Source organism: Grampus griseus (genome assembly GCF_964374135.1).
Source record: "Grampus griseus genome assembly, chromosome: 19".
In the NCBI taxonomy this organism is placed as follows: domain Eukaryota; kingdom Metazoa; phylum Chordata; class Mammalia; order Artiodactyla; family Delphinidae; genus Grampus; species Grampus griseus.
In genome coordinates this window covers 10540699-10648765 of record NC_139013.1, presented here as the reverse complement: position 1 = coordinate 10648765, position 108067 = coordinate 10540699, and the positions used below count along the sequence as shown (strand labels likewise).

General features: G+C 41.5%; 1 protein-coding gene and 1 pseudogene across 6 annotated transcripts; both read left to right on the top strand.

Moving 5' to 3' along the window:
* The first annotated feature begins 4786 nt into the window (after window positions 1–4786).
* On the top strand, window positions 4787–46443 carry LOC309836198 (uncharacterized protein). Of its 5 annotated transcripts, none has more exons than XM_082676059.1 (9): window positions 4787–4924; window positions 5275–5368; window positions 5454–5504; window positions 7825–7870; window positions 9518–9644; window positions 37385–37446; window positions 38811–38937; window positions 39859–39981; window positions 43828–46443. In XM_082676059.1, exons 4-9 carry the CDS (start codon window positions 7856–7858, stop codon window positions 45888–45890), a joined length of 2517 nt encoding a protein of 838 aa, XP_082532185.1. In that variant the 5' UTR covers window positions 4787–4924; window positions 5275–5368; window positions 5454–5504; window positions 7825–7855; the 3' UTR covers window positions 45891–46443. The 5 variants fall into 5 exon arrangements, with proteins under 5 accessions (XP_082532185.1, XP_082532184.1, XP_082532186.1 ...); XM_082676058.1 differs by having other exon boundaries at window positions 4787–4980; XM_082676060.1 differs by lacking the exon at window positions 5275–5368.
* A 26320-nt stretch (window positions 46444–72763) lies between these two features.
* LOC309836806 (recombining binding protein suppressor of hairless-like) lies at window positions 72764–74464 on the top strand (annotated as a pseudogene). The gene is made up of 2 exons: window positions 72764–72872; window positions 73091–74464. The product of its transcript is annotated as a recombining binding protein suppressor of hairless-like (transcript).
* Window positions 74465–108067: the final 33603 nt, after the last annotated feature.

The window sequence follows — 108067 nt, the reverse complement described above, 5'->3', positions numbered from 1 at the left end:
ACAGAATATGAATAAAAAAGAGGAAGGGAGGGAAGGAAGGGCTCTCATAATAGAATGCCAAGCCATAAATATATAGAAGGAATGATGTAATGTAAAAATCATTATTTACAACCATTGTAGTAATTATAGGTTCTGGCAAGAATAATCAATGAATTATAAAACTACTGGTTGAAAGTTTATGAGGAACAGGATGCTACAAAACCCAAAATATCTCTCCACAAAGTAGTATTAATCACAACAGGAAATACAGTAGGTATAAATTTGGTGAACACTACCTTAGCCAAGAGATGAACATTATCAATAACAGAACAAACCAACATTTTAGATCTCTGGGATACGATGTACTGAGAAGGACGCAACGTTGCTTCAGTATTATTACTGACAGAAATAAACAACCAAATCTTATCACAAGGAAGCATCCAAGTTGAGAGTCTCCTATTTCACAGTTATGACCACAGGGAGCATAACTGACCAAAGGTCCCAGCTGCTGCTCTTAAATCCGTCACCACTTTCGCATGGAGGCCAGTCTTGCCCCGATTGCTCCTAGTCAACACAGCAGGGATCCTAAGGCAGGCCATTTCTTGGAGACCAGGATTCCTCTGTCCAGTGACCTTTTTTCAAGGACTCCCTGACAGCCTTGAAGGATTTTACTTAGATTACAAGGCAGTCTAGGATGATTTACCAAATCTTTCTTCCAAATCTTCACTCAGGGTCAGACTTGCACTATGAGCTCGGTTCTGTCAGCCTTCCAGAGCTCCCTGCCCTTTTCTCTCCGATGTTTTCCCTAATAAAATATTTGTTCATTAAAGTCTTTCTCAGCACTTTGCCATCTAGTTCTTGGAGGACCAGGACAAACCCCAAGCCCTAGAAACATCCCTTTTTGGCTCTTTCTAGTAACCTTCCTTTCCATATGGTAGCCACTAATTTGTAATGGTGTAGATTCACTTAGCCTATTTTGTACTTTATGTAAATGGAGTCATGTAATAGGTACTATTTTGTGTTGGCTTCATTTGCTCAACAGTATATCCATGACATTTATCCATATTGTTGGGAGTGGATAACTTTGATTCATTTTCATTGGTGGATATTATTGCAGTGTGTAAACATATCAAAATCTATTTATTAATCCTATTATTGGTGGGTATTGGGTACTTCCCCATTCTTCGCTATCACAGTGGTGATGTGAGCAATCTAGAACATGCTTTGTGCACTTGTTTGAGGGATATTTCTGTGGGTGGAACCAAAGGGTTATATATGTTCAACTTTGGTAGATACAGTTGACCCTTGAAGAATGCATGGGCATGAGGGATGCATCTGAGTCTTTTATTCCATAGATGTTTTTAAAATATCTCTCACTTTTGGCCCATTAGTGGTGCGTTTGGATTTACAGTGTTTCTTAACCTTAAAATAGTCCAATTTTTCAATTTTTTCTTTCACAGTTTGTGATTTTTTTGGTCTTAAGAAATTCTTCCTACTCCAAGGCAAAAAGGCTGTTATCTTACGTTTCTTTCCTAAAGCATCATTGTATACATTTCAAATTTAAGTCTGCAGATCTTCTGGAATTTATATTTTTGTATCCTATGCTGTAATGATTAATATTTTCCCATATGGATATCCAGCTGACTGAGAACCAATAGTTGACCCTTGGACAACATGGGTTTAAACTACACAAGTGCACAAGTGACTATTTTCAATAGTCAATACTGCACTACTACACGATCCAAGGTTGGTTGAATCCTCAGATGCAGAATTGCCGATTATGGAGAAACCATGTACGTACAGAGGACTGACTATAAGTTATACTTGGATTTTCAACTTAGCAGAGGGTTGGCACCCCTAACCCCCTTGAACCCTACTTCAAGGATCAACTGTATTAACAAGACTTTTCCCTCTCTGCTGCAGTATTTTCTTTTCTTTCTTTTTTCTTTTGGCCGTGCTGCGTGGCTTGCAGGATCTCAGTTCCCCGACCAGGGATTGAACCAGGGTCACCACAGTGAAAGCGCTGAATCCTAACCACTAGACCACCAGGGAACTCCTTGCAGTGTTTTCTTTTTACACGTTGTTATAATGTCTGTTTCAACATGGATTTTGATGTCTATTATCTTGTCTGTCCTTGAGCAAACACCAGACTATCTTATATTGTAGATTTATAGTAAGATTTAATGTGACTAATATCTTTCTTTTCATTCTTCTTTCAGATTGTCCCAGCTCTTCTTTTAGCTCTTTGCTTTTCCACATAATATTTATAGACATCTCATCAGTCTCCAAGGGAAAAAATGCTGATATTTTTATTGGGGTTTGATTGAGCCTATAGATCATTTTGGGGATTACTGATATCTTTGTAATATTGAATCTTCAAGCCATGAATATCATTATTTTTAAGAATTTCTCTTGGAGAAAAATTAAAGTGGATCCCATGTAATAAAATGTACATAGACTCCAAAATATTTAAAGGACCTACATGTGAAAGGTAAGTCTAGAAAGTTAATTTTTAAAAGGTAGAAATATATTTTTTCATCTGAGGAGTTTCAGAAGCACAGATATTAAGAAATTATTTTTTTATTATCTTATATCTTATAATTAAAGATTTCTATTCCATGAAGAACACAATAGAAAAATTTTAGAAACACGTGCCCAATTAGGAAAGGATACTTGTAATTGGTAAAACTGAAAAGGTATTAATAATCAGAATATGTAATAGAAATGAGGAAGAAAATGATAGCATCCACATTAGAAAATGGGGCAAAAGGTTTAAGTAGACATAGATGAAGCTACCAAGCATTTGAAAAAAAGATCAAACTTATTAGAAATCAGAGAAATTTAACTAAAGATACTACTATACATTTAATACACTAGCAAAACAGGGTGATGAGTCGTCCAAATGAAGGTAAGTCGTTGCACAAAAACCTGACGTGCAACTCTTGGTAATCTGGACTTGGTGTAGCCATTCAGGAGGTCAATCTGGCTATATTATTAAAGTATACACATTTGCTATGAAATAATTTCACTCGGGTATGTATTCCAAAGAAATTCTCAGATACGTCTATAAACAGAAATGTAAGAAGATGTTTATTTTATTGTTATTGGCATGGCATTTGGAAGAGTACAGGTAAAATGTGGGTGCAGAAAATGGAATTCTACAAAACAAATTAGATGGATGGGTGAATCTTAAAAATACACTCCTGAATGAAGGAAATAAACACCAGAATGAATTTTATGACACAATATTATTTATATAAATTGAAAATATACACAAGTGCACATTTTGCACAAGAACACACCCAAAAGAAAACACATCAAACAAATTAGAATGGTAGCTTACGGGGTAGAGAAGGGAGTGGAGGGTGCCATAGGGAACAGGAGGTGAATAAATAAAACTTTTAATCATGTTACCATATTTCATCATTCTATATCCAAGATTTCAATTTACTTGTAGTGGAAAGAAATCCTGTGTGCTATGTTGGCTTAAGTCAGGAATAGTTCTTGGAGGATATTTTCCTGAAAGAATTTGGAACAAATTTTTGGAAAAATCTTTGTTTATACTATGGATGATCTTTTTTGTTTTGTTTTTTTGTTTGTTTTGTTTTTTGTTTAATTTTTGTTTTGTGGGTGTGTGTGAGATCTACTTTATTTTGTTTTGTATTTCATTAATCTGATCTTATTTTTTTCCGTCTGCCTTCTTCAGTTTTATTATTCATTTATTAACTTCCTGAGATGGATGTTTTCCGAATCAATTTTCAACTTCCTTTCTACTTTAATATATGCTTTTAAGGCTCAACATTTCCCTCTATATATGTGCTAAAATCTCCAGTTCCAATTATGAATTTGAATGTTTCTCTTCATGGTTCTGTCAATTTTTGTTTTATAAAGTATGAGCTGAAGTTATTAGTTTCTGATAACTTGAAACTTTTATGACTGTGAAGTGTCCCTCCGTATGTCAAGTAATGCTTTTTTTCCCCCTTAAAGTTCACTTGGTCAAATATCAATGTCACAGACTTTATAATTACAGAAATAACTTGAGACCTAGGATGTTGATGTCTGTCTCTAGAAAGGATTTTCACTTGCTTCTGCACGGGTTGTAAGATGCTAACAAAACACGTTCACCTTTACACAATTTCAGGGAATGAGGTGTTTTGGCGTTTGGCTTCAGTCCCTGCCAAAGAAAGCCCAGTTTCCTTCTCCCCTTATTCCAATGGTGAAACTCTTTGGGGTTTACCAGGAAGCCTCTGTGGCTGGTAATGCCTTTATGTCGCTTAGCCTCTTGAAGACGTCCAAAATTCTACTGAGCTTGTACGCCTTTCAATGAACAGAATCTACACTCTTCTGAGGCCGACACAGTAGAACGGCAAGACTGCCTGAGACCTTCTCAGGGATTCCGGAAAGTGAAAACCAGGGAAGTTGGGCACTTCCGCATCAGAGGGGTAAGGCTCTGTCCGTTTTCCCCTCGAAACTTCGGGGGAAGTGTAGTGCAGAAAGGCGGTACTGTAGCCGGTACACATACGTACGTACACACGCACACGCACACGCACACGCACGCACACACACACACACACACACACACACACACACAGCCTTGTGGGACATGTAGTCCAGAGCTCGTGCCGGTAGACACACCCACACCCACCCTTGCATTCTGGGACATGTAGTCCAGAGCTCGTAAACTCGTGTAGTCCCATATACTGCAGCTACAGTAACGCCTCGCTGTAAACGTTTCCCCGCGGAATTCTGGGAAATGTGGTCCAGGAGCTCCGGGTTAGTCGCAGGCACTTCCGCCCCAGGAGGACAACGTAGCAGCCATCTTTTGCCTGATTATGGTGCTTCAGGTCGGCTCTTCACGACCCATTTAAGCTTCCTCGACATGCGCCTGGGGCCAACCTTTCCAGACCTTTCATTTGTGGAGAAAGAGGAGAGGCTAAAAGCGGAGGTTTGAGAGCCTAGAGTGGTGATATACGTCCCCCGGGCGGAGCTTCTTTGCGTTTGGTAACGTACTCGGGATGGGGTGGGCTCAGGTCGTGCCTCCTGGGGTTTTAGGGTCTCCCCGGTTTTCTTCACCCCTAACCTGACCCCGTCCCCCACGTATGAGCTAGCCCTACCACTTCATACGACGTCACATTGGGTGAGTTGCTTAACTCCTCTGTGCCTCCGTTGCTGTTCGGTAAAAGGGAGAAAAAAGGAATGCCTTCTTAATATAGTGTTGTGAGAAAAACGAGATAGCACAAGTAAAAGGTCTACAACTACCTGATACATTGTTTTTATTAATACTGCTCTAATAAGGGAGGCACCCATTTCGCAGCGGGATTCTGTGAGCCCAGGAAGCTGAATTGTCCTGGACTCCTGGCCTGTTTTGGAAGGAGAGGACTTCTAGCTGGTACGGGGGCGGAAGGGGCTGCGGTATGAATTATTGGGGATGGAAACACAGCCCTGGTATTTCACAGTCTCCTTCCCTTCTCCAGCCCTGACTTCTCAAAAAGCACTGCGCGGAGGAAGAGGCAACAGAGCCCTACGTGAGTAGGACTTGGCATTCTTCTACTTAAGATATTCAGATAAATTGTAGAACGTATGGGACATGGGTAACGATTATAACTGAGCCTTGGTCACTAATTTCCATTCTAAAAGCTTTATGCAAATGAACACATTTCCATCAGGCAGTGGCTTTGTGAATTGGTACTGCTGTTTTCTCTACTTTAACTATGAGGAGATGCGGGCAGGGAACACAACCCTGTTGGCCCATCCTCACCCAGATGGTAGGAGGCAGAGCTGGGGTTGGGACCCAGGCAGTTTGAGTCCAGCACCTGAGTTTGCTAATCCCTTTGGTACATTCTCTTTGAGCATAGGGTACTGGCTAGAATCATATCATGAAAGTAGGTTGGTACCTTGAGAGCAAGATTTAGGCTATTTTATGAGGGTTTTTTTTGCGGTACGCGAGCCTCTCACTGTTGTGGCCTCTCCTGTTGCGGAGCACAGGCTCCGGACGCCCAGGCTCCAGACGCCCAGGCTCCAGATGCGCAGGCTCAGCGGCCATGGCTCACTGGGCCTAGCCGCTCTGCAGCATGTGGGATCTTCCCGCACCGGGGCACGAACCCGTGTCCCCTGCATCGGCAGGCGGACTCTCAACCACTGCGCCACCAGGGAAGCCCTATTTTATGAGTTTTTAAGATAGTTTTCTCAACTGGGTCATTTATTTTATTTCAAATAATATGTATATCATAGAAATAGCATAATCATTATGGAAAAATGCGGATATATACATAAAGAAAAATTTTAATTATCTATTACTTTAGGATGTAAAGATAACAGTTGTTAATGTTTTAGTGCCTTTTTGTCTGGTTACTCTTTGTGTATGTTTCTGTGTAGTGGAGGCTGTTTTGTGTGGGACTGATGTTACACTGCAGTGCTACTCAAATTGTGGTCCACAAACCAGCGGCACTGGCATCACTTGGATAGAAATGCCCAGCCTTGAGCCCCATTCAAGACCTTCTGATTTATAATTTCTGCATAGGGGGCCCAGGAGGCTGCGTTCCAACAAGATCCCGCAGTAATTCACATGCACGTGAAAATTCGAGAAGCTCAAGAGAGGGTCTTTTCTGGAAACTGAGGCCGAGCAAATTGACCCTGCTGGATGTCACAGATAAAACTGAGCTGGATTCACCAAAGCCCTACTTAGTCCAATGATTTTATTCCCCCACTAGTTATTGTCAACTGTCAGGGCCCCTTTCAAAATCCTGAATTGAGCAGAAGACAGCTAGCAAGCGTAGAGTCAAAATGCAGGTCGTTAGAAGTTGTGAAGATATATCTCTCCCAGGCTTTGGGGAGTGGAATCATTACCATCTTTTGTACTAGATCGAACCCGGGCCCCCTGCATTGGGAATGTGGAGTCTTATCCACTTATTTCTTAAACTCCCATTTATTTCTTAAACTTTCCTATATTTATTATGATATAATTACAATTCAGATTCCTGTCTCTTTTAATTTGAATTAGGTATGGACTATCAAACTATTTTTTATTGTTGTTGTAGAATCCTGGCTTTTATTAGTTCTCTTTACCTCTGTGCATAATTGTCAAAACGGTACTTCCTGTTTAAAAAGAAACAACGTATTTTTATATCTTTTGTAAAAAGTTGTCCATGTCAATTTAAATATTATTGTTGCAGTAACAAAATCTTTAGGAAGACAAGCAGAGCTTTTCAGAAGTCTAAAGACTCTCACATAACAGGGCAACAACTATGACCTCCACATGTCTGACAGTGTTCTGCTGGTAGAAATCACATCTCTAAGGATAATTTCTAACTAAAATATCATCTGCTTCACCACAGTTGCTAAGAAATAAGAAACCCTGACGATGGTGTTCTCAGAGCTTTCTACCTTACAACGATCTCACGAGGTGGATGCCATTGTTCTCCCCCACCTGCAGATGACAGAACTGAGGCAAAGAGATGTTAATAACTTGCCCAGGATGACACTGCTAGTGAATGGCGTAGCCTGATCACAGCCCATGCATATTGACTCCAAAACCTACTCTTACTTACATGGTCTCTGTTTACACCATACCCAGAATAAGAATAACCACTATGGAAGCTGCAGGCACACTGTGAGGGAGCCACTGTGTGTGGATGGGCAGGTCATTCCTCACACAGCCACTGAGAGGGGTCACGGGGGCATCTGGTATCCGTGTGGGGCTCTGCTCATCAAGCATAATCAGCTGTAGCCACTCCGAGGACTGGGAGCCTTGGTAATTCACAATAAGCACCATGTGGGTTAGTGACTTTTTTTTTTTTTAACCAGTTTCCATTGACTTCTTTCTTCTTTCCCTGTCTGTCTTGCTAGGACTCTGCACTTCCCCAGAAGGAGAGAGAAAATGAGCACATTCCAGGTGAGTAGAGCTTGCCTTTCTTGCTGTTAAAAACGCCATTTTTGTACTCAGATTGGACACAGGTTTTCCTCTTTTGATTGTAGTATAGTTGATTTACAATGTTGTGTTAATTTGAGGTGTACAGCAAAGTGATTCAGTTATACATACATATACATATATTTTCAGATTCTTTTCTCTTATAGGTTATTACAAAATATTGGGTATAGTTCCATATGGGTTTTTCTCTTTCAAGGAGAGTCTAAGCATATGAGGACCTGAGTATGCCATGTGTGCTTTTTAAAAAATTCCTGTTACATTTAATTGGTTTCAGTTTTAATTTTTGTTTTATTTCATCATTTTTTTATTTCACAAGTAAAAGAAAAATTAAGGGAAATGAAGGACATCTTCCACTTTACTGCTTACCTGCTTACAAATTAGCTGCTTTTATATTTCTGTAATCTCCTCATCATATGTATTCATAGCTGTGTATTTGTATTTATAACATAGATACAGTTTTAAATTGTTTTTTTCATTTAATACTAGCTAACATTCACTTTTAATTGCTTTATCCTGTTCCCACAAACTTAAGCACCTATTTTTTAAACTATTCTTTATTCACAGACATTTAGTTTAAAGACTTTTACTGTTTTAGGAACACTACAGTGACAGTGTTCCTGATTTAACCTTTTTACCAAAATATCTGTTCTGAAGAATATTGCCTCTTTTTGCCCTTAACATACTAGGTTTAGGTATTCAGAATTGAAGAGGTATGTTTTATATGTGGTGCCTTGGATGTTTTTTGGTAGAATATCCAAATACGGCACAGCACAGCAGGATCAAACTGCTGCTTCACGCAGAAAAAATAACGTATTGTTAGAAGTTTTCTCATGACCAGAGTTAGATTCAGTCTTCCCCATGTTTGAGTCAGACCCTTTGTGTATTTTATTTACTGGTTTCTTTCTTTTTCCATCTTATTTTTTTTTCTAATCAGAGTAATACATGACCTTAGTTTAAAAAATCCAGTGGTACTTAAAGCACTTGTCACTGCATAGACACCTCAGAACAATTGTATAAAGAGGTGCTTGGTTTCATCTTTGTTTTAAATATAAAGAATAGAGGTTGTGAAAAAAGGAGGAACCAACTCAGACTCACCCAGAAAACCAAGGGTCTGGAGTCAGAGGATTGCATTCAAGCAAAAGACAGAAACGGGGAAAGAGAGAGTTTTCATTCAGAGACCTGGCATGGCCTTTTGGTTAATTTCCACGTATAACACTCCTTCTCATCTGGTTCCTACCTCAATGAGAAAGCAGATGCCATGAAATACTGCCGGGACTAAATTGGTAACTGTTTCTGGGGCGCTTGGCAATAATAATTAAAAAGTGAAAGCTTTTTAGTTCAGGATCCAGTGGTTAGAATTCTAGGGAGTTTACTCATGAGTTGTCTGAGAGCCCCAGGTAAATACACAACGCTTTCTGTTTCATAGCCGCACGTCCGGTGAGGCTGAGGAAAGTCAGTGTGTGGCATTGGCAGGATGGAAGGGAGGGGGTGCTGGGGAGTCTGCACACCGCACAGGAGCCAGAGCAACTTCCCACCTTCCTCCTCTCCTCGGGGCTGCCCCTCTTCCACTGGCCACTGGGTATAAGATTGAGGTGGTGTTGTTTGTCGTAGGAGGCGGTGACTTTCAAGGACGTGGCCGTGGCCTTCACAGAGGAGGAGCTGGGGCTGCTGGACTCGGCCCAGAGGAAGCTGTACCAGGATGTGATGGTGGAAAACTTCCGGAACCTGGTCTCAGTGGGTGAGGACAGCCTTTCTCTGCGAGTGTCTTTGTGACCGTGGTGTTTCAAGGCTTTGGGCCTCTTGAGATGGTTCCCTGAGTTTGGGGACCAGACTTTTACAATTCCTGTGGGACACGAGAGGATGCCTCTGGTCTTTCTAAACAGTGTGTTTCCGGTCCTTTTCATTTATTTTGTAAAAGAACTGTAAATCGACAGTATCTTGTTGTACCTTGTGTATTCTTTTTCAGATTTCCCTCCCTGCCATTAGTGGATTATAAAGCCAATTTATTGAGCCCTACGTGTGACTTTTTAATGAAATAAAGTAGTATAGAAAATATCAGAGTTTCTTAGGAAGAGTACAACACATTGCAGCAAAAACTGGGCGATGGCATGAGTGGTGTGAGAGCCAGTGGGAACAGATTTCATGAAAATAGACATTGGTTAGAAATAGGTCATTCAAGCTTCGTTTTAGTAATGTATACTTCTACATGTGTATCTAGGTTGTGAAATAAATGCTATTTCTTCAATGGGTCATGATACAAAGTTTGAAAAACACGGCTTTCAATATCTTGAATATGCAGTTGGAACTCAAATTTCTAGTAAACTTTAGCTCTAGCCCGTTCATGTTAACTTGTGACTTTGCATGTTCTCATTCTTCAGATGAGATACAAAAAATATAGAAAGAGAAGAGAGGCTTTGGTTGATGAATTCAGCAACCCAGATAGAAATCTAGGTAAGAACCAAGCAGTCGTGAGTTCTTGTGGTTAGCTCGCTATCTGTTTTGCTTCTCACCAGCCCTGTGCTGTCCATCACCTGGTCCCAGTTGGAAATCTCTTTCCAGGATTATTGCATAATCTTTGTACTGGTCACCTGTTCCCACCCTTCTCCTCCCCCAGTTTGTTCTTTAAGTGGCAAAGTGATCTTTTGTAACTTTAAGTCAGGTTATGTTCTTGTTTCAAAATTCTCTTGTGGCTTCTTTTACTTAGAATAAAAACAACTTAAAGTGGCTTCTAGAATCTTCTGTGGGCTGCTGTTCATTCCCAACCACCTCCCTGAATACATCACCTCTCCTCCCTCTTACCCTGTCTTTTCCAGACCTGCAAAGGATGCTTCTGCCACAGAGTGTTTTCCTTGTCCTTCTCTCTGCCTGGAATACTCTTTCACCTGTAATCTTTTAGGCCTCTTTACTTCTTTCAGTCAGTCACCTTAAAGATGATGAGAGGGCTGTCCTCTGACCACCCTATGGAAAATACAGTCCTCTCTTTCTTACTCTCTCTGCCCTGCTTTGTTTTGTCTCTAAGCGTTTCACTCATGTACATTTTTGTTCACCTGTTTCTCACCTCTCTTTCTTCCACTGGAGGGTAATCCAGGAGTGGAGGAGGAATTTGGTCTGTTATGTTTATTGCTCACTAGCCTCAGTGCTTAGCATAGTCTTGGTACATGACAGGGACTCTTAAATATTTCTTGAATAAACGAATGAGTTAATGGATAGAGAAATTAGCCTTCCATGAAAATAGCTAGTAGGCAGTGAACAAATCCGAGTGAATAAGGGATATTGCCAAATGTTGTTTTGTCTTCAAATGAATTCCTAGCCTAATTCTAACTTCTCAGGTGCCCATGATGTGTGTATGTGTGTGTTTGCCTTTCTGTACAAGTTGGCCCTCATCAACTTGCACAAAAAACATGTATAGAACCTGTAATTATAACCAAACTGAGTAAAATGCTTTCCCTGTGACTTTCCTTGTGCTCGTAGTAGCAGAGCATATTCATTTGGGGAGGAAATACTGTTTTGAATGAGGATTCTTATGTCTACTTCTTAGGTAGCTCTCCCATAGAAGGAAAGAAAATTCTATTTCCTTACCCTTTATACCAGGGGAGAACAGGTCTCAGAAAACAGCCAGCTGGTGAGTTAGCCTTTCCCTTAAAAGATTTGCCTGGATGCGTCCCATTTGCTTCCTTCAAAGCCCACCTCACTAATAAGAAATCGATCTTTGTTAGCTCTACAAACATTGTGTGTGTGTGTGTGTGTGTGTGCATTTGTATGTATCTTGTAGAAGGCATTTTAGATAATGTCACCTTGAGTGCTTTGATCATTCTTTAATAGTTTCTAGTCTGTTTCTTCTCAATACTTATCACAAGCTATGGAATTTATTCCCAGCTCACTCATAAACCCCATTCTTCACTTTGGAACTCATTCTTGTTAAAGACCAATGTATCTGTGTCCAAAAATTTTCCATGCTGTTTTTAAAGAGACAGCATTCTTCCCTAGCCTCTAAATTTTGACTCCTACTTGGCAGGGGGAGTGTGGGAACGTATTAGGCAGCACAAATGCCCCAGAAGGATCCAGTGCATAGGTCTTCATGCTTTTTTTTACCCCCACTGATTCTTATAACCTTTTTTTAAAATTAATTTATTTTTGGTTGCATTGGGTCTTCGTTGCTGCACACGGGTTTTTCTCTAGTTGTGGCGAGTGGGAGCAGCTCTTTGTTGTGGTGCGCAGGCTTCTCATTGCAGTGGCTTCCTTATTGCAGAGCGCAGGCTCTAGGCATGTGGGCTTCAGTAGTTGTGTCACACGGTCTCAGTAGTTGTGGCTCATGGGCTCTAGAGTGCAGGCTCAGTAGTTGTGGCTCACGGGCTTAGTTGCTCCGCGGCATGTGGGATCTTTCCGGACCAGGGCTCGAACCTGTGTCTCTGCACTGGCAGGAAGATTATTAACCACTGTGCCACTGGGGAAGTCCCGATTTTTAGCACCTTTCATATTCTCCTCAGCACTAACCCCCTTGGTGTACTGCCACCTCTGGTGCAGCCTTTCAACTTAAGCAAAACTGTACTTTCCAGTCCTTTTCCTGTATCTGATACCTGACTTGTAAAAGCTCTTTCGCTTCTCTGACTTGGTTCAAACTTAACCTGGGATTCAGAATTGTAGAGAATCCTAGAAATCAAACTGAGTTCACCTGTGCATGCATTTCTTAAGCCCTGACTAACTGCCAGGCACTGTTAAAGCTGTGAGCACAGGAAAATGCTTGTCTTTATTGATACTGTATTGTGGTAGGAATGACATGTAATTTTTGAAAGATGATTTAAATAGTATGTCAGATGGTAGTCATTTGGTTTTAAATGGGTTTCATTAATGCTAAGTATTTAGGAGTTTAATGGACCGTCTCTTGGTTTCTGTTAGTATATAAACCAGAGAACTTCATTTGTCATGTGAAAGATAAGCTGAACCATCCTCAGGTTCATTAAAGTCTCATACTGTGTCTTAAGTGTAAAATCTTGAATCTTTGAACAAAGCTTTCACGTGTCCACATCTCTGAATTCTCTGTCCTTATAGAAGAAAACAATCAAAGTGAGTTGAGGGCCGTTCAAGACAGAGGATCACGTGAAGAGCTTTCCTGCCGGCAAATCTGGCAACAAATTGCAAATGACTTAACCAGATGCCAAGACTCCATGATAAATAGTTGTCAGTTCCACAAACAAGTTGATTTCCCCTGCCAGATTGGGGCAGGACTCTCTATTCGAATTTCTGAAGATGAGAACCATATATTAAATGATAAAGCAGGTGATCCCAGTAATACTGGAAATCCAAGGTTTGCAACTTTGAGAGCCCAGGATTCTTGGAGGAAAACTTCATTGACCGAGTCACAGAATTATCAGAATAGACACCAGCAAATTTCCATGAAAAATAAACTGTGTCAGTGTAAAGAGGATGTTGACACCATCAGTTGGATTTCACATCACCTTGATGCTCACGGAGTACACAAGTGTCCAAAATCTTACGGCTACAGTGATTATAGAAAAGATAGCATGAGGGTTTCAACACTGGATCAGAATACTATGATTCACACAGGACAAAAACCTTACCAGTGTAATGAATGTAAAGAAACGTTCACTGATCTCTCCACCTTTGATCTTCACCAGCAGTTACACTCAAAAGAGAAGTCTCATATGTGCAGTGAGTGTGGAAAAGGCTTCCGTTACAGCTCGGTTCTTCATATTCATCAGAGAGTTCACATGGGAGGAAAACACAGTGAGTGTGATGAGTGTGGCAAGGAGTTCAGTCAGAGCTCACAGCTGCAGACTCCTCAGAAAGTCCACACTGTAGAGAAACCGTTCAAATGTGGGGAATGTGGGAAAGTCTTCAGTCGTAGGTCAGCACTTACTATTCATTGTAAAGTCCACACAGGAGAGAAACCTTACAATTGTGAGGAATGTGGGAGGGCCTTCAGTCAGTCCTCTCACCTTCAGGACCATCAGAGAGTCCACACTGGGGAGAAACCATTCAAATGTGACACGTGTGATAAGAGCTTCAGTCGGAATTCACACCTTCAGTCCCATCAGAGAGTCCATACGGGAGAGAAACCATACAAATGTGAGGAGTGTGGGAAGGGCTTCATTTGTAGCTCAAATCTATACATTCATCAGAGAGTCCACACAGGAGAAAAACCCTACAAATGTGAGGAATGTGGGAAAGGCTTTAGTCGGCCTTCAAGTCTTCAGGCCCATCAGGGAGTCCACACTGGAGAGAAATCATACATATGTAATGTGTGTGGTAAAGGCTTTACTCTGAGTTCAAACCTTCAGGCACATCAAAGAGTCCATACAGGAGAGAAACCATACAAATGTAATGAGTGTGGGAAGAGCTTCAGGAGGAACTCCCATTACCAAGTTCATCTGGTTGTCCACACAGGGGAGAAGCCCTATAAATGTGAGGTATGTGGGAAGGGCTTCAGTCAGAGTTCATATCTTCAAATCCATCAGAAGGCCCACAGTGTAGAGAAACCTTACAAGTGTGAGGAGTGTGGGCAGGGCTTCAATCAGAGTTCACGACTTCAGATCCACCAGCTGATCCATACCGGTGAGAAACCATACAAATGTGAAGAGTGTGGGAAGGGATTCAGTCGTAGAGCAGATCTTAAAATTCACTGCAGAATCCACACCGGAGAGAAACCGTATAATTGTGAGGAGTGTGGGAAAGTCTTCAGGCAGGCCTCAAATCTTCTGGCCCATCAGAGAGTCCACAGTGGAGAAAAACCATTCAAATGTGAAGAGTGTGGGAAGAGCTTCGGTCGGAGTTCACACCTTCAAGCCCATCAAAAAGTCCATACTGGAGAAAAGCCATACAAATGTGAGGAGTGTGGGAAGGGTTTCAAGTGGAGCCTGAACCTCGACATGCATCAGAGAGTCCACACAGGAGAGAAACCATATAAGTGTGGGGAGTGTGGGAAGCACTTCAGTCAGGCCTCAAGTCTTCAGCTTCATCAGAGTGTTCATACTGGAGAGAAGCCATACAGATGTGACAGATGCAGTAAGGTCTTCAGTCGGTCTTCACAGCTACAGTCTCATCAGAGAGTGCACACAGGGGAGAAGCCTTACAAATGTGAGACCTGTGGTAAGAGCTTCAGTTGGCGCTCCAATCTAACAATTCATCACAGAATCCATGCTGCTGATAAATCCTATAAAAGTGATAGGAGTGGTAAGACCATCAGAGAGCCCACACACGAAAAAATTTCCATAAAATGATTAAAAAAAAACAAAAAAAAAAACAACTCAGGTGTCATGTGAATTCTTCCAGTCATCAAGTTCAAAAGAAAAACAAATCATTTGTTTCATTAAAGTCAGTGTTTCAACCATAGCTCAACATGTCCCAGTAGTCAGGAGGCCACACAGCAGAGAACCCTGGTAAATGGTGTAGTAAGTTTGAACTTTGACCTCTATCAAATATTACTCAGGGGAGAAGCCTTAGTATGAGTTTTAGCAGGGCTTGTACAAAAAAAGTATGATGGACGTGCCAAAATTTATGCCCATTACAACATAAACTCCACGAATGCAGAGACGTTTGTTCTGAATCTACAGTCTGAACATTGTCAGCTACTTCGTAGGTGCTCGATATTTGTCCAATTAATGAGGAAAAACTTTTTGAAAATTATGTTGCAATCCCCTCCAAAATTTCATAAAAATTTGTATTCAGAGCAGTTAACCTAAATGTGGCCTTAAAAGTAATCCAGGGAGACGAAAAGTTGAAGTGTTAGAAAACCACTCAGTATTGCAATTTGTAATATGAATGTGGCATCATCCTGTTATGATTAGCTCCATTTGTCTCCCCCCAGCCTCACTTCAAGTTGGATCTTATCTTGGACTTTGTCTAATATTCTGTTAATTTTTTACAGTACAAATTCAGTTATCTTTTGTGACAGTATAGACTTACTGAAAATGGATTGTTCATCTTGCAATACAGAAAACATACTGTTGACCCTTTTATCAAGAATGTCAAGGCAGAGGTTTAAGTGTCAGAAAGAGTTACTAATGACAGTGACAGAGGACAAACATTTCTTAGTAAATGAAATGATCGTTGGTTTCTTATTCACCACATTTCCATCTAGGTTTTGATGTGATTGTCTCCCAAGGGTTTTAGCATTACTTTCATCAAGACTTCTTAAGTAGAGAAAAGAGGCTGTTTGAAGTAGATTACTTTTGTCAAGTTCTGTATCTCTTTACTCCTTCTCTCTGGCCTGAGATAAAAAGAAAAAAATTATTTGTTGAAATTTGGTAATTTCATCAAACATATTTATTCAGTGACTGACGTGCACACTTTTTCCTAGCGGTGGATTGAAAAATTGATTTTCAAAGTGAAGTTGGTGAGTACATATCAAAATATAGAATGTGCGTCCCTTTAATATAGAAATCATAAAATAGGACCTTATAATTAGGAAATTCAAATAGAAAAGGTGAGTAGCACGTCAGTGTTACTAAATTTTGTAAAAGTGAAATATTCAATAGGAATTTCTTTATATTTTAAGATACTTATGTAATAACAGATCTGTTAAAATGATGGCATAAACTTAATGACAGAAGCATGTAACAGTTTAATGTATTTTAGGTACATCACATACCTTAATCAAACACGTATGTGTGTGTGTTAATGCATCCTATCATCTGTAAAGGGATATTCACCCTATGTAAACAGTGGCAAGATTTTCAGGGATTTTTTCCACATTTAACTTCCATATTTTAAATTTTTCATTGAGCATCAATTTTCCAATAAAATACTGTTATTTTTATAGTAACATAGGTAGTAAAATAATGTAAAATATATTAAAAATTACTAAGAACATATTAATCCCTCAGTAAGAAATCCTATCATCATGAGGTATATATATATGGACAAAATTAAGGAATAGACCTCTAGAAATCAGTTATAAAAAGAAAAAATTTATATGGTTATTCAGAGATACAGAATATTAGTCAGTGTAACTGTATATTTATAATTAATGCATTTGAAGTTTAGCATAAATCCATGCAGCCCAGAATATTCTGTTTTAATTCCAACAGTAGAAATTTACACATCCTAGTTCTCCCCGTCAGACTTCCTTACTGGGTGAATGGAGAGCCTGGGGTACCAGCTTGTCCTTTCAAGTGCTTGGTCTGACTGGGGAAGTAGTTGGGTAATTCCAGACACTATGACACAGAAAACCATTAGCTGTGGGAAAAAAGGAATTTACCCCCCCCCAAATTTTTTTTAATTGTTTACAAAGTAACAGTGATTGGGCAAATCCTGAAGATAGAGAGTGGAAATAGGTAAGTTTTAGAGGTAAAATTTATCAACGATTCCCTAAGGAAAAATGTGCATAGGGAAGAAACCGAGAATGATGGGAACAAGTTGTTAAGGAGGAGGTTTGCATACCATTTCCTACTTCTTAGTCATTTCACTGATGTTTAACACTTACTTGGTTAAAGGGCTTTACTCAGCAAAAGGTATATCTAATGTGAGAGGCAGGTTTCCAAGATTGGTTTCCTAGACCACACCTTCACATGTGTATGTAAAGTCCATGCTACTGCAAATTGCATTGCATTAGATGTCAGAAATCCGAGGCCTTTCATGTTTTGTTTTGTTTTGTTTGGTAGATATCAGGGTAGCCCACCAACTCTCAAGGTAATTTGTAGTTTAGTGAGTTAAGTCAAGGGCTGGAAAACTACCTCCTGTGAGCCCAATCTGGCTCATTGCCTTTAAAGCTTTATTGGAACATAAAAGCTCTTTATTGGAACATAAAATCTCTTTATTGGCCCATCCATTTATTTACCATCTTTGAATGTTTCCCATTGTGCTGACAGTGTTTAGTGGTTGTGACGAGCACTGTGGCCCACAAAGCCTAAAGTATTTACTTTCTGGCCCTTCAGAGAAAAAGTCTGTCGATCCCTGTGGTAAGCCCAAAAGGTTTGTCTCTGTAAGTGAAAGACCACAAGTAGAGCAGAACTTAGACTTGGTTCAGTGAGGATTCCAGAGAGGTTTCCTTTTTGATTCTCATATCTGCCCTTCTGGTTGACCTTGTTCTTTAGTTTGGTTCAAAGACAGTGGTAGCAACTAGGGACTACCTGTTTCTTTCTTCACATTCAATGAAAGAGCTGCTCTTCCATTCTTAGTGTTGAGTACACTACTCACTCCCAGTGCATAGCTTCCTCTAACTAACCTTGACTCCCATCTATGCTAAAGACTAAATCTTTAGCTTTGTATCCAGTTCCATTGGCCTTTGTAGGGCCTTCAGTTTCAACTCCCACTTGATAGCTTGAGCTCGAAATCTATTTTTACCGCTGGGGATTTTCTGTCTTAGCCTTGAGCTTGGCTACATAGCAACACTCTGGGGGACTTGTTATAATCAGCATTTCTTTCTTTCCTTTCTTTTTTTTTTTAAAGGGGATCCAAAGTCAAATTCAGTCAGTGGCTGAATGACAACACATTGATTCACAACCTTGTAGATTCTCTTAATGTCATAAGGCATCAGTGGGAAGGAGTAGAATCCTGGAAATTTGAGGTGGAAATATATGGGCAGATTCCAACAAAGCTGAGGCCTATGACCTCTGACCTGTGACCTCTTAGTTGAGCTTCCTGTGCTATTAGAAGAAAGTCTGCCTCTACTCTGAGATAGTTTCCTTGCAGGGGACTGTAGATCCTCAAGACTTGCCTCCACTACCTTTCGTATTTCTAGACCTAGTAATCAGACTAGAGTCCTTGAAATGGGGAAGGGAGCAGGGAAGGGGTGGGTACCCACCGGGTATAAAGTATGACCATGAGGAGACACTGTATCTGCTAAAATAAGGAATTTTATAATTTATATCAATAGAAACCTCAGAAATAATGTGTGATTGTGAACTTTGTAGGTATTGAAGCAGGTGGAAGTAATGTAATATTGGATTAGGCTGGATTTGTTGATACGAGTGCATTCAACACCCATTCCAGACTCAGCATGTTAGCTTGGGTACCTGGGAATGCCTTCAACAGTTTGCTCAAATGACTGAAACCTGTACCCAAAGTTAGCGTATGCTAAAGTCAAAATGCCAGAACTTTCTAAGTATGTTGTAGCAAAATTTTTTGACGTTGGCATGACTGACATTTTGAACTGGATAGCTCTTTGTTGTTGGGAGCTGTCCTGTGCAATGTAAGACGGGCCAGTGACACATATTCTTCCCTGCCACCCTAGTTGTAACAATAAAAGGTGCCTTGAGGGCTTCCTTGATGGCGCAGTGGTTGAGAGTCTGCCTGCTGATGCAGGGGACACGGGTTCGTGCCCCGGTCCAGGAAGATCCCACGTGCCGCGGAGCGGCTGAGCCCATGAGACATGGCTTCTGAGCCTGCACGTCCGGAGCATGTGCTCCGCAGCGGGAGAGGCCACAACAGTAAGAGGCCTGCGTACCGCAAAAAAAAAAAAAAAAAAAAACGTGCCTTGATACCTCCGTGTGCACCAGCCACGTGGGGCTCATTCATAACACAGCTCCTTAAAAAAGTCTCAAGACACTGCCACATGTTTCCTGGGAGGGGGGACCAAAAGTGTCCCCAGCTGAGAACCACCGCTGTAGAAGGTTTACAAAGGCATAGGAATGCCAGACCGCTGGAGTGGATTTATCACATAAGATCTGCTCACCCAAACCCCCTATGTGCCCTGGGAGGGCTCAGAGGACACTTCCTTTGCCAGAGGTTTAAGAAACGTATTGGTGAGGGGAGCGTTAGCAGTCTTGGAATGCTCTGTAGCTACTCTTCTCTGCAGGCCAGGAATGAGAGAGGGAAATTATGTCGTCATAATGGGCTCCCTAAATTCAGTGAGGCTAATGGGATCGTGGGGCATCATTGGTCAAGTGGAAACACTTCATTGGCAGAGATAAAGTGAGCGTGTTTTTCACAATGAACAGCAAAATGAAAGGGATCATTAGAATGGTTTGGTACACAGAGATTTTTTACATTTGCTCATGTGCTATCTCTAGGGCTGAAATAAATGGGAAGTCTACTAATACCCTGCTTGATTTGAATCAGGAGAAAAGCTCTAGGTCTGATGAACATGTGTGACCTGAATCAACATGAGAGTTGTGGTCCCTCAGCCAATTCCATAACATGAGTCAGTTCCCATTTCCATAGCATCTTGAATGAAGGGCAGGCCAGGTCCCCTTGAGGGAGGATATACCCTGGTATACTACCGATACCATAAATCATCCCTAGATTTCTTCAACATGACTTCCAGCCACATTTTATGGAGGTTGTGCATTAGGTAAGTGGAAATCACCAGAAGATGAAGGAAGCACTAGACACTAGAGCTGACATTAACTCCTGGACCCCCAAATGGCATTGTGGTTTACTGGTTAGTACAGGGACTTATAAGTGACAAATAATTAAGGGATGTTTTTGCTTGGGTCCATCCACATGGGCTGGTCTAAATGGATCCCTGCACTCATCCTCTGGTTATTTACCAAGTTCCAGAATGCAGAGTTGCAATTGGAATAACCAGCTGGCAGAATCCTCACCTTGGTTCTCTAGCCCATGGTACAAGGGCAATTTTGATAAGAAAGGGCAAGTGAACATGATAACTGTCTTGTACGTACTAAAACAGACAACCAAAAACAGTATTATATTACTGGAAGGACTGAAGAGATTAGTGCCACTAGCAGTATCCTGAAAGCTGCAGGGGTCATGATTTCCATCATATTCCCATTCAGTTCACTCATTTGACCTGTGCAGAAGACAGGTGAATCTTGAAGAATGACATGGGATTATTGTAAACTTAACTAGGAGTTAATGCCATTTGCAGCTCCAGATGTGGCTTTATTGCTAGAGAACGCATCTGCTGGCACCTCATATGCAGCTACTGAACTGACATGTGCTTTTTTTTCTCTATACCTATTAGCAAATATCATCCATTGAAGTTCAGTTTCATCTGGTAGGGCTATCAATACATTTTTATTGACCCAGCTCCGGGCTACATCACTGTCCAATCTTGTTTCACAGTGTAGTTCAAGGATTGGCAAACTACAATCCATGGGTCAAATCTGGCTACCACTTGTTTCTGTAAATAAGATTTTATTGGAACAACCATGACCACTCTTATATATTGCCTACGGGTGCTTTCGTGCTAAAATGGCAGAGTTGAGTAGTTGTGACCAAGATTGGTCTGCAAAGCCTAAACCATTTGCTGCATGGGTCTTTACCAAAATAATTTTATGATCCCTGATAATGTCTGTGTTGCTTGTACCTGGTAATGTAGGCAGTGTCTGTGACAGGTAGGGATGCTGCATGGAGATCACAACACAAATATTTAGGATTTGGGGAGCAGAGCTATGTCATCCTCTGCATGTGACATTACTCCTTCTGTGAAAGCAGCTTCTGGCTTTATTGGTCCCTAGTGAAAACTAAATACATGGCCATGAGTCAGAAAGTTATGCAGTGAAGTCATAAATTTGGGCATACCAGCAGCACTTCATCATCTAGTGGAAGTGATACGTATGAGACTGGGCTCAGAGTCACAAGTGAGTTGCACAAGCAAGTGGCTCAAATTCCCAGAGCTCCAGTTCCTTCTACAGCGACTCCCATCTCACAGCCCATGCCTGTGACCTCATGAGGAGTTCTGTGTGATCAGTTGAATGAGGAGGAAGATTTGGGTGCTGTTCTCCAAAGGAGACTCCCCAACCCTGCTGGGAATTTGATTACATGAGACCGCTCCCATCATGGAAGGGACAGCACTTTCTTTTCAGTGGAAAAACCAGTTGCTGTAGATATGGAACTGCCTTTCCTCTTCCAGCGCTTCTGATAAAAGTACCATCTGTGGACCTTACAGAATGCTTTATTCTCTGTCATTGTATTCCATCCATCATTGCTTGTGACCCGGGAAGTCATTTTACAAAAAACGAATTGTGGCAATTGGGCTTGTGTTCACAGAATTCACCGATCTCGTACCATACTTCCGCTTAGATATGCCTGCATTCTCAGAATTCCGACAAGCTCTGATTTCTCCTTCCACATTTGTGTATGGTCTAATTCCTATTTTAAAATTCCCTTATCTCTAAAATCATAGTGACGTGGCTTTCCTAAGTGAACCCTGACTGGTATTGAACCCTGTAGAGTAAATGCCTGACATTAAGCTTTTGATTGCCAAGACATCCATTTAAAAAGACATCTATTTTTTTCTGTTTTTTAATTGAAGTATAGTTGATATACAATGTTGTGTTAGTTTCTGGTGTACAGCAAGGTTATTCAGTTATATATATCATTTTTCATATTCTTTTCCATTATAGTTTATTACAAGGTAAATATAGTTCCCTGTGCTATAAAGTAGGACCTTATTTATTTCTTTTATATATGGTAGTTTGTTAATCCCAAACTCTTAATTTATCCCTCCCCCCCTTTCCCCTTTGGTAACTGTAAGTTTGTTCTCTGTGTCTGTTTCTGTTTTTTAAATAGGTTCATTTGTATCATTTTTTTAGAGACCACATATAAGTGATATCTTGTGATATTTGTCTTTCTCTTTTTGACTTACTCCACTTAATATGATAATCTGTATGTCCATCCATGTTGCTGCAAATGGCATTATTTCGTTCTTTTTTATGGCTGAGTAGTATTCCATTGTGTATATATGTGTGTGTGTGTGTGTGTGTGTGTATATATATATATATATATCACATCTTTTTTTTTTTTTTTTTGGTGGTACGCGGGCCTCTTACTGTTGTGGCCTCTCCCGTTGCAGAGCACAGGCTCCAGACGCGCAGGCTCAGCAGCCATGGCTCATGGGCCCAGCCGCTCCGCGGCACGTGGGATCTTCCCGGACCGGGGCACGAACCCGTGTCCCCTGCATCGGCAGGCAGACTCTCAACCACTGCGCCACCAGGGAAGCCCTATCACATCTTTTTTATCCATTCATCTGTTGATGGACATTTAGATTGCTTCCATGTCTTGGCTACTGTAAATAGTGCTGTGAACGATGGGGTGCATGTATCTTTTTGAATTAGAGTTTTCTCTGATATATGCCCAGGAGTGGGATTGCTGGATTGTATGGTAACTCTATTTTTAGGTTTTTTAAGGGACCTCCATACTGTTTTACACAGTGGCTGCACCAATGTACATTCCCACCAACAGTGTAGGAGAGTTGCCCTTTCCTCCACACCCTCTCCAACATTTATTATTTGTAGACTTTTTGATGATGGCCATTCTGACCGGTGTGAGGTGATACCTCATTGTAGTTTTGATTTGCATTTCTCTAATAATTAGTGATGTTGAGCATCTTTTCATGGGCCTATTGGCCATCTGTATGTCTTCTTTGGAGAAGTGTCTATTTAGGTCTTCTGCCTATGCTTTGATTGGGTTGTTTTGGGTTTTTTTTTTTCTTTTTCTTTTTTTTTTGTTATTGAGTTGTATGAGCTGTTTGTATATTTTTGAAATTAAGCCCTTTTCGGTTGCATTATTTGCAGATATTTTCTCCCAGTCTGTAGGTTGTCTTTTCATTTTGTTTATGGTTTCCTCTTCTGTGCAAAAGCTTATAAGGTTGATTAAGGTCCCATTTGTTTATTTTTTTCTTTTATTTCTATTGCCTTGGGGGACTGACCTAAGAGAATATTACTACGATTTATGAAAAGACATCCATTTTGTATAAACATATTGCCGCTGTATGACACAGCTGCTAGCAAAGCAACCAGATAAGGATAACCACAAGTGGATAACCACTAGGCCACCCACACCCATGAAGTTCCCATTTCAGAAGCCCCTGGCAATCTAGATACCTGACCACTTGAGAGAACCTGCCTCCACTCTCCCACACCTTAATTCTCACTCTTATGTTTCACAATAATGACTGAACCTGCGTGAAACCCCACACACCCCACCCCTGAAGCCTAATAAAGGCAGGGCCCCAGGGCCGAGCTCTCTCTACCAAGTAGGAATTCTGAGAATCCAGGCATATCCAGCTACCGAAGTGGAACTTTTAACGGGAACATGGTATAAGATCAGTGACTTCTGCATGCCCAAAGGCCACACAGCAAGGTAGAAAGTAGAGAGTATCTGTGAGTAATAGATCTTGTTTTTCAAAGTTCTCTAATGTTTTTTTAAATTTATTTATTTTATTTATTTTATTTTTGGCTGCATTGGGTCTTTGTTGCTGTGCATGGGCTTTCTCTAGCTGCGGCGAGCGGGGCTACTCTTTGTTGCAATGCGCAGGCTTCTCATCGCGGTGGCTTCTCTTGTTGTGGAGCACAGGCTCTAGGCACATGGGCTTCAGTAGTTGTGGCTCGCAGGCTCAGTAGTTGTGGCGCACGGGTTTAGTTGCTCCGTGGCACGTGGGATATTCCTGGACCAGGGTTCAAACCCGTGTTTCCTGCATTGGCAGGAGGATTCTTCACCACTGCACCACCAGGGAAGCCCAATGATTTCCCTAATGGTTTTTTGCTGAAGTGTGTCTTGTGATAATAATAAGAACCATAAAGGCTGGCCCAGCCACAACACTGGCCCCAGTGGGGGAAATGTCTGTGGGGCTCTGTGTGAGTAATTCGGAGCCCAGATGAGTGCCTCAGGCATTTGTAGCTAAGAGCATTACCATCAGTAGGCTGTGGCTTACAGGATCTTAGTTCCCCAACCAGGGATCAAACCCGGGCCCGCTGCAGAGGAAGCACAGAGTCCTAACCACTGGACTGCCAGGGAATGCTCCTGATTTTCATTCTTGGAGGTAAAAGTTTCAACATTTTATCACTAGGTATTATGTGTAATTTTTGTGTAATTTTATTTTAGTTTTAAATGTGATCGTTCTAGGAATTTATAACCATTTCACATACATTTTCAAATTTATCATTATAATATTCCTCAAAATGTTCTGTTAAAATCTTTAGTGATGTTCCCTTTTTAACTTCTGAAATTGGTAATAATGCCATTTCTGTCTTCTTTTTCTTGATCACTGTTACTGGACTTTGTCAATTTTATTGTTTTAGTCACAGAATGTTCTTTTGGCCATTTTTTTAAAAAATCCACTTATTTTGTTTTCTATTTCATGAGTCTCATTTCCTTCCATATACTTACTGTATTTTTTTGTCATTTGTTTATTAAATTCCCGAGGGGGATGTTTTAATTTTCAGATTCAGCTTCTCTTCTGTTTTAGTATATGCTTTTAAAGTTCCACATTTCTTCCTAAATATGTATTGAAAACTCCCATTCTAACTGAGAATTTTGCTTTTCTCCTTGTGGTTCTGTCAATTTTGCTTTTTCAAGTTTGCTTTTACATTATGTGAAGCTGTTATTCATGATAATTTGAAACTTATTGTTTCTTTGTATATCTTATAATGCTTTTTTCTTCAAGGACTACTTTGTCCAATATTAATATGTTTTTAAATTATAGAAATAATTTGAAGCCTATGATGATGCTCTCTCCCCTAGAGAGTTTTCATTTGTTTCCTTTAGATGCTTGAAGATACTAACAAAAAAGCTTCACTCTAATCCAATTTCAAGTAATTGAGGTAATTTGGAGTTTGGTTTCAGTCTCCCCCAAAGGCGATCCATTACCCTTTTATCCTTATTCCTATAGGCAGCTCTTTAAGGTTTTACTACAGACTCCTCTTCTCCCTACCCTGACCTCCTCTCAAGCCCCTTGACCATGGCTAAAGTGATGCTTAGCTTTCAATAACAGAATGGGTAGGAGCCACCAAGAAAGACAGTAGCAGCGCCAAATTGGACAACTTTGCCACACTCCGCGCTGGCATTTCTTGTTGTAAGGCGTAAGGGGCAGCAATTGCGGTTTTTTTAATGGTGACACAGATGTATATTTTGATAACAGCAATTACAGGCTCAGTATTGTAAGGAGCATGGCAGGCCGCTGCCGGCTTGTAATACGGAGAGAACTGAATTAAAGCAATTTTATAACAACAACAACAAAAAAATAGCTCTTAAAATTCCTCTAGCCTGAGTGTTTCAGGAACCCTCTACAACAACTCAACTCAGTGCCTAGAAGCTCAGGGTACTAGGAAGTACTTCCTCTTTAGAGGGCGGGACCGTGGCCGCAGTTTCTCTCGGGCATTCTGGGAGGTGTAGTCTGAGGTCCGTGCAGCCCAGAGCACTTCCGCTTCTGGACGGCAGGGCTAGGGAATTCTGGGAAGTGGTCAACGGGCTCCCTCTAGTGGGAAGGCGGCGCTTTCGCTGTAGGAGGGGTGGGCTGCTGCCCACCTTCCCCTCAGGTAAATGGGTCTACAATCCCCGGGGCCCCTCCAAGCCTGGGCTCTCCAAGCCTGGGCGGGGAGCCAGCGAGGCCCTGGCCCTCGTCCTCGGGGAGAGTAAGAGAAGCTGCTGCCGGCTACAGAGTATGGGATTGGGGGAAGTTTGTGTTCCCCACCGTTGAGCCTCCCGTGTGTTGGGGGCAGCCCAAGTCGCTCGTCGCCTGGTTTGAAGGTCTCCCGTCACTCCAACTGGCTTCCCTCTCCTACCAGTCAGCTCTGCCACTTCCTAGCGGTATAACATTATGTGAGTTACTTAATCTGTCTTGGTCTCATCCTCATCACTAGTGTCATTAATCATTGGTAAGTCCCTTATCATTTTATACAAATTAACTTCATTAAATGACCGCAACAGCCCTATGAGGTAGGTAAAGCTATTAGGCTTTTTTTCTTTTTTTTTTAACAGATAAGGAAACGGAGGTATTTTTGGGGGGAAATAAAGCACCCGCCTAACACACAAAGTCCTCTCTACACAGTGTCGAAAAGAAAGCAATCTTATTACTGAATAAGCATTTCCAGAGTACAGTGTTGTAGATAATCTGTGGAAATAGATTACAGAGGAAGAAATTTAACGCTATTTATACAGTCAAGCAATTACGTGCTAGTCTATTTTTGACGACTTGGTACATACATTCTCAAGGTTAACGGTATCTTATTTTCCTATAAGAGGAAGTGACTGCCCCCATTTACTGCAAATTCTTTGATAAATTCATCTTAAATTTACTTGGGAATGTTTTGTTAATTGACTTTCTCTGAAGGAATAATAAAATATATCTGATCTCCCCTGCTAGCAGATTTACAACTCACTGAAAGGCACCCTTGTTACACTCCCACAGTGACTGGGACGCTGGGTTATTTTCTAAGATGTTTACATTCTAAAGGGAAAAACCCCAGGACTTTGAAAAACGATTCTGGGTTGTAAACTTGGTAAGAGGCTTCCTTAGCCTCTAACAAGATTTTCATGCATATGGAAAAGTTAAAGAAAGGATCCAAAAGCCCTGGGTTTTTTATGGAGTTGCTCTAAGAAAAAGGACAGGAAAAACAGACCCTTTGGACAAGGAAAAATTCTTTTTTTAAAAAAATTTACTCTTGTGAGTTTATCTTATTTGCCCAAGACTTAATAGCTAGTAAGAGGCAGAACTACCATTTGAACCTGAGGAGTTGAAGTCTCAAATCTGGGTTTTTAATATCTATGCTGTACTTTTGTACTTAAAAAAAAAAAATCATCAGAAATAGTCATGTGAATGGTTTAAAGAAGTCTTTTTTTCTATCAGGTTTGGAAGTGGTTTGGGGCTTTGTAATTTATATCCTCATTATAAAAGGAATGTATGCCCACTATAGAGAGATTAGGAAATACAGAACTGTAAAAAGGAGAGAAACGAAATTACCCATAATCTCAAGGTTTAGAGATAACACTGTTAAAATTTTTAATGCATTTTGCATTGGAGCTGTACTACTCATGGTATTTCTTCCTAAATTTTTATTAAGGAAAGGCCCAAACATACACAAAACAGAGAAAATAGTGTAATGAAACCTGCCCACCACCCCATCAGTCGTCTGCAACCCTTGTCAAAGTTTTCCCTATCTAATTGTGTCCATTCCCCTTCACACACAAAATACTTTTGGGGAGATTGGGAGGAAGAGAAGATGGAATAATTTAAACTAAAAACAAACCCCAATCATGGAGTCACTAGAATTGAAAATGCATGAACATAAATTGATTATATATGAAGAGCAAAGGAAAGCAACTGTTAACTTCACGGTTTTCATTCCTGGCAGCCAGGAGGATGGTAGTTATGTAGGTAAGAAAGTTTAGGGACATAGAAACATTGAAAGTTGGAGAGGAATAATTATGAATTTGGTTTCTCTATTTTGCAGTTTGACTTGAAACAGTCCAGTCTTCTAAATCTTGGTTTCTGATCTGCTTCTGCCTTTGGCTGTGTGCTACTTTGTTTCAGGGAGAATGTCATATTCTTTAAAGTGTACTTAGCACCAAAGACTGGCAGGGAGAAATTCTTCAGTATTTGTGGCTGGTGTAGCTGTCCAACATCCTGAAACAGAGGCCTGCAGCTCAGTTAGATTTTATTCAAAATTCCTGAAATGGACTTAGGAAACAGTAAAGGAGAAAAATATAAACTTTAGTGATCCTTTATCTCACTTTCAATGGGTTGCAGTATCTACTAATTTCTTCCACAGCATTCAAAAGTTGATATACATTAATTATTGATAATATTTTAATGATCTAAAGAAAACTTATTTAGAAACCAACTGTCTCTAATTTATGTGTCCTGTGTTTATCATCTGAGAATATTTGCTAACTTGTTGTAGGTGGTCGTGAGCCAGGCAGAGTTTCCAGTGCTTTTACATGTATTTATTACATGTATCTTCCTCACATCAATCCTATTATTATTTCCATTTTACAAATGAAGAAGAAGGGACAGAGTTCACAGAGTAAGCGGCAGAACGAGTATTTTAACCTAGGCAGCCTGAGTCCAAGTCTGTGATCATGGTTATCATATGTGACTCACAAGAAGTCTTACTGGAGCAGGGAATATTTAAGCTATGACCTAGAAGTGAAGAGAGCAGCAGTATATGACAAGAAGGAACAGCAGATACAAAAAAGCTTTTTGTAGGAGTACAAGCGATTCACCACAGCTGGACATGTAGTGTGGAAAGCAGATTTGAAGAGGGAAACAAGCATATGGAAGATTCCTGTTTGTGAGGCTGGCCAAAGTATTTGGACCTTCCCTTAAGGGCACTGGATAGACACGCATGTGAAAAGGATTGAATTTCCATGTTAGGCTACAGCTTTCTGGCATCAGGAAGGAGAAAAAATTGAAGTTAAACATTCTGTTCATGTTGATTATAAAAGATGTGGTTATGGGCTTCCCTGGTGGCGCAGTGGTTGGGAGTCCGCCTGCCGATGCTGGGGACACGGGTTCGTGCCCCGGTCCGGGAAGATCCCACATGCCGCGGAGCGGCTGCGCCCGTGAGCCATGGCCGCTGAGCCTGCGCATCCGGAGCCTGTGCTCTGCAACGGGAGAGGCCGCAACAGTGAGAGGCCCGCGTATCGCAAAAAAAAAAAAAAAAAAAAAAAGATGTGGTTAGTGTAATGGTTACCTCTCAGGCTGTGGTTGTCAAATGCCACATTTTGAAACCTGGCTCTAGTACTTACTAATTTAGTAACATGGGCAAATTACTTAACTCTCTCTGCCTCTGGCTCTGTTGTAAACTGTAAAATAGAGGAAATAATAGTATTTACCTAAAAAAAGTTGTGAAGATGAAGTGAGATCCCAGAGTCTAAAGAGTTGGGAGTAGTCCCTGGCACACACTAAGTGCTCCATAAGAGATAGCTGCTAAGAATAACAGAAAAAGGAATATATGTTCAGAAATGAGAAATGCAAAAATATATTGTCATGGATATATGGATAGTTTTAGGTATTCCTCTCTTCTCTCCAGTCTCATTTCTTTGAAACATCAATTCTGTCATACTGTTAATGGAAATAATCAACCTATAATAAGAATAGATGAGAGTTTTATTTGAGCCAAACTGAAGACTGTAGCTTGGGAGGCAGCCTCTCAGATGGCTCTGAGGAACTGTTCCAAAGAAGCATAGTTTTCAGCAGTTTTATATCTTGTCAGAACAAAGAACATCAAACATGACAGGAGTATATTCTTTCAAGGTTTCAAAAAAGACATTAGCACTCACATTACGAGTCAGCATGGCCTCAGCTCCAGGGAGCCTTATCATTGAAGGAAAGCTAGCATTGACATCCCAGAGAGGGAGGCATTTTTCTTTCTTCAAAACAGGCATTCTTTACTTCTGGACACTGCACACTTTTTATTTTTATTTTTTTAAAATAATATATTTTTATTATTTATTTATTTATTTATGGCTGCATTGGGTCTTTGTTGCTGTGCGTGGGCTTTCTCTAGTTGCGGCGAGCGGGGGTTACTCTACGTTGCGGTGTGCGGGCTTCTTACTGCGGTGGCTTCTCTTGTTGCGGAGCACGGGCTCTAGGCACTCAGGCTTCAGTAGTTGTGGCTCGCGGGCTCTAGAGCACAGGCTCAGTAGTTGTGGCACACGGGCTTAGTTGCTCCGCGGCATGTGGGATCTTCCCAGACCAGGGCTCGAACCTATGTCCCCTGCATTGGCAGGTGGATTCTTAACCACTGGACCACCAGGGAAGTCCTGCACCCTTTTCCTTAATGGCTAAAGCAGATGTATGTTTACTAGGCCACAAAACAGGCTGTTTTAGTTAGCGTAAAGTGTAAAGTTAAATTACATAAAAGCCAGAATGACTTCCCCATACCTCAGTATGTGCAAATTTCTTCCATCAATATATTTGAACAAACAACAGTCTTTGTAGTGACTATTGTATAAACACCTAATTAACAACAACGTGCTTGTCTTTCAAGTTAAGAAACTCCCTGAGGATTGATTACAATGGCCCTGATTTGAGAAATTGATCACACAGTGCATGCTGAAGCTTGTCTTTTCACTCCATGTGGTGTTGTCCTCAGCAGCCAAGTTCTGAATTATTTGACTGTTCTGTTAACAATAGTGGAAATCGACAATACAATCTGCCCCTGGTGCATTTTTTGGGTCTTTCACGCATCTAAAAATCGCCTAAAACTGCATTTTAAGCCTATCATTTCCCTTCTCCCCCCCTTTTTTTCCTCTGGTAGAGGGGGTACAGTTCTATTACACTGATCTGTTTCTTTCAGTCTTTTAAGATTCTGACTCTTCAAATATTTATCATGTTTTGTTTGTCAGTGAGATAAAGCTAAGCTCTACCGGCGTCAGAGAACTGCTTCACACGAAGGGGATCCTGGAAGTCGTTGGCCGAGAACTCCCAAGAGTTTGGGGTTGTTTTGTTTTGTTTTAAAGCTCCAACGGGGAGGACACGGCCCTTCCTCTTCTTGGCGCTCTGGGAAGTGTATTCCCCTGGACTCTATCCGGAAAGGAGGGGCTGCGGCGTGTCTCCGGGGCTTCTGGGAAGTGTAGTTCCGAGCGCTGTGTAGTCAGAGGCACTTCCGCTCCGGGAAAGCGAGGCAGGCACCCTTTTTTCGATCCGGGAGGTGAGTCGGCCCTGCACCCCCAAGATCCCTGCGAGCCTTTTCGGCCTGAGCGTGGGACTAGTCGCTACCTAGCCGGCTGTCTTAGGATGGAGAAGTCGCGGCCGCCGGCGGAGGCTGAGAGGTGGAGGGCGCAAGTGCGGCATCCTTCTGTTCTCCTCCCCCGCTTACCAAGCAGAGCTGCTACTTCTATCGGTACAATATATGGCGAGTTGTTGATTATCCGTGCGTCCTACTTTCCTCCTCTGGAAGACAGCGGGAGAGACGGTCACTACTGGGTAGGGTTGTGATTAGAATCGAGTGAGACCATACGTGTCAACAGCTTCGAACGCTGGTGTCACATAACGGGTTGACTCTCGCTGTTGACGCAGTTCATTTTCTCACGAGCGCCCTTTTGACTGGACGCCCAAGTGAAGGGAGAGAGCGAGGAGCGATGGCACGGTCCTTCTGTCAGACATCGGGAGACAGCCCTTCCCGAGCTTTTCCCGAGCTTTTACTGATCTCGTTGTTTAGGAAGCACCGAGTCACCCCGCGCTAGTGCCTGGGGACGTCCCGTGGCAGTGTATCCGGCAGACGGATACAGTCGTGCTCTTCCACCACATCCTTTTCTTCGCCAGTCCTGAATTCGGAAACGGGAGGAAGGACGGACCTCTTGGCCCCTCACAGCATAGCCCCAGGTACACACTACTGAAAGGTCTTTGTTGGTCCGTCATCTGTTTTCAGTTAATCAGGTTTCCTTCACTTAGTAAATTACCACTAGGAAAAAGATCAGTTGTCTGTTGACTACACCTGAGAATGTTTAATTGCTTGTTAATATGTACATGTGTTTTTCTACCATACGTACATGTGTTTTTAAAATATTTTTTAAAATGTTTTATTTACTTTAAAATATGTTTTAAAATATTTAAAAAAAATTTATTGACGTATAGTTGATGTACAGTGTTGTGTTAATTTCTGCTGTACAGCAGAGTGACTCAGTTATATTCTTTTTCATATTCGTTTTCATTATGTGTATCACAGGATATTGAATATAGTTTCCTGTGCTATACAGGAGGGCCTTGTTGTTTATCCATCCTATATATAATAGTTTGCCTCTGTTAATCCCAAACTCCCAATACTTCCCTCCCTCAGCCCCCTTCCCCTTGGCAACCACAAGTTATTCTCTATGTCTGTGAGTCTGTTTCTGTTTCGTAGATAAGTTCATGTGTGTCGTGTTTTAGATTTCACATATAAGTGATATGTATGGTATTTGTCTTTCTGTCTTCGCTTAGTATGATAATCTCTAGGTCCATCCATGTTGCTGCAAATGGCATTATTTCATTCTTTTTAATGGCTGAGTAATATTCCATTGTGTGTATATATATATATATATATATATATATATATATATATATATATATATACACACACAGACACACACACTACATCTTCTTTATCCATTCATTTGTCAGTGGACATTTAGGTTGTTTCCATAAGCTTGGCTATTGGAAATAGTGCTGTTACTAACACTGGGGTGCATGTATCTATTCGAATTATAGTTTTGTCTGGGTATATACCCAGAAGTGGAATTGCTGGATCATATGGCAACTCTACTTTTAGTTTTTCGAGGAACCTGCATACTGTTTTCCATAGTGGCTGCACTAAATTACATTCCCCCCAACAATGTAAGAGGGTTCCCTCTTCTCCACACCCTCTCCAGCATTTATTACTTGTAGACTTTTTAATGATGGCCATTCTGACCAATGTGAGGTGGTACCTCATTGTAGTTTTGATTTGCATTTCTCTAATTAGCGACGATGAGCATCTTTTCACATGCCTGTTGGCCATCTGTATGTCTCCTTTGGAGAAATGTCTATTTGGGTCTTCCGCCTCTTTTTCGATTGGGTTGTTTGAGTTGTACGAGCTGTTTGTATATTTTGGAAATTAAGCCCTTATCAAGTCCTATCATTTGCAAATATTTTCTCCCATTCCATAGGTTCTTTTCATTTTGTTTATGGTTTCCCTTGCTATGCAAAAGCTTATAAACTTGATTAGGTCCCATTTGTTTATTTTTTTCTTTTATTTCTATTGCCTTGGGAGAGTGACCTAGGAAAACATTGATATGATTTATGTCAGGGAACGTTTTGCCTATGTTCTCTTTTAAAAGAGTTTTATGGTGTCTTGTCTTATATTTAAGTTTTTAATCCATTTTGAGTTTATTTTTGTGTATGGTGTGAGGTGTGTTCTAACTTCATTGATTTATGTAAAATATTTTTAAAATATTTATTTTTAAATCACTATGCTCTACATTTCTTCCTTTTATTCTCTTTTATTATCTTCAGTTCAGTTTATTCCTTTTATTTACCCTCAACTCATTTGAAAATTGTGTGGTCTTATGTTTTAACTTTCAAAAATGATATCTGCCTCAACAATCACTAGATTTAATCAGCATGTATTCTCATTCTGAAAAATATAGAGACTAAATAAAAATACACTTGATATTTGATGATGGCTCCCTCATACCACCTTTTTTTTTTTTTTTTTCCACTGCAGGCTAGGTTATAGGTTTACTTTTTATTAAAACCACCCTCAAAATTTGTCATATCCTTCTAGGTTGTTTTTTCTTCTAACAAAGATATTACCAACATATTTACATGTTTCCTTACCATCAGTTCTTTTAGGATTCATTTCGTTATAAATTTTCTTTTTTTAAGCAGCTAAACATCTTTCTTCCTCTCTCCTATAAATAACCATTTAGTTGAGCATAGAAATCAAGATTCACGATTTTTTTCCTTCATTTTGGAAATATTCATATATTTTAGATCTCCATTCTGCTTCCCTGTTTCTGTCAACCTAATTGTCATTTTTATTGGGTAAATTATACTTTCTGGGAGCTTTAAGGATTTTTGTTGTTGTTTTTAGTTATTTATCCTTTGCCTTCCTGAGTTTCACTGCCATTTGTTTAGGAGTATATGTATTTTTATTTATACTGTTCAGAATTTCTATATGTGAACTCAGCAGTTATCTCTTGAAATAAAACCTCTCTGTAGTTGCTTCCATTCCCTTCTTACACTCCTATTAGACAAATGTTGGAGCCTCTCAATCTATCTTCCATGTTTCTTGATTTTTATTTTGCCTCTTTTTCTTTTCTATGTGTTTTTCTTTATCTCCATGCACATAGGATGAAAGGCTTTTACCAATAAGCCTTTTCTGACCTCAGTGAAATAAATTTTCCGGAAATGATACTTTTTTAGAAAACTAATACAAGTGTGAGTAAAATATTATTAACTGGGCAACAAATTATTAAGTAAGGAGAAATTTTATGTCAGAATCAGGGCTTTCAGAAAATACAGGTGACTTTCATAGGAGAGCAGCCATATACAAAATCCAGATGCCTTTTAGGTCTCTTTTGTTGTTATTGTTAGAAAAGACATTGGCAGATACAGTTTCTGATGCAAAGGATCATCTGCTTTTTTGCAGCTGCAAGAAAAAGGGACTCCTATATTTTTAGAACTTTCCATCTACTCCTTGAATCCTTGGAACAACTCTACGTGGTGGGTATGGTTTACGAGGAGTGGCCAGGTGCATATCCTATCCTCATTGTGTAGATGACTGAAGAGAGGCACAGAGAGGTTTTTTGTAATACCCCTACATTACATGGGTGCGTAGTATCTTTTCCAGGATTTAAACCTAGGACTTTGACTCCAGAACTCTTTGTTTTATTCTTTTCTTTTTCTTTTTTTTTTTTTTTTGCGGTGCGCGGGCCTCTCACTGTTGTGGCCTCTCCCGTTGCGGAGCACAGGCTCCGGACGCGCAGGCTCAGCGGCCATGGCTCACGGGCCCAGCTGCTCCGCGGCATGTGGGATCTTCCCGGACCGGGGCACGAACCCGTGTCCCCTGCATCGGCAGGCGGACTCTCAACCACTGCGCCACCAGGGAAGCCCTTTTCTTTTTTTTTTAAACCCACATTGTTGTTACGTTGCATTTCATTTCCTGCCACCCCCAGGATCAGAAATCTTTTTTTTCTTTAGGTTTTATTTTCATTATTATTCTTTTTTTTTATTGAAGTATAGGTAATTTACAATGTTGTGTTAGTTTTAAGTGTACAGTAAAGGGATTCAGTTTTTTATATATATTCTTTTTCAGATTCTTTTCCATCATAGGTTATTATAAAGTACTGGGTATAGTTGCCTGTGCTATACAGTAGGTCCTTGTTGTTTATCTGTTTTATATAGAGTAGTGTCTATATGTTAATCCCAAACTCCAAATTTATTCCCCCTTCCTCCTCCCTCCCTTTTCCCCACCCACTATCCCCTTTGATAACCATGTTTGTTTTCTGTGTCTGTGAGTCTATTTCTGTTTTGTAAATAAGTTCATTTGTATCATTGTTTTAGATTCCACATATAAGTGATATTATATGATATTTGTCTTTGTCTGGCTTACTTCGCTTAGTATGATAATCTCTAAGTCCATCCATGTTGCTGAACATGGCATTATTTCATTCATTTTAATAGCTGAGTAATATTCCATTCCATACCACAACTTCTTTATTCATTCATCCGTCAATGGACATTTAGGTTGCTTCCATGTCTTAGCTGTTGTAAATAGTTCTATGAACATTGGGGTGCATGTATCATTTTTTAAAAAAATTTTATTGGCGTATAGTTGCTTTACAATGTTAGTTTCTGCTGTACAGCAAAGTGAATCAGCCATACGTATACATATGTCCTCTCTTTTTAGATTTCCTTCCCATTTAGGTCACCACAGGTCACTGAGTAGAGTTTCCTGTGCTGTACAGTAGGTTCTCATTAGTTATCTCTTTTATACATGATAGTGTATATGTGTCAATCTGAATCTCCCAATTCATCCCACCCCCTTCTTCCCCCCTTGGTATCCATAAGTTTGTTCTCAACGTGTGTCTCTATTTCTGATTTGCAAATAAGTTCATCTGTACTGTTTTTCTAGATTCCACATAGAAGTGATACTATACGATATTTGTTTTTCTCTTTCTGACTTACTTCACTCTGTATGACAGTCTGTAGATTTATCCACATCTCTGCCAATGGCACTATTTTATTCCTTTTTATGGTAGAGTAATATTCCATTGTATACATGTACCACATCTTGTTTATCCATTCCTATGTTGATGGACATTTTTTTTAATATTTATTTATTTATTTGCTTGCATGGGGTCTTAGTTGCAGCAGGCGGGCTCCTTAGTTGCGGCTCTAGGGCTCCTTAGTTGCGGCTTGCCGGCTCCTTAGTTGCAGCACACAGGCTCCTTAGTTGTGGCCTGCGAACTCTTAGTTGCGGCATGTGTGTGGGATCTAGTTCCCTGACCAGGGATCGAACCTGGGCCCCCTGCATTGGGAGCAGTCTTATCCACTGTGCCACCAGTGAAGTCCCATGTTTTATGTAATTTTTATTGGGCTGTTATTTCTTATTACAAAAATAACTTATGAGCATTGTGCATATGTCTTTTTGAATTAGAGTTTTCTCTGGATATATGCCCAGAAGGGAGATTGCTGGATCCTATGGTAGCTCTGTTTTTAGTTTTTTAAGGAACTTCCATACTGTTGTCCATAGTGGCTGTACCAATTTACATTGGCACCAACAGTGTAGGAGGGTTCCCTTTTCTCCACATTCTCTCCAGCATGTATTATTTGTAGACTTTAATGATGGCCATTCTGACTGATGTGAGGTGATACCTCATTGTAGTTTTGATTTGCATTTCTCTAATAATTAGCAGTGTTGAGCATCTCTTCATGTGCCTTTTGGCCATTTTGTATGTCTTCTTTGGAGATGCCTATTTAGGTCTTCGGCCCATTTTTTGATTGGGTTGTTTGCTTTTTTGATATTAAGCTGTATGAGCTGTTTGTATATTTTGGAAATTAGTCCCTTCAGTAGCATAATTTGCAAATATTTTCTCCCAGTCCATAGATCGTCTTCTCATTTTTTTTAATGGTAGGATCAGAAGTCTTTATGGTAGGGATACTGTGTTTGGTTGTGCTGCTTGTTCACTGTCCAGTGGCTGCTGGCTGACAGTCCTGCTAGTAGCTGCAGTCTACTCCAAGCTCTGCTTACCAAGCTGTATGTGAGCACCTCTGCCTGGGAGTACGAGTGCTCATGTGTAATTTCTGCAGAGATCCACATGGGCTCCTGACAGCCCTGGCCTGCATCTCATGGCTTCTTTGTCCTTCCCCAGTTATGCCTTCTCAGGAATCTGACCTTCCCCGGAAGGAGTGGGAGAAAATGACTGAGTTTCAGGTAAGTAAGGCATTGCTTTCTGACTCCTAAGGGATTTTATTTCTCAAAGATTGGACACACCTTTTTTCTCTTCCTTGGAAAGGTTAATGAACACGACACACCTTGCGTGCACGTTGTGTGCCAGACTGTGCGTTTTGTTTGGTTTATTTTATCATCTTTATTTCACAAAGCAATCTTTGAAAAATTGTGGAAACTTGGAATACAGAAAGATAATTTACCCTACTACTCTGTTTACAAACTACCTCTTTTTGCTTTCTCATATTCCTTTTCCCTCAGGCATTCACAGCTATATATTTGTAATATTTGAATTGATGGGACATACTTATAAACATTAGATAAAGGTTTAATATCTCTAATTCTCATCAAAATTAGTAAAATAAAGTAAGACCCAACTGGAATATGAATAAAAGAAGGAAAAGGAGCGTCACAATAATGGAAAGTAAATTTATGAAGAAAATAATTTAATAACTAAATGTGTACAAACGTTAATGAAAGCTTTCTATTTATTTATTTCACTTAGATTGTTGAAGATTTTCTTTTTTTAAAAAAAACGGAATTATGTCTTATTTGGCCAGTGTAGAGATTCAGGAACATTTGTACTCCCTCATATGAAAGGTGAATTGGGAAAACCTTTTGAGATGGAAATCTGCCATTATGCTTTCAAAAATTTTAAAGTGCCGTTGCTACTTCTTGGTTGAGATCTCTGTGAAAGGATCTTTACAGCAGATGATGATAAGTAAAAATCTGTAACTAATTGTGCTTTATTTGGATAGATTAAAGCTACATCATCAGTTCTAAGGAATACTATACTATGCAGTCACAAAATGGAATGAAAGAGATTTTAATGATACTGCTTGCTTAAATTTATTGAGCACTTCTTATGTGCCAGGCGCCATTGTAAGTGCTTTACACATGTTCATTCGTCTAATCCTTTCAAACACCTTGTGATTGAGACACCATTACAGAGAAGAGGAAATTAAGATAGTGAGAGGTAAAGGAATTTGCCCAGGGTCCTGTCATTTAAACCTTGAAATTTGAACTCACCCTGTGCCTTCACCAGCTGTGCGTGTCGCAGCAGGTGGTTATGGCTTTTGCCTTGAAAGCATAGGTGAGGAGCTGTGTACCTGTCCTGGAGGGTTGTAGAAAGCCTGTGAACTTTGCGAATATTAAAAGCAGAGATAGAGTGGGACAGCGGGGAGGTGACATCACTGTCACTGAGAGGGGCAAGTGTTGGGACTGAAAACTGCCTGGAGTCCCTCCAAATCAGTAACCATTTTTTGGGTTAATCTTCTTTATCCTTCTCGATGCTGCCCTTCTTCCAATGGAGGTTGTGAGATTGAGGTGACATGTGTTTGATGCCGTAGGAGGCAGTGACCTTCAAGGACGTGGCCGTGACCTTCACCGAGGAGGAACTGGGGCTGCTGGACTCTGCCCAGAGGAAACTGTACCAGGATGTGATGGTGGAGAACTTCCGGAACCTGGTCTCAGTGGGTGAGGACGGGCACTCTCTGACCCTGAACTTCAAGTCTCTTGAGAGTGTCTGGTCCTAAGCTGTTCAAAGCTTTGGACCTTGTGAAGTGGTTCCTTGACCTTGAAGACACAAGTTTTTCCAATCCATAGGTTTTTCTGGTCCCTCTCTGCTCAGGCAAAATTCCATCCGGGGTGATTTTGCCTCCTTGGGGACATTTGGCAATGTCTGGAGACAGTTTTGATTGTCACAGCTGAGGGAGGGGTGCTGCTGGCATCTAGTGGCTAGTGGTGCTGTTAAACGTCCTACGATGCACAGGACCACCTCCCCCCACCACACAGAATTAGCCAGTGCAGAATATCAGTAGTGCCTCAGCTGAGAAACCCTGTTTTAGATGATCTATAAACGGGCAGCTTAGCGTCTATACTTTGTCTTTCAGATACTTTGGTGGATCTTGGAGTCAACTTAGTTCATTGTACTGGCATTATTTTTTTTTTCAGTGAAATAGAATAAAATGGAATAAGAATAGAAACTGTCAGAGTTCCTTATCAAGATCCCCTCACATTGTAGCAAAAACTGTGACCGTTTGCAGTAAGTGGTATGAGAGTGTGGGAAATATGATAAAAACAGACATTGGTTAAATCTAATTTTATCTATATGTAGACATGAACTAGGTTGTGACCTCAATTTGTTTTTCTTTTTTTGATTGAAGTATAGTTGATTTACAATGTTGTGTTAGTTTCAGGTGTACAGCAAAATGATTCAATTATATATATATTCTTTTTCAGATTCTTTTCTCTTATAGGTTGTTACAGAATATTGAGTATAGTTCCCTGAATTCATTTCTTATTACAGTTTGTGATCACTTGAGGGTTATAGAACTTGGACAAAGATCTATTTAAGCTTTGTGTTCATCTTAAATATATATATCTGCCTTTTCATAGGACATCTTCCCTTCAAGCCAGATATGGTGTCCCAGTTGGAGACAGAAGAAAAGATTTGGATGATGGAGAGAGAAACCCAAAGAAACGGGCATTCCAGTGAGAACCGCAAAGCTATTATTTCAGGTACCAGCTAATCTTCTCTCCACGTCCGTGATGACCGCTCTTGTCCACGTGCTGTCATCTCTTGCCTGGACTGTGACAGCTTCCTCCAAACTGGTCTCCATGCTTCTGCTCTTGCACTCCTGTAACCTCTTCTCCACATGGTAGCCAGACTGGTTCTTTAGAAAGCAAGTAAGATCATACCATTCCTCTGTCCAAAACCCTCCCAAGGCCTCCCCTTTCACTCTGAGTCCTTACAGTGGACTGCAGGGCCCTACCTGATCTGGCCTCCTCACTGAGTTCCTCTTTGATCACCCATCCTTTTACCCTTTCTTAGATCATTCATGTCATCCTGGCCCCTTTGGAGTGTTTTCTTGTTTCCCAACCTTCGACTAGCTCTCTGCCTCAGTGTAGAGGCCCGCAGCCACTCCCTTACTCACTCAGGTCTTTGCTCAAATTTCATCTCATCAGACAGACCTTGTGTGTCTGCCCCATTTACAGTGCCATTCTCTCTCCATTCTCCGTGCCCTCACCCTGCCTTATTTTGTATCGAAGCACTGATAGCCTCCTGACCTCGTAACTTGTCTTTATTTACTTGTTCCTCATCCGTCTCCCCTTGAAAGTAGGAATTTGGGCAATTGTATTTCCTGTCTCTACCCAAAGCCTCCGATGAGCCTTCTGCATAGTAGATGCTCAGTACGTAATTGTTGAATGAAGATATTACTTTAAAAATTACTATTTTTTGGCTTCCTTCATGGAGCAGTGGTTGAGAATCCGCCTGCCGATGCAGGGGACGCGGGTTCGTGCCCCGGTCCGGGAAGATCCCACATGCCGCGGAGCGGCTGGGCCCGTGAGCCATGGCCGCTGAGCCTGCGCGTCCGGAGCCTGTGCTCCGTGACGGGAGAGGCCACAACAGTGAGAGGCCCACGTGCCGAAAAAAAAAAAAAAAAATCCTATTCTTTTGAGTAAAAGTGAGGAAGCTCTCCTCACAGCTCTTCCTGACCTATGACCCCAGCCTTTTTCATCTGTGAAGACCACCTCATCCTCTGGATCCCCAGCCATTGTTTCACTTTTCTCCCCAGCCTTTCAAGGCCCTCTGTTCTCCTGCCTTTGCTCAGATCCTCACTGTTTACTTCACTGTTTGACCTCCTCTTCCTTTCTCTCCCCTTCCTTCCCGTCTCTTTAATTTGCATATTCCTCAGTTCTACCCATTTAAAAACATCCGATATTCCTAGGGAATGTAAATGTATATACTCTCCCTCTGCCTGAAAAACGAAGGAGAGAAGCTTATCTGCAAACATGATAGATTAGGCCCTGAATTCTGAGAGTGGTTAATGGATATAACCATCTGCATTTGTCCATCTCCCTTCTCATGTCTACATGTTGCTTCACGTTTGATGCATTCAGGAATATTACTGGAAAGGGTCTCATTCTCTTTTTCTTTTTTTTAATTGAAGTGTAGATGATTTACAATGATGTGTTAGTTTCACTGGGGTTCATTTTTATATGCAAACTGAACCTCAGGAATCATGATCCTACGTATTGTTACACTTCAGTTTTGTGTCATAGACCAAGTCTTTTTTTAACAAATCTGGTAGCATTTTCTGCCACCCTTTCTCAAAGGTTTTTTTGACCTCTTCAGCATCCGCATGTTTCAGGATTTTGCAACCATGCTTCAAGTACAAATACTACCTAAAATGTTCTTTATAGGTCACTGGAGTGCAAAATAAAGAGCTTGTTTTTGTAGGGATTCTTTTTTTTTTTAAATGTATTTATTTATTTTTGGCCGCATTGGGTCTTCGTTGCTGCGCATGGGCTTTCTCTAGTTGCGGCGAGCGGGGGCTACTCTTTGTTGCGGTGCACAGGCTTCTCATCGCCGTAGCTTCTCCTGTTGCGGAGCACAGGCTTTAGAGGCGTGGGCTTCAGTAGTTGTGGCACGTGGGCTCAGTAGTTGTGGCTCACAGGCTCTAGAGCGCAGGCTCAGTAGTTGTGGCACACAGGCTTAGTTGCTCCGAGGCATGTGGGATCTTCCCGGACCACGGCTCGAATCCATGTCCCCTGCATTGGCAGGTGGATTCTTAACCACTGCGCCACCAGGGAAGTCCCGCGTTTCCTTTTTTTACGGACCCTTGTGACTTGTTTGGGCTCATCTAAAGATCCTTAATTTAATCAGATCTGAAGTCCCTTTTGCTGTGTACATTAACATGTTCGCAGGTTCCAGGGATTAGGGCATGGACATCTTTAGGATGTTCAGTTAGCCTACCATACCCTGAAATGTGCACATACCTGTTGGGACTTGTTCAGTTTATATTATTTGAATGTAACTCTCTATTTAAGCAAATTAATCATTCAGGACTTGGCACCACTTTAAACATTTTAAGCCAGTGGCTTCCATACGTTTTTAACTATGACTCTCAATAAGAAATATTTTACATCCCGACCAAGTATAAATGTAACATACGTGCATATTTATGTGTATGTCTACAGCTGAAACAAGCATTTATATAGTGTTATCCTTACTGCTTGTGATATGCTTTTCATATTTTTATTATTTTTTTCCACATAATTTCTTTTATTTTTTTAAATTTAATTTTTATTTTATATTGGGTATAGTTGATTTACAATGTTGTGTTAGTTTCATGTGTACAGCAAAGTGGTTCAGTTATACATACACACATATTTATTCTTTTTCAGATTCTTTTCCCATATAGGTTATTACAGAATATTGAGGGTTTTTTTTTTCCCTCCTTGGCCACACCATGCAGCTTGTGGGATCTTAGTTCCCCAACTAGGGATCGAACCTGGCCCTGGCAGTGAAAGTGCTGAGTCCTAATCACTGGACCACCAGGGAATTCCCACTTCTTTTTCTTTGAAGTGTCACAATGTATGGAATGGATTTCACAGTTCACGAGTATATGCCAGCAATTTGAGAAATTCTGTTACAGTGGGGATGAAACAATGAAGAAATCAAAGTGCTTGTTTTCCTCATGATTGTTACATCCTAGTTCTTCTAAATGGGCAGGAAAAAATTAAGAAGTACATAGTAAATCAAATAATAAGTGCCATGGGGGAAAAGAAAGCAGAGTAAGGCAGATGGGAAGAGTGGAAGGTGTGTTGGGGTGGGAGGAATTATCTTATACTGGGTGATAGGAAGGCCTCACCCAGTTGAGTGACATTTGAGCAGAGAGACCCGAAGGGAATGAGAGAAAAAGCAAGGTTCGCAGCTTCCTGGGCAAAAGCTTTCCAAGCTGAACATAACTCTCCCTCTCCTCCATTCAGGGTTGCCTTTGAGAATCTGTTCTCTTTCTTCTCCTCCCAGGTTCTTTCTCAGCTGTCCAAGGTTAGTTTTCCCTTTCCCCCTTCTTTTTACAGAGACCAGAATCACTCCCAGGCTTAGAAAAATGAATGTTATTATCCCAACCGCTTCCCAAATTTACTCTTAGATCATATCTACCAGGACCTAAAGTACTGTTTAATGTTTACAGTCTGTGCTTTCCTAACCTAATTCAGTAGAAGCCCACTTGTCATAAGCCTGCTAAGGAACAAGTGATTAGGCTTTTAATTGACGTTGCTGTAGGTTGGAAGGTGGGTTGTCTTTGTTGCCCTGCAGCCATCCGATTTCAAACCTACAGCTCTTCTATTAAACCGTTAGACCTGTGGTTCTAAATAGGTCACATTTACAGAAAAGTCTCTTGACCCTGTTCTTCGCTTCCACTTACACGAAAAAGCATAACAAAAGGATAAGTGGTGTGGTACAGACATGACCCTTTCTCTGGTTTTTTTAAGGCCTTATCCCTGAGTGTGAAATCCCGATGTTTCTGAACAAAGCATTTACTTGTCCTCACCTCTGAATATCGCTTTTTCTTTTAGGCAGCAAGAATCCCGATGAGGTGGAGACTCTTGGAAAAGTCGCATTAAAATACCTTTCATGTGAAGAGCCGTCTTGCTGGCAAATCTGGAAACAGGTCGCAAGTGATTCAACGTGCTGTCTTCAGAGGAGGACTTCCCATTTCCTACAAGGTGATTCTCTTCAGGTTTCTGAAAATGAGAACCATATGATGAACCACAAAGGTGATAGTTCCAGTTACCTTGAAAATCAAGAGTTTTTGATTTTGAGAACCCAGGATTCCTGTGGGAATATGTATGTGAGTGAGTCAGGGAATCAGAGTAGAGGTAAGCAAATGAACGGGAAAAACAACCCATGTATATGTGAAGCCTTCATGAAGAAATCACCCCTGAGTGATCCTGTTACAACTGACACAGAACAGAAACCCTGCAAAGGAGACACACTGTATCCCTGTAGAGAGTGTGGGAGAAGCTTCAGTGATAGCGAAGTGCTCCCAGTTCATCCGAGGGTTCACCTGGGAGAGAAATGCTCCCATCTGCAAAGTCATCAAAGAATTCACCCGCGAGGAAAAGTCGATAAATGTCGTGAATCCGGCGATGGTTTCAATAGGAACTCCTTTCATCCCCGTCAATCTAATCACACGGGAGAGAAGTCCTATAGGTGTGACAGTTGTGGCAAGGGATTCAGTAGCAGCACAGGCCTTATCATCCACTATAGGACACACACGGGGGAGAAGCCTTACAAATGCGAGGAGTGCGGTAAATGCTTTAGCCAAAGTTCAAATTTTCAGTGCCATCAGAGAGTCCACACCGAAGAGAAACCGTACAAGTGCGACGAGTGCGGGAAGGGCTTCGGCTGGAGCGTTAACCTTCGTGTTCACCAGAGGGTCCACAGGGGTGAGAAACCCTATAAGTGTGAGGAGTGTGGGAAGGGCTTCACACAGGCCGCGCATTATCACATACATCAGAGGGTCCACACCGGGGAGAAACCCTACAAATGCGATGTCTGCGGCAAGGGGTTCAGTCACAATTCCCCTTTGATATGCCACCGGAGGGTCCACACTGGAGAGAAACCGTACAGATGTGAGGCGTGCGGGAAGGGCTTCACCCGTAACACAGATCTTCACATCCACTTCCGTGTCCACACGGGAGAGAAACCCTACAAATGCAAGGAGTGCGGGAAGGGCTTCAGTCAGGCTTCCAATCTTCAAGTCCACCAGAACGTCCACACCGGGGAGAAACGATTCAAATGCGAGACGTGTGGGAAGGGCTTCAGTCAGTCGTCAAAGCTGCAGACCCACCAGAGAGTCCACACAGGGGAAAAGCCCTACAGATGCGACATGTGCGGTAAGGACTTCAGTTACAGTTCAAATCTTAAACTGCACCAAGTCATTCACACTGGAGAAAAACCGTATAAATGTGAGGAGTGTGGGAAGGGCTTCAGTTGGAGATCAAACCTTCATGCTCATCAGAGAGTCCACTCAGGAGAGAAACCCTACAAATGTGAGGCGTGTGATAAGAGCTTCAGTCAGGCCATAGATTTCCGGGTCCATCAGAGAGTCCACACGGGCGAGAAACCCTACAAGTGTGGTGTCTGTGGGAAGGGCTTCAGCCAGTCCTCTGGTCTTCAGTCCCATCAGAGGGTCCACACTGGGGAGAAGCCCTACAGATGCAACATGTGTGGAAAGGGCTTTCGTTACAGTTCACAGTTTATATACCACCAGAGGGGCCACACTGGTGAAAAGCCTTACAAATGTGAGGAGTGTGGGAAAGCCTTTGGGCGGAGCTTGAATCTTCGCCATCACCAGAGGGTCCACACAGGAGAGAAACCCCACAAGTGTGAGGAGTGTGGGAAGGCCTTCAGTCTCCCCTCCAATCTTAGAGTCCATCTGAGTGTTCACGCTCGGGAGAAACTGTTTAAATGTGAGGAGTGTGGGAAGGGCTTCAGTCAGAGTTCTCGGCTTCACACCCACCAGAGGGTCCACACAGGAGAAAAACCATACAAGTGTGACATATGTGGTAAGGACTTCAGTCACCGTTCACGGCTTACATACCATCAGAAAGTCCACACTGGCAAGAGTCTTTAAAAGTGAGAAGTCTGTTAGACTTCAGTCAGGATGCACATCTTCAAGGTTTTGGAGAGTCCATGCTGCTGATAAACTCTATGAAGTATTGAGAGTGGAAAGGGATTCCTTCAGATGGAATCTTTCCAGCAAATCCATTAAAATGGTGACATAGAACCATACATAGTAACAGGGGAGAAATAGGTTGTAACCCTCTTGGTAAGATCCACGTGATATAAATGATCTCTCAAAGTGAATATATGCCTAAAGACAGTGTGTGAAAAGGATATTTGCCATATACTAACTAGTTTTTTTTTTTGAGGGGGGATGTCAAGGAGGCCTTTGGGGTTATTTTTCCATCAACTTCCATTTTATACTTGTTTACAGTGACCATTATTTTTACTAAAGCTGTAAAACTATGAAAAATGAATAAAATTACTAAAAATTTCCTGTAGCCAAGAATTTGTAATATGATTGCTTTATTTCATCTGATACATTGGATTAAAATTAAGGAATAGATCCCCAGAGATGAACCTTTGATCTTCAGAAGTAAATACATATCTGCCGCAGATGTATATAAAGGAATGTTCATTGCATTATTGTTTATAATAGCAAGCATAGAAATAATCAGTTGGGTTGCCAAAGTATTTTATGATTTACTTATCCAGTGCAAATTTTGCTATGGATGTTGGAAGATGTCCAGAATACATTAACCTGGAAAAACACAAAGCATGGAATTTTTGTGTGATCTCATTAAAAAAGAACAAAAAAGTATTTATTTTTACTTATCTCTAAATGATGGGATTTTGCTTGATATAAATTTTTACATTTCTTTAAACTTCATTTTGAAATAATTTAAAACTTTCCAAATATTATAAAAATTATATAAAATCTCTCATGTACCCTGTACTCAGATTCACCAGTTAACATGTTTGAGTCATTATTCTCTTAATGTATGTGAACGTGTATATATGCACACACATATTGACATATGCTTTTTTTTAACCATGAGTATGTTCTAGACCTCTTAGCCTTTGCATCTGAATACTTAAGTAATACTGTAAGAACAAGGATATTCACTTACATATCTACAGCACAAGTATAGCATTCAGGAAAATTGAATATTGATGCATAACGTCTAACCTCCAGACCTTATTCAAATTTTAGCAGTTGTCTCTCTCTCTTTCTCTCCCTCTCCCCCTCCTCCTTCCCTCTCTCTTTCCTTTTTCTTTATTTTTTTGGTAGGTGACAGGATTAAAATCAATTTATTAACAAATCTTCAAAGAAAGGTCTATATTTGCCTTTCACATAATTTGATTATTCACCATATGACTATCCAGTTGTTCCTATACCAATTACTGAACATTTCCCTTATTCCCCACTACTATGCAGTGCCACTTTTGAAGAAAATCAGTAATCTGTATATGATTAGATGGATGTCTTGACTCTCCATTCCCTTTGATTGGTCTACTTTTCAATAATTTTACCAATACCACACTGCTTCAGTTACCATAGCTTTGCAACGAGTCTTGATATTTGGTAGAAAACATTTTCTCATCTTGCTCTCTTTTTCGGTGTCTTGGCAGCTTCCAGTTAAGGTAATAGGAGATACAAACAGAACCACCCATGAAATATGCTTTCCAAAACAAAATAAACCTGAATCACATTGAACCTCTAATTCTAACCACTGGTACACAGGAAATACATATGGAGAAATATTTGTGACAACATGAATAAAACTGTAGGGCATATGCTAAATGAAATAAGAGAGAAAGAAAAATAATGCATGGTATTAGTTATATGTGGAATCTAAGGGGGAAAAAAGGTCAAACTTAGAAACGTAGTGTGGTGGTGGTGGTTGCCTGGGGAATGGGGGGAGGTTGGTTATAAAAAGGGTACAAACTTTCAGCTTTAAGATGAACAAGGTCTGAGGATCTAATCTATGGTGACTACAGTTGATGATGCAGTATTGTATAGTTTAAATTTGCTAAGAGAGTAGATATTAAAGGTTCTCACTCCTCTCCCTCCAAAAGAGTTAGCTATGTGAAGTGATGAATGTGTTAATTCACTTGTGGGAGTCCTTTCACAATGTATATCAATTCATCACATATACTTTAAATATATTACAATTTTACTTGTCAATTATACCTCATAAAGCTGAAAAAAGTTGAATTTGTTACCGTTATCTGAGCAGGATACCCCACTTACGCACCTACGTTTGAATAATTGTGGCTCATTGATTTAGACCATCCTGAAGAAAAAACATTCTATTGTATTTACTTATTTTCCTATTGTGTTTATGGCGATTTTATTTGTTATGGTAACTTTACAAATTGAAGGTTTGTGGCAAACCTGTGTCAAGCAAGTCTACTGGTGCCATTTTTCCAACAGCATTATTTTTATGTTAAGTTGTATACATTATTGTTTAACATAATGTAATTGCACACTTAGATTACATTATAGTGTAAACTTATATGCAGTGGGAAACTAAAAAATTCATACAACTCAAGTTTATTTCGATATTTGCTTTATTGCAATGGTCTGGAATCTAACACCAGATATCTCCGAGGTATGCCTGTATTCTAGACTTTTCTCTTTCGAAATACAGTATTCCTTCACTTCTTGCTAATGCATCTTCTTTCGTTTGCTGGAAAACTCCAGATTTCAAAATGAGCAATTAAAACCAACAAAAGTGGGAAAGTCGTTATTTATATTGTGGCTTGATCAAAGGTTACTTTTCCTTCTCCTGAGTCTTTAGCATCTTGGAATGAATAGCTCATGCTAGGTAAACATTGTCAGGGGTTTACATGTATCCAGGCACAAGGAGAGTAAAGAAGGCAATAAACCGAGTTTGAGATCCTCTCTTCGCCTTTCTTTGCTATACAGCCACATTTACTTTTCAGTCGCACTTATTAGTAACGTAATTAAAACAACAACAACAAAAAACCCTCCAGAAGAGAAGGAAGGAAGGAAAAGAAAAAGATCAAGCGCTAATAGCGTCTCCAAACTGACTGAACTGAACCGGCTTATATTTAAAAACAAAACAAAGCAAACAAAAAAAACGTGGCATTACTTTTTTTTTTTTTTTGTCGGTATGTGGGTCTCTCACTGTTGTGGCCTCTCCCGTTGCGGAGCACAGGCTCCAAACGCGCAGGCTCAGCGGCCATGGCTGACGGGCCCAGCCGCTCCGCGGCACTTGGGATCTTCCCGGACCGGGGCACGAACCCGTGTCCCCTGCGTGAGCAGGCGGACTCTCAACCACTGCGCCAGGAGGGAAGCCCGTGGCATTACTTTTGCCGAGGATTCTGGGGAGTGTAGTCCAGCAGCGCCGGGTAGTCAGAGCCACTTCCGCTCTCGAAGGGAAGAGGTGTAGCCCTTGTTCCGCTGAGGGATTCTGGGAAGTGTGGTCCAGGAACGGCGTGTAGTCCGGGCCCTTCCGCTTCAGGAGTGAGAGGCCGCGGTCATCAGTACCTGCTGGGAGGTGAGTCAGTGCCTAGAACCCGAGTCCCTTCCGAGTCTGCCTGGGCGTGGAATCCGCAGGTGCCACCCTCACCCTTGGGGAATAGAAGCCGTGGAGGGCAGGGGCGACGGTTTTCGTCACCTCGGTGTTTGGGGCTGTTCGCGCGTACCCGAGTTGTAGGCGGGCAGGGGTCGCGATCTCCGGGTTTGAGAGTCTCCGGACGCTCGGTTTCCCTCGCCTCCCCTACTTTCTGCACGCTCTGCGGTCTCTTAGGGATGTACTCTTCGTAGAGTTATCTCACATTTCCATTTCTCGTCTGCAAAGTGGAGTTAATAGTAGTGCCTCCCTAGTAGGCATGTGGTGAGATTTACGTGATGTGAAAATGCTTAGAACCGGTCGCTGGCACCTGCGAAAAGGCGGTCGGTCGTTCTCAGTCTTTTATTTCTTTCGAGAAGCGCTCAGTCCTTGAAAGCCTCTGTGAGCCCGCGGTGGGTTCTGAGCTCCAGCTGCAGAGCCACTGGCTCTTCTCTGACCCCTGCGGGAAGAGGGGTTTTCCGTGGATTCCTAATGACCCCACGACCTTTTTTATTTTATTTATTCATTTATTTATTTATTTATTTATTTATTTTGCGGCACGCGGGCCTCTCACTGTTGTGGCCTCTCCCGTTGCGGAGCACAGGCTCCAGACGCGCAGCCTCAGCGGCCATGGCTCACTGGCCCAGCCGCTCCGCGGCATGTGGGATCTTCCCGGACCTGGGCACGAACCCGTGTCCCCTGCATCGGCAGGCAGACTCTCAACCACTGCGCCACCAGGGAAACCCCCCACGACCTTTTTTAAAGGAAGGAGTGGGTCTCGCCCCCAGCTGGTGCCTGGGGATGTCCGCTGTGACTTATCCTGGACCTGAGACACGCTTATGATATCTTTCCTTTCCCGACCCTGATTTCTCAAAGAGGTTGCAGAGAGGAGGGAATGACCCATGACTCCTGGCAACATTGTCCCAAAGTGAGAGAATTTATCGTGCTGTGTCATTTCTACTCTCAGTTGGGCAGCAGATGTCCTTCATTCATTAGCAGATTTTTACTCCTGGGCAAATGTCGAATGTTTATAGAATAAATGGGAGGTTGGATGAGACGTGTTGATGAATGAGTAACAATAATTTGTTAACATAGTGAATGCCAGGTGCTCTTTTACAGCCTTTATATGCATTAATTAGCTTAATCTTCATAACAAAGATGTGGTTATTATCTGTAGTTTACAGATGAGAACACTGATAGGTGAAGAATTTAAGTAATTTTCTCAAAGTCAAACAACAGAGAAGAGACAGAACTGGGAATTTGAACCCAGGCAGCCTGTGTTCTTGACCTTTAAGCCATACTCTTGAAACCGAGCGGGACACTCTGGGGCCTTCTTGGGGACAGACCTCCCCTACCCACCGTGTGTCCCTCACCTCTTGTTTATAAAAAAGCTTTAGTCTCCTAGGCCTTCCCTGAGTTCCAAAGAGCAAATTTAGTCAGAGAAGCGAGAAAACGCAGAAACAAAGGAAAACAGTCAAGCAACAAAAATAATAGTTTAGCCGTAAAACAAAGTCAAGGAGGAACTTTAGTTCCTCCTCAAGGGCTAGAGATAATACCCTGAGCCACTTCCTTGAGTTGTTTTGCAGATACTAAACCCCCCACCACGTGGAGGAAGTTAACTGCATGCTGACCACCAGCGGGTATATCCCAGATGTGTTGGAACCGGGTTGATGATTGAGATTCCCAAAACAGCACCCTGTTACCTCACCATCAGCCAGTCAGATAATTGTGCATGAGCTGATCACACACCTGTGATCCCCTCCCTCACACTGTCTTTAAAAACCCTTCGCTGAAATCTGTCAGAGAGTTTGGGTCTTTTGAACATGAGCTGTCTGTTCTCCTTGCTTGGCATCCTGCAGGAAATGCTATACTTTCCTTCACCACCACCTGGTGTCAGTAGACTGGCTTAGCTGCATGTCGGTTGGGTAACACTCTCCTTCAGTTCTAACATGGTAAATAACCCCTGTGAATGAAGGAGGGAGGGTCGTTTGGTAATAATTTAGGATCTTAGAGGACCTGAAGGCTGTGCTCATTTAATTAATTTTTTTAATTTACTTTATTTATGTATTTATTTATTTTTGGCTGTGTTGGGTCTTTGTTGCTGTGCACAGACTTTCCCTAGTTGCAGCGAGCAGGGGCTACTCATCGTTGCGGTGTGCAGGCTTCTCACTGCGGTGGCTTCTCTTGTTGTGGAGTACGGGCTCTAGGCGCACGGGCTTCAGTAGTTATGGCACATGGGCTCAGTAGTTGTGGCTTTTGGGCTCTAGAGCGCAGGCTCAGTAGTTGTGGCTCACAGGCCTAGTTGCTCCGTGACATGTGGGATCTTCCCGGACCAGGGCTTGAACCTGTGTCTCCTGCATTGGCAGACGGATTCTTAACCACTGCGCCACCAGGGAAGTCCTAATTAATTTCTTGTAATTTTATATGATGTTACATTCATATTCTGATTATAGAAGTAATTTGTGCTCTTCATAGAAAATACGAGAAATAGATGAAGAAAGCCAATAATTATCCATAATTATCCAGAATGTAGAGATAACTGTAAACATGTTAATGTATTTCTCTTTAGTTATTTCTTTGTATATATGTTTTTCTATGCTTCTCAAAAATTTTATCGTACTTGTAGTACTTTTATATTTGGTAACTTGTAATTATGAACATTTTCTAGCAAAAACGTACAGAAAATAATATAATGAATTCTCACATAGCCATCAACCCTTGTCAAACCTTCAACTGTTGTATACCGTTTGTCAATCTTACATAATCCACCCTCCTTTTTTTTTTTTTGCTTGAGTATTTTAATACAAAATCCAGACCTTGAGTGAAGAGGATTTATACTAGATTATCGTAAATATATAGAGGTCGAGAGAGAGAGAGGACATTAAACAGTTCCAAAGTTTTCACATAGTAACTAGGAGAATGGTGGCTAGTGAGAAAGCTAGGGGCCCCCTTGAAAGAGTTGCAGTTAAAGAAGGTTATGGATTTTGTTTCTCATTTGGAATTTAATTTGCTCATGGTTTCCGATCGGTCTTGATTCCTATGTTGTGGGGACTGTGTTGTATTCTTTCTAGTGTGCCCAGCACTGTGACAAGGTTTACAGAGAGAAGTTATTCAGTTAAGTGTTTGTGGCTGGTACAGGTGTTCAGTTGGTAGATGGCTACAGGGGCCTGCAGCTCTGAGAGATGGTTATTTGAATTCCTGAAAATGGATTAAGTGACAAAACAATAAAAACGATCCACATAGGTATTACATCTCCTTTATCTCACTCACTCTTGGCTATACTCAGAAGCCACAGCTTTTCAGAGTATTTACAAGTTGATATATAGTTATTGGTAATGCTTTTCATGTCCTAAAACAAATTTACTTAGAACAAACCAGGAGTAATGCACCATTTCTGTATTCATCACAAAGTCATAACAATAACCTGGTGGAGTTTATTGGGAGCTTATTACGAGTCAGGCAGAGTTTCCAGTGCTCTTCACGTATTAACTCATTCATTCCTCGAAATATCTCTGTTACCATCCCCATGTTATTACAAATGAGGCACAAGAGGATAATTGATCTGCACAACGTCACTCACCCAGGAACTACAGCACTAGAATTGAAACCGTCCTTCCTAAAATAGCACCTCCCCATCTCTCTCCATCCCCGTTTTCCCTGCCATATTTTTCTTAGCAGTGTCTACCAGTGGCTAGCACATTATATACTTATCTGTTGGTTGGCTTATTACCCATCCTCTACTATAATATCAGCTTCATGACAGCAGGGATTTTATCCACTGCTGTATCTTTAATATATAGAATTGTGCCTGGTACATGCTAGATAATCAGTAAGTATTTGTTGAATGAATGAATGAAAGATCCTGGTGAATAGTAATGAAGTGCTCAGCTAATATAATACAGGATGTATCTTTATCAACTATTCATTCAGTAATTCACCTTTTTTTGGCCACCCCTTGTGGCAGACAGAATCTTAGTTCCCTGACCAGGGATCGAACTCGCACCTCCTGCAATGGAAGCATGGAGTTCTAACCCCTGGACCACCGGGGAAGTCCCCTCAGTCATTCACCTTTATTTTTTTTAAACAAATCTGTGTTGAGTGCCTGCTTCATGCCATGAACTATTCTAGGCACTGGAGAAAGAGACTAAAACAATGCGGCCTACACTGCAAAAATGTGGATTGATATAAGCAAGATGAATAACTAAAATGTACATTAGGGACCTTCCTGTTGGTCCAGTGGTTAAGACTCTGTGCTTCTGCTGCAGGGAGCCCAGGATCGATCCCTGGTCGGGGAACTAAGATCCCACATGCTGCGAGGCATGGACAAAAAAAAAAAATAAGATGTACATTAATAAGATAGAGAGGGATGACCCTAAATATAAAAGGGCAGTGAACTGGAGAAGAAGGGAAGTGGTGGAGCAGGGGATTTAAAGTATATAAACCATGTCCATGGAAGAACTCTGAGGACAGTGACATTTGAGTAAATACCTGATCATGTTGAATGAATGGATGTTTTAAAATAAATAAATACATACGAATTGCCTTATCCAGAGCCCATAATTATTCCTTTTATCAATATTTTACTTTTTATTTATTTACTTGGCTGTGCCGGGTCTTAGTTGCGGCACACGGGATCTAGTTCCCTGACCAGGGATTGAACCTGGGGCCCCTGCATTGGGAGCGCAGAGTCTTAACCGCTGGACTACCAGGGAAGTCCTTGAGTATTTTACTTTTAAGAATGACCTTAGTGTTGCTTGAGCAAAACCAGTAATTAGGACTCCGCGCTTCCACTTGCACGGGGCACAGGTTCAATCCCTGGTGGGGAACTAAGATCCCGCAAGGCGTGTGGCATGGCCAAAAAAAAAAAGAAAAGAAAACCAGAGGAAAAAATTGGAAGATACAATTCATCCTCTCCTCCTCCCAATCAGAAACAGCCTCAGAATTTTACAGCTCAGAGGAACCTCTGAGATGCACCAGTCTGATCCTTGCCCGACAAAGTGTGTCTTCGGTCATCCTTTGAGTCCATGTGTTTTGAGCACTCATTATATTCTAGGCGCTGGGATTTAAAAAGTGTGTTAATCATCTCAGAAGTAAAACAGATGCTTCACCGCTCACCATCCCCTCAACCGCCCTCAGGCGATAGAAGATTTCTGGGGACTGGGATTTGAAGGGTGAGAGGCGAGCAGAGCTGAGGCAGGCACCCCAGACCCCACTTGCTTTCTCCTTCTAAATATGGCGAAATGTCAGGTCTGCTTGCAAAACCGTGTTGCTGAGCAGAGCAGAGCAGGAGAGTGCAGCAAATATAGGGCCAGCGCAAGGGAGTTGGGGGTTATGAATGATCTGTCTTCCAAGCTTTGGGGAGCGGATACATTGCTCTCATCCCTACGGGAGTGCTTCTGCCTAAAGCAGCAGGACCCACGAACATGAGGCGCTATCATACGTTTAACGCTTATTCGCACGTATTCACTGAAACCTCTTGTCAGCCCTATAAGCTCGATATTCTCCTTATCCCTGTTGTATAGATGTGGAAATAGACGCAAAGAGCTGTCAGAAGAGTTGGTAGAATCCTGATGCCCTGGCTCCATATCGCTCAGCAGGTCACTTTCAGCAGAGTGTGTACCCTCCAACTCCCCTTTCTCTCCTCCCCAAGGACACCCCTCCCATCTCTTCTGTGTGTTTGTGATTAGAGACACAGTGACTGGATTAAGAGCACGGGCTCCGGAGTCAGAGTTGGATTTCAGGTTAGTCAGTCCTCACCAGCTCTGTGATTATCAGTAACTTAATCTCATGAATCCTCAGCTTCCTCATCCATTAAATGGGAGCAATAATCATCATACCATCACTTAACTGAGAGCTTGTATTATGTGCCAGGCACTGAGCCAAGGCTTTTTTCCCCCTATTTTTTATCTTGAGATGTAATTCACATATCATAAGAGTCACCCTTTAGTATACTAAAGTATGCTTTAGTCACCCTTAAATTATACAACTCACTGGTTTTTAGTATATTCACAAGGCTGTACAGCCATCACCACCGGCTAATTCCAGAACATTTTCCTCATCCCCAAAAGAAACCCCACGCCCCTGAGCTGTCACTTCTCACTTGCTGCCCTCTCAACCCCTGGCAGCCACTAATTTACTTTCTGTCTGGATGGACTTGCCTGTTCGGGGCTATTGGACTTGCTCGGTTAATCCCCAAAGCACCCTTATAAGTCAGGATATGTTATGGCCACTACAGTATTGTTCATTGAGACATTCTGTCGGACTTTTGTTTAAAATGAAAAAAAAACTAGCAGTCATATTTTAAAATAGTTTTTCTGGGCTTCCCTGGTGGCGCAGTGGTTGAGAGTCTGCCTGCCGATGCAGGGGACATGGGTTCGTGCCCCGGTCCGGGAAGATCCCACATGCCGCGGAGCGGCTGGGCCCCTGAGCCATAGCCGCTGGACCTGCGCGTACGGAGCCTGTGCTCCGCAACGGGAGAGGACACAACAGTGAGAGGCCCGCGTACAGCAAAAAAAAAAAAAAGTTTTTCTTTACTACAGTCAGCATGGCTGAGGGGGATGTGCCATTGAGACTCTTCTGGCTGCTTGAAGAAAATTCACAAGTATTTATACCTTTTACAAAACCAGATACTGGTATCAATGAATCATCATTACAGGGCCAGAAATTATTAAGTAATATAGCCAATCAGAACTATGGACTTGTCAGAGATAAAGGTGAACTATGGATGTTAAAAAAGACTCCTTGGTGCTTCCCTGGTGGCACAGTGGTTAAGAATCCGCCTGCCAATGCAGGGGACACGGGTTCAAGCCCTGGTCCAGGAAAAGCCCACATGCCGCGGAGCAACTAAGCCCATGCACCACAACTACTGAGCCTGCGAGCCACAACTACTGAGCCTGCATGCCACAACTACTGAAGCCCACGTGCCTAGAGCCCGTGCTCCGCAACAAGAGAAGCCACTGCAAGAGCAGTTTTGTGATGTATAATATTTACCTGCTTTTCTGAAGTGGAATCAGTTATAAGTTTCCATCTATTCACACGTTTGACTTGCACAGTTGAGCAATCCTGTAAGGAAGCACTGTTCTCATTTTGCAGGTGATAGATTTGAGGCAGAGGGAGGTTAATTAACTTAAGCAGCGTTAGTAGCTCCGTAAGAACAATTCAGTCTTCCTCCTGTGTTCCTCTCTATTCTCACACTCCTAGCACCTTCACAACGTTTCTGACACCAGATGTGGGTGGGTTTTTCCCCACGCCGAGCAATTAATTCTACTTTACCAGCTGGGTGCCCTACAACTTAGCTCAGTTCAGACACTCTTTTCCTGGAGATAGCTTCAGATCCCACAGGTTAAGGGCTCAGTCCCACGAGATCGCCCTCCCCCACTTCAGATGCCGTTTGCAAGTAGAAGGCCCCCAGGTTACCCACAACTTCTGTCTGACTTGGCTGCAAATCAGAGGTTTGCAAGACTCTTCCACTTCGGAGTCACTTATTTGCTGGTGCGGCTCACGGAACTCAAAGAAACGCTTAACATTTGCTAGTTTGTTAAAGGATATGACATAAGGCGAACCCCATACTATTGGGATTTTATGGAGGCTTCCTCACTAGGGGGTGCGGCTGAACATTCCAAGCCATCTAATCAAGCTTTGACCTTTCTGCTGACCAGTCCCCATCCAGGAGCCCCCCCAAGAGTTACCTCATTAGAACAAAAGACATTCCTAGCAACCAGGAAATTACGAGGATTTCAGGAGCCCCGTGTCAGGAGCTGGGGGCGAAACCAGTATATTATGTCACAGTAGCAGTACCCGGATTGACCCCAGACCTGTTGCCCCCAGAGTGCACTCTCATACCGGTACCTTCCACTGCCTTTCATTTCCCCTGATACCCAGGGCGAGAATGATGACCCTGAACCCTGGGAGCCACCACAAGGGACTCTTGTGTGAGCCTCACTGCTTAGACTTGAGCAGATTGTTCACTGCACAGGAGCCTCTGGCTGGGGGGCTAGTGATTCACACAGAGCCACCACTTGGGCTTGGACCTACGTCTCATGGCTTCCTTCTCCTTTGCCAGTTGTGTCTTCCCAGGACTCTGCCCTTCCCCAGAAGGGGCTGGAGAAAATGACCAAGTTCCAGGTGAGTTGAGTTTTATCTCTTAAAATTACATCTCTTTTCTCAAAGATTAGATACATACTTTTTCTCTCGCATGGGAAGGATAAAGGAAGAAAACATGTGTTTGTTATATGCCAGGTACTTGCCTTTTTTTTTTTTTTTGGCTGTGACATGCGTGGCTTGTGAGATCTTAGTTCCCTGACCAAGGATAAAACCCGAGCCCACTGCAGTAAAAATGCTGAGTTCTAACCACTGGACCACCAGGGAATTCCCAGGTACTTGCTTTTTTATTGGTTCTAGTTTTTATTTTTGGTTTGTTTTATTTTATCATTTTCGTTTCAAAAATAAGAGTACAGAAATCCATAGATATCAAGAAATTTTGAAAACCCATACTACTACACTTCTTGTGAATCAGTTATACTTAATATAATTATAATCACAGTATATGTGTAATTTTCAATTTTATTTTTTCACTTAATGTTAACACTTGAGTTTTTATGACTCAGCATTCTTCTGTGTATTGTCTGAGAAGGCTTTCTATTTTTTGTCTAACATTTCAGAAGCTACAGTTAAGCATACAGACTGCTGTACCTCTGACTAAGTTTTGCTTTGATTCATAACACTTTTGCATAGGGCTTTAAAAAATGGAATATAATTTACTTACAAAAATTATAGATCAATGACAGTTGTATACCCCATTTTGCAAGTTGTATAATTGCATTAACCCACTACACAAAACAAGAAATAGAACATTTACATTACCTACATTACCCCAAAAAGTTCTCTCATGTCTCTTTCAAGACAGTTTCTTACCCCCGGGAGGCATCTACTGTTCTGATCTGTCATCATATCACTAGATTTACTTGTTTTCAAATTAAATATAATCAGTGAAATCATAGTGTATGTACTCTTGTGTCTGGCTTCTTTCACCCCGCATAAAGTTCTTGAGATTCATCTGTGCTGTTGCAGGTGTCAGTAATTCATTCCTTTTTTATTATATTCCATTTTATGAATATATCAGTTTGCTTATCCTTTTGAAGGACCTTTGAGTTGTTTGCAGCTTTTAATTGTTAATGCATAAAGCTCCCATGAGCATTCTGCGCAGGTCTTGAGGACATATGTTTTCATATCGCTTGGGTAAACATCTAGAAGTGGTAGATGAGTATAAACTGTTTTCCACAGTGCTTGTACCATTTAACAACTTATCAGTGGTGCATGAAAGTTCCAGTTTGTTCTACCTCTTTGCCGCCATTCGGTGTTGTAGATCTTTTTTATTTTAGCCATTCTAATGAAATGACTTCTCACCGTGACTGTAATTTGTATTTCCCTCATGATACATGATGTTGAATACTTTTTCATGGGTTTTTGCAATTGGCATATCCTTTATGAAAAGTTTGTTAAAGTCATTTGCCCATTTAAAAATGTGGCTTCTACTTTTTATTATTGAGGAGTTCTTCATGTTTTGTGAGTTCAAGTCCTTTGTTAGATATACGTACTGTAATTTTTTTCCATTCTGTGATTTGTCGATTTGTTTTCTTAATTTTGTCTTTTAAAATCATTTTGAGGTGAAATTTACATGTAATATATATATAAAAATATATTTGATCAATTTTGACAAGTATACATACGCACATGACCACTGCCACAATCTAGACGTAGATCATTTCCATCACCAAAAAGGTTACCTGGTGCCCCAGTTAATCCCAATCCCACATCCCTGGCTGTAGGCAATAACTGATTTACTTTATGTCACTCCAGATCAGATTCATCGTTTCTTGAGTTTCACATTAATGGAATTATACAGTATATGCTCTTCTTGTGTCTGGCTTCATTTGTTCATCAGAATGTTTTTGAATACAGGTCAATAGTTTGTTCCTTTTTATTGCTGCATAGTATTTCATTGCATGGATATACCACAATTTGGTTATTCATTCACCTCTTGATGGACATCTTTTATTGTGGTAAAATATACATAACAGGGACTTCCCTGGCGGTCCAGTGAGTAAGACTCCATGCTCCCAATGCAGGGGTCCTGGGTTCAATCCCTGGTTGGGGAAGCAGATCCTACCTGCATGCCGCAAGTAAGAGCCTGCATGCCACAACTAAAGATCCCATGTGCCACAACTAAGACCCAGTGCAGCCAAAAATAAAATAATTTCAAAATATATATATACATAACATAAAATTTACCATTCAAACTATTTTTAAGTGTACAATTCAGTGGTATTAAGTATATTCACACTGTTGTGCAACCATCACCACCACACATCTCCAGAACTTTTTTCATCTTCTCAAAGTGGAATTTCATACCCATTAAAACAGTAGTTCCCTATCCCCCACACCCCCCAGTCTCTTGCAAACATCACTTTACTTCCTGTCTCTATATATGTGACTACTCTGGGGATCTCATATAAGTGGAATCATACACATAATCCTTTTGTGACTGTCTGGCTTCACTTAGCATAATGTCTTCAAGTTTCATCCATCTGATCAGGATTTTAAAGCAACTATCATAAGGGAATTCCCCAGCGGTCCAGTGGTTAGGATTCTGCACTTCCACTGCAGGGGGCACAGGTTCCATCCCTGGTCAGGGAACTAAGATCCTACATCCTGCGTGCCACGAGGCATGGCCAAAAAAAAAAAGTCAATGATCATAAATATATTTCAGTATTTAGCATGTGGCATTGACATGCGGACTGGAGAAGAGGAGGAAACTACATAAGGTAGACTCAAGGTCCCCAGGATCTAGAACAACTTCCCACCCACCCTCTCCACCCACTAAGTGCCGTCCCTCTCCCAGTGGCCACTGATCATAAAATTGAGGCTGTGTGTGTGCTTGATGTCGTAGGAGCCAGTGTCCTTCAAGGACGTGGCTGTGACCTTCACCAAGGAGGAGCTGGGGCTGCTGGACTCCACTCAGAGGAAGCTGTACCAAGACGTGATGCTGGAGAACTTCCAGAACCTGGTCTCAGTGGGTGAGGACAGGCACCCTGTGACTCAGTGTCAACCCTCAGAAGTGCCTTGGTTTCAAACGTTTAAGACTTGGGGCTCTTGAAATGCTTCCCTGAATCTGGGGCCCTGAATTTCCTCATCCCAGTGGGACATCTCATCTGTACCTTGTCTATTTTCTCAAATTGTAGTTGCAACATCTTGGTGGGGTTTTAAAGTCAATTAGTAAATTGCGTCATTATTGCATTTAATGAAATAGGACGGAATAGCATAGCTTCTTGTCAGGAACTGCATATAGTGCAACAGAAATTGTGAGTTAAAGACAGGAAAGGAGATGTGATAAAAGTAGATAGTGGTTAGGATCGAGTCATTCGATTCCTCGATTCGGTGATGTACATCTGTGTATTTGTCTACCAGATCACAGCATAAGAGGTATTTATTACAACAGGTCATGATCAGAATTTGGAAAAATACTACTTACAGTGCATGAAGATTGGAGAATTGGAACTAAAAATTTTGCCTTTAGTGTACTCACCTTACACATGTGCCATTTCTTTTTCACAGGATATCTACCTTTCAAATTAGATATGATACTACAGCTGGGGAGAAAAAAGAAGCTTTGGGTGATGGAGCCAGAAGCCCAAGGAGCTGGGTGTTCAGGTGAGAACCATGCAGGTCTGAGTCCTTGCAGATCACAGAGAATGGTGCTAAGTGGATCTCACTGCCCACTCCTCCTGCAGACAGCTCATGAGTGGAGAATATATCAGTATGATGAAAGGATTATTTCAGAACACTGTTAATCTTCTGATGAATGCCTAATCTAATTTTAATTTCTATGGTACTTGTATTAGCCATCAATTGCTGTATAACAAATTGTTCTTAAACTTTGCAGTTTAGAGCTACAGGCATTATAGTTTCTGTGAGTCAGGAATCTGGGGGCAGCTTAGCAGGGTAGTTCTGGCTCATGATCTCATAAGATCTCAAGGAGTCTGCATGAGCTGCAATCCTCTGAAGGCTTGATGGGCCTCAAGGGATGTGCTTCCAAGATGGGCTCATTCACAGGGTTGTTGACAGGAGGCCTCAGTTCTTCCCTGGCTGTTGGCAGGAGGCCTCAGTTCTTTGCCAAACAGGTCTCTCCCTAGGGCTGCCTGAATGTCCTCAAAACGTGGCAGCTGGTTTCCCCAAGCTAGTTACACCCAAGGGAGTAGAAGGCAGAAATCAAAGTGTCTTTTATGACATAACCTTGGAAGTGACATACCATCACGTCTGCCATATCCTGTTGGCTTTGCAGGCCAATCCTGAAAGGTTGTGGAGGGGACTTCAATAGGGTGTGGATACCTCCTGGAGATTGTCTTGGATGCTGGCTACCACAGCGACTTTTGGTATTTGCAGATTCATATCTACAAAACCTGGAAGATAATATTAGCCATTCAGGCTTATCAGAAAATTCAGCCAAATTAAGTGGCAATAATTATCATAGGATTTTTTACTCCCATAGGATGTGTCAGTTAAGGGAATGAGTTTTCTAGTTTTTATTCCCAGTTATAATGTTCACTAGTTGAAAATTATATATTAGGACATCATTGAAATAAAGAGGAATTCTCTCAAATCTAGCTTATGTATTAACATGTGCATATAATGGCTGAATTAAGGAAATAAAGTTATCATCTCATGGGTTCATTATCAGGACAGAGGAGATGTTTCCCTTTGCAAATCTTTTCTTTTCACTTTTGCTGAGCAAGTCCCCTGCTCGGTAGCACTGTATTTCTAATTTTGACCTCATACATAAGTCTCGGTACATTAGTTCTAAATGAGTCTCATTAACACGTAGTGAATAGGAGGCTACTACTTATCAGCTCTGTTTCCATAAGCATGAAAAAACAAAGACAGAGTCCAGCTGAACTCTCCACTGGTTGAATAGGGTCTCCCAGCACAGTCGACCTGTGAAATATTTTTTTGTCCCTGAACTTGTCCTCACTTTCATCTCTGAATTCTCTTTATCCTTCCAGGACACGGGAACCAAAATGAGATAGAGACTCTTCAAGAAGCAGGATTAAGACAGCTTTTACATGAAGGCCTTATGTGCTGGCAGATATGGGAACAGTTTACAAGTAAATTAACCAGAACTCAGGACTCAATAATAAATCTGCAAGGCAAGAAGTTGCCAAAACAAGATGATTCCTCCTGTGAGGCATGGTCAGGAGAATCTACTCAGCTTCCAGAAGATGAGAACTATGTAGGAAAGCTTCAAGGAGAGAGTTCCACAAGTATCAAAAATCAAGTGTCTCCAACTCAGACATCCTGGGATTTCTGGAGAAAAATGTATCTGAGAGAGTCACAGAATTATCAGAGTAGGTGTCAGCAAATTGACATAAAAGATAAACTGTGTCAGTGTGATCACTGTGTCATGAGAAGGATCTCTCATCACCGTGGCAATCAGGAAGTACACAAAAGTGAGAAGGCTTGTGGCCACAATAATCATGGAAAAGACTTTGTGAAGAACACATCCCAGCATAGTATCATCCACTCAGGAGAGCAGACCTCTGATGAGACTGGAAAAGGTGTCAGCCTTGGCTATGACGTTGAACTTCATCAGCAGTTGCGTGTAGGAGAGAAGCCCCACGTGTGTAGTGAGTGTGGGAAGGGCAGCACGTATAACTCAGTGTTTCACATTCATTACAGTGTTCACAGAGGAGGGAAACGCAGTGGGAATGATGAGTGTGGGGTGGACTTGGGTCAGAGCTCACATCCGGAGACCCATCAGAGAGTCAACCCAGGGGAGAAACCCTACAGATCTGGGGTGTGTGCTGCTGAGAGCTTCAATCAGAACTCCTCCCTTCCCACTCATGAGCCCATTCACCCGGGGGAGAATCTGTGTAGGGGTGGCAGGTGTGGGAAGGGCTCCAGTCATAGCTTAGACCTCAACAGTCACTGTGTAGAAAACACTGGTGAGAAATCCTGGAAATGTGAGCTGTGTGGTAAAGGCTTCAATGAGACATCACAAATTCAAGCCCATCAGACAGCCTACCCTCAAGACAAAACGTCCAAATGGAAGGCATATGACAGGATATTCAGTCAGAGCTCTGGTCCTCTTCAGAGAGTTCACACTGGAGAAAAACCATATAAATGCGACGTATGTGGGAAAGACTTCAGTAAGGCCTCCAACCTTCAAGCCCATCAGAGAATCCACACCGGCGAGAAGCCCTACCAATGTGATGTGTGTAATAAGAGCTTCAGCCGGAATTCCCATCTTCAGGCCCATCAGAGAGTCCACACAGGAGAGAAACCCTACAGATGTGACACATGTGGGAAGGATTTCAGTCAGATTTCCCATCTTCAGGCCCATCAGAGAGTCCACACAGGAGAAAAGCCCTACAGATGTGACATATGTGGGAAAGGCTTCAGTCAGAGCTCACATCTTCAAGACCACCAGCGGGTCCACACTGGAGAGAAACCCTACACGTGCGATGTGTGTGGGAAGGGTTTCAGTTGGAGCTCCCATCTTCAAGCCCATCAGAGAGTCCATACAGGGGAGAAACCCTACAAGTGTGAAGAATGTGGGAAAGGCTTCATCTGGAACTCGTACCTTCACGTTCATCAGAGGATCCACACGGGAGAGAAACCCTATAAGTGTGGCATGTGTGGGAAGAGCTTCAGTCAGACCTCCCATCTTCAAGCCCATCAAAGGGTCCATACAGGAGAGAAACCCTACAAATGTTTTGACTGTGGTAAGGGCTTTAGCAAGAGTTCATGTCTTCAGGTTCATCAGAGAGTCCATAGTGGTGATCAATCCAGTATACGCAGAGTGTGATAAAAGTGTTCTTCAGAATTTAGACTTCTCATTTTCATCAGAAAACGCCCACAACAGGGGCTATTTATAAAATGTTGTATTTTAAGCATTCAGGAGGGAGCTGCTTTTTTTTACAGTCATCCAAATTCCATTGGAGGAGACCTATTTGTTGTATGAGTATGGCCAGTGTGTCCAGAAGAGCCCAAAATGTCACAATTCTCAAGAGAATGCACAGCAGAGAAACCTTGTAAGGATGGTGCAGTAGGTTTCAGTCAGAACCTTTACATTCAGTAGAATCTACATGGGGGAGAAGCTTTAAAAATGAGAAGTACCGTCAGGACTTCAGGAAAAGTATAATGATGGACATGACAAAATCCATGTCCACTAGAATGTAAGCTCCATGGGGGCAGGAGGTCTGTTTACTGCTTGTATGACCGTGACCTGGAACCAGTGCCAAACAGAGCAGGTGCCCTGGACTTTGTCTCACTTGAAGGAGAGGAATAGGACAAACATTTGAAAATGTTAGTGAGCTCAATCCCAAGTAGTCACGATAAATTGTACTAGGAAAAGGATTCTTGGAAGAAGCCTTAAAAATTAATTCAAGGAAATGATAATTTAATAAAAATATGTTAAATCATGCAGTCTACAATTTGAGTGTTAGATTTTTGCCATTGGCTCCTATCCAGCTCCACTTTTCAAGCAGTAAAGGGCTCGATTTTTTATCGCATCATTTAAGACTTTCTCTGGACAGTGTACCATCAGTTGTGTATAGTGTAAGTTTCACTATTTTTCTTTTGTTGGGTCTTTGGTGACAGAAAAAGACTGAATGGAAAAAGAAAAACTTGGTTTTCATTCCATAAAGCTTCCTGTCAAGGGGTCTACAAAGAAGGGAGAACATATTATAATATGCATTTTGGATGTTGAACTAAGCTGTTAAGGCACAGAGCGTTTTGGACAGCACCCCATGCTTCTCAGATGCTTCTGTATTTTTCAAGTTTGCTTGTTTGAACCGTTTACTCAGGTGTATATTTACTGGAGGTAGTGGACAGTTTCCCACAGCTGTTTTGCTTTGTTGTTGTTTTTTGAGTATAGCTAATTTACAATGTTGTGTTAGTTTCAACTGCACAACAAAGTAATTCATATATATATAATATGTATATATATATATATATATATTCTTTTTCAGATTCTTTTCCTTTATAGGTTATTACAGAATATTGAGTAGAGTTCCCTGTGCTATACTGTAGGACCTAGTTGTTCACATTTTTTTTTCTTCTGGACCTTACCTTCCAGGACACTAGTTGCTTAAGTTCTATGGTATCTCAAGTTTCATGTTACCATCAGAAATCCAGGGCCAACACCATACACTGGGGTGGGCTACCGGAGCTCATGGATGTTTATAACCGTTAGGATGTTCTCAGTTGCAAGAAATAGAAAACCCAACTCAAACTAGCTGAGACAAAAAGGAGGATTATGTAATTACTTCAAAATCCTTTTCAGATAATCCCAACATCTAAATTGTCTTGGTATTGATGTCTGTTGATTGTTTTTTTCTCATTCAAGTTCTGATTGTTCTGGTTCTTGGTATGATGGGTGATTTTTTTTTATTGTATCCTGGATATTTGGGGTACAATGTTGCAAGACTTTGGATCCCATTTGATCTTTTTTGTCAGGAAGTCACCTGTTTAGGTGTAGTACACAGGTCCAAATGGGAATGGAAGTTCACCTTCCTTCTGGGCCCTTTTGACACTGTGGGAGTGGGGGCGCTGGTGGGGGCGTGGCAGAGGGCCAACTGCCTCTACCTCCTTGCTGCTGAAAGTTCAGCTGTCCCCGTTCAGCCTAGTAGGGGGCATTAGAGCACTGCCTAGGACTGCCTCACCTCTGTGGGTGGTGGGAGTGAGGTGGGGAGGTGGGGAGTGGGAATTCAGCTTTCCATTCATCCCCACTGACCTAGTATTATGGGCTCTCTGTCATATTTGCCTTCTCCTTTTCCAGAAGGGGGATAGTTCAATAAATTCCAGAAAGTAGTATTTCCTTTCTTGGTTAAACATCTTGTCCATTCTCAGAAGGGATATGACTCTTACAAAGAGAGCTTAACATCCATTGAGGGATACTTCAAGATCACCATTCCTACTATGTTGAAGCCTCAGTGAGGTAAGTGATATTATTCCCATTGTAACATGAGGAAGGGTTAAACCATTGCCCTAGTTCATACAAGTGGCAGTATTGGTAAAATTCAGGCTTTAAAAATTCAAGATTTTAATTCTTAATTATGAAAAACGTCCAGAATAATCAAAAAGAGAAAATACAATGGACCCCATATATTCATCACCCAAATTTAACAATGGTCAAGATTTTGCCACATTTGCTTAATCTATCCCTTTTTCCTTTTTATCTTACATGCTGAAATAATTTAAAGCAAATCCCTGATGGCATCTCTTACACCTATAGGCATCTCTTAAATATAGACTATTTTTTACAAGATCAGAAAGCTATTATCACACCTAACATAATTAACAGTCACATTTCTATGATTGCTTCAAGTTTTCACTTAGCTACAGACTAAATAAACTTCTTTCTTTCTTTCTTCCTTTCATTCTTTCTTTCTTCCTTTCTTTTGTACTGTCTCTAATTTTGGTATCAGGATAATATTGGCTTCTATTTTCTGGAAGAGATTGTGTATAATTGGTGCTGATGCTTCTTCAAATGTTTAGTAGAATTCTCCAGTGAAACTATCTGGACTTAGAGATTTCTTTTTTTGGAAGTTTTAAAATTATGGATTACATTTCTTCAATAGTTATAGGACTATTGAGATTATTTCATATTGGGTGAATTTGGGTAGTCTGGTTTTCAAAGAATTGGTCTATTTCTCTTAAGTTGTTGAATTTACCTGGATAGAGTTGTTCATAGAAGTCCTTTATTAAGTTTTTATTGGCTGCAACATCTGTAATTATATCCCCAATTTTATCCTTGATATTGGTAATGTCTTTGTCTTGCTAGAAGCTTATCAATTTTATGGATCTTTTCAAAGAATCGGCTGTTTCATAGATTTTCCTTTATTTTTATGTTTTTAATTGTACTTATTTCTGCTCTTTATTATTTCCTTTCTTGTGCTTACTTTTGATTTATTTTTCTCTTTTCCTAGTTATCTGAGTGGGATTTTGACTATTGTTTTGAGACCTTTCCTCTTTACTAAGGTAAACATTCAGTGGCATGAATTTCCCTTTCAGCACCCCTAGATTTTAATATGTTGTATTTTAATTTTCATTCCATTTCCAAATGTTTGGAGAGTTTTCTGTTTTGCTTCTTAGTTTAATTTCTAGTTTGATTCCATTATGATCAGAGAACATAGTTGGTATGATTTTGATTAGCTCATATATTCCCAGACATCAATTTGTTCTCTCAGGGAGAAAACAGTATAAATGTGGTAAGGGCTTTAGAAGGGAGTCATCTCTTACAGCCATCATTGAGTTCACATGGGAATAATAGTTTTACAGGTATAGTGTGCATGGTAAGAGATTTGGCTTTAGGTCACTTATTTGTGTTTCAGCGGTATAGGAAAGAAATTCTAAACAAGTGAGGAATGTGGAGAGGGATTTGACAGGAACTCCCATCGTGTCCACTAGAGGGTGAACATTGGAGAGAAATCCTAAAATGCCGTGAGACTGGAAAGTGTTTCTTCAAGTTCAGTTCAAGCGATATTCCTCAAGTCCACTTAGTTTTCACTCAGGAGGGAGGACTTACTGTGAATAGCAGTGGAAAGAGCTTCAGAGAGAGCAAATACCTTCATATTCACTGGAGTCCATAAGGAGAAGCCCTACGAGTGCTATGTGTGTGGAAAGGATTTTGCATATAACTGAGTTTTCACACTCATCTGAGTGTTCTCTCGGGGATGAATCCTGTAAATATAATGAATGTGATAAGAATGAAAACAGCCATGAATGGGATGAGTGGAGTAAGGGCTTATTTGGAGTTCACATCTTCGTGTCCATCTCAGAACCCACATGGGAGAGAAGCTTCCATATATAGGAAAAAGATATTAAAGGCTTCATGTGAAACTCATCTTATTCATCCGAGGTGCATGAGGAAAAGAAAACCATATACATGTGAAGAGTTTATTTTTTTGAATAATAGTTCAGACCTTCTTACTCATCAGAGTCTGAAGGACAGAAATTCTATACATATGGTCAGTACTTGGCCTGCCAGGGTTCAATAGAGAACCAGATGCCACTCTGTATATTCTAGGCATGAATGCTTTTTTTTGCGGGGGGGAGGGGGGCGGGGAGTAATAATTTTTTTTTTTTTTTTGCCCTGCCGCATGGCATGCTAGATCTTAGTTCCCCAACCAGGGATCAAACTCGTGCCCCCAGCAGTGGAAGCACGGAACCCTAACCACTGGACCACCAGGGAATTCCCATGGAGTAATAATTCTTATTGGAGTATAGTGGACTTACAACGTTGTGTTAGTTTCTGCAGGCATGAATGCTTTTAATACAGGCAATAAGAGACACGCACACGTTTAGAAGAGCTAAGGGAACGTTGATCAGGGAAGCCAACACCAGCCTGCAGCGCCAAACTGGGTTCTCAAGAGCTTTCTTAGAAGCTGCTGCCAGTCTCAAGAATCTCAGTCTACAGCAGCAACATGAGTGATACTCAAGGGATTCCTCTGAAGCTGCTGAAGATGCGGAGAGCCCCGTAAGCTATCTCAGTCTATGGTACCAATATGGGTGATATAATTGTTTAAGTATTAAAAGCTTTATTTATGATTGGAATCATTCAACAAAAAAGCAAAAGGAAATGAGCCTGAAAAAGAAACTAAGCTGTCGTCTAGAATAGCCTCAGTAGCTAAGCTGCCTTTGCACCTGGCTGGCATGACAGCTGTGGCTCAGCATACACAGCAGTTGCACTCACAGCAGCATCAATATGGATGACTTTTTTTTTTTTTGGCCGGACGGCGAGGCTTGTGGGATATTAGCTCCCCGACCAGGGATTGACCCCGGGCCCTCAACAGTGAAAGCACAGACTCCTAACCACTGAATCACCAGGGAATTCCCTAGATGATTCTTAAGAAGCTCACTTGGATGCTTGGAAGCTCATGCCTGTCCACGATTCCTCCTGCAATTGCCTCCGGAGAATAATGCCTTTTCTTCCTCTGCTTCCTAAGTCTCATGTGAGTGCCTTTTCAATGGCCAACTATAACCAAGAAACATCTGGGGAAGGGGATTCTGAGCTATGCTGTTCCTGTCTTTTCTTTTAATACAGGAGCCCTTAACAGATTCAGTCGTAAAAAGAAGTGATGATGCCATGTGACCAACAGACAATATAGCACAGTGTTGTAGGGGCCTCATCTGCACCTCAAGGATTAGTAAACAGCATGCACCCTTATTTATGTCCAATCCATGAAGGTCGTGCTACAGGAAGGGCTACAGTTAGCACTCCACTCTTGGAAGACATCAGTTTTCCTACACTGTTGATGGACTCTATTGGTATCATGCATGTCAAGGATTCCAGAGATACCTCTGGTCTCCCCAGTCATTAACCATCTATGCAGAACAAAATCCATAAATGTGATGGTTGTAGCCACGGCTATCGTCAATGCTCAAACTGCTACCATACCTTCTACACGGGAAGAAAATTGTAACTGGGGTGTGTCTTCAGATTTATTAAACAGACCGTATTAGAAAAATAACCTAATGTTCTTTTTCTAATGTCCGGTCATACAAGTTATCAGAGAGTGTATTCATAAAATAAATAAAATGTGGTGAGAACTTTAATCAGTGTGCAGGCCCTTAAATTCATTAGTCTCCACCACATGAGAGAAAGTGTATCGAAGTGATGTTTTAAGAGTATCACAGAAACACTCCTATATGGTCAACACACTGTTTTCTCTTTACAGGCACACGAGATTATGTTCACATCCTCCAATATGGATCGGAGCCATATGATTGAATTCTGGCCAATGGAGTGAGGACAAAAATTATGTGCACCACTTCCTGGCATTGCCCATAAAAATATTCCAGGTGATTCTCTCCTTCCTCTTCCACAGTGATCTCTAGCCATGAATTATGGGTGCCACCTGTTCCATATATGTAGCTACAAGATGAAGGACTGCCTGACTTCTGTTGGACATCACTTGAGTGAGAAATCTTTTTTGCACTAAGACACTGAGATTTCAGGTGTTATCTGAAGTATCAAATCTATCCTAACCAGTACAAAAGTCTTAGTAGAAGCTAATTTCATAATTACACAGGAAGGTAACTCTACAATCCCCCCCTTAAATGTTTGAAACAATTATTTTCAAACTTACATAAAAGTTACAAGTGAAGTAACAAAGGATTTTCCTTCCCTGAACTCTGAGACTATCATGATGTCCCATCACCACTGGATACTTCAGTGTATATTATTACAAATATGGATATTTTCTACACAATCATTTTATAACAACCAACATCAGGAGATTAATATTTGTACATTACTACCATCTAATCCACATATTCCATTCACATTTCATCAATTGCCCCAACAATGTCCTTTATAGCAAAATTATCTAATCTAGGATCACACAATGCGTTTAGTCATTACAGCACGTTAGGCTCCTTCAGTATGGAATAGTTTCTCAGACTTCCATGAGCTTGACACTTTAGAAGATCACATGTTATTTTTGTTCTTGTGTAGAACATCCCTTAATTCGGACTTGTCTGATATTTCCTCGTGATTAGATTCAGCTTATGCACCTTTGACCAGAATATCACAGAAGTGATGATGTGCTCTCTTGGCATACAATTTTATTTATCCCATTTGTGGGGATGTTAATTTCGATTACTGGACCCATATGATATCTGCTAGACCTTTCACTGTAAAGGTACTAGTTTTTTCCATTATAATCAGGAAGTAGTGTGTGGAGTGGTACTTTGAGTTCATGAAAATATCTACTTTTCATTAAACTCTCATTAACTGTTTTATTAATATAATCTAGACTCTTGGATTTCTAATCTAGTCAATGTGTTATGATCAGTTACTGTCACTTATTTTGATCCTTAAATTAACCCAGATTTGGCCATGGGAACCCTTTAGGCTGGCTTTTGTGTCCTTTTAATTTGTACCCATCATTCTTTAATCACCCCCTTACTTTCTGGCACAGGACATGTGAGGCTCACCTTGTACTTTCCCAGCCTGTTGATTTGCACCCTTGGGAGTCTCCTAGGTGAAATCTGAAACAGAAACTCCAGACACAGAGGGTAGGGAGAGACTGAAGAAAGAGGCAGATCACTCCAGGTTGGAAGGTGGCAGGTTTAATAAGGGAACTCATATACAAGGCTTGTCTTTGGTGACTGCAAGACAAATAGATCTCTGCACCTGCCTGCCAGAATCTTAAAAGTTTATATAGAGGCCTTAACTGGGTTCAGTCATGTATTCAATCCAGATGGTCTTAACGACGTCTTACTGTCTCAAGGCTGTGTCCTGGAGGCAGCTTCTAGTGGGGAGCCGGCAAGTGGACTGCATATTCCAAAGACAGGGGAGGGGGCAAGGAGCCTCCAATTGCCCAAGTCCAGCTCATGGGTCAACCAGTGGTCACATCCTCGAAATGACCTTCTCCAACTTAGTCCCTCCTTTTAACAAGGAGGCCTTCTTCTGTGTAGTGGAGAATGGTGATTAGAGGCCAAAATATGGGTACTAGGTGTACTCATTACTGTGGAGTCACTGCTCCCGGGCTCTCTCATACCCAGAACTGGCAGGGGATGAGTGTGTGATTGTGTTTATACACTTTTTTTTTTTTTTTGGTTTTTGGCCATGCTGCACAGCATGCAGGATCTTAGTTCCCCAACCAGGGGTCGAACCTGTGCCCCCTGCAGTGGAAGCAAGGAGTCTTAACCACTGGGCCACCAGGGAAGTCCCAATACACATTTTTCCCCCTATATTTCTTCATACAGTTGACCCTTGAACTTGGGTTTGGACTGCATGGGTCCACTTACACGTGGATTTTTTTTTCAATAGTAAATAGTACAGGAGGGTTGGAGTTTTGGCGAGAGTTTGTGGAAGATGGTGCCTGTTGTGACAGGTTCCTGGCTCACAGCTCCTAAAACCCATGGAATTTCCTGAGTGATAAAGGTGTCTTTTGTTATGTTAATGAGTCGTTGAAATTATGAAACTATCATTCAAATGGAAGCATTATGGTTCTTCGGAACCATTATTATCTCAAAAGGAAAGGAGAATGATACAGATACACTGGCTGAGGTGTTTTGAGGGGCATCGAAGTGTTCCAGCCTGTGGCTTACCTTAACATGTTTTTTTGTTTGTTTGTTTTTGCGGTACGCGGGCCTCTCACTGCTGTGGCCTCTCCCGTTGCGGAGCACAGGCTCTGGACGCACAGGCCCAGTGGCCATGGCTCACGGGCCCAGCCGCTCCGTGGCATGTGGGATCTTCCCGGACCGGGGCATGAACCCGTGTCTCTTGCATCGGCAGGAGGACCCTCAACCACTGCGCCACCAGGGAAGCCCTACCTGAACATATTCTTGAAGTACCATGGCGTGGATTAAAAGAAAATTTGGTGAGCGGCCTCCATCTAAATGACTTACTAGGGAAGCTATGCGAAATTATTTAAAAGAGCAAGGGGGGCTTCCCTGGTGGCGCAGTGGTTGGGAGTCCGCCTGCTGATGCAGGGGACACGGGTTTGTGCCCCGGTCCGGGAGGATCCCACATGCCGCGGAGCGGCTGGGCCCGTGAGCCATGGCCGCTGAGCCTGCGCGTTCGGAGCCTGTGCTTCGCAACAGGAGAGGCCACAACAGTGAGAGGCCTGCGTACCGCAAAAAAAAAAAAAAAAAAAAAAAAAAAAAAAAAAAAAAGAGCGAGGGGATCAAACAGTACTAATTCTTCATGCAAAAGCTGCATAGAAGTCATATGGAAATGAAAAAAGGTTGTTTTGCCCTCCTCCTTATGCGTATCTTATGGGCAGTGGATGGAAGGGAAAAAAAAGAACAAATGGAATGTGATGGTTGTTCTGAACAAGAGTCTCAACCATGTGCATTTATTGGAATAGGAAATAGTGACCAAGAAATGCAGCAGCTGAACTTGGAAGGAAAGAACTATTGCACGGCCAAAACATTGTATATATCTGATTCAGACAAGAGGAAGCACTTCGTGCTGTCTGTAAAGATGTTCTGTGGCAATAGTGATGGCTTTGGTAGGTTCCTCAGCAAGCGGATAAAAGTCATCTCCAAACCTTCCAAAAAGAAGCAGTCATTGGAAAATGCTGACTTATGCATCGCCTCGGTAACAAAGGTGGCTCTGTTTAATCGACTTCGATCCCAGACAGTTAGTACCAGATCCTTGCATGTAGAAGGAGGTAATTTCCATGCCAGTTCTCAGCAGTGGGGAGCATTTTACATTCATCTCTTAGATGATGATGAATCAGAAGGAGAAGAATTCACAGACCGCGATGGATATATCCATTATGGACAGTCAAACTTGTGTGTTCAGTTACTGGCATGGCACTCCCAAGATTGATAATTAGGAAAGTTGATAAGCAGACCGCATTACTAGATGCAGATGATCCTGTGTCACAGCTCCATAAATGTGCATTTTACCTTAAGGATACAGAAAGAATGTACTTGTGCCTTTCTCAAGAAAGAATAATTCAGTTTCAGCCCACTCCATGCCCAAAAGAACCAAATAAAGAGATGATAAATGATGACGCTTCCTGGACAATCAATAGTACGGATAAGGCAGAGTATACCTTTTACGAGGCGATGGGCCCTGTCCTTGCCCCAGTCATACCCGTGCCTGTTGTAGACAGTCTTCAGTTGAATGGCGGTGGGGACGTAGCAATGCTTGAACTTACAGGACAGAATTTCACTCCAAATTTATGAGTGTCGTTTGGGGATGTAGAAGTTGAAACTATGTACAGACGTGGAGAGAGTATGCTCTGTGTTATCCCAGACATTTCTGCATTCCGAGAAGGTTGGAGAGGGGTCCGGCAGCCAGTCCAGCGTCCAGTGACTTTGGTCCGTAATGATGAAATCATTTATTCCACCAACACCCCAGAACCAGGGCCCTACACCCCAGAACTGGCGCCATAGCCACACTGCAGTGCGGGGAGCCATCCTTCGAGCCAACTCCAGCCAAGTGCCCCCTAATGAGTCAAACACAAACAGCAAGGGGAATTACACAAATGTCAGCACAAATTCGACCAATATCACATCATCTACAGCAACAGTTGTGTCCTAACTGCCGTCTTTTTGCTAGGACGTACACTGACTTGAGTGCAGCCAAATGTTGACAAAAAAAAAAAAGAAAGAAAAAAATGAACAATCTTCTGTGGTTTCTTGGGAAAACTTTTCATACCCAGTGATACTATTCAAAAAGCCCATTACCTGCAAGTGCTGATTTGAAGTGCAGAAGCCACAGTAAAACAAACAAACAAAAAACCCATCAAAATGTACAAACTTTTGGAAATTGATTTTTTTCAGCTGTTATTTTTGTTTGGTTGGTTTGTGTTTGGTTTTGTTTAAATGGGCAAGAAATAGAGATGTGGTTGGAGTAAAAGGTAATCAAACTAGAGGATGAAAATCTAACATAGTTTTTATGGACCAAGGAACTTGCATAAGCTTTAGCAAAAGGTACATTTCCATCATACCTTTTTTATATCACAGTATATATAATACACCTTTGTTACCAAATAGGTTGTTCTCCTCCCCACCCCCTTTGAGCGTTTGCTCTTAAGTGCATGCAGGTGGCAAGCTTGACCATGCTTGTTTAATCTAATTACCATACTCCTCCAGGTCTTTTTGGTCTAAGGCTGGAACTGTTCTTTTTATTTTATTATTTTCTTTAAAAGCTGAAGTCTTATGACTTTTCATGAGTGGAAGGTGTTGTGATTTCAGCAAGTCAAATCTTGTAAAGGCCTGCGTATTTCTTTTAAGATTATTTGAAGTCTGTGCAAAAGCTTTAAAAAAAATGCCTCTGCCTTGCCTGCAATACATGCAACGTACGTTGACTTAGGCTCTATTCTCAGACACCGTTGATAGTTATTTCTGTGTGTTCCTTTTTTTAAAAAAAAATGTATTTATAGTTGTAATCCAAGAGGTTCTAACATTTACCTGGAATTAAATGTGGCCATTCAGTCATCAATGAAAAGAAAATAGTAAATAGTACAGTAATACACGATCCACAGTTGGTTGAATCCACAGATGGGGAACTTCCAATATGGCGGGCCCTTGGATATGGAGGGCCAGCTGTAAGTTATACTCAGATTTTTGACTGAGTGGAGGGTCAGCGCTCCTAACCCCCAAGTTGTTCAAGGGTCAACTGTATATATTGAAAAGCATAAATTGACACCTCTAAAGTTAATCCCAAACCACAGGCGCATTCTGTTTTCTCCCTTCCCAGCAAAGAGCTCCGATGCCGAAAAGAGTTAATAGCAGGTCAGAGACCACTGTCTGTAGAAAGGCCTGTTTCAAGGTCATGAAGGACATCTGGGAGCTTGGATTTTGGTAGGGTTCCCTCACCATTTCCTGTTAATGAGGATTCACTGTGCCTTGACTGTTTGTACAAATAATGCGGCTTACGCTGAACACCTGCTTTCCTTCTGGGCGCCGGGAATTTGAGTTCGTGCTCTGCAGAGCGTGACTACGTGACCAGCCTGCAGTGGGAATCTTGGGCGATGTGTGTGTGTGACGGGCCTTCCTGGTAGATACACTTCACACGTGTTGTCACGGTTGTTGCTAGGGAATTAACTGTGTCAGACTGGTTTTCTCCAGACTTTACCCCAAGGAACAAAACTTTAGATAAACCAGAGAAAAAAAAGAGGGCCTAGGAGGAAAATGCTTAGCCTCCTTGATAGCTTCACAGAGTTGTCACAGAGCCCCTCCCTTCAACCCCCGAACTGTAATGTTAACCCTGTAAGTGCTGAATTTATTGCTCAGGGGTTTGAGGGGGAAAGAGGGAAACTTTTAAAAGCGTGGGTTTGTATTTTGTGGCTAATACACCTAGGTGTGGGATCATCTCAGTCACGGAAAGCTGCAAAGAAAAAGTGTCAGGGGGCCACAGCGCTCTGGATTTCTGCTGCCAGTGGGCAGGTTGAAACTTAATCTCTGAAGAACAGAGATGTGTCTTGCCTATGGGAACCTCTGGGGAAAAAAGGAGACAACACGAAAAGGGAGGCAATCTCCAGATGGAGATACACTTTCGGAGGTTTCAAAAGCCCTTTTCAGTTGTTATTGGGCTCCTGGGAAGTCAGATGTCTGACCCTGAGAGGCTGATGCTTCTCCAGCCTGGTGTGCATGTTTTCTAGAGGGTCAGTTTGGACTCTAAGAATGATGAAGAGGAAGGGGTTCCAGGAAAGCCTTACTTGAACTTAGAACATAGCTGTCTGACCCTACTGAGTCTCGGCTTTGCTGCTGCCAAAGAAAAGCAGCTGGCTTTTTTGCGAATCCTGAAATCACAGATGCTATCTGCCTGGACCTGCCTCTGAGCTGAAACCTGAGACTGTCTACCTAAGTGTTTCAGCCCCAGCACGTGCTGTGCTTAATTGAAATGGGATGGAATTTCTTCACTCAAAAAACTGGCTCAGACTATGCAACTGTGGCAGACTTAGGACACCCCTCTAGGGGGACCCCAAACTGTGACAAAACAGCATGGATGTTCCCACTTCTGGGCATAGATCCAAAGGAAATGAAAACAGGTTACTGAAGAGACACGTGTGCTTCCATGTTCACTGCAGCATTATTCACAATAGCCAAGATATGGAAACAGCCTAAGTGTCTGTCAGTGAATGAATGGATAAAGATGATGTGGTGTTATGTATACAATGGAATATTATTCAGTCATGAGAAAAAAGCAAATTCTTCCATTTGGGACAACATGGGTGCATTTGGGGGGCATATGCTAAGCGAGATAAGTCAGACAGAGAAAGACAAATACTGTATGTTGTCATGTATATGTGGAACCTAACAAATAAAACAAAGTAGTGAATATAACAAAAAAGAAACAGACTCACAGATACAGAGGACAAACTAGTGGTTACCAGTGGGGAGAGGGACTGGGGAGAGGTGGGTAGGGCATTAAGAAGTTCAAACGATTATGTATAAAATAAACATGGCACAAGGACATATTGTACAGCACAGGGAATATAGCCAATAGTTTATAATAACTATAGATGGAGTATAATCTATAAAACTTTTGAATCACTATGTTGTACACCTGAAACTAATATAATATTGTAAATCAACTATACCACAATAAAAATTTTTTAAATTAAATTTAAAAAAGGAAAATGGAAAAAAGAATTGATTAGACAGGTCATTAAAAAGTTCAGATACGTTTAAATAAGATCCTGACACCCCCACCTTAAAAAAATTAAAAATAAAAAAAACAAATTATAAAAACAGTAAAATGGTGGTTACCAGGGGCTGGGGGTGGAGGATATGGGAGAGCTATTGTTTAAGGGTACACATAACTAGTAGATAAATAAGTCCTGGAGACCTAATACATGATATAGTGATTATAGACAACAAAACTGTATTATAAACATTAATTGTTCTCACCACTTGAAGAAATAATTATGTGATGTGATAGAGGTATTAACTAACACCACAAGGGCAATCATTTTGCAGTAGAAGTGTATCAAATCAATTTGCTGTACACCTTAAATCTACACAGTGTTGTAAGTCAAATATATCTTTTTTTTTTTTTTTTTTTTTGCGGTGCGCGGGCCTCTCACTGTTGTGGCCTCTCCCGTTGCGGAGCACAGGCTCCGGACGCGCAGGCTCAGCGGCCATGGCTCACGGGCCCAGCCGCTCCGCGGCACGCGGGATCCTCCCGGACCGGGACACGAACCCGCGTCCCCCGCATCGGCAGGTGGACTCTCAACCACTGCGCCACCAGGGAAGCCCTATATCTTATTTTTTTTGAAAAAAGAAAGTGAAAAGAAATATGGAAGTTTCTGGACCCACTGGGTCACACGGAAACACCCACAGGAAAGGCTTATTGCCAGATGAGACCATCTGCTTATCCACACTCTGACAGCATTCATCACTTTTGAGCCCTGTCAAATCAAAACACATCTGAACCTCAATAAGGACAGGCTTCATTCAAAAGGACTTGTATATATGCACTACCAAACGGAAAATAGGTAGCTGGTGGGAAGCAGCTGCATAGCACAGCGAGATCAGCTCGGTGCTTTGTGACCACCTAGAGGCGTGGGATAGGGAGGGTGGGAGGGAGACGCAAGAGGGAAGAGATATGGGGATATATGTATACATAGAGCTGATTCACTTTGCTATAAAGCAGAAACTAACACAACAATGTAAAGCAATTATACTCCAATAAAGATGTTAAAAAAAAAAAAACACTTGTCGTAGGGAGAACCCTCCGATTTCAGAAATCTGCAAGTGTCTCAAATTTAAACAGAAAAGGGCTTTTCTAAGGCGGGGTAAGAAAGGCTGGCAGGAACGTTGTGAGGTAGGAGCCGGTGGCCAAATCAGGGCTTCAATGAGAAATGTTTATTGTCTTCAAAGACATCCCACGGATGTCCTCAAGATGCTTGAGAACAGTAGATACAGTAAGAAACCCAGAAAATAAAACTGCGGTTCTCCAAATCCTCTGACCGGGAAACCTCAACTCTCACCCGGGCCACAGCTCCCCTGTCCACTTGTGGGTTCATTCACTCCTCCATTCATTGTGGATTCCACCCTTTTATCTGAGGGACTGGCGATACGAAGCTGTGTAAGAATTGATCGCCTCTCGGGCAACACAGGAGGTTAATTAATCAAATATACCTGGATGGGACTTCCCTGGCGGTCCAGTGGTTAAGAATCCACGCTTCCACTGCAGGGGGCGGGGGTCGGATCCCTGGCCAGGGAACTAAGATCCCACATGCCTCGGGGCACAACCAAAAAAATAATAATGATAATAAATTTAAAAATAAATAAATAAAATAAAATATCCCTGGAGGGTGCTGGAGGGCTTCCTGAAGGCCACAGCTGAGTAGGTTTTTAAAGGCACATGAAAGTTTTCCAGGAAAATAAAGGGAAAGAGCGTCTTCCAGGTGGAAACAATGGCCCACATAAAGGGGTGTGAAGACTCGAGAACTCAGGAAAGGCCAAGTCTGGAAAGTCGGGTCTAGAAAAGGGACCCTGCTGGACGTCACGGACAAAACCGAGCCAGGTGAACCAAACCCTTATTTGGTCCAGTGAGGTTTTCCCACTAAACCCCCAGAATTGTCAGACCTCCGTGCAACTCCCTGTTACTGGGAGGAAGGCTTCTGATGATCACTGAGGCACAGAGAAGTTAGGAGTTGTGAGGGGATGCTTCTGCCAGTAAGGGAAGATGCTAACGAGAATAGGGAACGTGTCTCAAATGCTTACAGTGTGCGCGGCCCGGTGCTGTGTTTTGTTTTGTTTTGTTTTGCGGTACGCGGGCCTCTCACTGCTGTGGCCTCTCGCGTTGCGGAGCACAGGCTCCTAGCGCTGTGTTTTATGTGTATTCACAGCGTTCTGCCTCTCGATGACCCTGCGAGGAGGTTACAATCTTCCTTTTACACAGATGAGGCACAGAGAGGTAACGAGTCCGTGTTAAACCCTCAACGATGTGGCTTGAAACCACGCCCCTCCCTGCGTTATACTATCTGGCAAGCAGGCCCTATGTCAGCAGGAGGTTTCTCCCTCTTCCGTGGGTCTGTCCTTCACTCCCTGGGGATGGCTGAGTAGTGCCCCCCGCAAAGACACCCACGTCCTGATCCCCAGAACCTATGCATGTGTTCCCTTATATGGCAAGAGGGACTTTGCAGATGTAATCAATGTCTTGAGATGGGGAGATGATCTTAGCTGACCCAGGTGGACCCAATGTAATCACAAGAGGCTTATAAAAGGAAGGCAGCCTGTTAGAGAGAACATTCCATGCAGCTGGCTTTGAGGAGGGTGGGAGGGGTCACAAGCCGCCTCTCGAAGCTGGAAGAGGCAAGGAATGGATCCTTCCCTGGCGCCCCCAGAAAGAATCAGCCCTGCCCGCACCTTGACTTTAGCCGTACTCGCTTTGGATCTCTGACCTCCAGAACTGTAAGAGAATATGTTTGTGTTGTTTGAAGCTAAGTTTGTGCTAATTTTCCACAGCAGCCATAGATAAATGAATCCACTCCTCGACTGTCCTTTCCTGATTCCATGAGAATTCCCCCTTTCTTGTCTTGTATTTGTCTTTAGAGCAGCACGGAGACACGGTGAAGAGCACCGGCTTTTGAGTCAGAGCTGGATTCAGGCCCGGCCACTGCCTATTGTCAACTCTGTGACCCGGGTGCCTTATTCTCATTGAACCTCAGCCTTCCTATCTATTAAATGGGAACAAAAGTCATCTGATCCTCATTAGTTATTGAGAACTTATCTAATGTGCCAGGCACTGAGCCTCACGTAGATAAGCTCACAAAATCTCCAAAACAACTATGTGGGCTGGGTTTTGTCATCACTACTCAAGTACCATTAAATGAAACAGAGACTCGCAAAGGTTTTGTTCTAACACGACAAGTTAGGATATGTCAGAGGTCCATTCGTCCATGAACATAGGAGAGGGATGTGTCATGGAGCCTTTTCTGGCTTCAGGAAGAAAGTTCACCAGCAATGATTCTTTTTTTTTTCTTTGCACCGAGCAGGGGTCGAATCCAGGCCCTCGGCAGTGAAAGCTCCGAGTCCTAGCCACTGGACGGCCAGAGAATTCCCACAATGATTCCTTTTTATAAAACAGATAAGAACATAAAAAAATTTACTAGGCAACAAATAAGTAAAGCTGCCAACCAGAATTTCACACTTTTCAAAGATTACAGTCTGATGCTCGGGTGTCTGACAAGCACATTGCCAAAGACGGCTTTACCATTCAGAATAGCATCTGCTTCTATGAAGCTACCAGGAAAGAGGGTCCCCCGAGTAGAGTTAGAACAGCTTTGCACCTGCCCACACGTCAATCCCCACAATTATCCTGAGAGGTGCCTCTGTTGGAATCCTCAACACGCAGATGACTAACATAAACCAGTTACTTGACCAGTGAGTAGCACGGCAATGATTTGAACTCGGGCCTTTTGGGGGTTTTTTGGTTTGTTTTTGTTTCTTGTTTTCTTTTTGAAGATGTGGACCTTTTTTTTTTTTTTTTTTTTTTTCCGCTGTACGCGGGCCTCTCACCACTGCGGCCCCTCCCGTTGCAGATCACAGGCTCCAAACGCGCAGGCTCAGCGGCCATGGCTCACGGGCCCGCCCGCTCTGCGGCATGAGGGATCTTCCCGGACCTGGGCACGAACCCGTGTCCCCTGCATCGGCAGGCGGACTCCCAACCACTGCGCCACCAGGGAAGCCCGATGTGGACCATTTTTAAAGTCTTTATTGAATTTGTTACAATATTGCTTCTGTTTTACGTTTTGTTTTTTTGGCCACGAGGCATGTGGGATATTAGCTCCCTGACCAGGGATCGAACCCACACCCCCTGCATTGGAAGGCAAAGTTTTAACCACTGGACAGCCAGGGAAGTCCCCTGAACACGGACATTTTTGCCCCAGCCCCAAAATATATTCTATTGCCTCCCCTGCCCCACATTTCCTGGGGTGGCATGGCTGGCCTGGGCGCTCTGAGGACCAGCTGTTGGCACTGACGGTGCTTGTCCGAGGTGAACTAGAGGCGGCAGGACCCCAGCCCACACTCTGCTCACCAGGGGCTGTGTCTGCTCGGTGGAAGGGGAACCTTCCTGTAACTTTCGCCAAGATGCCAAACAGGCTAGGGGATTCCTGCCTTTTTCTTATGACTTCATTTCCTTTCTCCAGCTCTGTCTTCTCGTGACTCTGCCCTTCCCCAGAGAAAGGAGAAAACAGCCAAGTTCCAGGTGAGCTGCGTTTTCGTTATCTTGTTTTGCAGTGAGTGGCCGCGTCTTTTCTGATTTCTTGGAGGGTGAAAGACGATACCCAATATTTACTATTTGTGATGTTCCAGGCATTTGCCTTTTATGATGCAATTTCATTTGTTCGTTTTGTTTGTTCCCCAAATAATAGTGTAGAAGTGAATTTAAAAATTTCTACATTTACTACTTGCCTTACAAACCAGTTGTTTTCTGACTGGAATTTTTATTTATTTGTTATTGAAGTATAGTTGATATACAATATTGTGTTTCAGGTGTTCAGCAAAATGACTCAGTTATACATATGTATATATCTATATTCTTTTTTCAATTCTTTTTCGTTATAGTTTATTGCAACATACTGAATATAGTTTCCTGTGCTATACAGTAAATCCTTGTTGTTTAGCTATTTTATATATGGTAGAGTGCATCTGTTAATCGCATACTCCCAATTTATCCCTCTCCTAAACCAGTTGTTTTCAATGCTCTTCTTAAAATAGGTATTCACAACTATTTGCAATAATAGAAAATGATTTTGAATAGTGCTTTCTTTACTTACTTTTTATAACTGCTTGACTGAGATACAATTCACATACTGTATAATACACCCACTTAAAGTGTAAAATCCAAAAGTTTTTAATATAAGCACAGATATGTGCAACTATCACCACAGTTAATCTTAGAACATTTTCATCGCCTCAAATTAACACTATACCTTTTAGCTACTACACCCCCCTCCACCACTCGTAAAAATGGAATCATATACTATGTAGTCTTTATGACTGGCTATGATTTTTATGACTGTGATTTGGTGTAATGCTTTCAAGGTTTATCCATGTGTGGCGTGTATCACTACCCTGTCCCTTTTTATGACTGAATAATATTCCATTTATGGATGTAGCACATTTTGCTTAATTCATCAGTTTGGATTGTTTCCGCCTTCTGGCTGCTATGTATAAGGCTACCGTAAACCTCTGTACACAAGTTTTTGCATGCATGTGTTTTCGTTTGTCTTGGACATATCTCTTGGGTAGAAGTAGAGTTGCTGTGTCATCTAGTAACTCTGTTTATTTATTTATGGATTAGTGAAATGTATTTATGTGGTTTGCAATCACTTTTATATATAGTTAAGTTATTGCCTGTTGTCTCAGTGCAGGAATGGTTTCCAGGAACTCTCCCTCTGCAAACTGTTAATGAATGTTGACAATGCAGAGTTTTTAAGGCTTGTCACTGAACAAGAGATCTTCAGATGCCTTGTAATCTTGCACCTCATACATGAAAGAAACTTGGTAGGGGACTTCCTGAATTTGACAACGATCCTAAAGGTTTATATGCCATTACTAAGACAAGTTGTGGAGCCGAAATAAACTTTTCATAAACTAGAAATAGGAAAAAAAATTGAATAACTAGATTACAGAAAAGAAAAAGTACTTTTTCATTCTCTATATAGAAAATAATATAATAAAACCATTGTCATATGAAAAGGTGATCAAAGATAACCAAAGTTTTAGAAAATAAGAATATGGAAATATGGAGAGATTCATTCCTTTAGCTATTTCATCCACAGATATTTATTATTTGCCTACTCTATTTTCCAGAATGCTGCTAGGGGCTGAAAATAGAACAGTGAATAGACATAAATAGTCCCTGACATTGTAGTATCTATGTTTAAATGTTTGAGAAGCTGCCAGACTCTTTTCCAAAGTGTCTGCACCATTTTACAATCCTGCCAGCCATGTTTCCCATTTCTCCACATCTTTGCCAACACTGGTTATTGCTTGATTTTTTTTTCATTCTAGCTATCCTAGTGGGTGTGAAGTGGTATTTGTGGTTTTGATCTGCCTTTTCTTAACAACTAATCTGCTCATTTCAAAATTGAGTTATTTGACTTTGAATTATTGAGTTGTAAGACTACCTCATATGTTCTAGATACTAGTCCCTTATCAGATAGATGATTTGCAAATATTTTCTCCCATTCCGTATGTTGTCTTTCCATTTTCTTCATAATGTCTTTTGTACAAAAATGTTTAATTTTGATGAAATCCAAGATATCCTTTTTCGTTGTTGCTCATGTTCTAAGAATCCATTTCCAAATCCGAGGTCATGCATATTCACCTGTTTTCTTTGGAAATATTTCTAGCTTTAACTCTCACGTGTAAGTCTTAGGTCAATTTTGAGCTAATTTTGTATAAAATCGGAAGTATCTAGTTTCATTCTTTGACACGTGGCTATCCAGTTGTCCAGCACTCTTCGTTGAAAAGATTCTTCTTTCCCCATTGAATGATTGTGGTGCCCTTGTTTGAAAACCAGTTGACCACAGACATAAGGTTTTGTCTCTGGACTCTGAATTCCATCCCATTGATCTATATATCCATCCATATGCCAGTACCACATTATCTTGACTGCTGTTGCTTTGAAGTTTTGATTAGAAAGTGTGAGTCTTCTAACCTTCAAACATCTTACGTTGATGCATTTCAAAGTAAGTTGAAGATATTTCCTCCCAAGTATTTCAGTGTCCGTATCATTAACAAGAGTTCAGTATTTGTGGATGGATATTTTTTCTTTGGAGGTAAAACTTACATACATCAAAATGCACGTATCTTAAGTGAACTATTCAGTGAGTTCCAAAATCTGAATATGTGTGCAATTAATTGGAGCCTGTAGCAGGATAAAGGTTATCCCAGGGAGTTTGTAATGCCCCTTCCCAGGCTCCTCCCTCATGCTCCTCTCCTGCATAACCAGACTAACACTGTTCTGATGTATTATCATAAAATAGATTTGCCTATTCTGGTTTTTTGCTGTTGTAGTTAGATGTGATGTCTCTTTGATTTTGTTGTTATTTTCTATGTCTCTTGGGTCTCCCCTTATCATTTTACTACAGTTTGCAAACAGTAAAGTTGAAAAATCTGTTGGATTGACACTTTTATTATTATAAAATGTCCTTCTCTGTGTCTTGTAACAATTTTTGTCAAAGCCGGTGTTTTCTTTTTTTTTAATTAATTTGGCTGCATTGGGTCTTTGCTGTGTGCGGGCTTTCTCTAGTTGCGGTGAGCGGGGGCTACTCTTCGTTGAGGTGTGCGGGCTTCTCATTGTGGTGGCTTCTCTTACTGCAGAGCATGAGCTCTAGGTGCATGGGCTTCAGTAGTTGTGGCACATGGGCTCAATAGTTGTGGCTGACAGGCTCCAGAGCACAGGCTCAGTAGTTGTGGCGCACGGGCTTAGTTGCTCTGTGGCATGTGGGATCTTCCCGGACCAGGGCTCAAACCCGTGTCCGCTGCATTGGCAGGCGGATTCTTAACAACTGCACCACGAGGGAAGTCCCCCAACTCCATTTTAATTTTCCTTTCACACTTCAAAACACACAAATAGGCTGAAGGTGAAAGGATGTGAAAAGACTGTGCAAACAGTAACTGAGAGCTGGAGTGTTCATTACTAATATCAGAAAACAGTGACTTTGGGACTTCCCTGGTGGTGCAGTGGTAAAGAACCCGCCTGCCAATGCAGGGGACATGGGTTCGTGCCCTGGTCCGGGAAGATCCCACATGCCAGAGAGCAACTAAGCCCGTGTGCCACAACTACTGAGCCCACGTGCCACAACTACTGAAGCCTGTGAGCCTAGAGCCCATGCTCCGCAACAAGAGAAGCCACTGCAATGAGAAGTCCATGCACCGCAACAAAGAGTAGCCCCCGCTCGCCTCAACTAGAGAAAGCCTGCGTACAGCAACGAAGACCCAACGCAGCCAGAAAAAAAACAAACAAACAAAAAAACAAAAACAAAAAACGGAGTTGGTATTGCTAAGAGCACTCGCTAAAATAGAGCCAGGAGGCCATTGAGGAAGTGACATAAGTCGTAAGCACATCTCAGCCTGGTTGGAATCTGACCTTTCGATCTGATGCAGCTATCTAGAACCTCTGCCAGAAATTCATGACTGTCGACTTACCAATGCTTACATTAAAAAAAAAAACCCTCATGATTCCTAAGAACAAATATTTTCTGGCTCACGTCAGAATCCACTGCAGTTCTCACCCAGCAACGTTTTCTTCTCCATTTTTTTTAAACTGAAGTATAGTTGATTTACAAAGTTGCGTTAGTTTCTGCTGTACAGCAAAGTGAATCAGCTATACATATATATACATTCTTTTTCATATTTTCCATTATGGTTTATCATAGGATATTGAAAATAGTTCTCTGTGCTCTACCGTAGGACCTTGTTGTTTATCCATCCTATATATAATCGTTTGCATCTGCTAATCCCAAACTCCCAATCTTTCCTTCCCTCAACCACATCCCCCTTGGCAACCACAAGTCTGTTCTCTATGTCTGTGAGTCTGTTTCTGTTTTGTAGATTAGTTCATTTGTGTCATATTTTAGATTCCACATAGAAGTGATATCATATGGTATTTGTCTTTCTCTTTCTGACTTACTTCACTTAGTGTGATAATCTCTAGTTCCATCCATATTGCTGCAAGTCACCCAGCAACTTTTAACAACCTTCATGGCTTTTTGTCTTTATAAGCCCATAACTCTTTCTCTTCCTTGGAACACTCTTTCGTGATTGCCTGAATCTATGTCTCCCGCATTGCAGTTCTTAAAGACCCCAAATAAACTCTTTACTTATTTGCAGATTCCTGCATTATTATTTTCTTTTTCCGGTACGCGGGCCTCTCACTGTTGTGGTCTCTCCCGTTGCGGAGCACAGGCTCCGGACGCGCAGACTCAGCAGCCGTGGCTCACGGGCCCAGCCGCTCCGCAGCATGTGGGATCCTCCCAGACCGGGGCACGAACCCGCGTCCCCCGCATCAGCAGGTGGACTCGCAACCACTGCGCCACCAGGGAAGCCCCCTGCCTTATTTGTTGGTTGACAGGAGCACCTAAGGGACATCTCACTCCTCAGCTTTTCCTTTTAAGCTTTGTGATTGGTTCATTATCTGCCCCAGCTGAACTGCCTCAGACCACCATGATGTGAAAACATTGCACGGGTTGGGCCTTCCAGGGAGTCAACCAATTGACCCAATAATAATTCTTTGGGAAGGAGGCTTTGAAAGAGCCCTAGGTCTACTCTGCTTCCTCCAGGAATGGAAATGCAGCCTCTCAGCTTCCAAGGCTGCTGCTGAGCTGGGAAGTGGGAGATGGACCTAAGCTAAGTTAAAACCGCAGGCCTTGCTCTTCTTACTGAGATTCAGCTGTTTTTTTCTTGACTAAATACACCTGGGCTGCTGCAAGCCTTTGGTTTAATTTCCAGAGTTCTGGGAAAAAAGTCAATTCTGTATCTGCCAATTTTTTCATTACTTTTACGTAGAGTGAACTTTCAGAGGTCCTTAACCCTACCATGTTTGCCAAATGTTTCTGTAAAAGTATTTTCGTGGATTTATCTTTTCATTTGTCCTAGATCAACACCCAGGAGGGTAATCACTGGGCCACGGGAGAGATAGTATATTAAGGTTTTTTAAAAACGGCCAGACATTTTCCCCCCAAAGTTGTACCATTTACAATACAAACATTTGAGGTTTCCAGATGATTCATATCTTTATAATGTCACATCAACTGAATCATACAATTGAAATGTCATCATTGAATTATACTTTCAAGTATGACTTACTACATTTAACAAATGACATTCATCAATATTTCATTAATATTCATTCCTCTTAAAATTCTATTTTATAGTATGGTATGGATTTATCTCAATTTGTTTATTCACCAGCTGATCTTTCAGTTGGCACTTATGAATAAAGCTGCTATAAACATTGCATACAGATGTTTGGATGTATGCTTTCATTTCTTTTGGGTAACTACCTAGGAGTGAGATTGCTGGGGTTTAGGGTACTTTTTATTCAACTTGATAATGAACTGTCCTCCCTCCCTTCCAGTTTGATCCATTCCAATAGGTGTGTAGTAGTATACTACTGCGGTTTTAATTTGCATTTCCTTATTGACTAATGACGTTGCGCACATTCATGTGCTTATTGGCCATTCCTGTGTCTTTTTTTTTTTTTTTTTGCGGTACGCGGGCCTCTCACTGTTGTGGCCTCTCCCGTTGCGGAGCACAGGCTCCGGACGCGCAGGCTCAGTGGCCATGGCTCACGGGCCCATCCGCTCCGCGGCACATGGGATCTTCCCAGACCGGGGCACAAACCCGTGTCCCCTGCATCAGCAGGTGGAGTCTCAACCACTGTGCCACTCAGGGAAGCCCTATTCCTGTGTCTTTTGAAAATGTTCAAATATTTTTTCCATTAAGAAAAAATGGATTGGATTGGATTATTTGTCTTCCTTGAATTGCAAGAGTTCCCTGTATATTCTGGGTACAAGTCCTTCATCAGATTTATGTCTCATAAATATTTTCTCTCATTATGCATCTTAACTTTTAAACTTTGAAATAGTATCTTTAATGAAATAGAATTTAACAAGCTTATTGAGTGTCTTTTGATTTCATCCTTTCTGTGTCCAATATAAGAAATCTGACTAACCCATGTTCATAAAGGTTTTCTTCTATGTTATAAGCTTTATAGCTCCCGTTTTACGTGTAGGTCTATGATACATTCTGAGTAAATTTGTGAATATGGTACAAAGGATCAAGGCTCATATATTTTAACCTAAGGTTGTTCAATTATTGCAGTAACATTTGTTGAAAAACAACTTTCTCCATTGAATTACCTTGGTACTTTTGTCAAAAATTAACTGACAGTATATATGTGATACTAGTTATGGATTTTCTACTCTGTTTCATTGAGCTATATGTCTATTTCCATCCTAATATCAACCTATCTTGATTGCCATAGTTTTACAGTAAGTCCTGAAATTAAGCAGTGTGTCTTCTAATTTTCTTTTAAAAAATTGTTAGATGTTCTAAACCCTATGATTTTTCCATATAAATTTTTATTTATTTAAAAAAATTATTTTTATTTATTTTTGGCTGCGTTGGGTCTTCGTTGCTGCACAGGGGCTTTTCTCTAGTTGCAGCAAGCGGGGGCTACTCTTTGTTGCGGTGCACGGGCTTCTCATTGCGGTGGCTTCTCTTGTTGCAGAGCACAGGCTCTAGGCGCATGGTTTTCAGTAGTTGTGGCACGCGGGCTCGGGAGTTGTGGCTCACAGGCTCTAGAGTGCAGGCTCAGTAGTTGTGGCGCATGGGCTCAGTTGCTCTGCGGCATGTGGGATCTTCCTGGACCAGGGCTTGAACCCGTGTCCCCTGCATTGGCAGGTGGATTCTTATCCACTGTGCCACCATGGAAGCCCTATTTATTTAGTAACTGATGTGGTCTTTTCTATAAATGGGCCACCCAACATTGCCCCCTACATAGCTTGGGCTTGTGTGTTTATGAATGAACAATCAATGACCTTTTTTTGGGGGGGGCCACACCTCGCGGCATGTGAGATCTTAGTTCCCTGAACAGGGATGGAACCGGTGCCCCCTGCAGTGGAAGGGAAGAGTCTTAACCAGTGGACCACCAGGGAAGTCCCAATTTTTCCATGTAAATTCTAGAATCCACTTGTCAGTATCTACAGGAAAGCCTGAGGAGATTTTGAAGGCGACTGTGTCACAGCTATAGATCAATCTAGGGAGAATTGACATTTTAACAATCTGTCTTATCCAAGAAAAATGACATCTCTCCATTTACGTAGGTCTAGTCTTAAGTTCTGTTGGTGTATTACATAGAATATAGATCATAGTGTTCTGTCGTATGCCACCTACAGGAGGGGGTGACCTCCCCTATCCTCCATCACCTGCCAGATCCCTTGGCTGCCTTGGGATAAACTGAGTGAACAGCAGTGGGAGATGGTGGACTACGTGAGGGTGCTGCCACCACCCATGTGACGGAGCTCAGGGGAATGCTGCTGCTTTCCATCCCTTAACCAGGAAGTCCGTGATGAAGGATGGGACCCAAGCATCAACACACTTGGTCAAACCTCAGGCAGTCTTCTCAGTGCTGGATGCCCTGGCCAGCAAATGGAACCGTCTTCACATTTATCAAACCGCTGGACCACTGCCTAAAAATTGTTTGCACGCTAGGGTAAAGGACTCTGAGAATCTCTTGCCTTACAGATGCCCAGGACATAAATCGAATCACACGTGTCTCTACATACACTAAAGCCACGATACAAGGCCTTGCCAGGGTACTCTTCATCTTCAGAATTCTAGAACTTACTGATAATAACCAAGACACGTATTTCACTTCCCGAAATACACATTGCTAGCTCTTGGAAAAGGCATTCAATGGAACTCATGTCCCTGATGGGTCCCAGATAGCCCATTTAATTAAAAGACAGAAAGGTCACCTCAGACAACTCCTTTTCAAATTCCAGTTCAGCAAATGGATTCCTAAATGGGTCTCTGTCTCGCCCCAGACCTTACTTAATTCAGAGCTCCTTGGCTGGGTCACACCAACATTAAACACCTTTCTCAGCACCGTTTCCCATGTTTAAAGTGGGTTATGGGGACTTCCCTGGCAGTCCAGTAGTTAAGACTCTACGCTTCCACTGCAGGGGGCATGGGTTCAATCTGTCGTCTGGGAATTAAGATCCTACACGCTGTGTGGTGTGGCCAAAAAAAAAAAAAAAAAAAAAAAAAGGGTTACGTCTGACCTCCATGTATATAAAGGCTCATTATATATGAGGCCCTTTAATAATATCACCCCCATCTTTATAAATGTTTTATCTTGCCCTGCCACCCAATAAGGGCTGGAAACCAGACTGAGGGTGCATACTCTCCTGGGACCCATTTGAGCCTCAAATTCCACCACCCCAAAACTTTGCTAAATGTTCTGGTTATAAGGGGTAGATAATATTTGTTCTCCCTCTGATCCTTTTCAGGAAATTAAATTAGTATTCCAGGGCCATCCCCACAGACGGAGTGGACTACCAAAAAAGGGAGATAGAAAACTCCACTTAGTACATTTAAAAAAAAAAACAAACACGTTTGGACATAATTTATTCAACACTATTAATTTACTGTGGCTGTCATTAAGAAAATTCTATAAACCAGGTGGCTTAAACAACGGATTTATCTTACCCCAGTTCCGGGTGCTAGAAGTCCGAGATCAAGGTATCAGCAGGTCTGTCTGCTTCTGGGATCTCTCCCTCTGCCTTGCAGATGGCCTCTTCTCTGTCCTCACATGGCCTTTTCTTTGTGTGATGCATACCTGGTGTCTCTGTGTGTGTCTAAATTTCCTCCCCTTATAAGGATACCAGTCATATTGTATTCAGACCCCCCCCCACACCAAAGACCTCATTTTAACATAATAACCTCTTTAAGGACCTTCTCTCCAAAGAGGGTCACATTCTGAGGTACTGGATGTTAAGACTTCAACATATGAATTTGTTGGGAAGGGGGTGAACACAATTACACCGATAAAAACACCATATCAGATAATGATGAAGCCAGACGAGCCTTCCTTGATAGTTATATGTGCCAAGGAAACTCAACATCACACGACAAAGCCTATCGAGTGCAGCTGCACACCCTACTGTTGACTGTGGGTCTGGTTACTGTGGGTCTGGGTGCTTTCATTGGTTTGCAGTCAAGAGACTCAAACCTTCCAAGGAAGCCATTGTTTCAACCACACATGACAAATGCTGAGGCCTGCATGCCATCAAGTTCTGTTGATACAGGCGCTATGATCCAAAGACCTTGCAAGCTTGCCTACCACCAACAAATCCTTTGCCCTTGAGGTCAAGGGACCACAGTAACTGGCAAAATTAGAGGACCTGCCTACAGGCTAATGCTGGATATTTCAATTGGCAAATGACCTGACACCCTATTAACACATTTTTTTTTTTTTTTTGTGGTACGCAGGCCTCTCACTGCTGTGGCCTCTCCCGTTGCGGAGCACAGGCTCTGACGCGGAGGCTCAACAGCCATGGCTCATGGGCCCAGCGGCTCCGCGGCATGCGGGATCCTCCCGGACTGGGGCACGAACCCGTGTCCCCTGCATCGGCAGGCAGACTCTCAACCACTGCGCCACCAGGGAAGCCCATTAACACATTTTTGACCAGAGACGTATTACGGCCACCGGCGTTAGTTTCTGCAAAAATCCCCCGGTCAATAATGTGTTAACGACATACACTCAAATCAGGCCATATGGTTTAAAACCTATTTGCAACAGAAATAGGTTGCACACAAACCTCCTCCTCAGTTACACACAGACATCTCGAATCTTTACATATACTTTAGCAAACTATCAGTTCATATCCTCCAAGAGCACACCTGCCATACCTACCACCTTGACCCAAGAAACACACCAAGATGTTAATTGTCTATATTTTTTCAATGGCAATTTTCTCCTGATCCGTTGGCCTTACTGTACTTCAACTTTTCTATTAACACACTGTATTTTAAAACATGATCATGTTATCTGTAAGTAGTTTTCTTTCTTTCCAATTTGTACACCTATTAGTTTTTGCACTAACTTGGACCTTCAGTCCAATATTGAATAGAAGTAGTGAGATTGGACATCATAAAAGCGTTCATTCTTTCAATATTAAATATGATGCTAGCTGTAGCGTTCTTATAGATATGGTTTATCAGTTTGAGGACGTTGCCTTTCTATTCGTAGTCTATTGAGAGTGTTAATCATGAATGGTTGTTCAGTTCTGTCAAATACTTTTTGTATAGCTATTGAAATGGCCATATGGTCTTTTTTTTAGTCTCTTATTAACATGGTGAATTACTTTAAAGAGAGAAATGGTTACTAAATTTCTTTTTAATTAATTTTATTTTTGGCTGTGTTGGTCTTTGTTGCTGCGCACAGGCTTCTCTAGATGCAGCGAGCCAGGACTATTCTTCCTTGTGGCGCATGGGCTTCTCATTGTGGTGGCTTCTCTTGTTGCAGAGCACAGGCTCTAGGTGTGCAGGCTTCAGTAGTTGGAACACATGGGCTCAGTAGTTGTGGCTCGTGAGCTCTAGAGCATGAGCTCAGTAGTTGTGGTGCATGGGCTTAGTTGCTCCATGGCATGTGGGATCTTCCCGGACCAGGGATTGAACCCGTGTCCCCTGCATTAGTAGACAGATTCTTAACCATGGTGCCACCAGGGAAGTCCCTGTATGATCTTTTTAATGTGTTGTTGGATTCAGTTTGCTAGTATTTTGTTGAGGATTTTTTGTGTCTATGTTCATCAGTGATATTGGTCTGTAATTTTCTTTTTTAGTGATATTTTTGTCTGGTTTTTGTATCAGGGTGATGGTGGCCTCATAGAACGAGTTTGGGAGTGTTCCATCCTCTGCACTTTTTTCCAAGAGTTTGAGAAAGATAGGTGTTAACTCTTCTCTAAATGTTTGATAGAATTCACCTGTGATGCTATCTGGTCCTGGACTTTTGTTTGTTGGAAGATTTTTAATTACAGTTTCAATATCATTGGTCTGTTTATATTTTCTAATTCTTCCTGGTTCAGTCTTGGAAAGTTGTACTTTTCCAAGAATTTGTTCATTTCTTCCAGTTTGTCCGTTGTATTGGCATATAGTTGCTTGTAGTAGTCTCTTATGATCCTTTGTATTTCTGTGGTGTCAATTGTAATTTCTCCTTTGTCATTTCTAATTTTATTGATTTGAGTCTTTTTTTTTCTTATGAGTCTGGCTAAAGGTTTATCAATTTTGTTTATCTTCTCAAAGAACCAACTTTTAGTTTTATTGATCTTTGTTATTGTTTTCTTCTTTTGTATTTCATTTATTTCTGCTCTGATCTTCATAATTTCTTTCCTTCTACTAACTTTGGGTTTTCTTTGTTCTTTTTCTAGTTGTTTTAGGTGTAAGGTTAGATTGAGATTTTTCTTGTTTCTTAGGGTGAGGTTGAATTGCTATAAACTTCCCTCTTAGAACTGCTTTTGCTGTGTCCCATAGGTTTTAGATCATCATGTTTTCATTGTCATTTGTTTCTAGGTATTTTTTAAAATTTCTTCTTTGATTTCCTCGGTGATCTCTTGGTTATTTAGCAGAGCACTGTTTAGCCTCCATGTGTTTGTGTTTTTTACAGTATTTTGCCTGTGATTGATTTCTAATCTCATAGTGTTGTGGTTGGAAAAGATGTTGGATATGATTTCAATTTTCTTAAATTTTCCGAGGCTTGATTTGTGACCCAAGATGTGATCTTTCTTGAAGGATCTTCCATGTGCACTTGAAAAGAAAATGTATTCTTCCACTTTGAGGTGGAATGTCCTGTAAATATTAATTAAGTCTATCTGGTCTGTGGTGTCATTTAAAGCTTGTGTTTCCTTATTTATTTTCATTTTGGATGATCTGTCCATTGGTGAAAGTGGGGTGTTAAAGTCCCCTACTATGATTGTGATATTGTCGATTTCCCCTTTTATGGCTGTTAGCATTTGCCTTATGTATTGAGGTGCTCTTATGTTGGTGCATCAATATTTATAATTTTTATCTTTTCTTCTTGGATTGATCCCTTGATCATTATGTAGTATCCTTCCTTATCTCTTGTAACAGTCTCTATTTTATTTTATTATTATTATTTTTTGCGGTACGCGGGCCTCTCCAGTTGCGAAGCAAGGCTCCAGACGCGCAGGCTCAGTGGCCATGGCTCACGGGCCCAGCCGCTCCGCAGCATGTGGGATCTTCCCAGACCGGGTCATGAACCCGTGTCCCCTGCATCGGCAGGCGGACTCTCAACCACTGAGCCACCAGGGAATCCCTAACAGTCTTTATTTTAAAGTCTATTTTATCTGATACAAGTATTGCTACTCCAGTTTTCTTGTGACTTCCATTTGCATGGAATATATTTTTCCATCTCCTCCCTTTCAGTCTGCGTGTGTCCCTAGGTCTGAAGTGGGTCTCTTGTAGACAGCATATATACAGGTCTTGTTTTTGTATCCATTCAGCCATACTGTGTCTTTTGGGTGAAGCATTTAATCCATTTACATTCAAGATGATTGTTGATAATGTATGTTCCTGTTACCATTTTCTTAATTGATTTGGGTTTGTTTTTGTGGGTCTTTTTCTTCTCTTGTGTTTCCCACCTAGAGAAGTTCCTTTAGCATTTGTTGTAAAGCTGGTTTTGTGGTGCTGAATTCTCTTAGCTTTTGCTTGTCTGTAAAGCTTTTGATTTCTCTGTCAAATCTGAATGAGATCCTTGCTGGGTAGAGAAATCTTGGTTGTAGGTTTTTCCCTTTCATCACTTTAAATATATCCTGCCACTTCCTTCTGGCCTGCAGAGTTTCTGCTGAAAAATCAGCTGATAACCTTGTGGGGATTCCCTTGTATGTTATTTGTTGATTTTTCCCTTGCTGCTTTGAATATTTTTTTCTTTGAATTTAATTTTTGTTAGTTTAATTGATATGTGTCTTGGTGTGTTTCTCCTAGGGTTTATCCTGTATGGGACTCTCTGTGCTTCCTGGACTTGGGTGGTTATTTCCTTTCCCATGTTAGGGAAGTTTTTGACTATAATTTCTTCAAATATTTTCTCAGCCCCTTTCTTTTTCTCCTGGGACCCCTATAATTAGAATGTTGGTGCATTTAGTGTTGCCCCAGAGGTCTCTGAGACTGTCCTCGATTCTTTTCATTCTTTTTTCTTTATTCTGCTCCTTGGCAGTAATTTCCACCATTCTATCTTCCAGCTCATCTATTTGTTCTTCTGCCTCAGGTATTCTACTATTGATTCCTTCTAGTGTATTTTTCATTTCAATTATTGTGTTGTTTATCACTGTTTGCTTGCTCTTTACTTCTTCTAGGTCTTTGTTAAACATGTCTTGTAGTTTCTCGATCCGTGCCTCCATTCTATTTCTGAGATTTTGGATCAACTTTACTATCATTACTCTGAATTCTTTTTCAGGTAGGTTGCCTATTTCCTCTTCGTTTGGTCTTGTAGGTTTTTACCTTGCTCCTTCGTCTGTAACATATTTTTTTGTTGTCTCATTTTTTTTTTTGATGATTGGGGCTGTATTCCTGTCTTACTGGTTGTATGGCCTGAGGTGTCCAGCACTGGAGTTTGCAGGCAGTTGAGTCAAGTCTTGGTGCTGAGGTGAGGACCTCCGGGAGACCTCACTTCAATTAACATTCCCTGTGGTCTGAGGTTCTCTGTTGGTCCAGCGGTTTGGACTTGGTGCTCCCACCACAGGAGCTCAGGCCTGACCCCCAGCCTGGGAGCCAAGATCCCACCAGCCATGTGGCACAGCAAAAGAAAAGAAACAAAAAGGAGCAGTCCAATAACAAAGAATAAGAAATAAAATTAGAAAATTTAAAATGTATTAGGAAAAATAAAAATATAAGTGAAACAACTACAACAAGGTAAAATAGAGCCATAACAGAAAAAAGAAAGAAAATAATGGGGGGCGGAACAAGCTAAAAGGAGCAGAACAATAACAAAGTATAAAATAAAATTACAAAAATAAAAAATGTATTAGAAAAAATACATGAATGAAACAACAACAAGGTAAAACAACCACAATCTAAAAGAAAAAATGGCTGGAAAAGGCCTTGGCTGTGGGGTGGGGTGGAGCTTACACAGGGCTTAGGAGGGGGCGGGGCTTAGGGCAGGGGCGGGGCTTAGGCTCAGGACCCCTGTGGCCAGGAAAGGCAGCACAGCCATGGGAGGCCTCAGGAGTGTGGAGTTTAGAGGTAAGGCCCTGGGTGGGGTGTGGGGGTGGGGCTTAGGTTCAGCACAGCCGGAGGGAGCCTCAGAGGGCAGAGGATTTGCCTGGGACCTCAGCAGGCTCCCGGGGCGCAAGTGGACAGGGTAAACACTGGCCATGTTCCCTTCCCATCCTCTGCTCTCCCGAGGGTCTCCCCTGTCCCAGTTGATCCCCTAACCATGGGTGGGTCCCTCTAGGCGTGGGAACCCCTCCACTCCCCCAGCCATACCTCAGGGGTGCCACTCCTGTCCTGCCTCTACTCCTCTCCCTTCCTCCCTGTCATGTCCTACCTGGTTCCTCGGGGGTTTCTCCCATCCCCTTAGGTGTCCATAGTCCCCCACCAGTGCCTGGTAGGTGCCCTAGTTGTGCAGAGATGCAAACTTCACGTCCTCCTAGTCTGCCATCTTGACTCCATCCCCTCTGTAGACTTTTTAGTGATGGTCGTTCTGACCCTTGTGAGGTGGTACCTCATTGTAGTTTTGATTGCATTTCTCTAATAATTACTGATGTTGAGCATATTTTCATGTGCCTACTGTCCATCTGTATATCTTCTTTGGAGAAATGTCTATTAAGGTCTTCTGCTCATTTTTCTATTGGGTTGTTTTGTTGTTGTTGTTGTTGACTTGTGTAAGCTGTTTATATATTTTGGAGAGTAAGCATTTGTCAATCATGTCATTTGCAAATATTTTCTCCTATTCCATAGGTTATCTTTTTTTTATGGTTTCCTTTGCTATGTAAAAGCTTGTAAGTTTGATAGGTCCCATTTGTTTATTTTTGTTTTTATTTCTATTGCCTTGGAAGACTGACCTAAGAAAACATTGGTACAATTTATGTCAGAGAATGTTTTGCCTATGTTCTCTTCTAGGAATTTTATGGTGTCATGTCTTATGTTTAAGTCCTTATTGCTTCATGTATTTTGAAGCACCCTTATTAGATGTATACAAATTTGCAATTGTCATGTCTTCTTGATAAAGTTACCCCTTTATCATTGTAGAATACCTTTATTTATACCTGTTAATATTTCTTGCTCTAAAGTCTACTCTTATAATAATATAGACACACTAGCTTTTTTGGACTAGCATTTGCATGACATGTCTCTTTCTATTCTTTTATTTTTCCTACCTGTATCTTTATATTTAAAAATAGGTTTTTGTATACAACATACAGTTGGGGCTTGCTTTGTTTTTAAATATAGTATTAGAATCTTTGCCTTTTAATTGGGTGTTTAGACCTTTTACACTTAATATGACTATTTACATGTTTGGATTTAAATCTATCATCTTCCTACCTGCTTTATATTTTATGTGTTCTTTCCTTTTTTCCTGTTTTCTGTTGGCTTGAGTATTTTTATGTTTCCATTTTATCTCCATTATTGACTTATTATACCCCCCTTGTTTTCCTTTTATACTTTTTTTATAATACACAGTTTGCAACATTATAATCTACCTTAAAGCAATACTGTACTGCTTCAAGTACAATGTCACATCATTACAACTGTACACTTCTAGTTTCTGCCTTCTGTCTTTTGTGCTATCATTATACATTTTACCCTACGTTTTCTTTTTATATTTTTCTTCATTAAAAAATTTTTTGAATAAATTTCAAAAAATATTTATGCTTCAAACAGTCAATTCATTTCTTCAAAGTTTACTTAAAAATTATCATACAATAAAAATGACCTTTTTAACTTTAGTGTTTAATTCTGTGAATTTTAACACATGTATAGATTTGTGTAGCCATCATTGTACTTCAGTGTACAAAACGGTTCCTTCACACCAAAAACTTCATTATACTATCTCTTTATAGCCACTCCTCACCACATTGATAAACCCTCAAAACCGATGATATGCTCTCTATCACCATGGCATTATTTTTAAATTTTATTTATTTAGTTTTTGCTGTGTTGGGTCTTCATTGCTGCGTGCAGGCTTTCTCTAGTTGAGGCAAGTGGGGGCTACTCTTCATTGCGGTGCATGGGCTTCTCATTGCAGTGGCTTCTCTTGTTGCAGAGCACGGGCTCTAGGCATGCGGGCTTCAGTAGTTGTGGCACGTGGGCTCATTAGTTGTAGCTTGCGGGCTCTAGAGAGCAGGCTCAGTAGTTGTGGCGCACGGGCTTAGTTGCTCTACGGCATGTGGGATCTCCCCAGACCAGGGCTCGAACCCATGTCCTGTGCATTGGCAGGTGGATTCTTAGCCACTGCACCACCAGAGAAGCCTGGTATTGCTTTTTAGAACATGCCATATAAATGAAATCATATAGTACTTAGTGCTATGTGACTGGGTTCTTTCATTTAATATACTGTCTTTAAGATTCATCAGAGTTGTTGTATATATTAATGGTTGGTTCCTTTTTATTGCTGAGTGGTATTCCATTGTGTGGATGTACTGCAGTTTATTAATCCATCCTCCCATTGAAGGGCATTTGGGTTATTTCCAGCTAATGAAAATTATGAATAACGCTGGTATAAACATTCATGTACAGGTTTTAGTATGAGCATAAGTTCTCATTTCTCTAGGGAAGACTGCTGAGAAGAGTACTTGAGTATTTTTAATTTTGTTATAAATTTTCAAATTGTTTTCCACCAAAGTGTCTGTACCCTTTTGCATTCCCCCACCACCCACCAGCAATATGTGAGAGTTCCAGTTGCTCTGGGACCTCATGACAACTTGATATTGTTCCTATTTTTTAAGGCATTCTAATAGGTGTGTAGTAGAGTCTAATTGTAGTTTAACTTGTAATTTCCTTAATTGCTAATGATGTTGTATATATTTTCTTGTGCTTATTTGTCATCATTATATCTGCCTTGGGGAAGTGTATGTTGATGTCTTTTTTAAATTATTGGAGTGTAATTTCTTTACAATGTTGTTAGTTTCTCCTGTAAAATGAAGTGAATCAGCTATATGTATACCTATATCTCCTCCCTCTTGGACCTCCCTTCCTGCTGCCATCCCACACATCTAGGTCATCACAGAGCACTGAGCTGAGCTTCCTGTGCTTTATAGCATGTTCCCACTATCTATCTACTTTACACATGGTAGTGTATATATGTCAATCCTAATCTCCCAATTTGTCCCACCCTCCCTTCCCCCCTCCAATTTTCAGTTGGGTTGTTTGTTACTGTTGAGTTTTAAAGTTCTTATTGTTGAGTTTTGAAAGTTATTTATATATTATGGAGAGAAGAGTTTTTTTGAATATGTGATTTGCAAATATTCCTGTCTAGATCTCGTTTTTTTCATTCTCTTAATATTGTCTTTTACATAAGGTTTAAAATTGGATAAGGTTGAATTTACTAATGTGTTTTTGTATGGATTGCACTTTTGGTGTCAAGTCTAAGAACTCTTTGCTTAACTTCAGGTTCCAAAGATTTTCTCTTATGTTTTCTTTTTATATTTTTTCTTCATTAAAAAAAATATATTGGAGTATAGGTGATTTACAATGTTGTGCTGGTTTCAGGTGTACAACAAAGTGAATCAGTTATACATATATCCTCTTATGTCTTCTTTTTAAATTTTTATAGTTTTGCATTTTGTAGTCAGATCTATAAATAACTGCTAATTTTTTTCATAAGGTGTATGTTTAGGTTAAGGCTCATTTCATTTTGCACACAGAGGGTCAATTGTTCAAACACCATTTGTTGAAAGAATGTCCTTCCTTTTGCATCTTTGTCAAAGTCAATTTGCCATATTTATATGCATACATTTCTGGACTTTCTATTTTCCACTAATCTATGTATCTGTCCCTTCACTATCTTGATTACTGTAGCTTTAGAATATCTCTTAACATCAAGTATTATGATTCTTCCAATTTATTCTACTTTTAAAATAAAATTTGGGTCTATTTAAGTTCCTTTGCTTTTCCATATAAATTTTAGAATGAGCTAGTCTATAAAATGCTTCTAGAACTTTGACTAATATTGTATTAAATCTGTAAATCAATTTGGGGATAATTGACACATTTACTGTGTTTCATATTCTAATTCATGAACACTGTATATCTCTTCAATTATTTAGGGGTTCTTTGGTTTCATTCTGTCAGTACTTTGTAATGTTTGGCACACGAATTCTATACATGTTGTTAGATTTATACCTAAGCATTTCATTCTTTAGAGATTGTTGTTGTAGTCCGTGTGCGGGTTGGAAGAATTTCCAGACACAAAGTGTTTTAGATGAGAGTGAGTTTATTGAGAACAAAGAGCAGAGTTAGTGAGGGGCGCTGCAAATACAGCCGGCCGACTTCCTGATAGACCAGGGAGAGCCGACCCCCTTTGTGGGCTGGTAGCCAACTTTCACAGCCTCAAGACAAGAAAACTCCTGCTGGCAGGATGGCATTAGGTGATCGGTCAGGATGCTACAAGGTGAATATTGTACCTGATATGGAGTCGGGGGCTGTCCAGTTTAGGTCAGGAGAGCCTATGGCAACAGTTGCTATGGGGGCTCAGTTAATTCCGGAGATTTTTGTCTTGTGCCCTCGACATAGGAATCCACATTCCCCTCTCTTTTTATTTATGGACCAAATCTTTGGCCCCTTAACACCCCACTCATGACTAACTATCTACCTATCCCTGTCTCAGGCCATAGGAACCCAGGTCACTGGGGAAAGGGGCGATGACCATTCCTAGCTTCTTCCTGCTGGACGGGGACATCATGGGGCCCTGAGTCCCAGTGCCCACTCTCTGTCAGGGTGTATTTACGGAGGGAGATGAGAGCCCTCGGAATGAAAAGGCAGCTTGTTCCAACGTAGTCCACGTGCCAACTGGCTGGTACCCTTGTTGTAGCACCATCTGGAATTGAATCTTTTGAACCTGTCGGGAGATGAACCTAGATAATGTGTTAATAATGCAGGAGCCATACAACAAAACAAAGGCTATCAGGATTAATGGTCCCAGCAAGGGCAATAGCCATGTCCATATCTGGATCCCCAGAGAGGAGAGGAGGTTGGAAAGCCGGCTTGGGGCCCTGTCCTGCTGTCTCTTTTAAATCTCCTATTAATTTGATGTTTTTCTTTAGAATCTGAAGGTTGTCTTCAACCTGACCGGAGGTATTAATATAGAAGCAGCCTGTCTCATTTAGCTGGGCACAGACAGTCCCACCTCAGCTGTTATAACATTAAGGGCCCTCCTACTTTGAAAAACCCCCGCAGCCAGAGAGCCTGGGGCTGACTGCTGTTCCTCAATGGCTGCTACTGTAGCCTTCCAAGATTCCTGGACCGTGATGGTGAGATGGAGAACGCTCCTCTCTAAGAGGGGTGTGCCTGCAAACCGGAAGAGCCCTTTAAAGTCGCTATGGATTACTTCAGGCTGATCAAGAACTGGGTTATCATAAGCATGTCCCCACCAAGCAGCGGTTCATTTTTGTCTCTCCAGGACAGGTCTTAAGGCCTCCTTGAGGAAGGACCCAAGGTTGGCAATGCCTCCTGAGGAAGCTAAATCCTTTGTAGTCGTAATGGTCACCTCTGGGACCGCAGCAATAATTGTGCAGGAGCCCCTCCAAAGCGTGGGAAGATCTAGATAGACCCCGTTACCACAATGAAACGAAAATCCAGTGCACCTCAAGCATACCCCCGTTGTGGGTCCCCAGAGCCAGGCCTTGACCTTTTGGGAGTTTTCCTCTGGAAATAGACTGGGGTCCCATGGCCTGGGATTATATTGGGAAGGCCAAACTCTGCGGAAGTAGTCATCTATACATGAAGGGGAGAATCCGGGCTCTGACTGATTATGAGTGTGACCGGGGAATTGGCATAACAAATTTCTTAATATTAGCTGAATTATGTTATATGTTGGAGGAGAATCTTGTGGGGAGGTTAAACTAAGTGTCCGGTGGTCACACCAATCCCCACCTATTTAGTTCCCAGGGCCGAGCTGTTTATGGGGGTATGGTCTTCATTAATATATTTCTTAGTCACATTTTTCCTTGAATTTCCCCAACATAAAGTGAAATTACCTTCGTGTACATTATATTCATCTTCCTCTGACCAGGGATCCCATTCCAGGCTAGTCTGATTAAAACTAAGAGTGTAATTACAGAGAGTCATTTAGCCAGCCCAAAATGGGTCCCCATCCATCTAGGTTTTGGAAACAGAGCTGTGCCTTTCCTAAGAGCCTGGAAACTGTACCTACACAGACAACTAGACCTGTGCCAAAAGCGTCAGGTTCTACCTGCCTTTGGCCTCTGTACAAAAGGTAATCCATCCCATAATATTGGCCTTATAGATTACACAACTGTTCGATGGAGGTACGGAGGGCCAATAAGTAGAGTTCCTCTAAGTTTTGAGTTCCCCTGGGGTATATCCAACAGTCGGTTTTATTAGTTAATTTTGCGACTTGATTTATGGTGTCAGCGGGTGACGGGGATATGGAGAAATGAAGGGAAAACAGCAAAGTCCAGTAACTGTAAGAAGAAATGCCACATTAGGGAAGTAAGAGACTGTGCGAATTCATTTTGTGATGATATGCAGAATAGGAGAAGGGCAAGCACAACGAGAAAAGTCAGGAGGTACAGTAGGCTTGTTACTTCTGCCAACTGTGGGAATGGTGAGTTCATGTACCCAGAGGGCCTAGGTTTAAAAGGCAATGGACCTGTTGTGGTGCATAATCTTGGAAGTCCCCTTGGAGGATTCTGTCCCACGATAATTGTAATATGTATTGTCTCTGATAATTTGGGGGCCGTAAGTGTAACTGAGATTCTTGGGAATTTATGTCTTTCAGCAATGCCCAGTAAACATCAAGTCCAAAAGGGGAAATTGAAAGCTGGTGTATAGGGGTCACTGGAAAGAGCAGATTTAGTAGCTATCTTAAAGTGTACATCAGTATTAGAAGGAAGTGAGGTTATTGGCGTTAGATCCATGCCATCCTAGCTAGGCAGTCCCTGGAATACTAGGGAACCGCGTTGCAAGGGAGGGTGATAAGTACAAGCAGAAATGAAATGGCCCAGAAAATAACAAGGAAAATGAAAAAGTTGTAAATCGGTTTCTCAAGATCCAGAAAGCAAGGAGAAGACATCACCTGGTTGTTTTTTGAAAAGGAAGCGAAGGCCTTCCAGAGTTTCGCAGCTATATGTTGAGTCCGGCAATTTTTCTACCTCCTGGGGGTTTCGTTCTTCAGGGGTAGGAGCTGCTTTCAGTCTGGATATGTGAATCCAAGGGGTGAAGCCTTGGACTTTTGCCGCCATGGGGCTGGTCAGCAGGACTTGGTGTAGCCCCGTCCAGATCCCACTTAATGGCTTCCGGTCCTTTGGGAGAGTCTTAACGTACACTCAGTTACCCGGTAGTAAGTTTTTAGATGTTTCTGTGAGGTCAGGGTCAGGTTTGGGACTATTTGGGTCCTAATATTTCAATATATTTTTTTTAATGGATAATTATTGGAGTATAATTGCTTCACAATACCGTGTTAGTTTCTGTTGCACAACAAAGTGAATCAGCCATATGCATACCTATGTCCCCATATCCCCTCCCTCCGCAGCCTCCCTATCCCACCCCTCTAGGTCATCACAAAGCACCAAGTCAATCTCCCTCTGCTATGCTGCTGCTTCCCACCAGCCAACTATTTTACATTCGGTAGTGTATATACGTCGATGCTACCCTCACTTTGCCCCAGCTTTGCCCTCCCACCCCATGGCATCAAGTCCATTCTCTATGTCTACCTCTTTATTCCTGCCCTGCCACTAGGTTCATCAGTACCATTATTTTTTAATTCCATATAGATGCGTTAGCATATGGTATTTGTTTTTCTCTTTCTGACTTACTTCACTCTGTATGACAGACTCTAGGTCCATCTACCTCACTACAAATAACTCAATTTTGTTTCTTTTTATGGCTGAGTTATATTCCATTGTATATATGTGCCACATCCTCTTTATCCATTCATCTGCTGATGGAAATTTAGGTTGGTTCCATGTCCTGGCTATTGTAAATAGGGCTGCAATGAACAATGTGGTGCATGTCCCTTTTTGAATTATGGTTTTTTCGGGGTATATGCCCAGTAGTGGCATTGCTGGGTCATATGGTAGTTCTATTTTTAGTTTTTAGGTGTTTTTTTTGTTTGTTTGTTTGTTTGTTTTGCGGTACGCGGGCCTCTCACTGCTGTGGCCTCTCCCTCCGCGGACCACAGGCTCTGGAAGCGCTGGCCCAGCGGCCATGGCCCACGGACCCAGCCGCTCTGCGGCACGTGGGATCCTCCCAGACCGGGGCACAAACCCACGTCCCCTGCATCGGCAGGCAGACTCTCAACAACTGTGCCACCAGGGAAGCCCTATTTTTAGTTTTTTAAGGAACCTCCATACTGTTTTCCATAGTGGTTGTATCAATTTACATTCCCACCAACAGTGCAGGAGGGTTCCCTTTTCACCACACCCTTTCCAGCATTTATTGTTTCTAGCTTTTTTGATAATGGCCATTCTGACCAGCGTGAGGTGATACCTCATTGTAGTTTTGATTTGCATTTCTCTAATAATTAGTGATGTTGAGCATCTTTTCATGTGCCTCTTGGCCATCTGTATGTTTTCATTGGTGAAATGTCTGTTTAGCTCTTCTGCCCATTTTTTAACTGGATCGTTTGGGTTTTTTTGATATTTGAGCTCCATGAGATGTTTGTATATTTTGGAGATTAATCCTTTGTCTGTTGTTTCATTTGCAAATATTTTCTCCCATTCTGAGGGTTGTCTTTTTGTCTTGTTCATGATTTCCTTCAGTGTGCAAAAGCTTTTAAGTTTAATTAAGTCCCCTTTGTTTATTTTTGTTTTTATTTCTGTTACTCTAGGAGGTGGGTCAAAAAAGATCTTGCTATGGTTTATGTCAAAGAGTGTTTTTCCTATGAAAGTTTTATAGTGTCTGGTCTTACATTTAAGGCTTTAATCCATTTGGAGTTTATTTCTGTGTATGGTGTTAGGTAGTTAATTTCATTCTTTTACATGTAGCTGTCCAGTTTTCCCAGCACCACTTATTGAAGAGGCTGTCTTTTCTCCATTGTATGTTCTTGCCTCCTTTGTCATAAATTAGGTGCCCATATGTGTATGGGTTTATCTCTGGGCATACTATCCTGTACCATTCTGTTTTTGTGCCAGTACCATACTGTCCTGATTACTGTAGCTTTGTGGTATAGTTTGAAGTCAGGGAGCCTGATTCCTCCAACTACGTTTTTCTTTCTCAAGATTTCTTTGGCTGTTCGGGGTCTTTTGTGTTTCCATACAAATTGCAAGATTTTTTGTTCTAATTCTGTGAAGAATGCCATTGGTAGTTTGATAGGGATTGCACTGAATCTGTAGATTGCTTTGGGCAGTATAGTCATTTTCACAATATTGATTCTTCCAGTCCAAGAACATGGTATATTTCTCCATCTGTGTATGTCATCTTTGATTTCTTTCATCAGTGTTTTATAGTTTTCTGAGTACAAGTCTTTTGCCTCCTTAGGCAGGTTTATTCCTAGGTATTTTATTCTTTTTGTTGCAATGGTAAATGGGAGTGTTTCCTTAATTTCTCTTTCTGATTTTTCGTTGTTGGTGTGTAGGAATGCCAGAGATTTCTGTGCATTAATTTTGTATCCTGTAACCTTACCACATTCATTGATTAGCTCTAGTAGTTTTCTGTTGGCATCTTTAGGATTTTCTATGTATAGTATGGCATAGGCAAACAGTGACAGTTTTACTTCTTCTTTTCCAATTTGTATTCCTTTTATTTCTTTTTCTTCTCTGATCGCTGTGGCTAGGACTTCCAAAACTATGTTGAATAAGAGTGGTGAGAGTGGACATCCTTGTCTTGTTCCTGATCTTAGTGGACATGCTTTCAGTTTTTCACCATTGAGCATGATGCTTGCTGTGGGGTTGTCATATATAGCCTTTATTATGTTGAGGTAGGTTCCCTCTATGCCCATTATCTGGAGACTTTTTATCATAAATCGGTGTTGAATTCTGTCAGAAGTTTTTTCTGCATCTATTGAGATGATCATATGGTTTTTATTCCTTAATTTGTTAATGTGGTGTATCACATTGATTGATTTGCGTATATTGAAGAATCCTTGCATTCCTGGGATAAATCCCACTTGGTCATGGTGTATGATCCTTTTAATGTGCTGTTGGATTCTGTTTGCTAGTATTTTGTTCAGGATTCTTGCATCTATGTTCATCAGTGATATTGGTCTGTAGTTTTCTTTTTTTGTGTGTGGTACACGGGCCTCTCACTGTTGTGGCCTCTCCTGTTGTGGAGCACAGGCTCCAGACGCGCAGGCTCAGCAGCCACGGCTCACGGGCCAAGCCACTCCGCGGCATGTGAGATCTTCCCAGACCGGGGCATGAACCCGTGTCCCCTGCATCGGCAGGCGTACTCTCAGCCACTGCGCCACCAGGGAAGCCCTGTAGTTTTCTTTTTTTGTGATATCTTTTTCTGGTTTTGGTATCAGGGTGATGGTGGCTTTGTAGAATGAATTTGGGAGTGTTCCTCCCTCTGCAATTTCTTGGAAGAGTTTGAGTAGAATGGGTGTTAGCTCTTCTCTAAATGTTTGATAGAATTCGACTGTGAAGCCATCTGGTCCTAGATTTTTGTTTGTTGGAAGATTTTTAATTACGGTTTCAATTTCATTACTTGTGATAGGTTTGTTAATATTTTCTAATTCTTCCTGGTTCAGCCTTGGAAAATTGTACCTTTCCAAGAATTTGTCCATTTCTTCGTGGTTGTCCATTTTATTGGTATATAGTTGTTTGTAGTAGTCTCTTATAATCTTTTGTATTTCTGCAGTGTCAGTTGTGATTTCTCCTTTTTCATTTCTAATTTTATTGATTTGCATCCTCTCCCTTTTTTTCTTGATGAATCTGGCTAAGGGTTTATCAATTTCATTTATCTTCTCAAAAAAACAGCTTTTAGTTTTATTGATCTTTGCTATTGTTTTCTTCTTTTCTATTTCATTTATTTCTGCTCTGATCTTCATGATTTCTTTCTTTCTACTGACTTTGAGTTTTCTTTGTTCTTCTTTCTCTAGTTGTTTTAAGTGTAGGATTAGAGTGTTTATTTGAGACTTTTCTTGTTTCTTGAGGTGAGATTGAATTGCTATAAACTTCCCTTTTAGAACTGCTTTTGCTGTGTCCCATGGGTTTTGGGTCGTTGTGTTTTCGTTGTCATTTGTTTCTATATATTTATTAAATTTCTTCTTTGATTTCTTCAGTGAACTCTTGGTTATTTAGTAGCATACTGTTTAGCCTCCATGTATTGTGTTTTCTACAGTTTATTTTATGTAATTGATTTCCAATCTCATAGCACTGTGGTTAGAAAAGATGCTTGATACAATTTCAATTTTCTTAAATTTTCCAAGACTTGATTTGTGACCCAAGATGTAACCTATCCTGGAGAATATTCCACGTGAACTTGAGAAAAAAGTGTATCCTGCCACTTTTGGGTGGAATGTTCTATAAAT

Excerpts from the sequence above, each read along its gene's own strand:
- LOC309836198 (XM_082676060.1), top strand. Across the intron at positions 9,645-37,384 it reads CCGGAACCTGGTCTCAGTGG|TTATGCCTTCTCAGGAATCT; the intron begins GTGAGGACAGCC and ends GTCCTTCCCCAG. Across the intron at positions 37,447-38,810 it reads AGAAAATGACTGAGTTTCAG|GAGGCAGTGACCTTCAAGGA; the intron begins GTAAGTAAGGCA and ends TTGATGCCGTAG.